General features: G+C 43.4%; 1 protein-coding gene across 1 annotated transcript; it reads right to left on the reverse strand.

The window, feature by feature from the left end:
• Positions 1-57555: 57555 nt before the first annotated feature.
• Positions 57556-119502, reverse strand: BARD1 (BRCA1 associated RING domain 1). Its single transcript, XM_063118560.1, has 11 exons — positions 119367-119502; positions 116193-116249; positions 110278-110423; positions 99169-100127; positions 83394-83474; positions 82239-82411; positions 74762-74870; positions 72073-72208; positions 69298-69390; positions 61763-61860; positions 57556-58484 (listed from the first exon to the last, which is right to left on the reverse strand). Exons 1-11 carry the CDS (start codon positions 119456-119458, stop codon positions 58152-58154), a joined length of 2277 nt encoding a protein of 758 aa, XP_062974630.1. The 5' UTR covers positions 119459-119502; the 3' UTR covers positions 57556-58151.
• Positions 119503-126098: the final 6596 nt, after the last annotated feature.

Below are 126098 nucleotides of genomic sequence, written 5' to 3' on the forward strand. Positions count from 1 at the left end.
GAGAGAGCTAGCATGTCAGGAAGATGGTCTCTATTCTACTCTTCTCCATCACGTGCAATTTTATCTGAACATGGACATATTCAGTGATGTGCAACTTGTGGCCCTCTGGATTTTTTTGGCCTACGGTCTCCACCATTCCTCTCTATTAGCTATGCTGGCTAGGCCTGATGGGAGTTTTAGGCCAAAATATCTGAGGGTTGCCACAAGTTGTCTACCTCTGAGTATACGTAATTTTATATTCTTATGTGAGGAAAGTCCTTAAACCTGCAATTCCCGCCTACGTTTTGAAGTGCTATGGTCCCACGAAAGCTGCACTAGGGGCATTTTCTGAACGTGTGGATTGGCTTTTACAGTGACAGAAAAGCCATCTTATTGTCTGCACCTGGTCCACCTACCTGATCAGACATTGTCTGAATCTGTTTTTTTTATTATTATTTCCTGCACTTTTCCTATGGCATGAAAGAGAGATCCCTACAGATTCTGCTTCATGTTTTCTCCATTCCATCAGTATACAGAGGTGGCTGGGCAGATCCAGCTGTTTATGCTGCTGAGGACCCAGGCCACAGCTAGACCTAAGGTTTTTCCTGGGATGCTCCAGGGTTCGCCCCTGCCTGAGCACTGGATCCCCTGTGTGTCACCTAGATGAACAGGTTTGACCCCCGGACGATCCAGGGATAAACCTTAGGACTAGCTATGGCCACAAAAGCCCTATCCTGTACTGACTCCATCCTCCATCCAGGGGGCAGGCTGGTGAATCAAGTAAACCCGTGAGAAAGCACTGCATTCGTTATACATCAGTTGTCATCTCAGCTAGACTGGAGGCCACTTCTTACACCACATTATTCATGCTGCAATGAATATTCCCATGTCTTCACACATGCGTATAACTATCTTGTCTGATTGAAGGGTTCACATGATGGGTTCTGCAGCATATTATAAGCTTCAACCAGTCAGGAAGCATTGTTGCAATGTATAGATGGTGGCCATGTTTATTGAGCAATCTGACAAGACACATTATGTATTTTATTTATGTTTGGCATCTCTGCCATGGAAATCAAAGTGGCCCCAAGCCTGCCATTCAGGCATTGACTAGACCTAGACCTGCTTAGCTCCAGCAAGGATGCTATGCCATGTGCCTTCCGACTCAGTGGAGTCACCCCCTGTCTCAAAACCATAACAGAGGCTGCCCTGGGAATGGAGGTTCCTCATCACTAACCCTTAGCTCAACCTTCCCCAAACTGTGTACCTCCAAATGTTTTGGACTACCACTCTCATCATCTCTGACCATCGACCATGCAAGCTGGGGCTGATAGAGTTGTAGTTCAAAACATCTGGAGGGCGTCTGTTTCAGGAAGGATGCTTGGAACATGCTCTGTGTCACCATCCGGAAGACAGACAATTGCATCCCTCCCCAAGTGTACATGTCTCTGTAGAAATGTCTACCATGATGTGCAGGTGGGTGCTATGCAGGAAGGCAGGATGCCCCCCCCCCCCAAGAACCCTCTACATACATATAGAAGCCACATCATAGGGCCAGATCATCAGCACATTGTAATTTGACCTACCTGTCTTCAATAAAGCTGTGCCGAAATCTACTTGCTGGAGAGCGCCCCATGGACTCAAACTGCTACTGAAATATAGGAGATTGTCTAGGTCTTAATGAAGAGGATACTTGTCAGTGAGGATCCAGATTTTTTTACACCTTTAAACAATAGTGTGCCTGAAAACTAGTGAAAACAAAAACAAACACTCTACTGTAAAAAAAAATGGGATTCTAGAAAACAATATTTGAAAAAATATATTATTAAAAAATTATTTTGTTAAATATAAAGTGTGTTATCCAGCAAACAATGCCTCCGGTGTCTTTTCTCATCTTCACACCTGCAGATTTATGTCTCTGATTCTGCATCGTTTTCCTTGCCGTATAGTTATGAAAAAGAAGAACCTACTCAGCTGTGGAGGGACTGCATTGGGAGAAACAAATTGAAACTTAATCCAGATATGATGGCGTGGGGGGGGGGGGGCGTGTTGGTAAGGGGTGGGTCCAATTGGGGAATTGACGTTTAGATGGAGGCTGCACTCCCCAGAAAAAAATAATCAGATATAGCATGTGGTCTGGGATACACATTGATTAGGCCTGGCCCCAGGTTTGAGAGGGCCCGGAGTAGATTGCCCTTGGTGCCCCTCTCCCCTTGATGTACTTGCAGGTGGATGGGTTGCCTGTCGATGATGATGATGATGATGTGGATATGGCAGAGCTGACTGGAGCCGCGAACAAAGCAACCAAACTGCTATCTTAATGGTGTATGTCAGGGGCAGGGCTAGCATAACTCAGGCCTTAGCTAGACCTACTGGATAATCCTGGATGGAGAAGGGGTGATCTCACGTTGCGATTAACGCGAGATCTCGCCCTTGTTTACACGTAAGGCACGGCGACCTCCAGAAGAGAGGCGTCGCGCCCGCCATTTTTTATCTTTAAAGAAGATGGAGCGCACGAATGGTTGTGCGCAAAGGTAAGGCTTTTAAAAAAAGATAAAGTCATTACCCAGCTCCCCCCACCCTACCCTCAATGGGCACAGAGATCCTGAGGAGCACTGTGCCCCATGCGCAGGTCCTGGCTCCCCATGAGTAAACCCGCGGAAATGGGCCACACGCTCCGCAGTCTCGGGCTCAGCCCGAGACCGCGGAAAAAGCGGGCCCAAAGTGTAGGGCTGTATCCCGGGGCCCGGGAGGGATAATCCCGCCCTGATCCCGAGATCCCCTGTGCGTCATGTGGATGCACAGGGACAAACCGGGGTTCACCCCAGGATAAATGCTGGTCTAGCTAATGCCTCAGATGTGAAACTGGCTTAATGAAATGGCCAGCTGATTCTGTTCAGATACTACCATGGGTGGGCAACTACTACTGCAGTAGTAGTTGCCCCAGTACATTGTGTGCTCACACTGAGATGGCCCTTGATTCAGCACTGCTTTTAGAGGCTCAGGTGATAGCAGTGACTCAGAGTGTCTCTTAGCAGGTGTCCCAGCTGAGCCGCTGCCTGGAGAAAGCACCCCTGGCCGCAGTTATCTGTGCAATATTAAGCTCCAGGTTGGATTAGTGTGATGTGTTCTACATGAGTCTGGGGCTGCCCTGGAAAAAGGATCTAGAAATGCCAAGTCGTGCAAAATACGGCCACCAGGATGTGGTCCGGAACCGAATGCCTGAGGCATAGTACTTCAATGCTGTTTGGTCAAATTAGTTGCCTGTTCCTTGCCAGGCTCAATGTAAGGCGCTGTCTTCCTATAAAGCACTAAACAACTCGGGGCCTGGGAACGTAAAATCCTGCCTTCTCCCACATATACTTCCTACTGTGATCCATTTAACATCTGAGGCCTTTCTCCACACGCCCTCGCTAAGTGAAGCTCAGCGAGTGTGTTCCAGGAGCAGAAGAGTATGCAATTAAATACATATTCAAAGAAAAAGAAAACCCGCCCATTTAGGACCACAGTTAATGCTACCTCATTTTGGCTCTAGTTACACTAAGCCAGGAAATTGGAAGCTAAGGCTGATGTCTCCTCTGACGTGCCCCATGATCAGTGATGATGTTGTGCCATGTCACAAATTGTGCTTGCTTACAACTTACCCTCCGTGCACCCACACTTTTCCTTGGCCTTTCAGGCTCAAATCCAGTTGGGGAAGATGGAGTGTCTGAGACCAGCCATGATTTCCCACATTGTCCTGGTCTCACTGTTTTGCTAGAGAAATCCCCCTGTGTTTTGACCCACGCCAGTTTGTTGCCTATAGCAGTGGGTGGCAGGATGGATTACACCGTGAGAGGCAGCCCTCTTCTAGCAGTAAGCCTCACTGCATTCAGTGAGACTTATTCCCACATGTGTTGTAGGACTGCAGACTTAGGCCTTTGCTAGACCTACCTGAGAGTCCAGTCGGGAGGAGGGGCGAGCCCGCGCAGCAGCTAGCACAAGCTGTCGCCCCAGTCTATATATCAGACGTGATGGGCTAAAGGAAAGCCCTGTCACGGCCACCATTTTTTATTTTTAAAGGGCCGGGTGTGCATGAGCGCACGAGCGCTAAAGGTAAGGTTTTTTTTTAAAAAAAGGTTTCCCCGCTCCCCCTGGCCCCGATCTCCCCCCGGCTGTGATCTCCCCCCCTGCCCCGTGTGCGGCTTCTCCTGGCTACGCACGAGTAAGCCACATATCCGGGAAAAGTGGCAGAACGGTCTACACCTTCCGCAGTCCCAGGCTCAGCCCGGGACTGCAGAAATACCGGGCTACAAGTGGAGCCCATTACCCTGGGGCAAGGGAGGGTTGACCCCTGCCTAAACCCGGGATCCCCTGTACATCATCTGGACACACAGGGGCAAGCCTGGGTATCAGCCCAGGCTAACCCCTCATCTAGCAAAGCCCTTAGAAATTCTGTGTTAAATAGATACTGTGAAAGAGAAACTCAAATCTTCAGTGCCTTAGCTAACTACACTGTTAGCTTTTCCTATTCTGGACCACATTTATAACCTTAATGCAAACTAATCAGACTAATAATTTGCTTCCATGTCACAGAATGCATTTGATACCTCTGGAGAGAGAGAGGGAGGGAGAGAGAGGGAAGATGGGGGATGTGTCATTAATCTTTTAAACTAACTAATGGTTTGCTGTAATTACTGAATAATTACTATGGCTACTGTTTGTACTGTACTTTAAGTATTTGCAACCCTAAATATGATAAAGGCATTATTATTATTATTATTATTATTATTATTATTATTATTATTATTAGTTGATTTGGGGGGCACTTTTAAATTAGACCAAAAAAAAAGAAAAAGATGTCAGTCCACCCACCCACAATACGCAGCTACTCAAACATTACAAAAGCTTAGAGATACTGCACATGCTGTAGAGTACAGCTCTCTGACAGGCGTACACGGTTCCTTGCAACCTTCACTGCATCACCACCAACAACAATATAACAAAGAAGCATATCCATTCACAATAATTATTCACTATACTATTAAATAGAGAGAGAAAGAGAGAGAGAGAGAGAACGATTCAACCCTTCTGTTTCAAATATATACATTAATATAAGCAGACTATTTATTATTTATTTATTTAAAACATATATATCCCACCCTATATCATTAAGATCTCAGAGCAGCGTACAGATAAAAGCATACAGACTAGTACAAATATATAGTAAAAATAATTAAATAAGAAGTGGGTCTGCAAATGTTAAAGACTATTGGTTCAAATAGTGGTTTGTACCTAGTTACTTGCATAGCTCCTGTTCAGATGCTGCTGAAGAGTGCTGATGTCAGCTTTTGGTTTAGAGTTTCTGGCCTAGTTCTCATTGAGCTGGTAACGTGTGTCTAAGCTGTACTTCTTCAGTCAGACTCACATGCCTGAATGTTTCTCCATTCCCACATTCCTTCCACATAGAAAATTACAGTGTAATCCTAACCCCATGGGGTGGAGAGGCAATACAACAGTGGGAGGGGGGCTTCTCCCCAGGGACCCCAGTTACACCCATCAAAAGCTCTATGAGTAGAAAACTGCCACCAGTGGTGTTCCCGCAAATGGTAGGTCCAGAATTGGGACATTTTGGGGGGTGGCATTTAATCTGTTAGACTGCAGTCCCCTCCCATTCCTGTGAGGTATCAGGATTGGACCCCTTGTCTACACCAGCCTCACACTGGCATAGGTATTTCACTCACACTGAAATGAAAGAGTGGGGGGAGGAGATCCCCCAAAAGTCCTCCCCTGAGTTCCCATTCTGGCTGGCACGAACAGGGAGGGCTTTGGAAGCTGCAGACATCTTCCCTCCTAACTCTATTTAGGGTTGCTCTGCCTTCTTGTCAACATACTAGTCCCTAGTTTTGTTTTGTAGTTTCTTCCCATTTTGTAAACACCTCTGGGAATATAGTTGAAATGCAATATAAGAATATGTACGTATAATAAGGTGTCTCATATGCAAGAAATTAGGGTGGGTGGGGGAAGGTATGGAGGCCATTCAATCATGTATGCCTACACACACACACACACACACACACACACACACACACACACACACACTCTGGAGTGGTATAGCCAGACACCACTTTACCATGTTAGTGAGAATAATGTCATTACATAACAGGTTTGTTAGGCTGTGCACGTGCTTGACGGGTCATATGACGAGTTTGAGAAGTGCAGGGTTGTTTTGTTTTGCTGAATTTTTCTTGCATGGAGAATTAAATGACAAAGGAAAACGCTCATTTCTTCTCCAAAAGCCACAGCAAACCTTTGGGCCTGGCTACACTCCTTTGGCCCTGTATAAGCCAACAGTGCAATATGGCTGCAAGAAAGGCGAATGCTATTTTGGGCTGTATTAATAGAAGTATAGCTTCCAAATCACGTGAGGTACTGGTTCCTCTCTATTCGGCCCTGGTTAGGCCTCATCTAGAGTATTGCGTCCAGTTCTGGGCTCCACAATTCAAGAAGGACGCAGAGAAGCTGGAGCATGTTCAGAGGAGGGCAACCAGGATGATCAGGGGTCTGGAAACAAAGCTCTATGAAGAGAGACTGAAAGAACTGGGCATGTTTAGCCTGGAGAAGAGAAGATTGAGGGGAGACATGATAGCACTCTTCAAATACTTAAAAGGTTGTCACACAGAGGAGGGCCAGGATCTCTTCTCAATCCTCCCAGAGTGCAGGACACGGAATAACGGGCTCAAGTTAAAGGAAGCCAGATTCCAGCTGGACATCAGGAAAAACTTCCTGACTGTTAGAGCAGTACGACAATGGAACCAGTTACCTAGGGAGGTTGTGGGCTCTGCCACACTACAGGCATTTAAGAGGCAGCTGGACAATCATCTGTCAGGGATGCTTTAGGGTGGATTTCTGCATTGAGCAGGGGGTTGGACTCGATGGCCTTGTAGGCCCCTTCCAGCTCTGCTATTCTATGATTCTATGATTCAGTTCCTGGCTCCTGGCTTCTCTTGAGGTTAGAGGAATAACTGACCCTCTTCCTCTACTTTTCCCTTTCCCACTTTCACTCTGACTTCCTCCCCCTGATTTTTCTCCGAGGAACCGACTTCCCCCTTGTGCACTGCAGGGCGCTCACCCCAGGGTTATTCTCCCAGACAACAGAAAGTTCATTTCCAATTACAGACAGTGACGTAGAGGTTGGTCAGTTTGAAATTTAAAAGGTTCCTCTGACCTGCTGGGTATTAAGGATTCTTCTGGTAAAAGCTTTCAAAGGCACTACACACAGTCACAAAAGCTTCTAATGCAGTCTGAAATACTGCAGAAGAATGTTATGCTGGAAGTCGGAGACCTGCTGACAAGTCTATCGGGAATCGCATAGCAAAGAAATAGCATCTGTTTTTAAAAACCCGACGTGCGTATGTTTAAAAACAACAACCAAAGCTATCACAAAAGCAGTGTTGTATTGAAACCAGAGTTCATAGGGACGGAGTGCCGACACTTTGATTCAGAGGGACATTGAAGTCATCTGCTATTCCCCACCCACCTTCCTCTCCCCTCAGAATCCCCTGTTCCCTCTAAGCTTAGCTGCAATCCTCCCAATAGCTGGAGAAAATGAATTTACCAACAACAGTACATTATTCCCTGTTGTAATTGTAAATATTTTGCATTGGCTTGGTCTTGAATGAGCAATTAAGATCCATGAGTTTTACAAAAGATCTGCTCCTGCTGAAGATGAAAAATGCTAGAGCTGGTTTTTGGATATGGACCAACACTGATTTTTTTAGAATCTCCTAGGGGGGGGGGTGGCCATGGGGACTGTAATGAATGATTGTCTACTAGGGTGACCATATGAAAAGGAGGACAGGGCTCCTGTATCTTTAACAGTTGCATAGAAAGGGGAATTTCAGCAGGTGTCATTTGTATATATATGGAGAACCTGGTGAAATTCTCTCTTCATCACCACAGTTAAAGCTGCAGGAGCTATACTAGAGTGACCAGATTTAAAAGAGGGCAGCTTTAACTGTGGTGATGAAGAGGGAATTTCACCTGGTTCTCCATATATACAAATAGCACCTGAGGAAATTCCCTTTTCCGTGCAACTGTTAAAGATACAGGAGCCCTGTCCTCCTTTTCATATGGTCACCCTATTGTCTACACTTCAGAATTCACCACTACACCTCTGCACAAACACATCGGGCCCATTCAGAAGACACCTTAAACAGTAGCTTTAACCATGCTTTATTCACCATGGTTAAAGCCGTGGTTTAAGGTGTCTTCTGAACACAGCCTGGCTTTCTGGCTTAACCACCGTGGTTAAAGACATGGTTTAAGGTGTCTTCTGAACGGGGCCCGTTGGGTTTGTGCAGAGGTGTAGTGGTGAATTCTGAAGTGTAGACAGTCATTCATTACAGTCCCCATGGCCACACCCCCTAGGAGATTCTAAACATTCTGGCTTAACCACCGTGGTTAAAGCCATGGTTTAAGGTGTCTTCTGAACGGGGCCATTGTAAAAAAAATAAACACCTCTCCAGAACATGAACCATGACAATATGAACATGTACCACCATGCCAACCCAGCCCTACCTCACAAAACAATTCATGAAAATGGCCTAGGAATATGACTGTAGCTACAACCTAATATTAAGATACTAATGTGTCTTATCAAAGTAACAATAATAACAACATTTTAAAGAATATCTCAAATTTCATTTTTGTCATGATACCTTGTCCATTGCTATGACTCCTTACCCACTGGGGCAATTTGCTTCCTATTTCCACTGCATCATTTCCAATTTCTGTCAGCTGAATTCAGTGGATTCATGCAGCATATGTTTAGGACTGTGGCCCGTAACAGTCTGTTTCTTAGCAACTCAGGTCAATATGGAGCTCCACACATACGGTGTACGTATGATAGTCGAATACAGAGATAAAATGGAAGAAAACGACTCTCCTACTTAGAAGAGGGTAACCCTCTTTGGCTGTTACCCTCCCAACAGGTTCACTAGGCTTTTTCTCTCTTTTGGAGGAATAGCTAAGCAAACACAAGCACACATGCATAATGAAAACACTTAAATGAATTATTATTCATGCAGGTTTTGGTCCCCCTCTGAAAAGTCGTAAAGTTCCATAGCACTAGTCAACAGACATGTGTTGGCTTAAATCAAAAAGAAAACCACCAGGGGACGGGGGCAGTGGTGGTCGGAATGGCTGAGGCTGCAGAAAATGGGAACCACCCCATGGCCAGCAAAGGAATATTACACACCTGCAAGCTGGGGTAGTTTAGAGCCTGAGGCTGGCCTCTGAATCATGACGTCCCCGGTTCAAATATAGTATGACAAAATAATATTTACAAGGTTATTGTAAGAATTTTATTTATTTATTTATTTATTTATTTCATTTCTATACCGCCCAATAGCCGAAGCTCTCTGGGCGGTTCACAAAAATTAAAACCATCAAGAGCATAATAAAACAACCAACAATTTAAAACAACAATGTCCTTCAGATGCTTAAAAGCACTGTATAAATCAAGGAAATCCTGAACCCCTGTGTAGGCCACGCACTTGCCAGGTTCAGTGGTGGCAACGCCAACAAAAACCCAACACCTGGCTATTTGCCACTGAATTTCAGCACCAGAATGCTACAGAATAGGGTGACCACATGAAAAGGAGGACAGGGCTCCTGTATCTTTAACAGTTGCATAGAAAAGGGTATTGGAGCAGGTGTCATTTGTATATATGGAGAACCTGGTGAAATTCCCTCTTCATCACAACAGTTAAAGCTGTAGGAGCTATAATAGAGTGACCAGACTTAAAAGAGGGCAGCTTTAACTGTTGTGATAAAGAGGGAATTTCACCAGGTTCTCCGTATATACAATTAACACCTGCTGAAATTCCCTTTTCTATGTAACTGTTAAAGATACAGGAGCCCTGTCCTCCTTTTCATATGGTCACCCTACTACAGAAAGCTTCTTCTTTTTTTCAAATTTAACTTGTTTTCAAGCTAAATTTGACATTTTTACCCCTCCATAGTCGTTTGCCACCAAAATGTGGCAGCAAACCGCCGTTTTTGCCACTGTGAATTTGGGCAGCAGTGCAGGCACTGCAGTGGGGGCTGCATGTAGCCATGTATCGTTCACTCCTAACATCAATGCTACACACCCTTGAGAACACTGAAAAGGAACAAGCAAAGCCTGGTTTCCTCAGTATTTATTTATTTACTTATTACATTTCTATACCGCCCAATAGCCGGAGCTCTCTGAGCGGTTCACAAAAATTAAAAACATTCAAAGTATAAAACATTTTTATGTTTTATAAAACCATAATATAAAATACAATATAAAAGCTCAACCAGATAAAAACAGCAGCAATGCAAAATTACAAATTTAAAACACCAAGTTAAAATTTATTTATAGACTGTTAAAATGCTGGGAGAATAAAAAGGTCTTCACCTGGCGTCTAAAAGCATATAATGTAGGTGCCAAGCGAACCTCCTTAGGGAGGAGGTTACAGATATTTATTTATTTATTTATTTGTTGTAAGTCTCCAGTTTTATAAATGGCCTTTGCTGCTGTCTTGCACTATTGTCGTAGGAGGATGGAGGCTCTAGCAAGATTGCAGTGGATGAAAATGGAAGAACAATTTTGTGTTAGGTTGAGAAATGTCAAGCTCCACTAGAGCACGCTTGAACTGTTCAAGCCAGCGCTTTCAAACTTTTACAGGAATTGGTGAGCCTCTTTCAAGAACAAAACTGTTTCAAGCCTCCTGAAGCATAAGAGATGTTCCCTCGCAACTGTCGGCCACAGTTTGTTGCTGGCTGCAAATCAAAATGGCATGCTGGGTATATTCATGCTGATCTGGTTGGCTCAGAAGCTAGGGTGACCATATGAAAAGGAGGACAGGGCTCCTGTATCTTTAACAGTTGCATAGAAAAGGGAATTTCAGCAGGTGTCATTTGTATATATGGGGAACCTGGTGAAATTTCCTATTCATCACAACAGTTAAAGCTGCAGGAGCTATACTAGAGTGACCAGATTTAAAAGAGGGCAGCTTTAACTGGTGTGATGAAGAGGGAATTTCACCAGGTTCTTCATATATATAAATGACACCTGCTGAAATTCCCTTTTCAATACAACTGTTAAAGATACAGGAGCCCTGTCCTCCTTTTCATAGGGTCACCCTAGTATCTGAAGTCCCAGGCTTCAAAGAGTGCTTGCAAAGCATTTGCAAGACTTCGGAAATTCTGCTGACCTTCAACCTCCTGTTGCAGACAGGAAGATTTCAATCTAGGAGGTAGGGGGGATTTCCAGCATTTAGCGCAAGAGTGGACAACTAGTAAGCCTCCAGATGTTTTGGCCTAGCTAGCATAGCAATGCTGATGGGTGAGGGGAGTTGTAGGCCAGAACATCTGGAGGACCACTCTGAGGCCCTTTCTACACCATCCGTTTTTCCAGGGATCATCCCTGGGTCATCCCTGTGCAACCAAATGATTCACAGGGGATCCCGGGAGCAGGAAGGGATGATGCACAGGGGATCCCGGGAGCAGGGAGGGTTTTACCTGTGGTTCTGAGACAATCCCAAGGCCCGCAGACAGCGTGGGCGCCCGTCCCAGCTTCTTCCCTCCTCCCCATGAGTAGCGGGGGTCATCTTAAGTGCGCTCCAGCTCTTCCTCTTAAAAAAAATGGCCACCACAACGGGCACGACGCCAGGACATCACTGTCGTGTTCATGCCTGTTCCCTCTGGCATTCACACGTGCTGGCAAGCTGACACAAGACACTCACATCAGTGAGACTTCTTTTATTGAGGAAATCACACGGTAGACAAGCTTAATGGTTACAGAGTCTCCAAAACACACTTAAAGCTGAACGATGGTTAAGAAGCTTTAGGCTCTTTTTTCTGAAACAGTCCTTAAGGCAAACACTCAGAGAGGCGGGGTAAATAGGGTACGCCAATAACAGCTTTGAACTTCTCCAGACACCATATACACTGGCACCTCAAAGGGACATGGCCAAGCTCCTAAAACAAAGTCCCAGGAAAGGTTGCTCTGAGCCACCAGAGCCGGGCAGAGAGATCCGTCACGCACTTGTCAGTCTCCGCCTACCACTACTGAGCTGACCCCATTACCACGACTTCAGGAAAGGTTAAGCCTCAGGCCTGGGAGTCCCATCCTTCTGCTAAGGACTGGGAACTCCTTGCCACCTGAGTCTGGGCACGAAAACAGAATCCACAGCATATGCAAGACTATGAAAAGCCTCACAACTTTTCATGGCACAGTTCTTAGATATCCAAAGTCCAAATAGCATAGCGTCCATGTGCAGAGTGCTTTCAAAGTCCCAAGCGGAGATGGAATCCAAAGCAGGAGGGAGGTCAGGCATTGCGTCAAGAGATGAAACCCAGCAAAGCCTTTTCTGCTTTGCGCCAGCCTTTAAGGCCTATTCAAAGCCACTTGACAGACAGGTCCTCTGACCTGTAAACCATGCCCACGTGCCAAGAGGGCGGGATGTTACAACCCACTTTGAAAAGTGGCCCCCGCCTTTTCCAAAACACTCTGAAGTGCCCAGAGAACCAGCAGCTTCAAGGCCGAAGCAAAGGAGTGACCCAGCTACTCCCATGGGAACTTCTTACAGAGATAAGCTTGCAGAGAACACCTGACATTCTCAAACTATTTCTTAATAAATCTACCCACTAGGCCGGCCTTGTACCTATACCTGACAGTGGGTGGAATGTATGTGGTACATGCAGGTCTGGATTAATGGAGTACAGAAGAAATGCTACCAAACTGAGTTGAAGCCTATCCATCTACTTGGACTGAGAACCAAAACCAAGGGAGAATGGGCTAAATAATGTATCCCAGAAGTTGAAATCCTTAGAATACTGCCGTTGGTTTAAATTAGAATTCTTCTTAGATTGGGTTCGGTCCAGCACTGCATTGAGATTTTCAGCTCCTTAAAAAAATGTCTTCTTCACTGTGTACATAGGCAACAGTCCTTTTGCGGGAGAAAAGCATATTGCAATAAAGTTAAACATACAAGCAACAAAATGGAAGGACACATATAATAATACAGAAAGATCACTAATTAAAGAGGAAATGAAACTCTACTGACTACAGTCCTTAGTATATCACAGGTAAGTCAGTGTAGTGTAGTGGCTAAGGTGCTGGACTGGGAGTCGGGAGATCGGGGTTCTAGTCCCCACTCAGCCATGGAAACCCAGTGGATGACTTTGGGCCAGTCACAGACTCTCAGCCCAACTTACCTCACAGGGCTGTTGTTGTGAGGATAACATGGAGAGGAGGAGGATTATGTACGTCACCTTGGGTTCTTTGGAGGGAAAAAGTGGGCTATAAATGTAATAAATAAATAAATAAATAAATAAAATAAGCTGGTAGGACAATTGAATTAAAACTGGCTAAGTTTAATACCCTGATCCGGGAGAAACAACCCTTCTACCATTTTTGTTCAAATTCCAGCACCAATGTTTAAGTGACATTTGAAAAGTCTCTGCCCTCTCCAACACACCGTTAGAGCCTTGTGGCAAGGTTGGAGAGCAGCTGGATTTAGAGTGGAAAAGATGAATGCCAGGGAAGGGCCAAGCATCCTCGCCTCCCCTTCCAGAAATGACTTTTCCCAAAAAGAAAAAGGCCACTGGGGTTTGGCTAGACACATCCACATGTAATGTGTAACCAGGCCCTAGGATGTAGGGAACCTTTGCTCCTAAATTACTTCGGTTAGGTGTGTATCTGTCTTCCATCTAATACATTTATGAATGCAAGTTACAATCAACATTTTTCTCTTCAGAGCTTCTTAGACAACTTACAATTAAGTTGTAATTTACATTCCTTTGTGGATGTGAGTTGTCTTAATTTGGGTACTTCCAAAGCTATCCACTCCGATTTCAATCTCTTTGTTTTAGTGTTCTCATCCCCTTTTAATTAATTACAGCACTGGGCCAGCCAGACCCATTAACTGCTTTTTCTCATTTAGACCTTTCAAAGATGCAGTTGCAGATGCAATTTAATTTTTTGACCCATGATCAATAGCAATTAATAGCACCTCTTTAATCTCATTGAAAGGTTTGTCTTTGGCTTCCAAGAGCTGTCATCTCAAGAGACAAGGGACTGATACATACATTGCCAGTTCTAAGAGCTCAGCCATCTCGATGGCTGCATTTTCTCTTTTGCTCAGAGGGAGATTAACCGTCCGTCATGGGAGAGACTCATAGCTTCATCCCATGTACCCGTTTCCCTCGAATTATCCCCACAGCGTAAAGCTGTTGTCAGCTAAATCACACCCCAGGCGGCGGCGCTCCTAAGATCCTTTGCATACCAGGAAAAGGGTTTAAGGGGGAGAAATGTAAAAAAAAATCATTAAAAAAATAAACGGATGACCCAATCTGATTCAAATTTGGTATGCTTAAAGACCTCCTTAATATCTATTACTGTGCCAATTTTGATACCTTTATCTTTAAAACTTACGCAGATGTAAGCATTGTTTAATTTGTACTTTAAACATATCAAATCCTCCTCCTGCGCCCCCAGTGGCTGCTCAGAAAACAACAAAAGATTCACTCCTAAAGGAGTAGTATAATACGTCGGTTCTTTTGGCTAAGGAGCACAATTAAAGCAGGATGCCTGGGAGTATTTAACAGTCAAAGCAGATTATAAGCTGGAAAACTTCAAAGTCCTTTGCATGCAATTTGCAGTGATCGCACAGTATAACCCTGGTGTGACGAAGATGGTCTTCTACTGCTTTCGCCATACCTCAGTCCTGCCACTCTGTTCCTCCTGCATAAGAAGTCTAAACAGTATATACAGGAGATAAATGTATGTTTGGGAACCATACAAATTAAGGTGACCCTATGGAAAGGAGGACCGGGCTCCTGTATCTTTAACAGCTGTATTGAAAAGGGAATTTCAGTAGGTGTCATTTGTATGCATGCAGCACCTGGTGAAATTCCCGCTTCATCACAACAATTAAAGCTGCAGGAGCCCTGCCTAGCATCACCAGATATAAAAGAGGGCAGGGCTCCTGCAGCTTTAATTGTTGTGATGAAGAAGGAATTTCACCAGGTGCTGCATGCATACCAATGACACCTGCTGAAATTCCCTTTTCAATACAACTGTTAAAGATACAGAAGCTTTGTCCTCCTTTTCATATGGTCACCCTGATACAAGTGCATCATTTGTAGGCCACTGTGAATGTGTGTGTGTGTGTGTGTGTGTGTGTGTGTGTGTGTGAGAGAGAGAGAGAGAGAGAGAGAGAGAGAGAGAGAGAGAGAGAGATGTTTGAGCTCATATACCCTATTTCTTCGATTCTAAGACACACTTTCCCCCCCATATAAACATCTCTAAAAACGGGGTGCGTCTTAGAATCGTGGGTGCGTTTATTATTTCTTAGAATCAAGGCTTTTTTTCTGTTGGTGGTACTGAAATTAGTGTGTGTCTTACAATCGATGGTGTCTTAGAATCGAAGAAATACGGTATTATTATTTTTCAGGAACACCAGTATTTCTGGACAACTGACAGGTTCTACACACTTCAGGGCCAAATTACACATTTTATTAGTCATGTGCTTAACCTCACCCCTTTTATTTTGGAGAAAAAGCAGTTGCGGGGCCCCAATCCATTTTCTGCTGAAAATTACTCCTGGGGCTACTTTCCCCCCACCCCACCCAAAAAGTTCTGTTTACTGCAAACTGGGGGCAAAGAGTAGCCAGGCAAGATTTCCGTCAGAAAATGAAATTGTGCATTACAGATCAGGCCCTGCGGCTGCTTTTCCTACCAAAATAAAAGGGGTGAGGTTAAGCACGCTTCCTTAATCATGTGCAGCCCTGAGTATCAATTCTTGTGAATGGATCTAAATAATAAATATGCATGGCAAGTCATACAACAAAATAAAAAGGTGGCTGTTCTCCCTGAAGTTGTAGTAAAAACAATTTATATTAAAACACACACAGAGAATAAATGCCCTTATAACACACTCCTTCCCCCTCCCCTATAATCTGAAATATATTTAAGAGCAGACCTTGAAGAGAATATTTCTCTCCTTTCCCATTTCCGAAATCAGGGCACTGGCTCCTCTTCCACCATAGTCCTTAGCCCACGTGTGGCAGGCAGCCACCTTCTCCCACGCAGAGGCCCCGTGCCACATGAATCCAGGTGTGCATGTGCATGAGCTTTGATGACTTTGCAGGGAGGTGGAGACACAACACTCTGTCCACATTCACACTGTTTACTCTTTCTGGAAGGTCGAGTTGTTATGTCTGAGATTCCAGGAACAGAATCTGAGGCCATTGCTAGATGAGGGTTTAGCCCGGGCTGATACCTGGGCTCACCTCTGTGCATCCAGATGATGCACAAGGGATCCCAGGGTCAGCCTGGGCTAAACCCTACCTTGCCCCGGTATAACCGGATCCACTTGTGGCCCGGCATTTCCGCAGCCCCAGGCTGAGCCCAGGGCTGCGGAAGGTCTAGCCAGTTCCGTGGCTTTTCCCAGCTACGCAGCTTACTCGCGAGTAGCTGGGAGAAGTCGTGCACTGAGCGCTCCATAGGAGCGCTGTGCCCATCGGGCCTGGGGGAGGAATCATGGGGGGGGAGATGGGGGCCAGGGGAGAAAGAGCAGACCCGGCAGGAGAGATGGGGGGAAGAGCGGAGCCAGGGTGGTGAGATCACGGACAGGGGGGCAGAGGGGGCATCGGACATGGCAGGCAGGTGATCAGGCAGCCATGGCAGGCGGGCGGGTGATTGGGCAGGTGGGCGATCAGGCAGGGGGGGCATCAAACATGGCGGATGGGGGGAGAAGGAGAACGGGGCCAGGGCGAGGAGATCGGGGCTGGGGGAGAAGGAGAATGGGGCCAGGGCGAGGAGATCGGGGCTGGGGGAGAAGGCGAATGGGGCCAGGGCGAGGAGATTGGGGATGTGGGGGGGGAGAGAAGATTTTTTAAAAAAATAAAAACCCACTTACCTTTCCTGGCTCCTACACTGCACCATGTACATTGATGGTGCTATATAAATAAATTAATAATAATAATAATAATAATAATAATAATAATAATAATAATAATGCTGCCGCTTTAAAACAAACAAACAAACAAATGGCGGCCATGAGGGCTCTCCTCCAGAGCTCGTCGCGGCTCACGTGTGCATAAGGGCGAGATCTCGCGTTAGTCATAATGCGAGTTCTCCCCTCCTCTCCCCTGGATTTTCGACCGGGTCTAGCAAAGCCCTGAGTCTTTCTGCATTCAGCTGCAGTTGTATCTTTATTTTTTCTTCACAATCTCCAGCTTGAGCTTTGGCACTGAGGAACAGACTCTGGACTTAGTCCCCTGAGCCCTCGTGGTTAAGAACGCGCCAGTCTTCCCTTAGAAAGTGGCTATTTCTGTCCACATGCAGGTTGCTGGCTCACAGTGGCCCTCAGCTGGCCTGGCATCACGTTATAGCTTCATGGCCACCTAAGGACACACATTCTCTTTTATCTGACCTTCCTGAGGATCAAGTTGTTATAACTATCAGCAGGGAAGGCATGAGCCTCTGCAGCAAATGCCGTTTGACAATGAACTGGAAAGCAGCAAAGCACACTACGTATTGAATTCTCAGTATGAATGTACTTTCATCCACACTGTGTTGCATTTTAGTGTATCTCTGTATAGCGATTGTGAAAGGGAAAAAACAGTCGCAACAATGCTCCTTTCTCCTCACTTATGCCTCCCCTGCCTCATCTCTGGCAACTTCCAGAATGCGCCGCCTCGCTTTGAAGCCATGCATGGAATATTTATTTATTTGTTTGTTTATTACATTTCCTTATCACTCAATAGCCAAAGCTCTTTGCGTGTTGTTTAGAACCATTAAAACTATAAAATACAACATGACCAAAGCATCACTTTGCAGGGACATCCTTTGCAAAAGCCAAGACTATGATTGGATGAGTCATTCTTGCAGGTCCTTCTTCTAAGGAAAGATAGCAGAGATCTGAAATAGATCAGACAAAGGCTTGGGGCAGCTTTACAATAAGGGGAAATTGCACTGCTTACCCGGGGTGTATGTGCCTCCTGCTTTTTGGCGTGATTGTCATGAGCTGTATTACATGGTTGGAGAAGAGCAACCGCATGGTTTCAGCTGAATGCGCTCTGTTCACTTCAATTGAGACAGTGCCATCTACTGGTGAAAGATTCCACTTCGCTCCACCCCCAGACATTACCGCTTTAAAAATGGTTCTTTTCATTACGAAATTTTCAACGGATGCAGCAGGAGATGTCCTGGTCATTCACAACGTCATTTAAAAGACCCACAAACTTTCATGAGTGGCCAATCACAAGCATGCAATAAATTGCTCACTTAGAGGAGTCCTTGGCCCCTTGGTCTAAATCAATGCCCATTAATAACATCACATTACCAGCAATGATGTATGTGAAACAGTGTGGACACTCATAAGTACTGTATAATTGCTTAATATAAGTATTATTGGCACAGGAGCAGGCCAGGTTGTTTGTTTCTAGTCAGATGGCAACCACAGAGGGCAAAAATAATGTGAACCGCCCAGAGAGCTCCGGCTATTGGGCAGAATAGAAATGTATTAAATAAATAAATAAATAAATAAATAAATAAATAAATAAATAAATAAATAAATAAGCAAATTGAAGAGCAGAGCAGAAGTTACAGGCTTTCCCCCTTGTTCATTTCAAAATAATGATTGACTATATACATAGGGAAAATACTTCATATAATGAGATGTACTATGCTTATGGCTGCCAAAAGACCAGGCAAAACAATGTGGGTAACTACTGTGTCTTTAGCAGCAGCTTGATCTGCAGGAACTGGCCGCAAAAGACGGCAAACAGCCACACCCTGTATTGGCTACCCCAAAACATAAACATTCTGCAACTCACTCAAGACCTCTTTTCCTAACACAGCATTTGAGAACTCCTGCGCAGTTAGATTAGCTGCTGGGGACGACGGATTGCCATTTAGCTAGGGTGACCATAGGAAAAAGAGGACCGGGCTCTTGTATCTTTAACAGTTGCATAGAAAAGGGAATTTCTGCAGGTGTCATTTGTATATATGGAGAACCTGGTGAAATTCCCTCTTCATCACCACAGTTAAAGCTGCAGGAGCTATATATAAATAAATAATAATAATAATAATAATAATAATAATAATAATAATAATAATAATACTAGAGTGACCAGATTTAAAAGAGGGTAGGGCATGGCACCTGTGGCTTTAACTGTTGTGATGAAGAGGACATTTCACCAGGTTCTCCATATATGCAAAGGACACCTGCTGAAATTCCCTTTTCAATTCCACTGTTAAAGTTACAGGAGCCCAGTCCTCCTTTTCATATGGTCACCCTAATTTAGCCAAGGCAGAGATTTCACATTTGCAGTAGTTAGACTTCATAACAAAGATTTCCCTTGCCTTGTTTGCCAGCTTGGGCTGATAGGAGTGGAGTGAAGGTTGCTGTTGGGTGTCTCGAATGCTAGGCAGGATCCCTGTAGGAGTTCTCAGAAGACAGTGTGTGCTTCCCAGATGCATTCTGAGGCTGTGCACAGTGTTCCCTCTGTGTAAAGCGCCTTTTCCCCATTGTTCCTGTCACAAAAGCACCCCCCATCCCAATGTGCTATCTATGTGCAATATTGGGGGGGGGGGAGATAGCCCTTCACTTTTAGTGATGTTCTGCCTGTTGGGCATTTATATATTACTGATGGCGACCTGTGATTAGATGCAACGTAAGGGTGCTTCCACGTGGAGGGCCCTGAGTGCCACCAGCGAGAAGGCCTTGTGTAGCTGTTCCATCTTTTCTTTCTTAACAGATTATCTGCAGTAAGAGAAAAGATGGGAGAAGCGGAAGGAAGGCACAAAGAGGTTACGAATGGAAGACATGGCATCTGGACCCCCCACAAAATTCTGTGAATGAGGCCCGGCAGTGTTGGCACTATAAAAGCCTCACCTGGAAACAACCTTAGTCTGAATCCTAAGGGAGAAGTCGGCTGTTGGTTGGCTTGCTGTCTACTGAATTCAGTGGGCAGTTTTTCACTTACTCTCCCTCCAAAGTTGGCATAATGTTATCCTGCTCAGCGTTTGAAGAAGTATAGGATTTGGTGTATATCTACAGGTCTCTGTCACACTACCGTTGCTGCCCCACCCCCACCCCCACCCCCACACCACCAGAAGAGTTGCACTGGTAGTGCAGATGTATGGAGTTCCTCCAATATCTGTGATGTCGTGACAGTAAACTTCCATTGGCTGAGGTATCTCAAGATATATCACTCTAGTAAGCCTTCTGCCATATTATTAAAAAAAAACAAAAAACCAGCATACCTGGAATATAGGATTGCATGCTAAGGCTGCACGCCTTTCTGCACTGACCTGGGAGTAATTCCCATTTACATCAGAAGCGTTTGGTTCCGAGTAAAACATGCATAGGATAGGGTTACCTGACCACACATGCCTATACACCATTTGATATCTCATCATTCAGTCACCCTGCACTCGTTAACTCACAACCGAATGTGTGAACTGCCTCCAGTGAGGTCCGCCTTTGAACTTTGACCTCTTATGGCTATTTTACACACGCAAGCAGGGCCGGTGCTACCATAGAGGCCACTCAGGTGGCCGCCTAGAGCGCCAAGGTAAGGGGAGCGCTGAATGCCGCACCTGGAAGCCGCTGTCCCACAGCGGCTCTGAGAGGGTGGCTTCCGGGTGCGCCGTTCTGAAGCCGCCGCCCCCCCAGCATCCTAGCTTCACTTCAGCTGGGCACCCACTCAGCTGAAGTGAAGCCATGCCCACCCCTCCCCCCCCAGCATCCTGGCTTCGCCTCGGCTGGGTGGGCGCCCAACCGAAGCGAAGCCAGTATGCTGGGGTGGGGGGACAGGCTGGCGGCTTCAGAACAGCGCGCCTGGAAGTCGCTTTCCCAAAGCTGCTTCCAGCTGGGCACCCCATTCCAAAGCTGCCCCACCCCCACCCCAGCATCCTGGCTTCGCTTTGGCTGGGTGGGCAAGATGGTGCCCCGTGCCCACGTATGCTGGAGTGGGTGTGGGTGGGTGAAAGCAGCTCACCTGCCTAGGGTGCAAAATAGTCTGGCACCGGCCCTGCATGCAAGCCATGACTTGAGGTTTCAGTAAATGAGTAAAGCATATGGATGTGCGAAATTGTGAATTCACTCTCAACCAGGAGCTATAACTGGTAAAGGAACTGAGAAAACCAGCAGCAGTTGATAAATCACTACCTCCCACTTGTCCAATTGATCTTCGTTTTCTTTCCCTTCAAATACATGTACTAACTAAATATGAAATAAATGTACTGACCTTCCAAACAATCTTTCATTTGCTGTAAAGGTTCCAAACAGGGCCATATAACTTCTTGCCCCACCCCCATCTTAAAATCATGCCAGTTCAGTAAATATCCTTAATGCAGAGCACTCTTACTTGGTTGGTTTGCAAGCCATGTTACAGAAATATCATGGACCTTTATGACAACGTATTTTTGAATACCTGGGCATACTGGAATTCATTCAAAGGTTTCAACATGATGGAAGGTAAATATTATTGCCTCCATTTTGCAGATGGAGGGATAATTACAGCAATATATTTCAGATGAAGGCTTTATGGGTTCTAATGCATCTAACTTCTCTCTAAGAGCCTTTCTGAATTTTGTTCATTTTCACCAAATAAAATAATAGATACATTAAGTGAGGGGAAATCCTTTGAAGTTATTTAGGACAATGCATTCCAACAGAGAAGGCGACAAGTTCATAGCCAAGAGAAAAGAAAGCATTTTTGGAAGCTCTAGGACAATGCATTTTCGCAGAAAAGGTGATAAGTTCATCAAAAAAGAAAGCTTTTTTTTGGAAGCTGGTGCAACAATGCAGAAAGCATTGTCTTTTTGTGTGTCTCGGGACGGAATATGAATATCTAACCACGTCCATTTAATACACTAATGCTACCAGCAATATTGATTTAAAGGACAATTTGCATCTCATCCAGATAATTCTGATTCAGTTGAAGGAGTTGGCTAGGGTGACCATATGAAAAGGAGGGCAGGGCTCCTGTATCTTTAACAGTTGTATTGAAAAGGGAATTTCAGCAGGTGTCATTTGTATATATGGGGAACCTGGTGAAATTTCCTCTTCATCACACCAGTTAAAGCTGTAGGTGCCCTGCCCTCTTTTAAATCTGATCACTCTAGTATAGCTCCTGCAGCTTTAACTGATGTGATGAAGAGGGAATTTCACCAGGTTCTCCATATATACAAATGTCACCTGCTGAAATTCCCTTTTCTAGGCAACTGTTAAAGATCCAGGAGCCCTGTCCTCCTTTCCATATAGTCACCCTAGAGTTGGCTAACCTAGGGCCCAGGTCTTATTCAGGCACTAAATCTCTGTAAACCTGTTACTGGGTTGCCCAATTCATACTGTAGGAGGGGCATGTGTGTATATATAACTATAAAATCCCTCCCTCCATATAGAAAACAAGCCTGTCCGAGGAGAAGGCTAGGCTGGAACCCCTCTCTGATATCTGCTTTGCTAGAAATGCTGGTTTGAACAATCTCTAAAGAAAATGGCATCATCTGACCGCTATATACATTATCCAAGATAAATGCAATGGGGGAAGGCCATCGGTCTACAGATTAAAGCTGGACTTAGTAGCCAAGTGTTATAGGGTGACCATATGGAAAGGAAGGCAGGGCTCCTTTATCTTTAACAGTTGTATAGGAAAGGGACTTTCAGCAGGTGTCATTTGTATGCATGCAGCCCCTGGTGAAATTCCCTCTTCATCACAGCAGTTAAAGGTGCAGGAGCTATATGATAGTGACCAGATTTAAAAGAGGGCAGGGCACCTGCAGCTTTAACTGTGGTGATGAAGAGGGAATTTCACCAGGTGCTGCATGCATACAAATGACGGCTGCTGAAAGTCCCTTTTCAATACAACTGTTAAAGAGACAGGAGCCCTGTCCTCCTTTTCATAGGGTCACCCTAGCTTAGCGTGACATCCGAACCCGGAGATTGTCTGACTACGAGAAAGGGGATTGGAGAATTGGGTCTGACACTTTTTCACTCTTTACTTCCACCTTCTAAGCGAATCCTTTATACAAACAATGAAGTGATAGTTAAGAGTGCCCAAAAGGAATCTTCTTGTTGTGATCCTCTTATCAGGCCAGATTCAAAAAAGCCCTCAGGGAAGAAGGAATTACCATGTTCCTGTTCTCAGGCCAGCTCTGCTTAGACCTTGTTCCGGTGTAAGTGAAATATCGGGAGAGTGTTTCTGAGAAGCCCCCGTTCCCTCTCATGAAGGGAGAGAGACATTTCCCAAGCCTTGCATTCTATGGAATTCATGAAGGACTCAGTTGGGGGAAGGAACTGCCTAGAGGAGGGGAGGTTGCCCCTCGGAACCACAAACCGCAGACTCCCTCTCCCCAAACTCCATGCCAGGTTTGTCTGGCAGCCTAACGAAGCTGCTGCAGTGCAACCTCCCTGTAGACATCTGGCCCCTGGGCATTCCTCCTTGCCATGGTCAACTGCTCTCTTGTCAACAAATGGATTTGTCTTAAAGGCAGACCCATCTCTAAATGCTAGTTTTCCTCTGACATGGTGAAAATGTGAGCGTGTGCACATAGAATCAGATCATTGAGAAAGATAAATCTTGACTTCAGAAAAGCTTTTGACAAAGTGTCCCATGATATTCTGATTAGGAAAGGAAAGGAACCTCTCGTGCAAGCACAGAGTCATTACTGACTCTTGGAGGGATGCCAGCTTTCGCTGACGTTTTCTTGGCAGGCCTTATAGCGGGGTGGTTTGCCGTTGCCTTCCCTGGCCATTATTACCTTTCCCCCAGCTAGCTGGGTACTCATTTTACCGACCTCGGGAGGATGGAAGGCTGAGTCGACCCGAGCCGGCTGCCTGAGAACCAGCTTCCGCTGGGATTGAACTGAGGCCATGGGGAGAGTTTCAGCTGCAGAAACTGCTGCTTTACCACTCTGCGCCACACAAGGCTCATGATTAACAAACTACCTAAAACTGGGCTAGATGGAACAACTATTAGGTAGATACATAGTTGGCTACAGAATCAGACTCAAAGAATGCTTATCAATGGTACCTTCTCAAACTGGGAGGAGGTAAGAGTGGGGTACCGCAGGGCTCAGTCCTGGGCCCAGTGCTCTTCAACATTTTTATTAATGATTTGGATGAGGAGGTGAAGGGAACGCTTATCAAGTTTGCAGATGACATAAATTTGGGTGGGATAGCTAATATCCTGGAAGACGGAAACAAACTTCAAAGTGATCTTGATAGGCTGGAGTGCTGGGCTGAAAACAACAGAATGACATTTAAAAGGGATAAATGCCAAGTTCTACATCTAGGAAATAGAAACCAAATGCACAGTTACAAGATGGGGGATACTTGGCTCAGCAATGCTACAAACGAGAAGGATCTTGGAGTTGTTGTAGATCACAAGCTGAATATGAGCCAACAGTGTGTTATGGCTGCAAGAAAGGCAAATGCTATTTTGGGCTGCATTAATAGAAGTATAGCTTCCAAATCACGTGAGGTACTGGTTCCTCTCTATTCGGCCCTGGTTAGGCCTCATCTAGAGTATTGCGTCCAGTTCTGGGCTCCACAATTCAAGAAGGACACAGGCAAGCTGGAGTGTGTTCAGAGGAGGGCAACCAGGATGATCAGGGGTCTGGAAACAAAGCCCTATGAAGAGAGACTGAAAGAACTGGGCATCTTTAGCCTGGAGAAGAGAAGATTGAGGGGAGACATGAGAGCACTCTTCCAATACTTAAAAGGTTGTCACACAGAGGAGGTCCAGGATCTCTTCTCGTTCATCTCAGAGTGCAGGACACGGAATAACGGGCTCAAGTTAAAGGAAGCCAGATTCTAGCTGGACATCAGGAAAAACTTCCTGACTGTTAGAGCAGTACAACAATGGAACCAGTTACCTAGGGGGGTTGTGGGCTCTCCCACACTAGAGGCCTTCAAGAGGCAGCTGGACAGCCATCTGTCAGGGATGCTTTAGGGTGGATTTCTGCATTGAGCAGGGGGTTGGACTCGATGGCCTTAGGGACCCCTTCCAAGTCTACTATTCTATGATTCTATGAACTAACAGTAGACACAGCAACATTCACAACCGGGAACATGCAGAAGTCTGGATCAAAGAATCTACCCAGCCAGGTAGGAGACACAATAGCAAATGTCCAAAAGGAGGCAGTGTATGGATTTCATAACACAAGGTGCAGAATACCCCCCTTTTTTGCATTTTGCTCTTGTAATATTTATTATCTACATAGCAAATCTTGTGGATGATGTGTTTGCACAGTGCAAGGTTTCCCATTCTTTCCATCTTGCTCCACATTGGGGGAGCGGAAGGTGGGGGGCGGTTCCCCATGCTGACTCTCTCTTTTCTGCTTTTCTACCTGGAATGGGAGGGAGCATCATCTTGTCCTTCACTTCAGGTGGCAAAATGTATTGAGCTGCCCCTGTGGACAGCTGTGCTCATAGAACAGCTGTGAATGCACCTGAGTTTAGATCAGCCTCTTTAATTTCCAAAGCACTTTAAGGTCTTTACTGTGTTCTTCTACACCATAACCTGTGAGGTCGGTCCATTTTACAGGTGTGGAACTGATCCTAAGAATGTGAACCCAAGTCACACTGGTCTACTGGTCCATGCTGCTAGAAGCAAATAAACCACAAAGGTGCAACTGATACCCACCTTTCACTCAGATTTTAATGGAAGCCCATGCATAATCTCTGATTTTCTGATTCCTGTCTGATTGATAGCTACATTGTAATGTTATTCTGCAAATAAATAAATAAATACAACACACTCAGAATCCATAGGATCCTAAGGCTCCATTCTAAATTTTACTCAGATTTTTTTAAAAAGTTATATGATACTTGATAGTGGTGGTACTTATCCAGCGAGAGCAACAGGACCCGCAGGAAGAATAAGGCCAAGGTTAAAGCACTTTTAACGCAAGATTCTACGATACCCAAAGAACCAATTTTCTATTGTATTGTGTGTCTTCTGCTGTTTTATCGGCATGAGCTGAATGCGAGAGCAATAAGGTTGCAGTGGGACCAATTTCAATTGCAGATGTATCACTCCTGGCTTTCAATTTTCCCTAACTTTCACAAGACTCAAGGTTACTGTCTTGGATTATTAAAAGTCCCATAGATTCCAGATAATTTTATATCTAGACAAGTAACAGACTGGCATTGATTTTTTTTTGCCCCTTTGCAGATGTTTAAACCTGTAAAAAGCTTTTGAAAGTGAAGCATATTTTGCTGTCTGAAACCTTGCCCGCCCCTCACAAAGTGCCTACACAGTGTCTCGAAACTATCCCCCAAATTGCTGCTTATTCTCATGATGCTGACAACAAAGTATTTAAGACTGATTCCTCTTGATGAGAAAGCAGTGTTGACAAAGGAATATAAAGACGGGTTTTGGTCAGAGTATCAACACAAGGCAAAATCCAGGAGTGAGACTCTTTTGAAACATGGCACTCAGGGCCGGTGCCAGACTATATTGTGCCCTAGGCAAGGTGAGCTACTTTCACCACCCCCCACCACCCAAAAATGCCAACTTTGATTTTTAAGAACAGATGTTTCCTGGAAAAAATAAGAAGCACAAAACTTGAAACTGCTAAATTTATTTTAAAGTGCAAGAAATACATCATGCCAATTATAGCAAACAAATTGGAAAGGAACGTCTATGGGTCTAAAATGCATTATTTAATAGGAATATCACCTCCAAATCATGCCCCCCAACTCACACACACGCGCACACACACACTCAGCATCACTCACTCCAAACAAACACACGCATGAACACATGCATTCACTCAAAGACCCCATGCACCCCATGCACCCCATTCACCCATACATTCTCTCTCTCTCTCTCTCTCTCTCTCTCCTCTGGGCGCATTCCGGAAGTCCGAACGTGGAGCCGCCCCACCCCCACCCCAGTGTCCCTGGCTTCGCTTCGGCTGGGCGGGTGCAGGGCACCATCTCGCCCGCCCAGGCCCAGCTGAATCCTCGGGCCTGGCCAGCTCACAGCCAACGTGCGTGAGTGCTGCGCTGTGCCCAGCGCCCCTCTTAGCTTGGCGCTCTAGGCGGCCGCCTGAGTGGCCTCTATGGTAGCACCAGCCCTGATGGCACTCAGAAAACTGAATGCATTGAAACATTTCTACCTCAGTAAACGGACATGGCCTCAAGCAGACCTGTCAGATTGCCAGAGGAGTGAGAAAGGTAATCCTCTGTCAAAGAGGGGATTTTATGTGAAGGGTTCCAAGAGTTACTTACTACAGCTGTGTTAATAGTACTCAAAGGGCTGGATGTTTGTTTATTTATTTATTTATTGCATTTCTATACCGCCCAATAGCCGGAGCTCTCTGGGCGGTTCACAAAAATTAAAACCATTCAAAGTGTAAAACCATAATATAAAATACAATATAAAAGCAATGCAAAATAAACACGAAGTTAAAATTTATTTATAGACTGTTAAAATGCTGGGATAACAAAAGGGTCTTCACCTGGTGTCTAAAAGCATATAATGTCGGTGCCAAGCGAACCTCCTTAGGGAGGTCATTCCACAGCCAGGGTGCCACAGCAGAGAAGGCCCTCCTCCTGGTAGCCACCTGCCTCACTTCCTTTGGCTGGGGCACTGCCTAACGAGGGTTAGGACCGCTTCTGTATATTGGATGGTCCACCTTGTTTTGTTGCAATATTGTTCTTGTACATGCATGCACAATGTCAAAAGGAGATAGGATGCACAGAGATGGTGATATTGGCTAGCCATGCAGGTACAGGCAATGGTAAGAAGAAGGCCAAGGGCAGACTCAGGCCATAGCTAGATGGGGCTTTATCCTGGGGCAAACCTCAGGATCGTCCCTGTGCATCCACATGACGCACAGGGGATCCCAGGATCAGGGAGGGATGATCCATCCCTTGCCTTGGGATCTCACCCTCCCCTTTGGCCCCGGTTTTTCCACGATCCTGGGCTGAGCCCGAGACCGCGGAACGTGTGGCCGGTTGTTGTGGGTTGACCCGGCTCTGTGCGATTCCTTGCAAGGAGCCGGGAGCCATGCACAGGGCACAGCGCTCCTCAGGAGCACTGCACCCATTGGGAGGTAGGGTGGGTGAGCAGGCATGTTTGTCCGGGAGAAGAGAAGATTGAGGGGAGACATGATAGCACTCTTCAAATACTTGAAAGGTTGTCACACAGAGGAGGGCCAGGATCTCTTCTCGGTCATCCCAGAGTGCAGGACACGAGCTGTTGAGTTATGCATATACATAAGTTTACGCAACGTATTAAAAATACTGGAGTTATAGTATAGGTGCCCTGTCCTCAGGGCAGGGGAATTTTCTGAGAAAGATAGGTTGACCAAAATCTGATAGCTGAAAAGCATTAGCTTTTGTTCTTTGTTTGTATTGTATATTGAAGATAACATGTAAAAAGGATGTTTATTTCTAAAGAACTATTTTCTGATAGATTGTTTGATTTGTTTGCAGCTCCTGATGAAGGACCTAAGGGCCCGAAATGTCGAGCTAGTGTATGCCTCGATTTGTCTTTTTTAAATCTACGTATTATTTTTCACTGAGGAAATTACCATTAAATATTGCAATTTTCATTCAACACCAGAGTATACAGTACATCTCTCTTTTTCTTCAACTGTCTTTGGTGGTTTTGTCCCCTTGTCCACTTCCATAGGTAGGGTGACCATATGAAAAGGAGGACAGGGCTCCTGTATCTCTAACGGTTGTATTGAAAAGGGAATTTCAGCAGATGTCATTTTTATATATGGAGAACCTGGGGAAATTTCCTCTTCATCACAACAGTTAAAGCTGCAGGTGCCCTGCCCTCTTTTAAATCTGGTCACTCTAGTATAGCTCCTCCAGCTTTAACTGTTTAGGTTAGCAGTGCAGTCTGCCTTTGTATTGTATGGGTAGACGGGACCTCACATCACATAAAGTCCATTTAAAGAGAGCACACTTAAGGGGGTAGACTGGGCACTCGATTGTATACACGATACTGCGCAGATTGGTGGACCGAGTCATAGATAGGTAGACCGAGCCCCCTCTTTCATGGAAGAAATGAAGGATCTAGACTGGGCCCTCGATTGTATACACGATGCTGTGCAGATTGGTAGACCGGGTCGCAGATTGGTAGACCGAGTCGCCCTTTCATGGAAGAAATGAAGGACCTAGAGTTGGCACTCAATTATATACATGATGCTGTGCAGATTGGTAGACCGGGTCATAGATAGGTAGACCGAGCCCCCTCTTTCATGGAAGAAATGAAGGATCTAGACTGGGCCCTCGATTGTATACACGATGCTGTGCAGATTGGTAGACCGGGTCGCAGATTGGTAGACCGAGTCGCCCTTTCATGGAAGAAATGAAGGACCTAGAGTTGGCACTCGATTATATACATGATGCTGCTCAGATTGGTAGACCGGGTCATAGATAGGTAGACCGAGCCCCCTCTTTCATGGAAGAAATGAAGGATCTAGACTGGGCCCTCGATTGTATACACGATGCTGTGCAGATTGGTAGACCGGGTCGCAGATTGGTAGACCGAGTCGCCTCTTTCATGGAAGAAATGAAGGATCTAGACTGGGCCCTCGATTGTATACACGATGCTGTGCAGATTGGTAGACCGGGTCGCAGATTGGTAGACCGAGTCGCCCTTTCATGGAAGAAATGAAGGACCTAGAGTTGGCCCTCGATTGTATACACGATGCTGTGCAGATTGGTAGACCGGGTCGCAGATTGGTAGACCGAGTCGCCCTTTCATGGAAGAAATGAAGGACCTAGAGTTGGCACTCGATTGTATACACGATACTGCGCAGATTGGTAGACCGGGTCATAGATAGGTAGACCGAGCCCCCCCTTTCATGGAAGAAATGAAGGATCTAGACTGGGCCCTCGATTGTATACACGATGCTGTGCAGATTGGTAGACCGGGTCGCAGATTGGTAGACCGAGTCGCTCTTTCATGGAAGAAATGAAGGACCTAGAGTTGGCACTCGATTGTATACATGATGCTGCTCAGATTGGTAGACCGAGCCGCCCTTTCATGAAAGAAACGAAGGACTTAGATTGAGCACTTGATTATATACATAATGCTGCACAGGTAGACTGGGTCGTAGATTGGTAGACCGAGCCCCCCCCCCCTTTCATGGAAGAAATGAAGGACCTAGAGTTGGCACTCGATTGTATACACAATGCTGTGCAGATTGGTAGACCGGACCACCGTTTCACAGAAGAATTGAAGGGAAATGAATTGGTAGATGGGAACGATCGCCATTTTGGGTACCAAGGTGTGCGCATCCTGCAGGTATTTACCTGCACAGATGCAAAGGATCGCGAGACCACAGTTGAGATTTAGCCAACGGGGGCGTACCTTCCCCAACATCATGGGCAGAACTTTGACGTCACCATTTCATTTTATCTTCCGTAGTTCTTTAATATAAATAAATCTCGGTATGTAGATTTTAAATTATATGTTTAGCCATCTGGGCGTGCAGACTTCTGTACCTTTGTATGTGCAAATATGCAGAGGTGCACATAAAGAATGATACTTTAAAAAAGAAAAAAAAGGTTCCCGCCCACGTGGAGCAACCTCGCTCTGCAAGGGCTCGTATGACAGGATCCCCCACTTTAAATTGAACGGATAACGCGCTGTAGCTGCTGCAGGATGACCATGTGGGAGGAGAATCGAATCACGGAAAATGCAGGTTAAAAAATAATGAGTCGCGGTCCTGGCGTCTTATAGGTGACCACCCAGCTATTAGTCTGGGGAACAAAGGGTGCAGGGTGCACATGCCTTCTTTCCCAGCAGAATCACAGTCCTGAGAGCTGTTTGGTCGGCCATGGGGAGCCTGATTCTGCCAGGGAACAGGTGCGGGTCTCCCTGCATGCCTAGTTTCAGCAGGATCCCTGTGGCATGACAGAGGAGATTTGTGGTGGCCCAGCAGCAATGACCAAGGGCTACATAAATGGCCTTGATAGGCTGCATGTAGACCACAGGCAGCGTGTTGCTTACCCCTCCTGTGACTCTCCGTTGGCTCTATGGCTGCGGGAACTAACCACGCAGTTTAATTCAGTATTGCAATCGGTTGGATGCAACATTTATAGCAAATAACAGAAACTAGGAATGGGTCAAATTCCTGCAATGGTGTATCCTTGAATCAAATTTCAGAACTTTGGTGATCCCACATACTTTCATGGCCTCCCCAACAAGATCTCCAGTGGATGTAATGGTCATTCCCAGGAGTGCCAGAAGCTTCATTCCAAATGTGAGTATGCCATTAGCTTGATCTATGCTGGACATATGCTGCCTTGTCACTCTGTATATTTGCCCTTATGGAGGATGATGGCATTCCTAAGCAAAACTTGTGACAATTCAAGGGCCAGTCAGGATAGATTTGTGACCAATAGAGTTTGCTTGCCAGTCAGCAACCTTTCCCTAGACATCCATTGTTATGCAGCAGCTTTTAACAAGGGTAGATTATTCTGTTTCATTAGTTGATACATTTCCTGTCATGTACCAGGATTGATGGGAATTGGTGTATGCAGCAAATTCATTCTTTGACTTTTCTTTTGTCACTTCATCACAGATTCATTTAAGCAGATTTCACCATGGAACTGATTCCCTACGGTATAGCTGCATGTCACGTTTCCCGAGATGGAATGAAAACAAGCCCAGAAATATAATGCATTAGCAGAGATTTTCCATCTTTGTAAGGCACAGGAACATCAAAAAGAGGAAATTACTTTCTTTCTCAAGCCAATGCATATTGTGGGATCAATGGTCAGCAATTTGGGGGCCCTGCTTGAGAGAAACCTGGAGTTATCACAGCCTTTCCGTTATCATTAAAAGCTATTAACAGCTCTGTTCTGAACACACGAACTCTTGGGAGTTGTGCTGGGGAAAGGAAAAGAAATTGAACATTTTAGAAAACAAGAAGGTATTAAAATGTTCTTTCATATGGCTGCAGGGCCAAGGGAACTAACATAATGGCATGAAAGTAAATGAGGCTCCTACTTCAAAAAAGATGAGATTTTAAGGTTAGATTTTGCTCTCGTTGGAGTCAATAAGAAAACTCAGCGGGGGTCAGAATAAGACATGTAGGTTCAGGATCAGCAGTGACACGAATATCCAAACTATGGATGAGCTTGGGTAGTTCCTGCATTCATTTCCCAAACTTTATAAAATAATAATAATAATAATAATAATAATAATAATAATAATAATAATAATAAATGACAAAAACAACAAAGCTGCATTCTCATTACTATTTCTGCTTAGTTTCTGCAGCTGAAACTCTCCCCACGGCCTGAGTTCAATCCCAGCAGAAGCTGGTTTCAGGCAGCCAGCTCGGGTTGACTCAGGCTTCCATCCTCCCGAGGTCGGTAAAATGAGTACCCAGCTAGCTGGGGGAAAGGTAATAATGGCTGGGGAAGGCAATGGCAAACCACCCCGCTATAAGGCCAGCCAAGAAAACGTCAGTGAAAGCTGGCGTCCCTCCAAAAGTCAGTAATGACTCAGTGCTTGCACGAGAGGTTCCTTTCCTTTCCTTCTCTGTGTACAAGTGAGCTATGTGCACGGACCGTTCCTTTGCCTTATTTTCTTCCTTGGGGAAGGGGCTGTCGCTCAGTACAAAAGCTCCATTTGGACAAGAGCTCCATTTGTGCCCCAGCTGACCTATCCAATCAGAGCTACTAGGCTGAAGGGTGTGATGATGCAGACAGAAATCCCTTGGCACAGTTAAGTGCTGGCTACGAGCAAGGAGACAGCTGCTCTGGGGCCTCAGCGAAGGGCGTTGACCCAAGGATTTGAGGGTTAGGAAACGGCTGATTAAGGAAACTGCTCCTGCACCTCACATTAATAGGGGCCTGTGCTGGTGGGAGGAAGTAGTGAACTAGGAATGATTGTTCCCCACTGCAGATCCTTTGGAACTGCAGTCAGTACCATTTCTACTCAATGCAACAAATACAAACGCTCAATTTGCCCCCTCTCTAAGCCCAAAGTGTCTTATCTTCATTGCTGTGGTCTGGATGCATTACATGATTTGACCGAAATATTCCTTTGATGGCATTAGTTCTTTTCTTCTTCTTTTTAACATAACATTGACGGAAATGGCATTATGAATTTAAGAATGTATGTGATGTCAAGGTGGAGCACCATCGATGACCACTGCTGGTATGGCTGGAAACTTTACAGGAGGGAAATAAGAAGCTTGCATGACTGCACAGAGAGATAAGTGGAGAGGCGGGTAAGAAATATTTATTTATTTTATTTATTATTATTAGTGCAACTCCTACAAAAGGATATTATAGAGCTGGGAAAAGTGCAGAAAAGGGCAACTAAAACGATTAAGGGGCTGGTTCTCCATATATACAAATGACACCTGCTGAAATTCCCTTTTCTATGCAACTGTTAAAGATACAGGAGCCCGGTCCTCTTTTCCATATGGTCACCCTTGGTCATAGGGCAGCGGGTATTAGCCCCACCCCTCATCGCCCATGAAGGAAATGTTTCCTTACCGTACAAGCATTCAGACAGTGTGGGATGGTGTGTACAATTAATGATGTCCAGCCATAGAGCTCCTCAATGTGAAGAGAGACTCTGGGAGCAGTCAGGGTCTATCTTCACAGCATGGAGGAGCATTGCACGCATACATCAATATGTGCGGAAGCTCTTTCTCATGCTGTCTGAATGGCAGGGAAGCGTTTCTACCACCAGCATTAGCGCTACGGGTGTGGCCGCCATGGCACATAATGGCACAGGGGCAGTGCTAAGCTGTGTGGCCATGCAGACCCTCCCTCCCACACCCTTTTGGAAGTATACTGGACCTGGGTGATTGTATTGGATCCCTTTTAACCTGTTACAGTTTTTAAAAATGTTAACATGTTTTTAATTTTACTGTAGGTTGAATTCTATTTTAACTTTTGTAATTTATATTGATATGTTTTAATTGTACATGTTTTAAACTTTGTAAACCGCCTTGAGTCCCAGTACTGGGAAAAAGGCAGGATATAAATAAATAAATAAATAAATAAATAAATAAATAAATAGTTCCTTTGGTGGGAGTGTGCACCATTCTACTGAAGTATCCCTATGCCTTTGTATACAGGCTGTCTTCAGAGCTTCCGATGAACAGGCATAGGTTGGTGGCAACACCTGCCATCACAATCCCATTCCATCCTAATGACCTTCTGGGGCTTTACACCCCACAAGTCAGTCCCCAAATGTTTGTAAATCTGTGGGTTTTAGAATGTTGGCCTGGGTGGGTGGAGTTAGAATGTCTGGGGAGGGGGGAGGAGTGATATATAAGGGAAGGACTGAGGGGATTGTGAGCTCTTTGTGTGTGAGCTCTTGGTGTGTAGAGTACTTGGGTTCTGGAGAGTTTGAGGTTCAGTGTAGAGAGTGGTGTCTTTTGAGGGTGGTGTGCTGATAGTTGGTGTATATTAATCAATCCTGATAATAAAGAAAGTTCAAGAGTGAATGTGTGAGAGAAAGGAAAGCGTGTATGAGAAGAGTGAAAGGATTGGATGAGAGGTTTAAAAAAGGGTTCTTTTGACCTGTTTTATTATGAAACAAAGCGTGTGAACTATTAAAATAAAATTTTAATCATTTTGTTTTTAACTACCACAAAAATCCCACGTGTCTGTTTGGCATTTATCATCTGAAGTTTATACATTTAGCACCCACTCTGACAATAATTCACCTCAACACATATAATTCACAGCACATTATTTTATTATTGAAATCCTTCTCCATTTAAACCCCTTTCTCCACATAGTTTGGAGGAAGGTGGTTTTTATCCCTTGCCTCAGGCGTATCAAGTGGTGGTGCTTGGCTTGAGCAGGGTGTAGCCACAGCCAGGCCTGGTGTTCAGAGTCTGTGTCGTGGCACCTTCCTTCAGCACATTCATTCGGCCCAAATTGAATGACTGAAAAGGCAGAGATTCATCACCTCCGTGAGAAGTGGGCCTATTTCCCATGGAGACCAATAAGTAAAGTTAGTTGGTTAACTTAAGGCCTCACTGCAGTCTCTTTGAGCTAAGGTGACCATATGAAAAGGAGGACAGGGCTCCTGTATCTTTAACAGATAGAGGAGGCTCTCGACCTCAGACATCACCTTCCATGAGTAGAGGGTAATGGCAACACACAAGATTGGGGCACGTTGGAGTTCTCTCCCTCCTCAAGAGTTTGATCTATCCAGGCAAGAGAATGCCTGAATAGGGCTTACGTGAAAAGAGTATGACAGATATTCTGTTAATTATATCTATGCCTTCTGAACCTTCTAAATAAAATGTTACGACAATAACTCATTTTTAAAAGATCTTTTCAGACGCTGTGAGTGTCTGTGGGATAAGGAAGGGGTTGGAAATCTGTTAATTTATATATATTCACACACGTACACAAACACACACACACACTGTATATCACACACACACACACACATACACACACTTTATATATAATCTCTAATAAATATATGAAAAATTGCATGTCACAGCTCTACATTATCTCTGTGCAATGATCCTTGGTGACAAAGTGTAAGTGACCAAATCCCTTTTCGGACCTAATGATATTTTGCTTTAGTAGGCTAGTGATATATCTCACATGGCAAAAATAAACTACTCATGCATAAAATTAATACAGTAAGCTCAGAGGACATAAAACTTTCACTCGGTGATATATTTTGCAGGGGAAATTACCAGTTTGTATTTTGAGGTCTAACGTCTTATCAGGTCACCTACGTTTTCCATGCTAGAACAGGGAGTTTTCAAAAACACACATGTTATTAGGTGCACTCTACCAAGGCCCTGTGGGGTTGTGTTTAACCCATAGCAGTAAAGATGAATGCAATTGAATTATTTTCATACAAGGACTGTTTTTACTTGTAGAACTGAGGATCACTTCATATATTGTTGTACCTACAAGGAAAGCACTTCCATATAGGAAACAGATGTGCAACAGTTAAAGCTGCAGGAGCCTTGCCCTCTTTTGTATCTGGTCAAGAGGGCAGGTCTCCTGCAGCTTTAACTGTGGTGATGAAGAGGGAATTTCACCAGGGGCTACATGCATACAAACAACACCAGCTGAAATTCCTTTTTCTATGCAACTGTTAAATATATATCCTCCTTTCCATAGGGTCACCCTAAATTACTGCAATGCATTATACATGGGACTGCCCTTGAAAGCAATCCGGAAATGTCAGCTGGTCCAAAGTAGGTGAGATTGTTAATGGGGACTGGCCAGCGAGACCATATTATGCCAGTGCTTTCCCATCTGCACTGGCTCCCATTCCAGTTCCAGGCCTGATTCAGAGTGCTGGTATTAACATTCAAAGCCTAAATGGTTTGGGTACCTGAAGGGTCGTCTCCACGTCTACCTGCCCAGACTTTAAGAACATCCTCAGCGATCGTTCTCTGGGAGGCCCTGCCAAAGGAAGTGAGATGGGTAGCTCCCAAGAAGAGGGGCTGTGGCATCCCGATTCTGAAATGAGCTCCCCAGAGAGGCTAGCCTGGTGCCCACACTGGGGTCTTTCCAGTGCCACGTGAAGCCATTTTTATTTTCCCAGGCATATTAGTCTTTTATCACTGCTGTTTTAGATCTGTTATTGTATGCTATATTTTTGCATTGCTCTGGGTTTTATTCTGGTTTCTACTTTATTTTCTACTATAGTTTTATTTTTAAATTTTATAATGTATCTTCGTACTGTAACAGGTGGTGTAGAAATGTGATAAATAAATCAACTAATAAAGGAGCCAATGGGAGATGAAGGAAATCCGAGGCAACTGAAGGGGAAAGAAAACTGTTCCCATGACACACGCCTTCCCCCGACTGGTGCTAACTGTGCAGGGCGCAGGAAACGTTGGTTTGCCTGCCTCGGAGTCTCTCTCCCTCGTACTGTAGGATTGCTCTGTCAGAAACAATCGAAGACTCCTGATTTGTTTGAGTGAGGCTGGTTCTTCTCTTGGTGCCAAAATGTTGGTCAGAGAGGAAAGCCACACATGCCGTGGCACTTCCCCAACCAGATGTGTTGCACTACAGATGTGTTGCAGTACAGCTCCCGTCAACCCCCACCCCACCTCCATTCACAGCCTCTGAAATCCTCAGGGGGAGAGTCTTCATCCTGACAAGGAAACAGAAATCTCTTAACAAAATGTTACGCAGGGGAAATCCTTTAAGAACTGTAAGCCATGCCAAAAAAGACTGGATTTCAAAAAATACCCACTCCTCCATGAATTCAGTCAATGGATAAATTCCTTATTTTATGTAAGTAAACATACACCTTGAGCGCACCATGTACTTGAGATAACTTACACCATGTATGCCCCTCCTACATGGGATGTACATGATGGTGTACATGGGGTTACCGGACTCAGCTTTACCAAGGTTCAGCCAATACTAGCCTCTGCATATGACCTTTGTTTCAGAACTGTACAAGTTAAAGGGGGTTCACACGAGCACCCTGAGGCATTGAAAGTACACACGAGGGGTTGGCCGGCAATGCCAAGTAGCTTGCCCTTGCTGTTGAACTAAGGAAGCCAGGGACCTCCTCTGCCTGCCATGCGTTGGGCAGCTCTATGCACAGACCAACATACTTGCGTAGGGTTCCTCTAGGCGAGGGGATTCCCCTTTGCCTCTGTGTGTGTGGGGGGGATTCCCCTTCCCCTGCGTGGATGAGCCTTACACAGACACTTTGGTGCATACCTAGAACGCTGCTTCGCATGCCTTCCAAAATGCACGACTGGCAGGACGTGTGCGCATGTTGGCAGTGGGGGCAGGGATGGCCAGCAGGTCCCTGTTACCCCCTTGCACACACTGGGCCTGTTCAGATGACACGCTAGGCCATGGTTAAGCCGCTAACCTAGGGTGACCCTATGAAAAGGAGGCCAGGGCTCCTGTATCTTTGACAGTTGTATTGAAAAGGGAATTTCAGCAGGTGTCATTTGTATACATGGGGAACCTGGTGAAATGTCCTCTTCATCACCACAGTTAAAGCTGCAGGTGCCCTGCCCTCTTTTAAATCTGGTCACTCTAGTATAGCTCCTGCAGCTTTAACTGTTGTGATAAAGAGGGAATTTCACCAGGTGCTGCATGCATACAAATGACACCTGCTGAAATTCCCTTTTCTATGCAACTGTTAAAGATGCAGGAGCCCTGGCCTCTTTTTCATAGGGTCACCCTAGGCTAACCCTTTTGTAGCAAATGGTTAGTGAGCATGTTTAAGCTGTGTTTATGTAGCCAGCATGGTTAGGAATGGTTCACCCGACATGCTAAGCCATAACGTTTAGCTCAAAATGCTTAGCCACTGTGGCTTAGGCCTTTGCTAGACCTACCTGGTAATCCGTGCGGGAGGAGGGGCGAGCCCGCGGGCTGTCACTCCAATCCACACGTCAGACGCAACAAGCTAAAGGAAAGCCCCATCGCGTCCGCCATTTTTTTCAATTAAAGAGCCGGATGCGCACGAACACTCATGCACTTAGGTAAGTAATTTAAAAAAAAAACGTTCTCCCCGATCTCCCCCCGTCCTGATCTCCTTCCCGCCCCGATCTCCCACCCTGCCCTGATCTCCCCCCACCCCAATCTCCCCCCTGCCCCGATCTCCACACCCTGCCCTGATGGCTGCAGCGCTCCTGTGGAGCGCTGTGCCCCGTCCACCACTTTTCCCAGCTAATTGTGAGTAATTACAGTAGCCGGGAAAAGCAGCGGAATGGGCTACACGCTGACGGTCTCAGGCTCAGCCCGAGACCATGGGAAATACCGGGCCAAAAGTGGTGTCCATTATCCCGGGGCCAGGGAGGGTTGACCCCTGCCTCAGCCAGGGATCCCCTGTGCATCAACTGGACGCACAGGGTCGAGCCCGGGGTTCACCCTGGGCTATACCGTGGTCTAGCAAAGGCCTTAGAGTGTTTTCTGAACAGGCCCACTTCTAGTAGTTAAATAAATGTAAATATATCCATAACCAATGTACAAGAGAGGTGGTGGAGCTGGCACCTGAGAGTTCCTTGCAGCTCCCAAATGCTGCCAGTGAGATTTTGAAAGAAATGACTCCGCTGTGGTTCTCCGCTGTGGCACCCCGGTTGTGGAATGAGCTCCCCAGAGAGGTCCGCCTGGCACCTACACTGTACTGCTTTCGTCGCCAGCTGAAGACCTTTTTATTCGCTCAGTATTGTAACACTTAATTTTAACTTAAATTTAAATTGTACTGTTTTAACTCTGTATTTTAATCTTATATCAATTTTGCTGCGTGGTTTTATCCTGGTTGTGCTTTTTATACTGTATTTTGTAATTGTGCTTTTAACCTGTTTGTTGTTTTATGATGGTTTTGATTTTTGTGAACCGCCCAGAGAGCTTCGGCTATTGGGCGGTATAAAAATGTAATAAATAAATAAAATAAAATAAATAAATGACAGGAAGCTCTCTGGCGATTGTGAAGTTGCCCCCTCCGCCATCTGGGAAACGTAGCTGTGATTGCAACCCCTAGTAGTTTAAGTGACGCACGGACTGATGTGCTGAGGCGACCTGACTACATTTCAAAGGCAACATAGGTAGAGTCAGGCCAAGCAGGGACCTACATTTTGCCAGTCTGTTCACTTCATAATTCATGCACACCGACGGCAGTTTGTCCCTTCTCTCAGTAAAGATTTAATAGCTGCCATGAAGCCTCCTATTACTAAGGTTTCACTATTTTGTGAAATACTGCATAGTCCATCTCCTAGAATGCTAGGAGGTGCAACCATAAATAATTAAAACGATGCTGCGATGGTCAAATCAAAATGAACAAATTACATTTGGTGAGGAATTATTCTTGATTGTTAATTATTTATATTACAACAGAAATTAGAGGCTTTCACTCAGTTTTCGGACTCGGTTATAAAGGCACTCCACTTATCCCTTGCTCCAAGAAGCTAGTGCTCTAGAGAGAAAGGGCAAGAACCAGGATCGGAGAGGGATTATATCTCCAAGGCCAGCACAACGGCAAAGAGGAGAATGCCGCCCCCCTCCCTGGCCTTAGTCGCTGGATAATTTATATCAGTGATGTACAGGCTGGCATTGAGATTAATAGCGTGGATTATATTATCAAAAATGTTGGTTGTTATTTAAAAGATCGCCCTGAGAGGACCTTCGCTGGACACCTCTGCCATGCAAGGGGAGGCAGGTGATAACGGCCTTTTCAGTGGTGGCTTCAGGCCTTTGGAAGGCTCTCCCTGGGGGTGCTCAACAGGAGATTTAGGTGACAGTCTGCCCAGGCTTTTAATGTTCAGTAAACTTGCTACAACTAATTCAGGTTTTATTTATTATTTTATTGCTGCTTTTTGTATATTGTTGTTACATGAATTTATACCGTTCAATGGTATACCTCGGTGTTATTTGTTGAGTATTATTTATATTTGCTTTGTAAGCTGCTTTGGCAGATGAAATAAATAAATAACTTGAAATAAAATTCATGGTTGCTGCGAATGTCTGGGTCAGGTACCATGCAGCCTATTACGTCCTGTTCTGGAGAAGATAGTTGCTGTCATGGGCTGAGCCCATGGTTCCTTTAAGAGAACACCTTTTGCTTCATCCCAGGGAGAGGGAGAGGGGTTTCTTTGTGTCTGAAAAGGGAGTAGCAAGCGAAATGCCAAGGCCGCACTGGGCGAGAAGCGCCTAGCATCTGATAACGCCTCCCCAGGCTGGTACCGGGGGGAGGGGAGTAACAAGTTGCAGCTGTGCAATGTCTGGGAGCATTCCTCCTCCCTTCGGGAAAGGTGTGGGTTGCACTATGGGGTTTCTATTGGTCAGGGTGGGTCTGCTGACAAGGGGGTCCCAGAAAGGGATAAAAGGCTTAGGAACCTAAGGGTCCGGTCTCTTTCCTGTAGGTCTCTGGAGTCCAACGTGTGTGTGGTGAGTCAGAGCATCCAGGCCGGGCCGGCTGGATGGCAGAGGCTCCACGCAGCCACTGAGGGAAGGTGTCTTAATTCGAGTGGTGTGAAGCCAAGTTGGAGTGAGCAACACAAGGTTGAGTCGCAAAGTTATATGTTTGTTATGTTTTAGTTTAGGTTTGGGTAAAAGTGGGCAAGGGACCTTGCCAGGGTTATGGCTGGTGGGTGGTAAAAGTGGGGAGTGAGTGCGAATTCTATTGGCTTGAGCGTGAAAAGGGGGAGGGGGAGGTATTAGTCCCTGCTGTCCTAAGTGTGTCATTCCTTTGTCCATGTTTTTCCCCAAAACCTCTTACGTGTTTACCTTAATGTGTGGACCCTTACGGAAGTGTGTAGTATGAAGAATAAAAGTGTTTGGTCCCTATCTCTGGAGTGTGGTGTTGCTTCCTTGAGAACCTAGACTATGAAGGGTTAACAAGCGGCAGGGAAGGGGCATGTGTCTGGACTGGCTGAGTCAGAACCCCCTTCTCTGGCCGGGGAATCGCTGAGTCAAACCGAGCGGTTCCACCACAGTTGCCATTTCAGGCACATATCATACAGCTGGCATCTCGGTAAACAAATAATGGTAATCTAGCAGTCCTTTTTTAAGAGGAAGGGGGAACGTGCATGAAGAAGTGGTAGGAATAAGCTCCTTCCTGCCACTTCTGCCTTCTAACCACCCGCTCCTGAATTCAGAAAAGGAGGAAAGTTACGCTACTTCTGTGCTGTTAGATGTATTTCCCCCTAATGTACCATTTGACTCCAAGGCAGCAGCCCAGTGGGTAAGAGGGCTGCAAAGGGAAGCAGTAGCTGTCAAGCTCAGTCCTGACATCACCTCCTTTCAGCTCCATGCTATTCAAAGCTGATTTACCCTCCCCATAGCAACATATACTCTAGTTTGGGTATTGTCCTGTTGAAAACAAGACTTTGAGCTTTACCACACCAGGGTTACACTGTGCAATCACTGCGAATTGCATGCAAAGGACTCCAAAGTTTTCCAGCTTATAATCTGCTTTTATTGTGAAGTACTCCGAAGTTTTCCAGTTTATAATCTGCTTTGACTGTGAAGTACTCCCATGTGTCCTGTTTCAATTGTGCTATAAAGGAAAAAGAATCGAGGTATTTGGCTAGTAGTTTTCAAGTGAATCATTTGTTGTTTTCCGAGTGGCCACTGGGGTGCAGGAGCAGGATTTGATATGTTTAAAGAAAAATTAAACAAATGCTTACATCTGCATAAGCTTTAAAGATAAAGACATCAAAATTGGCACAGTAATAGATATTAAGGAGAGCGTTAAGCATACCAAATTTGAATCAGATTGGGTCATTGGTTGATTTTTTAATGATTTTTTTTACATTTCCCCCCTTAAACCCTTTGCAAAGGATCTTAGGAGTGCTGCCGCCCGGGGTGTGATTTAGCTAGCAACAACAACAGCTTAGTGCTGTAGGGGATAATTTGAGGGAAACAGGTACGTGGGATGAAGCTCTTTATGAGGAGGAAGCAAAGAGGCACAGGAGAAATCAGAAAAGCCAGTGGGTTGGTGGACTAGAACCCCAAGCATTCCAGAGAACAAGAACTAACCCAGAGACAGTCACTCAGAGGTATGGCCTATGACACATCTCATTATGCGCCTTTTGTCCCATGCAGGGGACCCTGGCCAAATTAGCAACTAGGCGGGGATGCAGGTAGCTGTGTGATAGAGTACAGACTTCCACTGCAGGATGTCCTGGGTTCAACACCTGGAGTCCCTAATTACAGACTCCCAGAGGGAAGATTCCCCATCCACAGATGTGGAGGAGTTTCTGCTACACATGGTGACCATTGGTGGGTTGGTCTCCAACCCCTTCTCGTCTCACCCACTTTGGCCAATTTCCTCATTCATTCCACAACTGCTTCTACATTTTGTTTCTGTCCTTCCACATGTTCTTTAGGCTATTTGCCTGTGTCTGCTAATCAGGAATCTCTCCCAGGAATCCTTTGGAGTGTGCCTTCTGGCTATCAGCTCACTTTAATTGCAGTCTACATGGGTGAGTCACCCCTCCCCCTCCTGTACCTCAAGAAGAAGTGGTACAACAGAGTGCTCTGTGTTCCTCCTAGGGAATGCATAACTTGGATAATGTATGTGTCATACAGCGTCGAAAGCAGCATGTGAACAAGATGGGAAGTAGAGGCATGCGATTACAGCATAAATGTCTAATGAGACACATAGTACATGTTCTTCCACTTCTTCGCTCTCATAAGCATAGTTGTCATGAATATTGGATTCATGTTATGTCACTTTTCATGCTCATCTACACTTTTGTTGCAAAAAAAGATGTGTCACAATGCAAGCACCTGCACTATTTCTGTGCATCCATAAAGGATTGGACTGTGTATGGCACTGCTTTGTGCCTTTCCCCTGACCTTCAGCATCAGGTTTGAAGATCTGATACTTGTTTACAAAGCCCTAAACAACTCATACTTAAGTGATCCCTTGAACTCTTCCGGCCTGTTTAGAGGCTGCGCTCTTCAGGAAGTCCCGTCCTACAGGTGCTTAAGTTATCAGAGGTCTGGTCTATGACAGCTCAGACTAGGTTTTGTTTTTAGTATCGTAGCATCCCCTCTTTGGAACTCCCTACCACTACAGATTAGACAGGCATTGACTCTTCAGGGGTTTTGGAATCTACTGAAAATGTCCTTGTTCCAACAAGTTTTCCACAAAGATGATCTTGTCTTTCTTGTAGTCGATATATTCTCTTTTCTAAGTTTTATACAGAACCTTATTATGGTTTTATATGGCAATATTTGTATATTATTTAACAATTTCTGTTAAGTGTAAGCAATTCAAAATATAAACAAAGTAAATAACTATTAAAATATATATGTAATAGAGTTGCTGTTGCATTGCAGCAAAAATGAAATACATTAAGAATTGGGGAGGTGCCTTTGAAGCATTTGAAAGTAAGCCAAAGGTGTTTTGATAAGACATGAGAAATTCCACAGGTATGATAGAGATACGTTGACCATATGAAAAGCAGGACAGGGCTCCTGTATCTTTAACAGTTGTATTGAAAAGGGAATTTCAGCAGGTGTCATTTGTATATATGGAGAACCTGGTGAAATTTCCTCTTCATCACATCAGTTAAAGCTGCAGGTGCCCTGCCCTCTTTTAAATCTGGTCACTCTAGAATAGCTCCTACAGCTTTAACTGTTGTGATGAAGAGGGAATTTCACCAGGTTCTCCATATATACAAATGACACCTGCTGAAATTCCCTTTTCTATGCAACTGTTAACGATACAGGAGCCCTGTCCTCCCTTTCATATGATCACCCTAGATAGAGAAGAGGCAAAACATACATATTTAAATCCGAGACACATATCCAGTCTCCAGCTGCTGAAGACTCAGGTGAATTTGTCAATTAAAGAGTCATAGAGAAAGCCAACTCACCTGTGTTTAACGTGTAAACAAAGTGCATGCCTGGAAATATTATAAGAGTCCTCTTGGTTATTCTGAGAGATGACAGTGAGGAATGAGGAGAAATTGGTCTCCTGGGCATCCTGGGCCCAATCAAATAAAGAAGACACTAAAGAGAGAAGACATTAACTGTTTTACAGCCAAACTTGACACGACGCGGGCAGCCATGTTTGTTGTTTACATGTCTGCCCCCTTCCCATGTAGGGAGGTCTCTTTTAATATGAAAAGCAGCAGACAGGTAAGGGGAACTGAACTCTCTACCACTTCTCCACCTTCCTGTGTTCCATTTTGTCCAGCACTTTTTCTTCCAGCTCAGCTCAGATACCAGGCTAACTGGAAGAAAGGTGTTTGGAGTGATGGAAGCAAGGTTCAGCAATCCTCCCCTCAGGGCCGGTGCTACCATAGAGGCCACTCAGGCGGCTGCCTAGAGTGCCAAGGTAAGGGGGTGCTGAACGCTGCACCCGGAAGCCGCTCTCCCACAGTGGCTCTGAGAGGGCGGCTTCCAGGCGTGCCGTTCCGAAGCCGCCGCCCCGCCCCCGCCCCCCGCATCCTGGCTTCGCTTTGGCTGGGTGGGTACCCAGCCGAAGTGAATCCAGAATGCTGGGGGTGGGGGTGGCTTCGGAATGGCGCACCCGGAAGTCGCTCTCCCAGAGCAGCTTCCAGCCGGGCGCGCTGTTCCGAAGCTACCCCCCTGCCCAGCGTCCAGGCTTCGCTTCAGCTGGGTGGGCGAGATGGTGCTCTGCGCCCAGGTAAGCTGGGGTGGGGGTGGGGGTGGGTGGGTGAAAGCAGCTCACCTGCCTAGGGCACAAAATAGTCTGGCACCGGCCCTGCCTCCCCCACACATTCCTATTCAGATTAACATAAAACAACCCAATCCCCTACACATGAGCAGGACAGACATGTGGAGAAAAAATAGCATGGCGGATGGGCAGGAACCCAGGCCTTAGCAGTGGTTTAGAAAAGTAGAGAACGTAACGGGCAGACCATAAAGTGCAATCTGTATTGATGTCTGGTTTTGTTTTGTTTTTTTACAGAGAATATGACTAGTGAATGTGACTTCCATGTCTGAAAAATAAAACCTTTTCACCGATAGCCAGGCAAGACGGTGTTAATAGCACTTTAGATTTCGGAGAGAGGATTTCAAGTGTCTCATGTGCCTTTTCAGGCCTAATGAATTTTCAGAAATGGGTTGTCTCCTACTAGCACATTTAACAGAACTAATGGATATACATTAACCTTTTGGTATTGGATTTCCCGATACTAGCTACAAACGCAAAAGGCATTAGTAGGAAATGTCTAGAAACGATGCACCATGGTATAATCCGGAGAATTAGCCTGCAAAAGTGCCCCAAGCCAAGGTGATATGAGGTATAATGAGGGTCGTGGGGTTAAGGAAACATATACAAATTTTACTTGAAACCATGTTACTCCATTACAAATAATCGAGACAACATTTCTTTGCTACTGAGAAGAACAGGCTGTGTGGGAGGGTGGGGAACGGAGTGAAAAGATAACCAAAAGGATCAAGAGGTTGGAGCAACTTTCCCAAGAGGAAAGGCGATCGTGTTGGCGGCTTTTAAGTTCAGAGCAGGGGTGGGCAACTTAGTGCCTTCTAATTGTTTGGAATTACAACTCCCGTAAATCTCGTCCAGCATGGCCCATGGGCTTGGGTTATAGGAGTTATAATCCCAAACATCTGGAGTGTACCAGGCTGCCCACTCCTGGGAAAAATCTACCAAAGAGGGGCCAAATAGAGATTTATAAAATGATGAATGGTTTGGAGGAAGACGTGGAAATCGATCAGCGGTAGGTTCAGGACAGACAAAAGAACAGATTTCTGTAGGCAACCCATAATTCGTTTATAGAATTCACAGCCACAAGATGTGGTGATGGCCACTGGCTTAGATGGCTCTAAAGCAGGCTTCCTCAACCTGGGGCGCTCCAGATGTGTTGGACTGCACCTCCCAGAATGCCCCAGCTGGCTGGGGCATTCTGGGAGTTGTAGTCCAACACATCTGGAGCGCCCCAGGTTGAGGAAGGCTACTCTAAAGGAAGATTAAACAAACACGGAGATGTAAGTATGTCAAAGGCTATTAGCCGTGATAGCTATATGGAACCTCCATGTTCAGAAGCGGTGTACCTCTAAATACCAGTTGCTGGGCAACAATGAAGCGAGAAGGTTGTTGTCCTCGTGTCTTCTTCTGGAGCAGATGCATCTGGGAACAGGATACCAAACAAGATGGATCTTTGGTTTGATGCAGTGGTGCTCTTGTTAGAGTCTTATGTGAGATGAAAGCGCTGATTCAAGGTACAGCCTTTATTATAGTTGTTATTATTATTATTTAATATATAATAAACATTGTTATCAATGGAAAACCCACCAATTTATTTGACTTGATTAATTCAGAACATCTGAAAATGCAGGTGGAAATTGACCAACAGTAGACAATAAATAAAGGCCATTACACTGCCAAACGCAATTGTGAAGCTCCATCTATCCAAACAGCATCCATAGTACTGAATGATGGTGTGTGTGTGTGTTAGTGTTGGTGTTGAATTACCATGTCTAGTTTATTAATATTACTATTTACATAGATTTAGTTTTTGCTTCTTATTGTTCAAATTTTGACTCTCTTGTTTTCCATAGCAACAAACCGCTGGGGTGGAAATCTGGGCATTTTTGCAAGCAACTTCAAGATAGATGGAGCTGAGAACTCGCCCCCACCAGGCCCCCCACCATATACACAATGGGCTTCAGCTGCAATTCAGTTATCCTGAACCAACCACTCATCTGAAGGAGCAGGGACTACCATTCTTCTCTTGCACCACTGCAGTAACAAATGCCAGATCCTTAATTTATCACAAAATGTAAAATAATTGGGGCAAGGAAAGAGTCCCTCGTTATGCAACAGTCTCCTTCCTCCTTTCATTATTTTTAGTTTGCTTTGGATTGATTAATCCTTTGCTAGTGTAAATCAACAAATCACTAAAGCAATTTAAAAAATTGGTATTTCAGAGCAACTGATAATGTGACATTTCCTTTACCTGATTGTATCATTTTCTCTTGTCTTAATACACTTGTCCTTGACTTCCCAACGCTACATTAAAGCATTTTTCAAATGATTATTCATCCCAGTCTCCACATCTATATGCAAAAAGGCCCTTTTCTGACTCCCGTTAAGTTAGTGTGGAAAGTGACATATTACCTTCTGTTTTAAATTTCCTCCTGGCATGGAGCTCTGTTGTTGCACTGAAGGAAAGACAGTTCCCATTGTGCGAAAAGAATACCCATACAAACCAGGCCACGTTGTCACAGAGCTCCATCACACCAGCGTTTTAATGCACTTTCAACATGCCTGGTGTCCAGTTTTGCAGCGCGGCACTCACATGACGTCATACCCATCCTGCTGTGACCTCCCTGTGGTCACACTGTTTCCCCCTTCTCTTCTGTTTTATTTTTATATGGGGACAGTCTGGTTCTTTACTCCATGAGCGATAAACATTGCTGTTCCATTCCTATGCAATTTCCTCTTCGAATCATCCCAATTTTTCTGCTGGGGGTGCGTCTGTGGAAGGGCGTGTGTGCAGGGCGGTGTTGCTGACAAAAGCAGAGGGGCGGGGTGGTATTCTGCCAGTGTGGCCTTTCAATTTCCTTTCCTCACCATTCTCTTTGGGAATGCCTGGAGAAGAGAAGATTGAGGGGAGACATGATAGCACTTTTCAAATACTTAAAAGGTTGTCACACAGAGGAGGGCCAGGATCTCTTCTCGATCCTCCCAGAGTGCAGGACACGGAATAACGGGCTCAAGTTAAAGGAAGCCAGATTCCAGCTGGACATCAGGAAAAACGTCCTGACTGTTAGAGCAGTACGACAATGGAATCAGTTACCTAGGGAGGTTGTGGGCTCTCCCACACTAGAGGCCTTCAAGAGGCAGCTGGACAAGCATCTGTCAGGGATGCTTTAGGGTGGATTCCTGCATTGAGCAGGGGGTTGGACTCGATGGCCTTGTAGGCCCCTTCCAACTCTGCTATTCTATGATTCTATGATTCTATGCCTGCTGGAACGTTGGTACGGAGTTCGCTGAGTCGGTCCATAGGTAGACCAGTCTGTGGACATGCAAGGGGTTGATTTTCCCTAACCCCTTAAGTACGCCATTTCATCATTACACCATTTCAGCCTACCAGAATTGCATTCAATTGCATTTGCCAGAAATATTTTTTTAAAAAACTTGGGAAAATAAGGGTTAAGGTGGGGAAAGAACCCACATCCCATGTCCATCTCAAAGTCCCTCCCAGCCACAACAACCAATGAACTGCAAGGGGAAGGAGAAGGGAGGAGACAGGGCGGTAGGTTAGCAATGGGAGCCCATACAGGTGAAAGGATGCATGTGCTGAAATAGCGCTGAAATCGTGCAACAACGTGCAAATGTGAAAGTGATCAGCACTTGATGCGCTGTCGAAAGGGAGGCGGGCAGTGCGGGGACAACCCAGGGGGGAAACCCTGGTGTGATGAGCTCTAAATTGCCCTACATCAGTCTGCTCATTGGGACTGCTCACATGACTGAACCCTCCAACATACAAAAGAATTCCCTCCACATAGAAAACTAGTATCTCAGGGAGGAGACTACACTGGGGGTGGGCTCTATACGGAACAGCTTTACCTACTGATCCCCCCCAAACACCACAGCATCGCTGCAAGGCAGCATCAATAAGATGACATGGCAGGAGTGAGCTAGGAAAATGCACAGTGCCGTTGTCACATGGTGGTAATGGGCAGCAAATAGTAAGGGACTGAAAAACGCCCAACCCCTTTTTTTCCTGGCAATTCTGCACAACATGGTCGCTTTGAGAACCTGTATCTGCACATCTGTACTGCAGATGTGCAGATCTGTAGCAGTCCTTACTTTCGTTCCAGACTTTAATATTGTCATGGTGGCCATGGTGGTTGTATCATATATATTGTTATGGTGGTTGTGTCATATATACAATGGGACACAACTGCACAGACATGACTGAGTATATAGGCCTTAGCTAGACCTAAGGTTTATCCCGGGATCGTCCCTGCCTGCTCCCGGGATATCCTGTGTGTCATTTACATTAACAGGGATGACCTCGGGACGATCCCGGGATAAACCTTAGGTCTAGCTAAGGCCATAGAGTGTATAGACAAACCCGAGGATTCTGTAGGGAGGAGCGTTCAGTCACCTGAGTCTCCACCGTTTTTTTAAAAAAAACCAGAAGAACAGCCTAGGACACATTTCCCTGACCCGGGAAATTACTTTCCCTGCTCCATCCCACCCTACCCCCGATGGACGCAGCTCCTCGCTACGAATCGTGCGGAGCTGGGTCAACCTGCGGCGCCCGGCCACACGTTCCGCGGTCTCGGGCTCAGCACAGGACCGCGGAAAATCCAGGGCCAAAGTGGAGGGTGAGATCCCACAGCAAGGGAGGGATCACCCCTCCCTGAACCCAGGATCCCCTGTGAAGCATGTGGATGCACAGGGACAATTCTGGGAATCACCCTGAGATAAAGCCCCATCAAGCTATGGCCTCAGTGCGTTAAACGCAGGCACATTGCTTTACATACAGTAGGGCTCTTGATATCACCTGACCACTCTCTGCCATCGTTTCGACACATTTTGTGTCGGCAAAGTCCATTTTGTGTTTGAAACCCAAGCTCCCATGCATTCACTTGCAAAAGGCAATCCCTGAATCCTCCCAACTTTGTATAATCAAAACACTTGATAAGGATCTCCTCCACACCCTCATCCAGGTAATTTATAAAGGTGTTGAAACTGCATAGGGCCAAGGATAGAGTCTTGCAGCTCTCTACTCATAGAGAGTAGAGGATCACTCTCTAAACATGGTATAGAAACCACCCTAAACATGGTATCCACCAGGTTTAATGTTAGTGGTTACACTGTCCACTGCTTTTTCCATTTAATTTTGAAATCATATGGTATTACTTATTGCTTACTTGGGACATTATCTTCATAGAGCAACAAAACCTATCCCTTAGACTCCACCATCTTAAATTTTCATCCATAGGGAAACTGTTCTAAAGCACACTATTTAAATTACAGTAAGTATAGGGGTGTCCTAATACGAGCTCATAGTTTCCTGATGCATTATTAATTGCACCCTGAGGTCTAATTATAACTGGCTCTTGTTACACTGCTCTTGGTACATGTCACTGAAAGTGATCAAATATTGTAAAATGTAAGAAGAATCTATTTCCCTCCAGGCAAAAGAAGGAACTGTAATTCAACCTCAAAAGTAATGACAGTTTTTGGGGAAAGAATGTTGGGGTGGGTGGATAAATGTAATTTAATTGGCCACCCAAAAATTTTCTTGGAACTTTACAAGAGCCATGAATCAGGCCTGATGCGCACATGCAGCAGAGCGAGGACATGGAATGAGATGGTGCTGTTGTACTCATGTCCTGCTTGTAGGTTTCCCACATGCAGGGTTGGCCACTATGTGAACAGAATGCTGGACTAGGTGGACCCTTAGTGTGATCCAACATGGCTCTTATGTTAATAGAGTGCACCACCTTAGATTGCATGTGCAGTTGCACCATATCTCTGAATGATCCCGTTGAGAGAGAGAGAGAGAGAGAGAGAGAGAGAGAGAGAGAGAGGGAGGGAGAGGGAGGGAGAGAGAGAGAGGGAGAGGGAGGGATGGAGGGAGGGAGTGTACATCAGGGGGAAATGTTAGCTCTCTCCCTCCTACAATAGTTTACTGCTTAGGAAAGGAAAGGAACCTCTCGTGCAAGCACTTGAGTCATTGCTGACTCCTAGGGGGACGCCTGCTTTTGCTGACGTTTTCTTGGCAGACTTTGTAGCGGGGTGGTTTGCCCTTGCCTTCCCCAGTCGCAGTTACCTTTCCCTCAGCTAGCTGGGTACTCATTTTACTGACCTCGGGAGGATGGAAGGCTGAGTCGACCCAAGCCGGCTACCTGAAACCAGCTTCCGCTGGGATCGAACTCAGGCCGTGGGGAGAGTTTCGTCTGCAGTAACTGCCGCTTACCACTCTGTGCCACACGAGGCTTACTGCTTGCAGGGACTTTATTTATTTTACATGGGGAACATTCAGCTTTACCTAAACTTTCAGTCTGAAGTAGTACAGCCCACTCTACCACTGCAGCATTCCAGCATCCGAGCCTGCTGCTTGTGTAGACCAGACTCGGTCCACTGTACCCAAGATACAAAAATAAGCAGATTCAGAATGTATTTCTCAAACTGTCAATTTAGAATACAAACTGTATGGAATGAAGGTTGCTGGTGGCACAGTGTAGGTTTTAAAGTAGTTGGACAATACTTATTTTGCCACAAAATCAGACAGGTGATTTTAGTTTAAGACGACAACAGTAATATATGAGGTCACATTTCTGGGTTGATGGCCATCCATTGAGTTTTATTATAAAAATGTTTATTTATTTATTTATTTTATTTTATTTATTACATTTCTATACCGCCCAATAGCTGGAGTTCACAAAAATTAAAAACATTCAAAGTATAAAGCAGCAGTATAAAACCATAATATAAAATGCAATATAAAAGCTCAACCAGATAAAAACAGCAACAATGCAAAATTACAATTTTAAAACTCCCAGTTAAAATTTATTTATAGACTGTTAAAATGCTGGGAGAATAAAAAGGTCTTCACCTGGCATCTAAAAGCATATAATGTAGGTGCCAAGCGAACCTTTTTTATTATTTTTATTTTTGTAATTGTTACATATTTTTTTGCCAAATGTCACAATAGGATATTTGGATCTCCAAATGTACTGCAATTTTCGTTTCAGAAGTGGGAAACTGCAAGAAACTCCTGGGGAGAAAATGGAAAACTCTGTTTCATATGCAAAGTATTGCTTTTTCAAGGATGGTTGACTGAAAACAAAATAAAATGAGCTTTGTATAAGCTAAATTTCTCCTCCCACCCCACCCCACCCCATGGTTGCCTTGGAAACCAAGCGCTCTTCCTTTATCCAAGTGGTATTTTTTTTTGGAGGGGATTTTGCTCAGGGATACCACACCAACCTCATTCTCCTCCTACATAGCTCTAGAGGTGAAATAGGAAATTGGGCTCAAATGGCCTTTTGCAGGTAAATACACAAGGTCTAGACCAGCCTTCCTCAACCTGGGGCGCTCCAGATGTGTTGGACTACAACTCCCAGGGCATTCTGGGAGATGCAGTCCAACACATCTGGAGCGCCCCAGGTTGAGGAAGGCTGGGCTAGACTGTCCACAAGTTTGTTTTGATTTCACAGAGATCGCCAGCGCCTCTAGTTCAATTTGTGGATGCGAGATTTGGAAAGCTGTACTTTTATCTGCTTAATTGCAGATACAAGTACAGATGAATATTCATGGCAATAGGCTCGCACTGAGACTGGCACATTTAGAACGGTATCTCTCCATCTCAGGGACCAACCAAGGAGTACCCGCTGTCAGCAGCACTAATGAGACGCCATGCTGACAGTGCCGCTGCCCTTCACCTGACTGATGAGGAAATAAAAGCTAAAGTAATGGGCTCAGCTTGGACTTTGCAGACAATTTATCTGAGGGGTTACAACAACAACAGTAAAAGCAATTTGCAAAATGCAAATAAGATTCTGGCTTTTCATGTAGTTAATTCACATCGTCTTCTCTATCTCATCTCTGCTACAGTGCTTACAACAGTTTGTAGCTGCGAGCTGAAGAATATGCTGGGAAATAAGTAGCTAGTCTGATTGTCTCTAACAGTATTTACTGTTGCCAAAGCCACCCGATCCCTCAAAAATCTTTCTTCTGTAACACCTATGGCTTAAACATTTTTCAGTAGGTGTGAGCTCAAATGTTAAGGACAAGCAACAGAGCACACGCACCTTACCATCCTAGACTGCCTCCCCTGCATTGAAATTTTTAGATTATTTCATAGAATCATAGAATAGTAGTTGGAAGAGGCCTATAAGGCCATCGAGTCCAACCCCCTGCTCAATGCAGGAATTCGCCTTAAAGCATCCCTGACAGATGGTTGTCCAGCTGCCTCTTGAAGGCCTCTAGTGTGGGAGAGCCCACAACCTCCCTAGGTAACTGATTCCATTGTCGTACTGCTCTAACAGTCAGGAAGTTTTTCCTGAGGTCCAGCCAGAATCTGGCTTCCTGTCACTTGAGCCCGTTATTCCATGTCCTGCACTCTGAGAGGATCGAGAAGAGATCCTGGCCCTCCTCTGTGTGACAACCTTTTAAGTATTTGAAGAGTGCTATCATGTCTCCCCTCAATCTTCTCTTCTCCAGGCTAAACATGCCCAGTTGTTTCAGTCTCTCTTCATAGGACTTTGTTTCCAGACCCCTTAACTTTAAGGTCTTCTGTGCAGCAGTAGGCCACTCTGGAAAGTCCATTGAACACTGATGGTGCTATATGAATACTCCTAGTTACTAACTAAATAGGAGCTAGATCTGGAGCCAATAAGACCAAGCCGTAGTCTATTTGATTAGGAATAAATTATGATAGAAGAGTGCTTGAGAGTAAGCAGCTTATGGACTGTAGCCTTAGCCCATCTAAGGGTCATGTTATGCAAATATTAGGGATGTGCTCTGCTTCTCTTCAGTTCAGAGAAGCAGGAGCGAGGCGGCCTAATTCGCCTCCGGAAAAGGCGGAGGTGAAGAGAGACAGGGGGGCTGCGGATTGAGGCGAAGAGGATCGCCTCAATCCGGAGCTTCGCCTGAAGGTAAGTGGGGGGGGAGGGGGACTAATCTGGCGCTGCTGGCGCCGCCATCCATGCGGCGGCGGTGGCGGAAGCCCGAGTGAAGGCCGAGGCCTCTTCCAGCTTCAACCGGGGCCTCAATTGAAGCCCGTGATGGAGGAAGGTAAGGGGCGGGGGGGGGGCGGGGCGGGGGGGGGGCCTGGCCTATCTGGCGCCACCATCCATGCAGCGGCAGTGACACCAGGTAAGGGAGCAGGGAGGAGGGACGCTTACCTTCCTCCGTCGCGGGCTTCAATTGAGGCCCCGATTGAAACCAGAAGTGAAGGCCGAGACCTCTTCCGGCTTCAACCGGGGCCTCAATTGAAGCCTGCGACGGAGGAAGGTAAGGGGGCGTGGTGGGTGGGTGGTTACTCTTGCGCTGACGCCGCTGACGCCATCCATATAGCGACGGCGGCGAAGCTGGATCTCGCTCCGCAGAGCGGAGCAGGAGACGGGCAGAGCGGCGTGAAGAGGTTCGGGCCCGATCCAGATTTTCTGGATCAGGCCACGAAGCGGATTGGGGGGTCCGTGCACACCCCTAGCAAATATTATTTTGGCTAATTAGATCTAATTGACAATTAGTTCATTCATCTCTTCTCAATCCTCCCAGAGTGTAGGGCATGGAATAACGGGCTCAAGTTAAAGGAAGCCAGATTCCAGCTGGACATCAGGAAAAATTTCATGACTGTTAGAGCAGTACAACAATGGAATCAGTTACCTAGGGAGGTTATGGGCTCTCCCACACTAGAGGCCTTCAAGAGGCAGCTGGACAACCATCTGTCAGGAATGCTTTAGGGTGGATTCCTGCATTGAGCAGGGGGTTGGACTCGATGGCCTTGTAGGCCCCTTCCAACTCTGCTATTCTATGATTCTATAAAAAATAAAATAAAAAGGGCTTAGTCATAGGATACAAATTTCTTCACCAGTTGCCCGATTGCATGCCAGCAATCCCAATACCCTTGGTCCAATGTACTTGGATTTAGTTGTGTTTATTGCTCCCATTGATTTCAATGAGATTTGCTTCCAAGTAACTATGTTTAAGATTGCAGCCTTAGTCTGTTGACATTTTTTTAACAGAGCAAATATGGGCATCTATAAACAACAATGGACTTAAAAGCTGGAATGATGGTCCACATCTTTGTTGCATGGTTAGTGAATATATTATGAAGTCACTTTTGCAGGGTGGGGTAAATGATTCTGATAATAAAATAGTATCACCATGAAAGAATTATCTGAAGGATTGAGATTGCTTGAAACCATAGTTTTAACAAGCTTCAATACTGCTGAACTCTTCAGGCAACTGACTTCCTAGCGGTTCCCACCAAATGGCAATTGTAATGGTCACTGACCACTTCTGGATAATCGTATTTTGGCTTACACAGCCAAGATGTGTGAGCTTTTTGTCTGAACCATAGAGGCCCTTCGGTGAATAGCACACTACAGCCTTGATTTGGACTGGCACCTTGAGAACATGATAGAGCAATGATGCTAAAGATCATAAAAGGAAGCCACGACATTGTTCTCTAATATATGGAAGTCGTCAGTTCATAGAAACTCTCTCTAAAACTGCGTAGAACACAGGAATCTTTCTACAGCCACAGAACCTGCATGCTCCTGGAACTGTAAAAAGAGTTAACAAAATGCTGCACTGAATGACAGGCGGCAACTTGTTACCCTTCACCATCACGATGAAGCACAATACTACCCCCCACCACACACACACACACTCTCTTCCCCAGCAGGTGCTGACATTTCTTAGATACATCAGATCTGACCTCCTGCTGGGAGTCAGATTGAGATAGAAAAATGCTTCTTCCCCCTCACAAATGAGAAGTTCGGGAGTTTTCTTTTTGTTTTTGAAGAGAGGTTTTGTATACGGAGTGCACTGTGCTGTTTTTTTAAGGTTGACCTAGCACTACTTAAACCATGGGTAAAATTAAGCATTACGCTTTACAATGACAGAACTTGTTACATTTCAACTTCAAAATTTAGCCAGTTCTATTTCTATCATGAAAGGAAATTGACAATGTATTATGAACATGGCCAGCCGGTGGGATATAATGTAGCTATATAATTAAAAACGTTTCCAAAGGTTTATTGTGCACAAAGGGTTTGCTCCTCATTGAATGCGGTTGTTCACTTTACCTGACCAAATCAGCTGTGAAATACGGCAGCAAAATGATTTTTTTCAGCTGATCTATGACTTTTGGCCATTACACTAATTTGTTATATCATTTTATTTCAGAGACATGGGCCTTGCTTTCACTGAGATGGTAAACCTCTGTCTGGGCTGTTTCAATTCAAATGGAAGACGGCGACTCGCATGCCTGAATTCTCCGTATCTGAATTCTCCATATCCTGACCCAAAATTCCCGGTGCATAAATATGTAGTAGGTCAGGGAGAAACATTGCAGCTGAGTAGGGTTGCCATACGTCCTGGTAAACTGGGAATGTCACGGTTTCCAAGCATTTCCAAAATGTCCCAGCCGGTCAGTCAAGAATCCCGGATTCCTGGTCCAGCCAGCTGGAGAAATCCCAACCTCCGAAATGGTGCCTTGAGCCTGCTCAGTGGAGTGGCAGCAGCAGAGAAAAAGATGCATTAATCTGGCGCCTTTTCCAGAACACCACCGCTCCTCCATACGCTCAGCTCAGTCACTCACCTCGACTCATCTTACTGCGCCTGCAGCTGCATAGAAGAGGAACAGCAGCAAGGAAAGGCGCACGTGCTCTCCTCAGGCTGCCTGAGTCCCATGCAATGCAAAATAGTTTGGTGAGCTTGGCTAGTTGCGGTCACAGCTTTAGGGTAAGCGCCAGACAGAGCTGCTGGGCTATTTGTGGGGGAAGAGAGTTTTGTGGGGGGTGAGTGGGAGGGAGGGAGTGCGGGGATGAAGGGGAGGAAAGGAGAGAGGGGAGAAAGACAAGTCCATCAAAAAAGAAACATTGTCCCAGTTTTGTGGATTCAGAATATGGCAACTCTACAGCCAAGCCTTCTCCCAGGAAAACTTGGGAGGGGGCATGTGGGAAAGCATTCCATCATGGGAGCCCCCACCTTCAATCAGATTTTGCACAGCCCAGAAATGGGGTTTACCTGAGTCAGAGCTAAGCTGTTGTAGCACTCCCAAAGATGTTGCAGTATTGGCCATGCTGGCTGGGGCTATCAGAAGAGTCTAACAACATCTGGAGGACCACAGGTTCCTCACACCTGTGGATACACTGCACTGATACTTCAGCCTCAAAGGACTTGAACGAATGTCCAGAGGTTGTCAAGAAGTACTCGTGGTGTTCTGAGATGCAGTAACTATCCACCTAAGCAATGTTTGACAACTAATCTGAACTGCTGTGAATGTGTATAGGGCTGGAATCTTGATCTATGATTGGAAGGACTGTATTGGCATGGGGATCGTCTACATTTCTCCCGCCCGCCCACACACACACTAGACAACACGCATACACAACAAAAGGCTCACGCAGCAATGCTTCAAGTCATGATTTATCATTGATGACACACAAAACATGAAAAATACAACATAAAATAGACATCATGATTGCCAACATAACAATTAATTTATGAATTGAAAAACAACAACGGTAGTGTCAATTTCACTATACATAAACAGGAAAAGCCTTTAGCTGTGTTAATAGGTGGGTTCATACTATATTGCATGCTGCAGTTTGCTTAATAAAAAGGGTTCTAGTAGCCAGATTCTAGTAGCCAAAGGGATTCTAGTAGCCTGATGGAAGTTTCAAAGGTAACCACAGGATTTAAGTGTAAAATAACCACACTTTCAGAATATGCCCAATAACCAGAAGTGCACAAATTTTCAAATATATTACAGTCTGACTCAGATGCACAGAAATCCAATCAATTAATACAAAAACCAATACTTACAAACATATGAAAAGTTAAATGATTCTCAGTAGTTAAAACCCCCCACCAGTTAACACTTGAAGAGAATTTTGGTTGTGCTACTCCTGCTCCAAATAATTTTTAAGGGGTAAATACAGAGAACCCGATCATTAATAGCAGTTTCTACATTAAGGTACATAATTTCAATCTCTTTTTGAAAGCCAAAACTACATAAAATCACGATGCTGGAAACATCATTTCTTAACAGGCAGAAGTTGAAATGACATCACACAGTCTATAAGCCAATTAGATGGCACCTCCCAAACCTTTCCTTGACGAACTTTCTCTGGGTTGTAACTAGAAGATACATCATAGATTATATACTGTGTACAGAAACTCTGATCAGAAGTAATCTTGGCATGATAGGCTACAGTATTGATTGTCTGTGTCACATCACTATCCGATTTGGGTTTCCGCATGAGAATCTGTCCGCCACCTGCTTTCACCAATTCTTTGAGGTTATCTTTATTGTGCTTCTTAAATGTTCCCAGAAAATAGAAGTAGCAGCCATCGAACAACTTTGGCAACTAAAATAAAGAAGATTGTTTTAAAAAAAGTTGAAGTCATAGTACAGTTCCTTTAGAATTCATCTCTCTAATTTGTTATTCCCCTAAAACCAACTCCTCTTGTCATACTCTAGTTTGAATAATTGTTTAAAAAAGCGACTGGCTTTTGCCTGACTATTACCTATTAGCACAAATGGTGTGATGTTAAAATATGTTCACAAAGTTGCTCAAATGGGAAGTGTCATCCAGCCCATCAACCTACCCTTCCTGAGACTGGCTGACTAAAGGGGTATTAAGGGACCTCAGCCTAGACCCAGGCTTCAAGTAACCCCCCCCCCCCCCAAACCAGTACTGCCACCACTTCCTCTGGCCCCTGGGCTGAGACAGGAGATGCTCAGTCCTTATCTGAGCGTCCATGAAGTCTCAGGGTGCTCAAGGGCTGTTTCCCCTTCCCTCACTCTGAAGCTTCAGGCAAAAACCCTTTACCAACAGAATGGTCAAATGTGGTCAGCAGACAAAATAATAAAGCAGCTAGCTGTCTTAGCCTAACTATACTTACAGAGTTACCTGTTGTAAACCTTTCTAAACAGAGCAAGGCTTGGTCCTTCCAGAGGTCTGCTCCAGTGTTAATGGTGATGCTTCACCCACTCAGGTGAAGCATAAAGTTATTTGAAGGAACGCCTCCTTCCATATGGACCTGCCCGGACCTTAAGATCATCCACAGGGGCCTTTCTCCGTGACCCCCTGCCAAAGGAAGTGAGGCAGGTGGCTACTAGGAGGAGGGCCTTCTCTGCTGTGGCACCCCGGCTGTGGAACAAGCTCCCCAGAGAGGTCCGCTTGGCCCCTACACTGTACTCCTTTCATCGCCAGCTGAAACCTTTTTATTCATCCAGTATTTCAACACTTAATTTGAACTTAAATTTAAATTTTACTCTTCTAACTCTGTATTTTAATCTTATATCAATTTTTGCTGCGTGGTTTTATCCTGGTTGTGCTTTTGATACTGTATTTTGTATTTGTTTTTAACCTGTTGGTTGTTTTATTAGGGTTTTAATTTTTGTGAACCGCCCAGAGAGCTTCGGCTATTGGGCGGTATAAAAATGTAATAAATAAATAAATAAATAAATAAATAAATAAAATAAGCCCTAAATCTCGAACCCTTCTCATCTCCCCTTTATAATGAAAAGTTGTCAATCTTTAAACTATTTTCTCAGACCTGGCATGATGCCAATTTGCCAATCCAAGTCCCGTGCTTGGGAGGATTCTGCTAGGAAGATAACCTGCAGCTGAACTGTAACTCTCACCTCCTCCCTTGCTGTCTTCTTTGCATTTCAAAGCCCGCAGCCTTGAAACTAATGTCTGGAGATAACCTGCTACTCCCCAATTTAGGAAAACACTCTCCGCAGTATGAAAGGAAGCAAGTAACTCTCTTTATTGCTCTGATCTCCCCTCACCTTTGATCTTGATCCTGGGAATACTCAATTCTTGGCTGGAAAGATTCCCTGATAAATAGTTTGTTTCAGGCTTGAGCCTAAAACTCCATGATAGGAAGGTGTCGGCAATAGAATATTGGCAAATAGTGCCACATTTGTTTGGAAAGGGACAAGAACAATTGAATTGGAATATACCCAGCAGACAAGAAGGACTATACGCTGTTGGGAAAGAAGGCAAAGGAGACAGCAGCAGAAGCCCACGGGTGACAAGAACATGAGTGGGAAAGAGCGCACTACGTAGGTGAGCTAATTGACAAGGAACTTAAGGCAGGGTAGCTCCAAAGGCAGGACAGAAGAGACGATGGGCTCCGAGAACTCTGAGGGATCAAAAAAAGAAGTCAGAGACCCTGGGGGTGGAGGAAATGCAAGTGATTCAAAGTGTTGGTATTAACATTTAAAGCCCTAAACGACTTGGGGCCAGGCTATCTTCTCCCACATGTACCTGCCCGGACCTTAAGGTCATCCTCAGGGGTCCTTCTCCGCGAGCCCCTGCCAAAGGAAGTGAGGCAGGTGGCTACTAGGAGGAGGGTCTTCTCCGCTGTGGCACCCGGCTGTGGAATGACCTCCCTAAAGAGGTTCGCCTGGCACCTACACTATATTCTTTTGGACGCCAGGTGAAAATCTTTTTATTCCCTCAGTATTTTAACAATCTATAAATTAATTTTAACTTTGCTGCTTTAAATTTGTATTTCTGCACTGCTACTGATTTCATCCTGGTTATGCTTTTATATTGTATTTTATATCAATGTTTTTATACTGTTGTTTTATACTTTGAATGGTTTTAATTTTTGTGAGCCGCCCAGAGAACTTTGGCTATTAGGCGATATAGAAATGCAATAAATAAATGAATAAATAAATAAATAAATAAATAAGTGAAGGACAGGGGGATTGAGTGGAACTTGCAGAAAACCTCATGCAGTGCCTTTAGGGACAGGAAGAGTTGTGCTGTGGGAGTATAAACCAAAATAATAATAAAAATGTTATATTGAGTTTTGGAATAGGAAATGCTATTGGTAGAAATGTGCGGAGAGAATGGGAGGGGCTGCATTTCACACTATATATATATATATATATATATATATATATTCTGAATTTCTCCTTTGGAGTTTTCACTTCCCAGATTTCAAATGTCCACTCTTGGTAACCATTTAGCATCACAGCTACTGATGAGAGTGGAAGCCAAAATGTTTAGCTCTAAATATATTTTGAAGTTACTCTGTTCTTAGTCTACCTTTCATCTATATATTTATATTCAAAAGAACCAGCAAGCTCTTTGTATGTCTCTAGTCATAATTAACTCCCCCCACCCAAACCAACCAAACATCATTACACAGTAGTCTCAGGAGAACCCACAGAGAAGAAAAAACTGAACTGGAGATTAAATAGCAAACGTAAACTTTATTTTCCAATTTCAGATATGACTGCTTCTCAGTAGGAGCTGAAACCTGCTACTACACTGGAAAAAACTACCCCCATCCCCACCCCACATAGATGAAATACCCTGGAGTACTAAGGATTACTGAAGGGTGAAAGCGTCTACCCTTATGTTTCAGGCAACATTCTGAATACACGTTTTTAAGGCTTACCTCGAAAGTACCGAAAAGAGTTACCAGCATATATGACAACAAAACTCCATTAACAGTTTGAAATTGGTTTTGGAAGTTAGCCGTTGTCTATCACTTATCAAAAGCAAATGCTGGAATAAAGCACACACTTACACCTCCCTCATTCTGCAAAGGTGGCAAGTGGTAAAAAGTCACAATATGGCTCCAAAGGCAATTTAAAGATTATCCAGGAAGTCCTCACCAGCTGTTCTTTGTTCAGCCGGCCTCGTCGTGGACCGCCATCGATTTCATACTTCTCTTCTTGCTCCCTGGCTTCCATCTGCAGGCAGGCCTCTGCCCCTGAAATTTGTGGTGGTGGTGGGGAGATATAAAGATGGGGAAATGTAGTGCTTTATTCTAAGTTTTAGAGAGGCATATTTTCAACCCCTGAAGACAAAAGGCAAAACCAAACCTTGACTGACTGGAATATAATTGGCTTAAGGGAGTAGGATTCAAAATTGGATGACGTTCAAAACCAATTATTATGACCAATATTTAAAGACTTTCATAAGGCTTAATAGGACCCTTAATAGGTAAATTTAGAGTGATGTTGGTATAAGATGCTACACTGATAGGAAAAATAACACAAATACCACTTACCATATAATATGTGTGGAAAAAGGAAGCAACAGGTCAGAGGGATCAACAGTTTAGCAACGGAAGGAGCTTAATTTAAATTACTCTTCTTGATACAGATGTGAGTATGAACTAAAAAAACAACAGTGGTGTGGATCCCAATTCTTTTTTGCCCATGGGAGCATTGCCTGAGCAGACATCTGCTCAGAATGCTTCTGTGGGCACAAAAGTGGGGCAGGTGATCTTTACCAATTCTCCTTCCATTTGCAGCCTGTTGTGCTCTTGTTCCAGAAGGTTCCCTAACCCTTTGAAGCAGATTTGGGGATGGGGGGAGAATCTAAGATTACCTCCTCCCCTGTTACATCAGTAGAAATTCTCAGTTGAATTGGAAGCCTTCTGTAGATGGAAGGAGCCCCTTCCATTCACAGGAGGAGGACCAACCCACAATTACAGACAACTTTTCATGCACTCATCAGTCTGTTTTCAGGTTTAATTGTGCTTTCTTATTGTAAGCTGCCTTTTAGGCCTGCTGGTGGAAAGGCAAAATAACAATAAAAGATAATAAGTAAGTAAATAACACAAGCCTCAGGTTAGGGGATGTATGCATGCTGTTAAATCCGTTCTACGTTTTGCAGATTTTCAGGGGTATTCCTTCCATCATCTGCTCACTTGACAGAACAGGATTTTTTTAAAAAGAAAACAAAACAGAATTTGGTTCTACTTGCACTAATTCATAGTAGTGGTTGGCCTTTCTCTTCTATAGCCATTAAGTAACGGTATCATAATCCGCACTGTATTGGATCACATTGGGCTACTGTTGTATTGCAAGAATCTTAAGATACCAGAGACATCTTCTTAAACACTACTTTATTCTCAGCCTACACTGAAACTGAAACTCCAACAAACACTAACGCCAATCTTCCTGACTCCACCCTTCACTTCCTCTTCCTCCCAGCTCCCCTCCATGCCTCTACTACAACTCCCAACATGCAATTCACCTACACAATACCACAGCTATCTTCATGAAACCTAAACTTCAGAGAGCAACTCCCCTAAGTGAAGCATATTAAATATATTGGCACCTAGCCTGGAGTCTCTGGAATGGGATGGATAAATAGCAGCATGGATAAATAGTTCTGTTTGATATTATTCTGCACTAGAGGGCATTGAGAAGATAACACAAAACTACATCAGTAAGCTGGACAGTTGTCACATCAATTATATTAAAATGCTGTATTTAAAAAATCCAAAATCTCCAATTGGAATACTGCACAGATGTACACAGATTTGAGTTAAAATTCTCATTCTGCATAACTGAACTTATAATTGTTTGTTTTATACGATTTGAAGTATCTTGGTGAAGGACAGCTCCTCTCCAACCGTGGTAAAAAAAAGGGAAGGCTTAGAAGTCAAAGATTTGCTTCCCCTAACTACTGAAATACTAAACTGATTGCTGAGTCATCATCATACGCATCAGTACCACCAACAGAAAAAAAAACCTAAGACACACCCGTGATTCTAAGACGCACCCCGTTTTTAAAGATGTTTGTATGGGAAAAAAGTGTGTCTTAGAATCGAAGAAATACGGTAACAAATGTTGATCTAAAATTCAACAAGGGGGCGGCAACAAGAAAACAGAGGGAGGCAAGGATAAACAGGAAGGATGTGCCTCTGTTTCAGTTACAAGTAGTTGGGAGGCTTAGTTTCCTAAGGATGCTGCCTTAGACGACTGGTCCATCTAGCCCAATACTGTCAACACTGACTGGCAGTGGTTCTCCAGGGTTTCAGGCAGGAGTTTTTTTCTAGCCCTACCTGGAGATTGGACTTGGGCCCATCTGTATATTAAACATGTATTCTACCACTGAGCTAAAGTCCTTCCTTCAGATGATGATGAAGATGATGATTTTCATTTCTATACAGCCCAATAAACAAAGGTCTCTGGGCAGATTAAGGGGTTAGGCGAAAGGCTTCTCGCGTGTGCTTTTATTTAACGAGGAGAATATGAAGAAAGGGAGAGAGGTGCATCACACAAGTGCTCGGGGGAGGGGACTTTTAGGCATACAAGAAAGTACAGAGATGTTTAAGGGAGAAAGGGACCTTTCTGGACCGTTGTGAGTGGTGGAGCTGGAGATCAAAATTCATAAACATGGAGATATTGGGAAATGTAAGTGGAGAGATACGGGGGAACAATACCATGGAGGAAACGAGGAGGAGGAAGGTGCTTGATCCAGGAGTAGCTAGAGCAGTGATTTAAGGAGGGGCCCCTTGCCCAAAGGTGGGGCTGGGGGAGCTCTTGTGAAAATACCACTAGCAGCCCAGCTGTCAGCTCATCGCCATGTACACTAGCTGAGAGGGCCCTGATCTCCAAGAGACGCTTTGGGGAAGTTCATGAATTGATACATCTGAAGGGCGCCGGAACGCACAGAACGCCATGCAATATTATTCAGATTCAAACCATTTTCTTGACAGCATTTGAGACAAGACAGCTCCCAGCTTAGAAACACATCAAATGATGGTTTAATTCACTGGTAATGGCAGGAATAACATGAAACAGTACTAGAAAGGAAGAATAAGTCATACAAAAGACCTAACTTTTTAATTCTTCCTCATTTTTATATCAACTCAATGCTGTATCAGGGATAGAGCAACTTCTAAAGGTGCATAAATCCATTTGAGGGAGTGTTGTCTGCCTCTTTTGCCTGGAGCCATATCTTCCATTGCTTTCATCATTTCATTGCCTTTATTATTTCTGTGACTGTAATGAGGGTAGGAAACAGCAAATACTATTCCACTGCATGTGGGCTGAGATTAAGTTCTGCATATTGCTGTGTTTTAGCTGAGAAGTCGTCAGGAACATAAATGAATGATATTGACAGGTTTCCTTGCTGTTCATAATGCAAGCAAGGCTTTTTGTTCTTAAAGAAATAAATGAAAATGACTGCACTTTAACAGTGAAGTTTTGGAGGGGGCTAGTTGCAAACCTTGCTTAGCTAAGAATCTACTTGTTAAGTTAGAACTATTGGCTCAATTCAGATAGCACGCCAAAACTAGCTATGTTTGATGAGATGTCTGAATTAGAAATCATAGTTTTGCAATATGTCATCAAAGGGGAATCTGACCACATAATATGACGAGGATTTGCAAGCAATAGCTTGGCATGATGTCTGAATTGACAAATCATAGATATGGCCATCACTCTGGCTCTGAAGGCCAAGCCACCTGGAGACTGGGGCGCTAAAGCAGGTGTAAAATGAAAGCAGTCTGGTAGCTCTAACGAAGGTTTACCTATTGTACATTTGGAAACACAAAGCATGTTTGAATTCTAAACTATTGGTAGTGCAAATCATTGTTTGGCATGATATCTGAATTGAATTATAGTGTGACCTAGGAGATGGATGGATGGAGAGCTAGTCTGCCTACTGGAGAAGTAGAGTGTTTCTCCCAGATAAGTGGCAACTGGAGGTGGTGAGCATGGACCTTCTTGGAGATCTGTCAGTCCATTGCCTAGCAACCACCAATGGCTTATCTCTGTGTTCATGTATACATAGGTAAGCAACGAAAGGATTGTGTATGGTGGAGGCAACAGCAGACAAACTGACCTTTTCTCAAAGCTAAACAGGGAATGTATGTCAATCCAGGACTGAACCTACTCTTTTGCCTTCTACAGGCACCCTCTGAGAGTGGAAGTCTCAAGCCCTGTGATTCTTGTGTGAGCACACACGTAGCTATATCCAGTTTTCAACATCAACATTTGAAACTGCCTTATGCTCAGCCAGACCACTAAATCTTCTTGCCCAGTCTTCTGTACTCTGGTTAGCCAGAGAGCTTCACAGTTCCAGGCAGAAGTTTCTTTCTGCCCTGATACCCAAGATCTGTTTGACCGGAAATGCCAGGAACCCCTAATTTTAAAAAAAGTTTTGATAGTTAGAATTCACACACTTCATTGTATTCAATATAATGTGCAAGTTCAGACATAATGAACCCAAGATTTAGCTAATTGGGAACAGGCACTGGCCCCTCATACACCTCCCTTCCATCCTCCTTTCACTCGCTGGCTTTGGCATTTCACTCCCAGGCCGTAGCTAGACCTAAGGTTTATCCCAGGATCATCCCGGGTTCATCCCTGCCTGAGCGCTGGATGCCCTGTGTGGCACCATGGGCTTTGCTAGACCTGCCGAGATAAGTCGGCAGGGAGGCGGGGCGATGGCGCGCTAACTTTAAAGCCTCCTAGACGGCCGACGCATAGGGCTGACGCAAGCCCTGCAGCGTCGACCATGGTTTTTTTTGGTTAAAGGGGCCACATGCGGCCCAAAGACTCCGGACCAGGTAAGTCCGTTTTTTTAAAAAAACGAAGCCCCACCCCCTGGCAGCGCCGGTCGCCTGCTTGTTCGGACGGCGGCGCTCGGCGCTTGCCCGGGCAAAGCCCCCCCCTTGCCATCCCCGATGCCTGATCTCCCCCCCCACGTCCTGCCGGGTCCGGCCTTCCCCCTGCCCCTCTCTCCCCCCCCGGGCCAATGGGCACAGCGCTCATAAGAGCGCTGTGCCAGGTCCGTGGCTTTTCGTGGCTACTCGCGAGTAAGCGAGTAGCCGCAAAAAGCCACAGACCTTCCTAGACGTTTCGCAGCCCCGGCCTCAAAAGATGCGCCATAAGCGACTTCGCTTATGGCGCGTTAGAGGAGGCCTCAGTGCGGCCTGGGCTCGGATTCCCCTGTGCGTCATCTGGACACACAGCAGGGAAACTGAGTCTCAAAGCGCGCTAAGGCCTTGTCTAGGAAGGCCCTTAGATGAACAGGTTTGACCCCAGGACAATCCTGGGATAAACCTAAGGTCTAGCTACGGCCCCAGTCTTCTTAAAACAGACCTCTCTGGTCTTAAACCAGGACCAACATGATGCTGAACAGTTGCAGCTGCCCAACTCCATGCCAGGCTGACAGAGCGTCAGGGCAGGAATGTTGTACTGCTACAGTGGCCAGTGGGACTCAGAACCGTTCAGAAAACATTTGGTCCCAGGTGAAACCAAAAGGGATACAGCTGTAATCCTACCACTTTCAAAGGGACTTAGGCAAATGTCTCTCTAGGCAGCACCCACTATGTCCTCTCCAAAGCACTTGTTTGCTGGCACAGCAAGTCTTAAGACTGGACCATAAAATGTTATGTGTGTGCTCTGATGGGATTTATTCCGCTGTTGCGAATGCCAAACAGAAGGTATGATAAATAAGCAGGGGGGGGGGGGGAGAATCACTTTTCCTAGACAAATGTTTCATCAGCAGGAGTCCAATTATTTGTTATAACAATCTTTAACGTGTAATGACTCTGAAGAAGACTAATAACAAAGACTGGTGGGAACAGATGGAGCCATGGTGTTAATTACAGGCACTTAGCTGCATCAGACCCCATGAGTTATTCCAAACATTTCCCACCAGGGAGGAGACTCACTGGCGTTTTTTAAAAAGTGCATTGCTTACTAAGCTGGGATTATTAAGAGCCAAGACTATATTAATAAGTACGTTCATAACTCATTAAATTAAGGGGGAAAAGTGCTAAAATATGTTTTAAAAGTCTTTGGGCTCTATCCATCATCACGTGAGCAGACTTCCATTTATGCAACAGGACTTCTCCCTGATCTCCTCTTCTTTCTAGGGAACCCCCAAAGGTTGTTCAAGGGGTGGGTGCAATTGTTCAGAGCAGATCTGGAATGAGTATCTCAACCAGAGATTTCCGTTCAGCTTGTGGGCAGATAGCATTGGATCCAGTCCTAAGTCTTTATTGGATTTTTATATATGTTTCCTATCAGCTCCCTATAAACAAGGTTTAAGAATTTCAATAAGTAAATGCATTTTTTAAATGGTAGAAACGATAATGATGAGAGCTAGTATTTTATATAACACTGTTGCGTGTTTTAAACACTTCACACACCTTATTTTGTTACCAATTCTTACAGGAATTCTGTGAAGTGGGTCAGTATTATCTTCCTTTTGGAGAGGAGGAATTGAGGCAGCGACAGGGCAGAAGTCTTGCTTAAGGATACCTACTGAATTCTTGGCAGAGGTGTGATTTGAAGGGAAGGCTTATTGAACTTAGGCTCAGAGGGTATCAGGGTCTGCTTCTATGGATCAACTCAATGCTCAACTGGAAAATACTTAATCCCACACTTTGGAGAAATCAGGGGCATCCCGCATAGCACAGACGATGTTCTGTTTCATGACCAATGAGGAGACACAGGAATCATGGGTATTTATTTAGTATATGAGGCCTCAGTAATGTTGCAAAGAAGCATTATTAATGAAAGATCCCTAATATTCAGCACTACGTTGTGTGCTTCGACACCCACCTCTCACTCCTATTTCAAGTATCTTTCTAAACTAGTCAGCTATAGCATCACATCTAGAATGGCAGGTGCTGGATGCATAAAGCCCAACATGACGACAGTCTTTCAATGTGGTACAAAGTATTAATATTACTGAAACATGATGCTGCTAGAATACCATCATGAAAGGAGTTACAGTTGGATAAGGAAACACTCAACACGGTTATCGAAATGAAAGGATACTTAAAATGTAATATGAAGAGCAGTCTTAAACAAAAGATAACTGCAAGTCAACTCACTGTCAGAAAAACAAATGCTAACACATTATCTAAATTCGCCAAGGCACACAACAGGCGCCAAGATCGATTTGTGAACTGCGGAGAGGTTTTCAACATCTTACAGTTCACCCAATCAATTAAGTTGTGCATTAAATCTTTCTGAACAGGTGAGTGACGAAACCAAACACAGACTAAGTTGATTGTTGTTTACTCTTACTAGAGAACAGGCCTCGATCACCGACTATTACCACTGTAACTATCTACAGGCTTTTAAAATATTTTTTCAGACATTTTTTCCCCTTAAAGCGGCTCAATACTTTTACTAATAAGCTAAGCAGTGAACAGCTGCATCCCCTACATACAAGCAATGGCTCTGATTAACTCAGTGGCATCTCATTAACAATAACACAGGGCGCAACACATTTTCAACAGATGGCGTAATATTTAGAACTAAGTTCTTGTAATTTACCTAAGAAAAGAATCTCAGGCTTTTGAAGTATTATTGTTTAGGATATGAGTTAAAGAGAATAATGGCGCATGCACTTGTCTGGGTCATAAAACCATCTGGTTACTTACACTTAAATGTCAAGATCCAGCATCCAGACAAAACTGCCAGCATGCATTTCATAGTACTTCGCACAGGATACTCAGGGATAACGACATGCGTCACTAAAATGGAAAACAGATTACATGAAATCTAGTAATATTTACACTGTGTAAAAACAATAAGATACATGGAGAGAAACCAGTGCTTATTCACACCCTTAGGATAATAAATTTCTATGGTCAAAAGATTCCTGTGCATGGGCAGAAATGGTCTTCCATGCACAGGGGAAAGGGGCACATTTCTTCTGGTGGCAGCTCCGTGCGCCTCATGCAGAATGGCTCTGAGCGGCCCCTGAACCTGGGGCAGGGCTTTTGGAGAGACACGGGCAAAGCGCTCCCCTGGGAAGGGGAGCGCTAAAAACCTGCCACATGACACACCACCACTGGAAATTCTGCCTTTATGTTTAGCTTTTCAACAGCTCTCTTCAAAGATCCAGAATTAAGCTAACAGATAATTTTTTAGTTGCTGCATGTAAAAATAGCAATCATTTAAGGAGGAAATTAATGACGTGTATCCTTTTTGAAGACACCCTTATCACTGGATTCTCATCTTATTTTGTTTCAATTCTATTAAAGGCATCATTATTCACACTTGAGAAAATTGTGTACAGGCTAAGCATACTTACTAGGAAAGCAAGTCCCCTTAATTGCAATTGTTGCATGCAATAATTTCGAAGACATACTTAGGATTGGCCTATGAGCTATATTTTAAACTGGAAGACACTAGTCACAATCCAGAAATTCACAAAATTCATTCCATGTATCCCCTATGGAGGTGATTTTCAGGCAGGGTAGTGGGCTCACTCCTTTCAATCAATAGCAGCCCCTTCATACACCAAGGCTCAAGGGTATTTTTAAACTCATAGGAATTTTGAAAGCAACTTGCAATGCAGTATGAGAGGCTGCAGATCAGGAAAAAAACATACAACTAACCCAAAATCTACTAGGCACATGCAAAGCAGCTTTTTGGATTTACTGTGTAATCCTGTGCATGTTTATTCAGAAATAAGTCCTACTGAACTCCCAAGTAAGCATGTGTAGGATTGCAGGCATAATGTTGTAAAACAGAAAGTATCACAAATACAGATATGGAGCTAAAATATAACTTATATGTTTCCAGGTCACAAAATCCATGTCCAAATAAAGACTTAGACAGGCTAGGATCCACATTCTCCCCATGTGAGCACAAAGCATTTCCACAAGAGCACAAAGGAAGGGAGAAATCCTTCCAGTAGCCCATTGTCCTTCATGGGGTGCTGCTCCTGAGGGACCCCACACCTCAGAGCAAAGTTTTTGGTAGGGCTGTGCATCGCCTCGGATCCAAATCCCAAATCTGAGGCAAATCGGGGTGTTATAGAGGGCCTCAAAACAGATCCGAAGTGAAGTAAAACAGATCCAAATTGGTCCAAAGCAAATCGGCATGGTCCGAATCGATTTGGATTGATTCAGACAGCCTGTCTCTACTTGGAACATTCTCTTTTGTTAGAGTAGGGACGGGGGAGGAGTTTGGAGAGGGAAATTGGCTGTTAAGTGACAGCTACATCCCCCAATCCTCCTGACGTCTCCCAATCCTCTCCAGCAGCCTCCAATCACAATGACGGGGGAGGACTTAATGACAATCAGGAGATCAAGCCTCGTTCGTCCTTGCTCATTGTGAGTTACACCTGGTAGGAGTAGGGTGTTTTGGGCTGGCTAGCTTAGGTTTGTTGTTGGTATGTGTGTTTGGGCATTGGTAGTTGGAGCTTTCTGGAGCTTTCTCCCTTCTCTCTCTGTTATCTCTTGCCTCTATTTCTCTTTCTGCTTGTCTTTTTTTTAAAAATACAAAATTTATTTAAAAAAATTCTCAGAAAAAAGCAAATTTTACTAGTTGATTACACGAATACTACTGCACTAATCTCTCTGAAATCTGGCAAAAGTGAGCACTTCCATAGCATCTATAAGGTCTCTAAATTTCATGTTTGTATCATGAAAAATGAAAAAAGTTATAGGTGTTTCTTTTTCCCAATGCAAGTCTATGGGAAAATGAGACATCTGTATAATTCGGAAATCCGAATATCAATTCAGATCCAAAGAGAATCAAAATAGATCCGAATTGTTCCGAAGCGAATTGGGCCCGAGTTGGACATTCCGACTCGGAATCTGAAGCGAATCAGGGTGTGTGTGTCTATACACAGCCCTAGTTTTCGGGGCAGGGAGTCAGAACACCCCTAGGCATGACTGGAATGAATGGAACACTGGCCATTGTACTTTGGATCCCATCCTTATTGGCCCAAAAATGGCAGCTTTGAAGTTTGGGAGAATGCTCTTTGCAGGTCTCCATTGGGGCATGGAGAGCACTCTCTGCTGACCATAGAGATCGAAATGAAACACAGTGGAAGGGAGGTTCCCCAAAATATGATCATAGCTATTTAGGGATATCACAGAATCATAGAATAGCAGAGTTGGAAGGGGCCTATAAGGCCATCGAGTCCAACCCCCTGCTCAATGCAGGAATCCACCTTAAAGCATCCCTGACAGATGGTTGTCCACCTGCCTCTTGAATGCCTCTAGTGTGGGAGAGCCCACAACCCCCTAGGTAACTGGTTCCATTGCCGTACTACTCTAACAGTCAGGAAGTTTTTTCTGATGTCCAGCCGGAATCTGGCTTCCTGTAACTGATTTAATTGATATTTTGAAAGCAAAGGCTTTAAGTCAGTTCACAAATTCCATTTTAAAGACAGCAGTGGAGAGAGTAGGAATACCTACCTGTGCTGTTAAACTCGGTACATATTCTAGCCTTCAGAACCACGGCCAATTTACTCAACAATTGCTGCTGAACTGGATCAAGACCACTTCCAAGGAAAACAATAGGCTCTTCTCTAGGGTGATTTAGGCTTATTTGCTTTGCAGGGACAAAAAAGGAGAAAGTGTTATGTCATACGTAAAGACAGTATCTTTTTTATTATTTTTTAACCGAGCAACTAATCTTTACTTGACATTTCTATTAAATAAGAAATAAGTATTTTGACAAGAACACAACTCATGGTAGCATTGCAGGACACAAATAGATTTCATCAACATTTGTATTTCTATCTAACAAAACAGCACTAAAGGGACAGCAGAAAAAACTGCAGAAAAGCAAGGCCTTTTCTGGCCATCCAAGCAGCTTCAAGACATCCAAGCAGTTTTGCATACTTGGCCTCTTGGACCTGGCCACCATTTTCACTTTTTTGAAAATTTCCTGTGAAAACCAGCAGTGAATTATATGAGAAAGCAACGCTCATGGAAGGGAGAAGGATAAAGCAGGGATGGACAACCGGTCGCCCCCAAAGCAATTTTAGCTGGCCTTGGAAGCAATATCAAATTTAATCAAGGTGTAGCAAATAGTTTGCTTTCAGTTCCAATAGTAAGGAAAAAAGTAAATCTGCTTTCAAATGGAAAGGAACAGACTGGTAATGTGACATTTCTTTTTTAGTTCAGATATGTGCACCTATTTGTATATAGCGTTATGCCTGAGCTCACATAGTAACTCTGGCTGCTAGATGAGGCTCTGTAATAAAGTTGAGCTCATCAGTCAAGAGGGGTCAGTTAGAGAGATAAGCAGATCTGGGTCACCTCAAGCCTTGTATGAGAACGTCGTGTGTGAGCCAGGCTTCCCATGGATCCAGCTGCCACTCATCACGTGGCACCTAGCTCTTTGTGATCTGTCTACCTTTGTGATCTGTGGCAACAGTCTCTATGGACACTGCCCGTGTTCTTGGGACGGTGTTCAATATATTGAAAACATCAAATGCAAACAATGATACAGTGAATAAAAACAGCACATAAGACCAACATACCGTATTTGGTAGGTGTAAAGTAAAACAATCAAAAACGAAAATAAATAAAACCAACATAAAACCAGCAGCAAAGAGTAAATGCACTACAGCACATAAAACCAAGGTAAACCCAGCAGTAAGTGAAGACCTAAAAGCACTAAAATCAGTTCATAAAAATGCCTGGGAGAATAAGGTCCTCTGTCTTGCAGCCACCTCCCTTTGCCCCATTTGGCAGAGGAACCTGGAAGAGGGCCTCAGGCAACGAGCTTAGGGTGTGGGTAGGTATATATGGCAGGAGATGCTCCTTCAGCTAACCTGGCCCCCTGCTATTTAGGGCTTTCAAGGTTAAAACTAGCCATACACAGGAGAAAACTCGCAGACATATGTCCAGGGAACATTAAAAAAGCATGACATAAAGCCCACATTGACCAAGTGAAAGGCTGCTGAGAAATATACAGTAGTAACATAGTGAACTTGATCTTTTGAAGTAAATGGGAAAATTATGTTTCCTGTTGTTTAAATACAGCTGAAAGGCCTAATCCTTATACCAATACATAAGAGAATCTAATCCATGCAGACTCTTACAGTGACTTACGCTGAACTTTAGGTTTGTTTTACCACACAAAGAACCTCAGAGTTTCTGCCAAGATGGTACTGTAAAAGCCTGGCACTAATTCTGTGAAGAAACGTAAGTGATTTTCAAAGTGCCTAACTGCAGATGGACATCACACCACCACGGCAAGTAGCCATGAAGCTGCCCCCCTCCTCTCCTGCCTGCCTGTTCCACTCCAAATGTACTGCTGTTTCCAGAGCTGAATACGCAACACACTCTGTGGTTATCTGAACGGCTTCTCCCTGACAAAGAAACGAGCGGCGGCTGGGATAACGTTACAATCCTCTTTCTGGCAAAAGAGAGAGCATAGCAGTGCCACCTCTGGATCAGAAAGGCCATAAAGTGCCTCCCTTGGCCATGTCAAACAGGGCTGTGAGGGGCAGAACATTTAGCTTCAACAGGCTCGTAAACCGGCACTGGTCTAGCCACTTGCAGTGAATACGAGTAAAGCCAGCCTCCATACAGGGAACCTTTTTTCAGGCCAAAAAACAGTAAACTTAGGTATGTGTGGGCAAGTGGACTAGTAAAACCGTTTGTGGAATTCCTTGCCAAGGACAGCCCACCTCTCTGATGACTTTCACCCAGCTGGTGAAGACATCTTCATTTGGATGAGCTTTGGCCAGTATTGGATAATATTTTATGGCTCTGCAGTTTGATATTACCATACATATTGCTGATGTCAGTTATGACGTTGTCTTTACAAGTTGGCTTTTTGCCTCCTTTGGATTCCACACACCCCTATCTTTATAACCTTTTAGACTATTATTGCCCAGCTATTGTTTGAAATGGGGTTTTATGATGCAGAGAGCGCTGTTTAAACTCTTGTTCTATTTTTGTTTAATTTGTATTGGCTTTACTATGATAAGATGTCTTGGGTGCTTTTGACGAAGAGTTGACATTAGAAATAAGAACATTTGAGATGCATACGGTATCCACAATCAACGAAGCTGGGTTTAAACTATGGAACATCATTCCAAACTTTAGCTTATAAAATAAAAGGTAAAACATTTTAAAGAAAACTTACTTCTGCACACTGAGTAATTGAAGAAGCTTCAATCTTCACTGGTAGCATTAACAGTGACTTCATCTTATCCGTTTCCGCATAATCCATGGGTTTGTGACCAAATATATTACTAGTAAAACAAGAACAGATGGGTTTTAAGTAAATAAAGGGTGTGACTAGACTCCTAACCACCTGGATACAGTTGCACTGTAGATTTTCAACCTTCTTAATATGCAATTTTCAGGAAAATTGAATGAAAACCCAATTAAACCACTACATTTAAGACAGATGGATGCAGAACAGCAAGCAGCTGCATTCAGCATAAAAAGCAGGAGGTGGTATAAAAGACTGCAAGCTTTTACTAAGTCAGTCCTTGCCAAAGATTTACTTTTTGCACACTCACCATGAACTGATCAGAACTTTTAATACGGTGGGAATTTGAGTTTGGTAATAGAAAAATGGTATTCATTGGATCAGGGGAAACAAAACATTTCTAATCCAGATTAAAAATACTTCCATAGGAGACACATTTCCTCCTAACTCAGCCGTCATCAACGGATACTGCACTTTTCTGGTCTGCTCTCAGCAGCCTGTAAGCTTTGATGCTGCTTAACCATTTTACCTTGGACTTGGGTCACATCTCATTTTACAGTGTATGTTGCCAGCCTCCAGTAGCATCAGTAAACTGGAAATATCATATATGCATCTGGTGTAAAGAAACTTGTTTAAACCCTGTATCCCTCCTGGGAGTTTCAAACCTATAAGGACTGTCATGTTGCCTCTATTTCGGCATCTATCAACAGGGCAGGCATTTGGCCTCATTTTAATTTAGGGTTATATTTAAAGCCAAGAGCCAAAACAGACTACAAACATCATTCCCAGAAGAGAAAGCAAATATTAGTTTATGTATAAAACTATTGGCTTACCACCACAACAGATGGCATGAAGCTGTATTATTTTTAACATGTTTTAACTAATTGTTATAGAATCTTTAGAAAAGAAAGGACCCAAACCCTACCTGGTTTGGGTCCAGGCTACCTGCGGGATGGCCTTCTCCCGTACAATCCGCCCTGCACACTCAGGTCCTCTGGGAAGAATTTACTCCAGCCATCAAAAACAAGTCTGACAACTATTACCCAGAGGACCTTTTCTTCTGCCGCTCCCAGTTTGTGGAATGGCTTGCCGGGAGAGATTCGTCAACTTAACAATCTTCCAGAATTTAAGAAAGCCATAAAGACTGATCTCTTCCAGCAGGCCTGCCCAGTTGAATGTTAAATTTGCCTTTTAATAATGTGCTGCTTTTAATAATGTATTAGTTTTAAATGTTTTAATTAGTTATATGATGTTTGCATTCATGTTGTACCCCGCCTCGATCCAGAGGGAGAGGTGGGTAACAAATAAATTTATTATTATTATTATTATTATTATTATTATTATTATTATTAGAGATTTTTAATGGTGTTATGATTGAAAAATCAACACATCTGTTATGGAAGACATACACTGCCCATTACTGAAGGTTAAATATAAATACAAATGCTAACGGCAATTTTAAGAGCTTTAAAAGTTATTAAAAAAACTGGACCAGTTTGTTAATTTTGTTAAGTCAATTATGTGTTGCATCTAATGCTATCATTCTGGTTATGGAGCAGACTTTCATGCAGGGCAAAGGGTTGCAGGGTGGGTGGGGTGGGGTAGAGACAATCTATATATATATATATATATATATATATATATATATATATATATCCTATTGCTTTAGCAGACATCTGCTAGTGCAAAGCTGCTTTTAATCTCAAACCCCCCTGTGAAGCACTGCAATTGATAAGCAGAATTCTATGAATGGGTATTCAGATGAAATGATCTTGCAATACAAAGGAAAAACAGATCAACTTTAGATTTTAATGGGCCCTCCATTTCATTTCCGCTTTCTTTGGGATTTTATTGGCCAAGTTAAAATAGACAAAACCACATGGAGCCGCTTCATAGGAAAAGCTAACTATATACCACCAGGTTAACATATGATGCAGCTGGAAGTCCATAACCATGAGGGATAGGAACTTTTTTTTTTTTTTTAAGTGAAATCTGGGTTCCTCAGAAATTTAAATACTGGCCCTAAGTCAAATAGTATTTATTTATTTATTTATTTATTATATTTCTATACCGCCCAATAGCCAGAGCTCTCTGGGCGGTTCACAAAAATTAAAAACATTCAAAGTATAAAACAACAGTATAAAACCATAATATAAAATACAATATAAAAGCACAACCAGATAAAAACAGCAGCAATGCAAAATTACTAATTTAAAACACCGAGTTAAAATTTATTTATAGACTGTTAAAATGCTGGGAGAATAAAAAGGTGTCTAAAGGCATATAATGTAGGTGTCAAGCGAACCACCTTAGGGAGCTCATTCCACAGCCGAGAAGGCCCTCCTCCTGGTAGCCACCTGCCTCACTTCCTTTGGCAAGGGCTCGCGGAGAAGGACCCCTGAGGATGACCTTAGGGTCCGAGCAGGTACATACGGGAGGAGGCGTTCCTTCAGATAGCCTGGCCCCAAGCTGTTTAGGGCTTTAAATGTTAATACCAGCATTCTGAATCGGGCCCGGACCTGGACTGGCAGCCAATGAAGCTGGAAAAGGACTGGCGTAATGTGGTCTCGTCGGCCAGTCCCTGTTAGTAACCGTGCTGCCCTGTTTTGTATATGAAATCACAAAAGTCAACCAGGAGAGATACTAATGACCATTACAAGGATGGACAAGTAAAAATTACCAACAAAAACTTCATGTTAGAGAGGCATTTAAGGACAATCTCTTTGGCAAAGGGACTCAATACATATGAGTTGCTAAAAGCACTATGTGGTCCTAAACAAATGTTCTGAATAGCCTGACTATGTTCATATTCAAACCTACATTGGATGGACCCCATCATTCTCTGCTAAGAAATAAGGGAGCAAGACAGCTTTTACTAATGTTAAAATTAGTGTGCATGGGAAAAACTGGCAAGAGAGTCCATTTGCTGAAAGCCTTTATGAACAACTGAAATTGCAAATGCAGAGAGCTAATTTTTCACGTCACTTGGTTGGCTGTGAAGCAAGACAGACAGGAAATTCAAGAGAGCAAAAAATGGGGAAAAAACCAGCTCTAAAATATAAATTAGCTATGTGCAGGAGATTAACTTTAAAAAAATTAACTAGGCTAACAGGGCAATTAATAGGTCCACTGGTCCATATAATATTTTCCATTTGTAGCTTCACTTCTTTGCTAACGGAGAAAACGTTCAAAAGGTAGGATGGCAACTACTAAATCTTGAAGATTTCCAGAGAAACACGGTCAAAATAAACTCTCCCAAGCTTTCTTCCAGAAAGGAAGAGAGAGATTAATTTCTGTTCAGTTAAGTGTCTGATCAGACATTTTTGTTTTTCCCATGAAAGAGAGTTTGGTCAGAAGAGGAAGAAATAATCTAACTAATACCAAATGAGTTCAAATGGTTTATAAAGTATATAGTGTGCAATTATATAGTATGTGTTATATATACTGGCTTTAATCTAGAGAACTACTTTAGGTGCACCCAAGAGATAAGACATAACCAGAATTTTTTGTTGATTCTTTTTTTTTTTTGAACATCAGTGTGGGCTGGTGGCTCCAATGTCAGTGGGGTGGTGAATGTGCTCTGGTTTCAGTCAGAACTCTAAAGAAATTATCTAAGATGTCAAAGCACGCTGACATGGCAGCCACCAACCCTCACTGTCCATATTCCGTATCACAAACCTCTCTCCTGTTTCAAACTTTGTTTACCATGTAGCATGGAAAGCAGCTTTTCAAGGAACGCAAACTAAGAGTAGTCTTTGATGCACGGAACCTGTTTCTTTCAATCCCAGCATATTATCAAAGACGTTGCAATGATTTCTGGACCTATCCTGTATGTTAAAACTAATTTCGAGACCTAAATCAAAATAACTTTAAAACCTCAATCACTCACACACCCCTCTACTAATATATCCCTAACCACATGTTCACTTCTGAAGAAATTTCAGAAGGTGTTTGGATGACTTTGACAAGTTCTGAGAGAAAGGGTGTTCTAACCCAAGGAAAAGCTACTCAGCATGTACAGTTTCACCATTTGCATATGGTGTTTAAAAGGCAGTTATTTCCTGGCCACTATTAAGAAAGGCAAGGTACAGGGGTGGGGTGAAGGCTGACAACAATTACTAGTTACTAAGAGGCAGAGAAGGAAGAAAATCACTGCAAAACCTGAGTTTCAAATATTTCTAGGTTACACTGTCTGCCACAACTGACATTCAAACCATGTCTAGAAAAACCCATTTCTATAAACACAGAAGAAAAGTGGAAACACATTTCCAAGAGACCAGAAGACCAAAAACAGTAAGAACAGGTTGTCTGGGCTGGGAGTTGGAGGCACTGTGTTGCAGTGGTTCTGCTCCTACTTGGATGGCCGATTCCAGAAGGTGGTGTTGGGGGATTATTGCTCTGTGCTGTGGTACCTAGGCCATGGGGTTCCACAGGGCTCTATTTTATCCCCTATGCTGTTCATCATTTACATGAAACCGCTGGGAGCAGTTATCTGGAGATAAGGGCTGAGGTGTCATCAATATGCAGATGAAGCCCAGCTCTACCTCTACTTTTCATCAAACCCAGGTGAGGCAGTGGTTGATCTGAATCAGTGCCTGAGCACAGTAATGGACTGGTTGAGGGCCAACTGAGACTCAATGTAGACAAGACGGAGGTACTGTCTGGAGGGTGGTTCACCTGTTCGGCTAGGTGATGTTTGCACTCCCGCTAAAGGATCGGGTTCATAATTTGGGGTTGCTCTTGGATCCAGAACTGTCACTTGAGGCACAGGTGAACTCAGTGGCAAAGAGCACCTTTTATCAGCTTAGGCTGATATACCAACTGCATCCTTATCTGGACGGAGATAGCCTAGTTACAGTTATCCATGCTCTGATAACCTCTGATCTGGATTACTGCAATGCGTTATACGTGGGGCTGCCTTTGAAATTGGTCCAGAAACTTCAGCTGGTACAAAACAGGGCAGCACATTTACTAACAGGGACTGGCCAACAAGACCACACCACGCCAGTCCTTTTCCAGCTTCATTGGCTGCCAGTCCAGGTCCGGGCCCGATTCAAAGTGCTGGTATTAACATTCAAAGCCCTAAACGGCTTGGGGCCAGGCTATCTGAAGGAATGCCTCCTCCCATATGTACCTGCCCAGACCCTAAGGTCATCTTCAGGGGTCTTTCTCCATGAGCCCTTGCTGAAAGAAGTGAAGCAGGTGGCTACCAGGAGGAGGGCCTTCTCTGCTGTGGCACCCCAGCTATAACACAGGTTCACCTGGCACCTACATTATACGCTTTTAGATGCCAGGTGAAGACCTTTTTATTTTCTCAGTATTTTAACAGTTATCAACTTAATTTTTAACTTTGCTGTTTTAAATTTGTATTTTAAATCTGTATTAATTTCTGCATAGCTGCTTGGTTTTATCCGGGTTGTGCTTTTATAGTGCATTTTATACTATGCTTTATACTGTTGTTTGTTTTAAATTTTGAATGGTTTCCGTGGTTTTAATTTTTGTAAACCCTCCAAAGAGCTTCGGCTATTGGGCAATGTTAATATCATTAATACTGGGGGCTGGCACATACATCTGGGGGTCTTTTAGATATGAGCCTGGGTTTTTTTAGGGGGTCTTCTTGTAAATCTCTGCAAAACCCTCACCCATGTCATTCCACCATTCCAGATCAAATCCATATTTAGTCTGAAGTAGCCTTGTTCAGGTAGCATAATTTAACCCTTTTAGCACCAGATTAACAGGCAGCATAGAAATGCAATAAATAAATAAATACAGCCAGATTCCTATTTGAAAGGTCTAGTTTTCAAGATGCAGCAGCTTGAAAACGCACGGAGGCCTACAGCACCCTTAATGGGCTCAAACATTATGTAACCCAGCAGGGACAGCTAAAAAGCTGCATTGGAGCACTAGATGTTTTGGACTTTCTAGTTTATTCCAAGATCTTTGCTTTAAAACTACAAAGAAAATAGAGAAAGTTAGCAAAATATTGCAGATTAGATTGTTTTGACTTCAGCAACGGAACTGTACTTTCAGAATCCCCACTTAGCCATAAAACTTACTGAGAAGCCTATAGCAAATCAAATTTCTCTCAGGCCTAGTTCTCTGTAGTAGACAGGCCTAGTTCTCTGCAGTTACACTTGTAACTGGACTGTTCCCATTCAGACTGCACCTGAGGGTTCACATAATGGAATACTCCTCCATACAAAGAAACTCCCCACCACATAGAGTTTCTCTATGTCCTAGATATTGCTCTAGTTTAGCTAAGAAGTGCCATGCTGGATCAGACCGAGGGTCCATCTAGTCCAGCACTCTGTTCACACAGTGGCCAACCAGCCATCGGCCCGGGGAACAACAAAGCAGGGCATGGTGCAACAGCACCCTCCCACCCATGTTCCCCAGCAATAACTGGTGCACGCTGGAGTTGTAGCCATTGATAGCGTCCTCCACAAATTTAAATGCTGTCTCACTGTCAACACTGGTAACCATGCTCTGGTAACCTCCAAGTTAGATTACTGCAATGCACTCTATGTAGTGCTGCTTTTGAAGACGGTTTGGAAGCTGCAGCTCGTGCAAAATGCAGCGGACAGATTGATTTTGGAAACCAGGAGGTTCGACCATATAACACCTGCTCTGGTCCACTTGCACTGGCTGCCTGTATGTTTCCGAGCCCAATTCAAGGTGCTGGTTTTGACCTATAAAGCCTTACACGGCTTGGGACCACAATACCTGAGAGAACGCCTCTCCTGACGTGAATATACCTGGTCACTACGTTCAACATCTAAGGTCCTTCTCCGGGTGCCTTCTTCAAGAGAGGCTCAGAGTGTGGCAACGAGGGACAGGGCCTTTTCGGTGGTGGCCCCCAGACTATGGAACGATCTCCCTGACAAGGCTCGCCTAGTGCCAATGCTGCTATCTTTCTGGCGCAAGGTTAAGACTTTCCTCTTTGCCCAGGCATATGGCAGCACATCTTAATCACCCACATGTTCAGGGTTTTTTTTAACGGTTTTTAATGCTTTCTGTGTGTATGTTCTGTGTTTTAAAATTTTAAATTTTGTATACTTGTTTTTATCTCAATTTTAGAATTTCTATAAACAGCCCAGAGAGCTCTGGCTATGGGGGCGGTATGTAAATGTAATAAACAACAACAACAACAACAACAACAACAACACTAGTTTGCTGTGTGTAGGAATCTTATTAGTGAGGAACATTCCAACTGGAGTTCAAAGTGGAACAGCCCAGCTTTATCACTTCACTGGGCACTAGGCTTAAAGCTAAGCTACCTCAAGAGTTTTTTCAGGATGCAATGGCATTCCTCCATTCATTCATTTGGAAAGACAGACACACACACACACACACACACACACACACACAGAGAGGGAGAGAGATAATAGCGTTCACATCTACTCACACTGCATCTCGAGAAGCTCCATGCAAAAGCAATAGTTCAGCAACGCTTGTATGCCCATTCCTGACAGCATCATGAAGTGGCAAATCATTTTGATAGCCAGTTGCATTCAGTAGTGCCCCATGTTGTAGCAATAACTCCACTACTGCCTTATGTCCATGATAACAAGCTTCATGCTAAATGTTGAATAGGGAAAAAAGCAGAGTACAGATGAACGCATAAGAAACTGCATAATTAAAGAGTGGGTCTTGATCACCATGACAATGCATGAGAATGGTAAACTCACAGAAATTACAAATTTCATTTATTACAGTTACTTCCCATTTTTCAGCCAAGTCCAACTCCCAAAGCAGCTTACAACAATTAAAATCCATCGGTTCTAGGGATCTTTGCTATGAGTGATGAGGAAAGTATATGAAGAAGCTCAGTTTGGCAATAAAAATTGAAGTCATTTTAATACAGTATCCATCACAAATGGATTTTCACAGCTAGCAGTGGCAAACACAGACTACTTCCAAACTGCATTTCCCCTGAATTGGAAAATGCAATACAAAGTACATCAGCAGGCACAGACATTGGCCTCATTTGAATGTAATGGCAAACCTCACTTGGCAGTTTTACTTTTGGGGGGCAATGAGTGAGTGTGTGTGTGTGTGCATAGGTTTCCTGGCTCTAGCTAAGGCCCCAAGGGACATTAGGCACCGCTAGGGGACACCCATACATGCATGCATGCATACACACACACACGCCTGGGTTTTGTCTTCTTAGTGTTAGCAAGGCAATTCGGGGGTTTCTCTTCCTAGATCTAACTAAGGGAATCCCAGGATTTCTCTTCCTGGTGCTAGAACTCTGAGAGATCTGAAATAAGGGAAGGGGTTGCCTTTCTTGTATTAGCAAGGGAACCCCTTATCTTTGATGAGGGAACAGAGATAAGGAAGGAATTCTCTTGCTAGCACTAGGAAGGAGACCCTTAGACAGTGCCGTCACTGCGAGCCACCAGAATTTGCTTGGCAGGCTACACTCCCTCCCACCCTCCACTCTAGGTCACTCCTTGAGTAACTTCTCCCATTTAAACTGCAAGAGAGAGGGGGAGGAAGGGGGAGAGAGAAAGTAGAATTAAGGAAGAACAAATAGAAGTTTAGAACATGTAATACTTACCAATGGTGTCCATCCAGCGTAGTCTTTAACATTGGGGTCTGCTCCACTTTTTAATAGGTGCTCAACAGCAGAGAGATCTCCCTAAAAGAGAGGAGGAAAAACACCCTACAGCATTTAAATTTATCAAGGAAATGCGACATAAAAATTGATAAACATGGAAGCACCCCTAAGTAAAGAAATCAAAATTGTAGCAAAAAAATTGTTTATGAGGAACATAGAATTCTTTAATTATTCCTTCATAGTGAATTGCTGAAAATGCTACTGCACATGCTATAAAGTGATAAATTAAATGTTTCAACTTTAAAACAAAGAATAGATTGACTAAACTTTTCCTCAAGGAACTATGGGGGGAAATTACACATAAACTGTCCCTGTCTGACCACATTTATTAGTAGCATAGTAGGTTATCTAACCAGTATAAATCACTGTTTCAATTCCATATTCTTTGTACACCTCTTAGTAATCACGTTTCCCCTCTACACTACATACAAGATGATTATCTTTTATTATGGACAAAATGTCTGCTGGTGAAAGAATGCAAACTTTCAAGTTACATAGAACTCTGCATCTCACACACACAGAGAAAAAATTGCTGCAATGGTTATGTAAGATATGTTCAGCCAACCTGCAGCACAAGCATCACATGTGGGTATAGTCCATGGAAATTTGCAATATGCCTGGATGGGCCACACACAATTCCGGCTGTATATGCACTCCTGCCTGAAACTCCAGCAAAACCACCCAAAGGTACTTCTGTGAGTTTGGGGAGGCTGCTACACATCATAGCACTCACTAGAGAGGTACCATGTCATATTTAAAACTTGATCCACTTGGCAAAAAGGTTGGCTACTACCAGTGCATTAATATGCTACTGCATCCTTGCTGAATCTTCTAAAACTCCAAAATTGCTTGTAATGGGGGAAGACACCGCCAGGAAAGCCACCTGGAGCCCAGGGTGACTGAGAGATGTACTCTGATCTTGCACAACATGGCAGCCAGGAAGGTTGTCGCACAGAGGAGGGCCAGGATCTCTTCTTGATCATCCCAGAGTGCAGGACGTGGAATAACGGGCTCAAGTTAAAGGAAGCCAGATTCCAGCTGGACATCAGGAAAAACTTCCTGACTGTTAGAGCAGTATGACAATGGAACCAGTTACCTAGGGAGGTTGTGGGCTCTCCCACACTAGAGGCCTTCAAGAGGCAGCTGGACAACCATCTGTCAGGGATGCTTTAGGGTGGATTCCAGCATTGAGCAGGGGGTTGGACTCGATGGCCTTATAAGCCCCTTCCAACTCTGCTATTCTATGATTCTATGACTGGGGAGGAATGATTCTATGATTCTATGACTGGCTAGAGAGGAAGCTTTAAGGGTAACATACGGACAAGCCACGGAGAATTTCCCTGGACCTCAGCTTGGTGCGTAGGAGCTACTAAACCCCATGTTCTCTGCCCTAGATGTGAGCAGGAGACCCTGGGCCAAGAATCTGAGCCTACCAAGTCCTGCTGCAATCCTCCTCATACAGAAACTTCCTGGAAACGAGATTTGTTGCAAATCGAACGAAGTCATAAACTTGGGAAGGAACAGTCTCTATTTTACTGTTTGGCTTGCAAATTAGATAGGTAGTGGTTTGAAACACCCTTCAGCCACCTTTTACATGTCACCCCAAAGTCACACCTGACATTTTTAGTAATTCAGAATTCTAACTGGACAGGTTAGCACAGATTTACAGCCTACTAAATTAAAACCAAGTGTCATTTTATTGAGTGTTTGTCCTAAAATTAAGTGTCCTTCAAAGTGTTCCCCACCTCCTTACCCAATCCAAGCGTCCACAGAATGGTTTGCACACTTCATGCGATGTGTTGGATTATGTGATTAAAATACAGGAAGAAGAGACAAGATCATATAGAGTTTCTGTTTAATATTTCAGTGACTATTTGTATTGAGATGCCAGCACTGCTTATCTTACAGGCAGTTACTTTAACCAAATAATTTCATTTCCATCCTATGATAACAGAACAAAATATTCACAGGACAAACCGAAGCACGGAACGGGTAAGCAAGACAGGAAAACAATTGCATTTTCAAGGGATGACTACACTTTTAACCTATAAAATACATTTATATGCCAATGCAGCTGGCACTCACACTTAGCACCTAGCCTCCACCCCTGTGAATATTCAAACTGCCCTTACAACTTTAGATAGCAAGAGCTGAGCAACAATAAACAGGTTTCTCACCTGTGATAGTCAGCATCTACATTCAATTTTAAACATCACCAGTAATTTTAAAATGTTTGACGTAGTGGCTAAGAGTGGGAGTTGTTAAATGGAAATCTCTCAAACATGAACTCACTAGTGCAGGGAACATACGACTCTCATATGTTCATTCGCTCATCCCTGATCTACAGCATTTTGTCATTTTACCTAGTTGTCATGACGGGAACATGCATTTATCCAGCTAAAATGAGGCTAATTCAACTCACCTATTATTTTCTTCCTTTGGATGCTGCCTCCCTCCATCTCAAGATTACACTGAGTATTTTGGTTCTGGGACAACAGCATCTTCCTAATATCAAATTACTTTTGGGGCCAGGTACTGAGCAAATTTGTGGAGAAGTCTGCCCCTTTTAGTTTGTTTGATATTACACCCCCATTGATATGCACTGTGACACCAATCCCAGAATGCTCTTCCCATAGAGTTTGCATGCAGATATGACCATATCTAGGGTGACCATATGAAAAGAAGGACAGGGCTCCTGTATCTTTAACAGTTGCATAGAAAAGGGAATTTTAGCAGGTGTCATTTGTATATATGGAGAACCTGGTGAGATTCCCTCTTCATCACAACATTTAAAGCTGCAGGAGCTATACTAGAGTGACCAGATTTAAAAGAGGGCAGGACACCTGCAGCTTTAACTGTTGTGATGAAGAGGAAATTTCACCAGGTTCCCCATATATACAAATGACACCTGCTGAAATTTCCTTTTCAATACAACTGTTAAAAATACATGAGCCCTGTCCACCTTTTCATATGGTCACCCTACCCTATCCCATTAGTTCTCTTCATTTCACCAGGTTTCTGTTGCAGCCACAATGTCAATGTTCTCCTTGAAAACCAAGCACTCCCTCATCTTGCCTCAGAGGCATCTAGCATTAGCACAGAAACACCTATTCAGCGTCCTTTTCCAGATGTTTCTAGCATGTGCATATCTCTCTGTAGCCCTTCAATATTTTGGATTGATTGTCTTGTTTTAATGAATGCGCATGGTGTTTTTCTGTCCCATCCTCATTTGGACGCCCTCACCCCCTAGGGATGATTCATCCCAAACTGGAAGCTCCCAGTTTTTGTTGGCTTTTCCCCAGAGGCAAGTTCAAAAGTTCTTCGGCCACCAGCAGCAGTATGGTTCCATTCTGGATGAAGTGAAAGTGTGTCCCTTTTATACAATCCTGGCTTGTCTCCAAATATTCCCTAGTACTTAATAATTCTTTTTTAAAAACCACCTCCTTACACCCTCATCCACACATTGAGACCCCTGAACTTCACCTGATTAGCTGGCACGGAGCATCAAACAGGAAGCATTCCAGACAAAGCTACGTTGGAGATCTTGGCTTTCAACCACCTACACAGCAACCTGAAACTGGCTTCCATGTTTTCCTAAATCATTGCTGCTGATATGTAGTACAACCACTAGCTCATCCTAACTCTTATCTAGATAACACATGGTATCCCAACCTTTGCACCAAGCAGTCTACATGCTTGTAACCATTCCAGCTGCCTATGACCCAGTTCACTTGATCAAGCAAACAATGGTTAAGAAACCATAGATTGTTTTTGAGCATGCGGGAGCGAGTGAGCAAGCTGTTTCCTGCCTGCCCACCCGCTTCCACTTCCCTAAACAATCCAGGAATGCCCCATTCCTGGATTGTTGCCATGATGTCTGAACCTGGCATTCTGGGTTGTTTAGTATTAATCCAAGCACTCTGGGTTGTTTAGGGTTGTTGTTGGATTAACTCTGGGTTGTTTAACACTGAACAACACAACGTTTCCGGGTTCTGACAACATAATCGGGCATTCCTTGGTTTTTTTTAGGAAAGCAGAAGTGACTATTGCACAAGAGGCAGCATACTCACTCATTGCCGTACAGCCGCAACTAACTTAAATAACCTATAGTTAGTTATTATGTGCAAAGTGGGTCTATGTCTCTAATGACTGAATCATCTGCTACCAAGAAGCCCTCCCCCAGTCCTCAGAAACATAACCTTGATGGAAAAGGATATTATTTGTCTTCAATTAGTTTATGAATATGGATAGTTTAAACTAACCGTAATTAAGATTAACCACATTTCCAATTGGCAAAAGCTTTCAACCCCCTCCTCCTGGCTGCACAGAGGAGATTATGTGATTCTGTGAACTCAGAGGGAGGCTAAATTCGTGACTGAGCTCGGAGGGAGGCTAAATTCGTGACTGGTCACTGTACTTATACATTTGAACTTTGCAGAGAAATGTCAAAGACCTATTATTATTGTTGCATATCATGGCATTTTAGCCGTTTTTTAAAACAACAACAACATACCTCAATGTATAGCTATGTATTTTGGCAGGGCAAGTTAAACTTATAACATCAGCAAATTTCCAAAACAGTTTCTAATGAGGCATGGGGAGTACATTTGAAGGCTCCACTGGATACAAATAATTCCTTTAGCTAACAAAAAAACTGCTCTCTGAATTGTGACCCTGATGTACACCTTCCAGATTCATATCCATTAATATTCTATTCATTTAACTCTAGGAAATGCTGATAGGATTCTCAAAGTACAAGGTGCACAAATTGAAAATGTTAGCAGTAGGAACAGAAAAGCACATTGAGAACAGTAAGAAAAAGACCTTCTCTAACTTGAAAATAGGACTTTTCTGCAGCCATTAAAAGTTGCCAAGTCCTTTACTTTCTGGATTATTCAGCCACTTATGCAAACAAAAAGAACTATTCAAAACACTAAAATTGATTAAGTCTGTACTGTCCATTAGGATTATAGAATGCTTCAGGAATGCTGTTTGTAGTCTTGAGACTGAAAAAAGAACATAGCCAAAAATTAAAGTTTAAAGTAAAGGCTATTTTGGCTATTCTGCAGAAGCCGTGACAAGAGTGCTTTTCCGCATCACACAGGGAAAGGGGCAATTAGCTTTTTGCCTCGAAATCTGGAGACAGACTATCCTCCCTTCAGACGTGACCCAGATATTTGCCCTCTGCTGCTTTTAGAAAATGTCAAAAGCAGCCAAAAGGCTGCAGAGCATGTTAACATTTACAGACACTTTTAACAAGCTTCACGCGCTGCACCTGTAACAAACTTTAAATTCTGCATTCAGTTTCTTTAGGACAGAAATCTGTTATGCGCATAAAATAGAAATGTAGATCAGGTCTAAGCATCCCATTCATATTTTTCTGGCTCCTCCCTCCGATTCTTCCAGCACGTGCAGCATGTCCATAGCAGAAGACAACGGCAAATGAACTAGAAAACAAACAGAACAACTATTCCACCTGCCCCCCACCGCCTTCATATAAGCCAGAGGTAATAATGAAGAAATTATTAACAGGTCCGAAATAAAGAGGTCAGGTCAGGAGAGAGAAAGAAATGGAGACAGTTCTGACGGCAGACCAGCTGCCAACCTATCTGCTGGGCAACTTTGGCTGCAGGTCATTAGTTTCTAACTAGTGATGCTGCTACACTTCATAATTTAGAGGTTCATTAAAGGCAAACTCACAAGTTCAAACATACATTTTTTAATTGTAGTGTGGTTTAAAATTGGTGTAAGCTGCCCTGGACAGTGAAAGGGGCAGATATAAATTCCTTTATAAATACTTTGAATTCATTATGACCCAAAACACAAACTCATGAGTTCAACTGCCCCTCACACAGAGACACCACTACAACCTTTCTATTTCCCCCCAGGAATGTGATTAGGGAAAGTTATTTTCTGATTCTGGGGAAGGGAAAAACAACATGTATTAGCCAATCCAACTCGGAATTGATCGAGAACAAATATCTAATTTTAAAATGGTGTATTTATAGCAAGAAGGAACAGCGCCTCATTCTTGGTTTCAATTCACATCCTCATTAGCAGCTAAAAACTCATTCATGGCATTTTTAAAAGCTGATTAAAACATCACAGAAAGTAGTAAACCCATCTCAAATGAATGCAACACGCACACACACAAAAGCACATAAAATTATGGGATGTAAACGGTAATATTTTGGAATGACAAAGTGCTGTGTTACATTTTTCGGTCTTCTGTTCCTAAGCCTTAGTGCATATTTTTATAGACATTATGGTATCTGCTGGATACTGAAATTGTAACTCACAATCTTCTCTCACTTTAGTCTAGAAATGACAACTTCCATGTAATGGTATTCAACCCTGAAATATATTAAATGCAATTGGAAGTGCATCAACGCCTTGAGCCTCCCTCAAAGAGGAGAGAAACTGAGAAGTTAGAACAGGGAAGGAATGAGATACACATCTTGATCAGAAGGTTGTGTTTTTATTGAAATGCATGATCTGCTATTAGAGGCCTGTTACACCACAGCTGAAGTAACTTTTTATAGCAGTAATGTTATTGCATAATCTGACTGCAGAGTAAAATATGATCATTAGACTGATGGAGAAAGAGGCTTTTCTATCTTTCACTTCACTTTAAGCTGGAGTCAGGCTTCCTTCATGTATAGCTCTACCAGTGTTGGAGTCATTTCCATGTGCGGAGAACCCACAGAACTGTCCTATGTGCATACAACTCAATGAAACCTCCAGCCACAAGTGCAGAGATATGTGTGTGTGGTTCTTCCACCTGGTCTTTACCCTTCCTCTCACCACCATAGCACAATGGGTAAGACAAACCCATGTGATCAGCTCCAGAAACATGGCTGCAATATTCATGCACATACCACAGCCAGATGGGATAATGTCATAGCAAGGCGCTCTCCATGCAGCTGCAGATAAAGGGGGCAGAAAATCTTAGTGGAGAGGTCACCACAGATTCGTTATGGCAATTATGAAAGCCCAAGGCAGAAGATCAACTGTTCATTGCAGCTCAGTTGCTCTTCACACACAAACATTCTCTGAAGGGGGTGGGGTTTCATGGAAGTGTCCAAATTAGGCCCATGGGATGGAGAATCCCATCCCAGTTAAAGCAGGATAGCTTCATTCCCCCCCACCCACCCACCCAGGTTAGGAAATTGTGACTAGGTAAGAAGACAGGCACTGTTCTTAGTCTATGAAATGAGTCTAGATATTTCACAATTTGGAACTCCACTCTTTTGGGGGAAATTGTTGATTTTAATGGATATTCACACAGATATGCAGAGTGGCTGGAATTTCAATACAACTGGATGAAAATGTGCAAGAACAAAAGTTCTTCAACAACAGATGTACTTCTCCCACAAACAGAAAAAAGCCCAAACATTGGGGGGGGGGGGGAAACCCTCTCTAAATAAGATTATTAGTAAGCATGCCAAAAGCTCAGGAAGATTGAGAAGAGTCACATATTATGTGAAGGGGCAAAAAAGGAGATGTCACTTCTTTTTCTTTTTAACTTTCCCAAGTAAAATGTGAAGGGAAACTCACAAATCCGCCCCCTCAACTGTAAGACACGAAGAAACATAAAAAGCAGAAGTATAAGTCACTTGCATATTAACTTTTTACTGCTTCTCATAATTTGTGAATTCACTCTGAGGCTAGTTAAGATGCTATTTTCTCAAAAGCTCCTACTAAGAGCCCATTTATCAGCTTTCTACCTTAGATTGTTATATTAGGGCAGGCCTTCAGCAACAACTGCCGAGTGAATCCCATCCAGCAACTATTCTAGGCAGTGTATCCCAACTGTCCATTTACCCCAAAGGAAGATAAGCTAAATATAATTTTTGTATGTACATACAATGTAGGAAAATGCCTGCAAAAATTAAAATTGCATGAACAAGAGTACTCATGAAGGAAAGTTATAGATTTTCATTCACTTTATGTCCTATAGCAAAATTATACACCCAAGGAATAGCAGTTTTCTGGTTATCCAAAGCACTATTACGATAATTATGGCATAACAATTGGGTAGTTAAAATTGATGAAGATTGTGACAGAGGGCTTACCCTCTCAGATGATTCTATCCCCCACCCCAAGTAGTACAAGAAGGTCGCTATTTGTATTTAATTACTTTTATTTTACCTTTAATGAGTATGGTGGGTAATAAAAAAAACTCAAGGATTCCAGTTTACTAGGCAAATGGCTGCATTTGTTTCAATTTATTAATGCACTTCAGCTGCAAACTCATCTAACTCTAGAATTCTTTTTCAGATTCAATGTGCTTTAAGGATGTTTATTATGAGTGTCAAAGTAGTAAAATGGGAAAGACCTCCCTACAATTCCAGTTTAGATTGATCTGGAACAACACAACACACTTAATTTTAAATGCATAGCGTTGTTAATCCTCTTTTTTAAGAGTCCAAAATGTACAACTCATTTAACTTTCATTAAGTTTGGTGTATTAAGCCCTACAAACTAATGAAAATAATATGGATTTATTTGATAATTAATGAAGTCCCACAAGGATTAAGTGTAATTCTCATCTACCCTCCCATAAGACTGCTTCCATTACACTGACAAATCGACACACATAATTGGATAAGAAATTCAGAAAACTTTAATGGAGAAACTACCAGGAAAGAAAAATACTTTTGCTGGTTGTTCCAGAGCGACACGCGGATTTCTTTCTACGAATTCTAACCCTCGACAACCAGCTCGTTTATTTCGGCAGAAAAAAAACAGGCAAAAGCATTCTTCCTACTTTCTGCGTGAAGGGGAGGAGGAGCATGTGGATGTGTGTCAATGCAGGGGATGAGTGCATGCAGTGGGGCCACAGCTGGCACATGTGCCAGCAAACCCTATCTGGTGGCCCCCCAGAAAGAAAAGCTCTATAGCAGTGGTTCCCAAAGTGGGTGGTACCGCCCCCTTAGGGACGGTAGGATTGCATAGGGGGGTGTTAAGAGGCAGCTCAAGGTGGTCTTTTCCAAGAAGCGCCTCTCCAGAAGGTCTTAAAACCCAGAGACATTTTTATGGGAGAAGGTAGTTTGGTCCCAAGCCATATAGAGGAAGAATCCACACATGTATTAATACTGTTTAAGAAGAGTCCTTTTAACAGTGATTTGAAATGTTTCAAAAGCACCAAAACGCTAATGAAGAGACATACCCTGCTTGGTGTGCCACGCCACGCCGGCTGCAAAACAGAGGCATTCGCTCTCTTTTCCCTCCATCCCTCGGAAAGCCTGCGGCGGGTGCTTCCCATTTATTTATTTATTAATTTTTTTTTCAACAACAACAACAAAAAGAACATAATACATAAACATAAAATTGCCTTATTATCATATATTCAAACTTAAGCTATTAAACATATTCATACTCAACATAACAGTGCTCCCCCCACCTCGGGATCTCATTCCTGTTTCCAAAAACTCATAGTTTCTTCTGTTGGTGGTTTCCCGCTTCCCTTAGAAAACACAAATTCTAGGAACTTTTTCCAGATTCCCTCAAAATCATTCGTTTTTACTATACCTCTTTTCATTTTAATATTACATGTCAATTTATCATTTATAGCAATGTCCCACACTTCTTTATACCATTCTTCAAAACAATAATCTCCTTGAATCTTCCAGTTCCTAGCTACGATTAACCTCGCAGCCGTCAGCAGATTCGTTATCAGTTCCTTAGTTTCTTTACTGCATTTAAGATCTTCTTGCAGTGAGAATAATGCAATCCTTGGTGTATCCTCTATTTTAATTCCCACAATCTGCTCAATCTCAAAGAACACCATCTTCCACAACTTTTGCACATATTTACAATCCCACCACATATGTAAATACGTTCCTTTTTCACCACAACCTCTCCAACAATCTGCTGAATGCTGATTATTAATCTTATTTAATCTAACCGGAGTTAAATACCACCTCCATACAAGTTTATAATAATTCTCCTTTATTCTTACTGACATATTTCTCAACACTCTCTGTCTCCATAATCCTTCCCAACTCTGCTGTCCTATCTGTATCTTCAAATCAGTCTCCCAAACCACTTTTCCTACACTATCCAACAATCCCATTTAAAGGGGCCAATTGAACTACAAAATGACATTGAGCTGAAGCCAAAGTTTAAGAAATCGTACCAGGAGTTTTGGTTACAGAAGGAAATTTCTGATCGCTATCCTGCACTATGGAGAGTGGTTCAGAAGCTCCTGGTTGCATTTCCAGCTTCATATTTGGTGAAATGTGGTTTTCAAGCAAAGAAAACTTCTCTTCAAGCAAAGAAATCGACTCTAGATTACTAAACGTGGTGATTTAAGACTCATGTTAAGTGACTTTAAACCAGACATTGGGAAACTGGTATCACTTCATCAAACCCATCCATCACATTAAGAATTTACAGAATAGTGAGGTACTCTACCCTAGTTACTAAATGTGGTATCTAATATTTTTGCTAAATGACTATCAGACTTTGAAAAGATGATATCTCTGGATCAAGTTCATCAATTATGTTTAATTGAATAAACTAAAAAAATGTAATTGGATTTTGAATACATATTCAATTGTTACTGTTTTGAATTTTATTGTTATCATCTTCCTTAGTGGGTCGTTGAAAACCGCTATTCTGAATAATGATTTTTATAGTGTAAGGTAGGGGGCACTGGGCATGAGTTTATGGAACCAAGGGGGCGGTTACCTGAAAACGTACATCATTCCTGTCATAAAAGCCTTGTTCCTAGAGCATTCCCAGCCTGACCTAGGAAACAAGACCAGCATCCTAGGACTTTCTAGGAATGGGGCTTCTATGGCAGGAACCACAGAGCTTGTTCCCCCCCACCTTCCTTTTTCTGTTTTTCCTTCTTGGTTTCCCCCACCTGGAAAAATGCCATATAACAATGTGTGGATACCAGGATTCTTCAGCAAGAGAAGGAGCCAGAATTCCTGGAGAGCTGAGTAGTTTGAGAACTGAGGTTTCATCATATGCCCCATGACTCCCGAGCTAGCCAATTTATATATGGCTGAATTTGAGAAAGAACTCGTGTCCTCTGAGGAGCCATTTGCAGAACAACTCTTAGTGTGGCTAAGGCATATTGACAATGTCTTCACTATTTGGAGAGGGGAGGAGAAGGATCTGTATGCATTTACTACATGGATCAACTTAAAATATGTAAACATCTAATTTGACATTCGTTATAACAGCTTGGGAATCCACTTTTTAGATTCAGAAGTGAGAAAGGAGAGCCACAGCTTAAGACCACTGCGGCATCCGTGGGACCACTGCCCACGGATGCCACAGCATATTTAAGATCCGACAGCTCGCATCCTTATTCACTTAGGGGGAACCCTCCCATATGGGGAGTTTTTAAGATGCAAGCATAACTGCTCCAATGATACTGAGTTCAGATAGAAATCTCACACATTGTCCAGACAGGCAGGAATCTCGTACATTGTCCAAACAACCTGGCAAGAGTGATTCACCAGAATTTCAACAGGGCAGATAAAAAACAAACCACAAGCTGATCTTTTGGGAGAACAGAAAAAAAAACCTCTCAAAATGGATCAATTACAGTTTGACATATACTGTAATTATATCATAATCCGCCTGCAAGGGAGCATAAGAAAACACTGGCATATCTTACGACACTGTCAGGATAGGCCTTTATTTTCTTTCAGAAGAACTAGCAACATCAGGGCTATGCTGGTCAGGAGTGATTTCAATGAGCACAGGGAATGCCCTCCTAACATTTTAGGAGGTGCAACCATATCTAGGGGTGATCACCCATGTGGAAATTGTAGCTATTGCAAACACACTTCTAGAATCACATCATTCAAAAATCCATCCAATGGTGTAACATACTTTAAGACATTTTTCAACCTACAGGAGTGTTTATGTAATTTATGCCATCCAATGTACACGTCCAAAAATGTAGGAAAAAGTATCAGACCCCTTAAGAAACGAATAGGAGAACACCTGATTAATATCAGAAACAACAGACCATGTGCTACACGTGTATGTTATTTTGGGGGAAAGAAACATCTTCTAATAGATCTTAAGTTTTGGACACTGGAAAAATTTAACCATAAGAATGAGAAGCAGCTGCTAAGAAAGGAACTGGAGTGGATTTTGAATTTGAACACCATGTCTTCACAGGAGTTAAAGGAGGAGTTAGAATTTCTACCACTCCTGTAACTGCCTGTAAGTTTTGAGACACTCCCTGGTGTTTGCAGCTCAGTCCAGATACGGGAAGACCTTAAGCGAACTGCTATAAGAAACACAAAGAAAAAACTTGTACAAAAGTATAAAAACATAGCCTTCAGCTCATCCCATCTAGTCCCAGAGACATGTTGTAAATAATTTCTGCAGATATTGTTACAAGTGAGTATTTAATATTTTAACTGTTTTTTAGTAAATATATGAACAGACCTTGCTTGCAATGTCATACTGTTTTATTGTTTATAAAACAGGCACAAGCCTTGCCTGCAATGTGCTTTTTCAATTGTAATGATTTTAATGCTTTGTTCAGATATGTATTGTTCCAGCCCCCTGAAGAATGCCTAACAGAAAGCCACACGCTGAAACACATTGGGCATGTTCACAATAAAGTTGTCTACAGCACCCGAAGATGTTTCTCCCTTTTTCTCGTTCATCTTGGAGGGTTACCCCACCCCTTGTACTCTGGTTTTATTGCATCAAAGCAGGCGCCAGATCCCTGAAACGCTCTTAGGCAGGTGTTGGATTTGAATGGCGTGAGTTGAGACCACACGAGCAGTGAGTTGCATGTTGTAAGAGTTGCATGCACAAACATGTGCGGCCCCCGCAACTCCAGAAGCCACTCCATGCGGCCCTTGTAGCCAAAAAGGTTGTGCACCCTGCCCTAACACCAGAGTAATTCCCAATCAATCGTTGCTCCTGAGGGACTTACTCCACACTTACGAAAGTATGCTCAAAAGTGTATTAGAGAGACACATATCCCAAGCAGGCATGGTGACGTTCCCCTCTTATGCTTTCCTCTCTGTTTCTTGTTTGGCACTAATCTGTTTGCTGCAATGTCCAAGTCAGGAAACTATGGTTAGCACTTGCTGCTGCTGCTGTTGTTATTATTATTATTATTATACTTATTTGTATTCCGACTTTTGCCCAATGCTGGGCTTCAAGGCGGCCTTACAAAGTTTAAAACATACATTGGGGGGTGGAACTTTTAAAATACACAACAAAATTATAAGACATTAACATAGATGGAGGTCGAGATTATTCTCCAAAGGCCTGCTGGAATAAAAAAGTTTTAGCCTGCTTCCAAAAGCCCATCAAGGAGGGAGCCAGCCTAGCTTCCCCGGGAAGAGAGTTCCAAAGCACTGGAGCAGCCACCGAGAAGGCCCTCTCCCATGTTCCCACCAAGCGCACCTGTGAAGATGGTGGGACTGAAAGAAGGGCTTCTCCAGAAGATCTCAAAGCACAGGCAGGCTTATATGGGAGAATACAGTCTTTCAAATAACCTGGACCTGAGCCATATAGGGCTTTATAGGTCATAACTAGCACTTTGAATTGTGCCCGGAAACAGACTGGAAGCCAGTGGAGCTCTTCAAAACCTCTTCAAAAATACTGGGAAGTGATTTTCTTCTATTCCTCCAAACACAGCTTCAAGAATGATCTGAATTAAGCCATTGTGTTACCTCCCTGTTTTTAAAGGCCTCAACAAATGAATCTCAACATTTGCTCACAATAACTGAACAAAGCAGTCCAGTGTACTATTCAGACATTACTTTGAACCTGGAGGAGGGGGGGAGAATTGGTCATGCCTCCCCCCACACACATGCATTTAGAATGATTTCTGAACAGTCCTAGACAAAAAGACCTATTACATTTATAGATGAGTAACTTAGAAATATGAAGTGATGCATGCATGGTCATACAAGAAGAGCCAAGATGTTAATTTCAATCCCAATTTTGGTATCGATTTGCAAACCTAATGTGTCACCTAGTTTAATGTGAATTCTTCCCCCCAACAGCTGAATATTTGAACAATAATAGGACCACTCTCATTTCTCACTCCCATCAGAATTTCTTGGTTACTTAAAATATACAAACCTATTGCAAACCTGAAGAAAAGGGACTCTCATTAGGAGAAAACTGCTAAGGTAAGTCCATTTTTCAGAACAACCTAGCTCAACATCTTCCTTTACAAATATCCCTATGGAAAGAGTCCAGGGATAGTTTGCACACAGCATTTTAATGAAGAAAATGCTGATGTCAATGAACCGAAGGAACAGCAATTCCCTCCAAACAGAAGCACTCTCATCAATACAATTCTATCCCCCAATGACTAATTAAATATAAGTGATTTCAGATAGGGAATTTGTATGCAATAATGTGCGGCTTCCAATTCCATTTAAAATGAAAAGCTTGGTTTCATAAACAAATGGTAAGAATCACTGAACTAACTTGAAGAAAGAAAGGAAGAAAGAAAAGGAAGGCAAATAGTTACTTATGCTAAAATCCACACACGTAAAACAAGTGACACCACATTCGTTCAGGCATTCCTAGGAAGACAGATGAGGCTTCAGGAAAAGGAACGTACCTGTGACCACCATGACAATCTACTCCTGTTTAATGAATTACACCTATCGAGGTCTCCTTTTCTTCCTGCCATCAAGCTAGTTCTTGAGTTAGGAACCCTCCAAAATCAACACAATCAAAATGTGGAATGCTAGCGAGGAAAACGTTGCATGCACATCGAATACTTTTATGCAAGTGGGTTTGAGTCCCCTGGAGTACCTGACGATTACAGACGGGGAGAAGGAGGTTTTCTCGCTACGCCACATTTGTTGATGCTTTGATAGGAATCTGAATGGAGTAGGGGTGTGGGAGAGAAGCAACGTTTATCTCAGCTGCTCTCCCGCTACTGATCTTTGCACAATATAAGCTATAAAGCCATATATAGACTGTATACAGCATGGTGACAGGCATTTTGTTAGTTCTGGAAAAAGAAAGAGTATGGTGCAACTCAGAAGCTTCAACTCCTTTACATGGATTTAGCCAAAAGGGAGGTCACTTGCTCTTTTGTAGGTGTTCTGCAAGGCAGAAACAGAGTATTTACATTACTTTCAGTAGGAAGGTCAAAAAGTTCTGGAACAAGGTTTTTCAGGAAATAAAAATAATTACTGAAGGTTTGTGAAACACCAGAACTAGCCTTATTGAATATGTATGTTAAAGAAAACAGAGAGCTAAAAGAAAAAATATTAATAGGGTTTATGTTAACAGCTGCACGGCAAGTAATAGCAGGAAACTGGAAGACAGCTGACAATATCGCTGTGGAAAAAGAAAATCTGGGACATAGCAATAAACGAAAAGTTGACACAGAAATTAAGAACACATACAGGGATAAAGAAAAGAGACACCTTCAGGACAGACTGGCAAAAATATATAGACAATATGAAAAAAGGAACCAAACAGAATAACTATGGTAGAAGCCTATAGAAATCTATGGGACTCAAAAACCAGACAACCAAAAATCTCCTTGAAATATTTTGTTGGACTCGTCACAACTAATGAAATAATTAAACTCTGCATGTTGTGCTGGGATTTGATGTAATTGACCAAGCACGGGGAGGGAACAGGAGGGGTTACAGAATAAGTATGGATGTTGTGTATCATAAAATAAATAAATAAATAAATAATAGAACTCAATTTTTTCTGCATAAAACGAAGTTCATCCTACCTCAATGGAAGCAACGTGGAGTAAAGTCTCCCCTTTATGATTTCTCTTGGCCAAGAGATTATTGGGAGATTTCTTGGTGCAAAGCTCAATTTCCAGTGCCTTCTTTCGTGTAGGATTATTAGACAGAATTGGCATTTCTGGTGTTATTTGACTCCTCACACTCTGAAAGCCTTCAGACTTTTTCAAGATGCTAGCAGTCAGAGTAGAAGGAGAAGAGGTTTTTCCAAGGGAGTTTTTGGTGGACTGACTCGGGGACTCTTTCAACAGTGATGTTCTCCTGCAGGTACTCTGCTCTTTCCTCCTGGGACGTTTAGATAGAGAAGTGGGAGATCCCATTTGTTGCCTGCCACGTTTTAGCCGAGCCATTTTGCTTCCAGAGGGGAGGCACTCTTCAGACGTCAAGCTTTCCTTAGCAACGTCACATGTAGAAGACAAGTTATCACTGCTGCTCTTCTCCGTGGGTTTCACAGATGCATCACCACCCATACCAAGTTCATTCTCATCTTGTACAAGCCCCATTGCAGACCTATGCCCTATTTTTGGACTAGGACTGGGGATCACCACTGTCTGACTGCAAAATGACACCACTGTTTCCTTAGTTTCACTCAGGGTCCCCTCATCGTGGCCACTGATTTTCTCCTGCCTTCCCTCGAGCAAATCCCATTGCTGGTTGATGTCTGTTAAAGTCTTTTTCTTCAGCTGCTTTTTACATTTTGGCCGAGATTTCTTATCCTCTCTAAAATGTTCTTGATGAGGAGGGGAGGAAAGAAAGTCATACACAGAAGTCGAGTCATCAGGCTGGCTGTCCTTGCCCATCTTGGCTTGCTGTGGCTTCTCCGGCCTCTTCTTGAAGGTAAATCTCATCTTCTTACTACGAGGACTGAACCACATTTTGATTTGCTTCTTAGTTCCTGCCTCAGGATCTATGTCTCCTGGAACAGCCAGCTTATCTACAGAACCTGGTGTGGGAAAATAGATTAAAGAGGAAAAAGAGCCATTAACAGTTATAACAACGTATGGCCTGCTCATACTCAAAATACTAAGGTCTGGTAACACTAGTGTAACACTAAGGTCTGGTAAAGCTGGGCCAGGGCTGTCCTACTTCAGATGGACAGTTAGATGTTACAAGATTGAAAGCTCTTCTATACTTTCTAAAATATCCTCAGGCATGCTAATTGCTTTACTCACTCATTCACATACGGAGTCAGTTCACATGCAGTGTCGTTCCCATTGTGCTGAACTATGGAAAGAAGCCCTGTGCTTGTGTGCCCACTTGCCTTCCCTGCTCTGCTTATTTCGTTACTTCTTGGTTTGAAGCAAGCCACACTTTGCCATTACATTTGAACCAACAAACTATGGTTTGCTCTTCCAAATCAAGGAGAGGGAGGAGAGGGAGAGAAGGTCCATAGCTCAGTGGTAAAGCACCTGCTTTGCATGCAGAAAGTACCAGGTTCAGTCCCTACCAGTAAGGACTCCTGCCTGAAATCCTAGGCAGCTGCAGACCATAGTGAGCTAGATGAACCAATACTCTGATTCAACGCAAGGTAGGTTCATAGATTTAGCATGCGAGCACCTATAGTGTCACACCTTTTATTGGCATTATATCTGAATCTGAGCCACTGTCACTCTTGTTCTAAGAGGGATCCGTAGCCTGATTCAAAGCCAACCCAAGATGGGAGGCGTTAGCATCCATCAGAGTCTCACAACTATATGCACTGCTATAGGGAACACTATTTGGAGAACCGAAGGACTACATAAATAGCTCTCCTCATATAGGCTGTAAAAAAGAAAAGAAAAAAGACAGACACATTATGCTAAGATTTTAGCTGCTTAACATCCTGGGAGCATGGGCATGCAAATCAAAATGTGTAATACTTTAAAAAGTGTAGTCCCTTGAGACTAAACGTAGTTAAAATTACTTCTCCTTCACTGCATTAAAACTCCAGCTACAATTTTCTTTTCTAAGGATATAATGGGTTTTTTTTAACCCTTTCATGCAACCGCAGGAGTAGACTGTATAAGTATTGCAGCAAAGGGGGAAATAAAAATCCATATCATCAACATACAAATGAAAATTTGCAGAGAAAGGTAATAAAGCACAGAGCATCACAACTGCAACTTTCCTGAGCTCCTTAATGAAATTTAATACATTAGATTTAATGCAAGTCTCACTCTTCTTGAATTAGGATATTGGTTGAGAGGGGAAGTTACACCAATAAGTTATTGCCTACTCCAAGATTAAAGCAGCCTTAGGTAATGATGACCTATTAATTTAGAAATAGAAGTACCTCAGTGGTATATTGAAGCTGCCCATTAAAGTGCAGCTCCTACACAACTTGCCTAGAGCCACAGAATTGAAGGGGAGGGGAGGGGGGAAACCCTGGAAACAAAAAAATGTTCCATCGCCAATAAGCCTTCTTTCCAAATAAAAAACTTAGATCTAATTTTAGTCTAACAATGGCATCTACAAAGCTTGATTGCCGCCAGATTGAGAAAGAAAACACTCTGCAGATAATATTTACCTTTGCCTTCTTCTCTGTTTACACTTTGACAAGATTAATTGCAAAATATTTACCTTGATATAAATATTCACGGCCATGAAGCAGGCGAGAGAAAAACTAGCTCAGGAGAAAAAGCAGCTCAGTTTTGCTTTTAATTGCCTGCAATATCATAAGCAGGGCTCTGTATTCTTCAGCAATTCCACAAGTGCAGAAGTTTGCACAGAATCTGGGTACCAATCACAGAATGTGGGAGACATCGCCAATTTTTACTCATTAAATTTTTATTCATTAAAGATGTTTCTAGCTCTTGATAGGGATATAGTGGCTTAAATCAGACATCATGCCAAGCTTTGGTTTGGCACAGTGGCCAAATTGAGAAACTATAGGTTGCAGTCAGCTGGCAAGCCAGAATAAAAAAACAACCAGATATTATTTGGCTTGACGTCTGATTTGACAAATCAGCCATCGTCCTGCCTCCAGAGGCTGCTGCACAATCGAGGTGAGCATGAACTTGTGAGATGGAGAGGACAGAAAATGTTTTGTTTTAGTATTATACTGAAAGCTGTCTTAAGTATTTTTATTAAAAGAGGAAGGCAGGATATAAAATTGTCTTAAATAAAAAGAGAAAAATATGAAATAATACAAGCATGTCTAAACCATGGTTTGCCTACCACTGGAAGTACAAAACTACGGGGTCTAAAGTATGGTTAGCACAAGCCATAGTTTGGCATGATGTCTGGATTGAGGTTTCTCTACTGGGATGAAGAGCAGAGTAATAAATGTTAATAATAAAATAATTAGTATCTGCAAGAGATTCCATGGTTCAAGGGATGGAGCTTCTGTTTGTCAACTACATTACCGTATTTCTTCGATTCTAAGACACACTTTTTGCCCTAAATTAACAGCTCTAAAAATGGACTGCGAAAAATAAATAAATTAAATAAATAAATAAATAAATAAATAAAAATGGACTGCATCTTAGAATCGATGGCGTCTTAGAATCAAAGAAATACGGTATTGTCCTTTGTTTTAGTACGTCCCGTCACTGATTTGGATGGCTCAAAAGCGGGTTTGATAAATCCTCTGAGGAGAAGGCTATCCAAAGCTATTTAGTCCTGGTGGTTAAGTTCCTCTGCAGGGGCGTTGCTTTTCCTTCCTGGAAACCTGCGGCTGCTTTAACCTCTGAGCTCCAATGAGGGTTAACGACTGAATCCGCCCCCCTATATGAGGGTTTGGGGGGTGGGGTGGCGGCACTTAGGAGGATCTTTTGCCTGAGGCGGCGCAGAAGTCACTCCGAGTCAATAAAGGAAACGGAGCCATTTGCGTCTTCCCCGCCCCTTCTCCCTCCCTTCTTAGGCGCGAAACCAAACTCTGGCGTTTCCCGCCCTGGATGCAGCGGAGAGCGGCTGGAGGTTCGTCTCCCCCTCTGTGCTCAGGACCCCCGAACCTTTCAGGCTGCCCCTCGGCCGGCCCCCTCCTGCCCGCAGCCCCTGCAGCTCCTTCCTGCCGCGACCCTGGGCTCAGCGGGGAGGAAGCAGGAGGGTGGCAGAAGGGCTCTTGCTTCGTCCTGCGTTTGTGCAGGGAGGGCGGTGGGGTTTTGCTTTGCAGCAGAAACAAAACTCCGAGATGGAGGGCAGACACAGACAGGAAATTCAGGCAGCTTTTGACAGGAAACAAGCTACCGTATTTCTTTGATTCTAAGATGCCCTTTTTCCCCCCAAATTAACATCTCTAAAAATGGGGTGCGCCTTAGAATCGATGGCGTCTTAGAATCGAAGAAATACGGTATATAGCTACAAGGGAAAAAGGTATAGTTAATGTATCTGGTTATTTCCATCATTCTACCATCACAAGTGGAACTCGCAACAAAATGTTACAGTGTGAAACATTCCTATCCAGAGTTACAGTCTGCCAGCTATTCTCTCTTCCAGGATACTCCATTCAGTTTCCCCCTCCCTGGTTTTCGGTTTTCTCCATCCCCAAGCCAGTCAAGCATTCTATGCTTGCTGAGGGTACTCAGTTGTCATGATTGGGGGGGGGGGGTGTGGGGGGGGGAAGCAGGGAAACCCCCTTAGGTTATTTTTGGTAAAGCTTTTTTGTACTTTGCCAAATATTGGGGATGCCCAAGGCTGCCAATACTTTCCTCTTGTGTGCTGATAATGCTCTTTTAGCTACATAGGTACGTTTCCACACTCAGAAAATGAGGCTGCTGTTAGTATACAGTAACACCTGAAAAAGCTTTTTTTTTTTCATCCTAGAATATCTTTCAAATGGTTAACTTCCTCCTCTTCTGCTTTGTGTTCAGTCCTAAAAGGGTCTGTTTCCCATTTTTAAAAGGTTTAGATGGCTCTATGTTTAAGGTTTTACCTGGATTGCTGATGTTCCTTTTTTAGCATTCTAAAACTGAAAGTTACCTCTATAGCTAAAGCTGAGACAGTTCAACCAACCTATTGTCATAGGCTGCAAGATCATAGAATCATAGAATAGCAGAGTTGGAAGGGGCCTACAAGGCCATCGAGCGAACATAAAGCCTCCATGTTGAGAAGCAGCAAAGAACTCAGGATGTCTATTTGTAGAAAACTTCTGGGGGCATCTGACTATATGATCTGATTGAGCAAGACAATTCTTACATGCTTTAGATAAAGTCATAACTATTGAAGTTCTGTCACAATCACATCTACTCCAACACTTAAAAGGAGCATGTTGTGTGTGCATGGGAGTGAACCCCCATCGGTCTATGACTGTTATCCCTAGATTCCACCCCCTGAAGCCAGGTTGACACACTAATCTAGTGGGAAGGAGACACCGAGGTTAAAAGCAGTATTTGTATGGGGAAAGGTTCAACACCCCCAAGCACCCTTTTGGCATGTTAAACTGCAATCTCCACTCTCTGCTTTAGGTGTGATTGGAGCAGACACATGTTTGAAGTGTGATTGGAGCAGACACATGTTTGAGGACATGAGACTGCCTCCATGGTTTTTAATTTAAGATTAACAACTTGGTGGCATTTATCAACCACAAAGCAGGAAAATGAACCCTTCAGATTGAAGTTCAACTGTGTATGCATTTTAGTAAACTTAGTAAATATTCGAAATGCATTACTGAATTCACTGCATTTCCTACAAACTCATTCCCAGTATTGAACAGCTAAAAGACTTGAAGAATTGGATTCTATCATAAGAAACTTAACCAAATTATACCCATATAATAAGCCTTGGGACTATTTTATAGCTTGATAAAGCAAACTCAACAGTTTATTTTTTAATATTGTACATTTAGCCATAGATTTAGTATTCATTAGCATAAGATGATATATGAATCATCTCTGCCTGAACTGAAGTGGGATTACTTTCTACAGGAGGAGCCCAGGTTGTGTTGATATTTAATACAATACTTGAACTTAAAAATATTTCACAGCAGAAAAAAATGGAGATCTGGATTTATAGCTATAGCGCTGCTTATCTATGATTTTCCTGCAAAGCACTAACAAGCTATGGAGTGGGAAAGCAGCAATTAGAAAAATGTGGTTTAACTATCATTAATCTGTATCAAAAGAATATAATGACGCACATTGTGTGCCACTAAAATTATTCTCTATTATGGGTTTTCAGAACAGAAGTTGAGAAATCTTTTTGACAAACTAGTCGCTTATTAAAAACCAAAGCAAAGTGCTTTGATACCATCTGTGCAACATTAGCGCCTTCACCAAAGTATGATTAGTTTGTATGTTAAGCATTCAGCACTGGGGGAATAAAAATTAGGAGAAATTTCCAGCTATTCAAACACTCATTTGGAACCATTATGAAAAACCTTATCATACACATGGAATGCTGTGCAATCCATAACAGAAAGAGGTCAAAATCACCTCCTCTGCATCACAACCAAGAGAAACTGAACTGGGACCCACCCCCACCCCCCTCGTAATGTCTAGCTTGTTGTGTTACCCACCTGGACCAGCATGTGCTCAAAAGGACATGGCCAGCACCTGCGGGGGGGGGGGGGTTAAAAAAAACACCCACAACAATTCAGCTCTCCACTAAAGTGAGACTGCATTAAGAAGAATAGGTAGAATTATAAGCAGTTATCAGGAAAGTTTACAGCAGAATTGCTTCTCTTTAAAGTAAGCTGATCCAAGAAAAATAATAATCAGCTGAAGTAGTCAGGAAGCTCATTTTGAAAAAAAAGTTAGTGTAAATCAGAGTTCTTTATCTCCAGTATGCCACATACTATGTCCCTCAATTCAACAAGTTCTTCCTAATTACCCACCTTAATTACAATAATTATACATTTTAGAGTAAATGCAGGTAATAAGGTTCACTTGGAAAGGATATTGTCAAAGACGGTGGAACGAAAAGCTGTGCAGCTGACGGCGATGACAAAGCCGATAATGACAATAATTTAGGAGAGCCGTTTACCTTCTCCCAAGGATGGAAGAGGAAGAAAAGGATTTGGGCATATTGAAAAGAAGGGAGGAGGGCAGAGTCAAATGAGAATTGTTACTGGTAATCACAGCTTCACAGACAACAGATGGGGGACTGCTTCTTGAGAAAGTTTTCACTTATGCCCTTAAAAGCTTGTTTGTCAACTTCTTCCTAAGCTTCTCAACGCACTTCAGTCCCCCAGTTTGTTTACAAGATGAAGAGGTTAAAACTGAAAGCAAGATGGGAAGCCCCAGGTTATTCAGGGCCTCTTTTTCCTGTTTTCAATTTATAATCAGAGACTTGACACACCTCCTTGATCTTGGATTGCAGAGTCTTGTGGCACCTTAAACAACTAATAAATCAATTACAGCACAAGGTTTGTGGGCTCAAGTGCACTTCATCAGATGGAGGAAATGTTCTCCTCAGATGGCAGGTATAAATACAGGCTGGTGTAGAGAGGTCAAATGGGATCAAGTAGAAATAAAATGTAAAAGACACAATCTGTAACAATTATGTTAAAGCTTCAATGCATGCAAAATAAGTACACTAACCACACACTGCAACAGTAATTGACGATAATATATCCTACTACTGCTGGAGTAATTAACACCTATAGTGTGATAGGAAGCTATTACCACAATTAAAGTCAGAGGTGATAGAAAGGACTTGCCTTTGCAGAACCCGGGTTGATTCTTCTTCAGCAGGACCTGCCCTTCTTATATGCTTACTGATTTTGTCTTTAATAATGCTTTCAAACAATTTACCTGGAACAGATGTCAAGCTAACCGGCCTGTAATTTCCTGGATCCCTTTTTGAAAATTGGTGTTACATTGGCCATCTTCCAGTCCTCTGGTACAGAGGCTGAGCTTAGGGACATGTTGCATATTTTTGTGAGGACGTCCGAAATTTCATATTTGAGTTCTTTGAGAACTCTAGGATGGATGGTTCAGTCCTGCCAGACAAAGTATCCATAAAGAAAAAGCAGAAATTGGGCCTGTTCAGACAACACACTAAGCCATGGTTAGGCCACTAACCATATTGTAGTAAATGGTTAGTGATGGTGTTTAAACCATGGTTATGTAGCCCCCATGGTTTGGATTAGCTCCCTCAGCACATTAAGCCATAATGTTTAGCTCAAAATGCTTAACCACCATGGCTTAGCGTGTCATCTGAATAGTGTCATTGTTATGCTAACACTAACATGGTTTGCACACTAGTAAGCCAATATTTGAGGCTTTCTGTTATGTGCAAATATGACCAGAGTTCCTTATTCTCTCAGTATTTTATCAGTCTGTAAATTCATTTTAACTTTGCTGTTTTAAAATTGTATTTTAAATTTGTATTTCTGCACTGCTGCTGATTTTATGCTGGTTGTTTTTATATTGTATTTTTATATCATGTTTTTATACTGTTGTTTTATGCTTTGAATTGGCTTTGATTTTTGTGAACCGCCCAGAGAGCTTCGGCTATTGGGCGGTATAGAAACGCAATAAATAAATAAATAGTTTTCCCTTAGTCATTGCACTGGCAAGGCAGAGAATTTTATATGTCAGCAAAGAGCCATTGTAAAAACTTGGCAAAATATAGCCACACTGTGGTTCAATACCAGCTCACCAGGAAAAAAAATTAAGTCTTCCCTACTCAGAATTTAATTACATGTAAATTAAAATGAATCTTCCCATTTCAATTACCTAATTAAGGCATTGTGATTGTCACCTGAAGACAGTTTCCTAACACTTGACTTCTAAGATTTAATTTTCAAGCAGTCATCTTAAGGTAATATCCAAATTCAAACATACTAAACAGTTACATTAAAGAAGCACTGCTTCAATTTAGTTAAGACTTCTAACACTTGAATCTTCACATGAGCAGACAGTTAGCAATGTTTTATTCTGCAAGGTAGCAATGAATAAAGAGGTCAAACATGATCATAGAATCATAGAATAGAAGAGTTGGAAGGGGCCCATAAGGCAATCGAGTCCAACCCCTTGCTCAATGCAGGAATCCACCCTAAAGCATCCCTGACAGATGGCTGTCCAGCTGCCTCTTGAATTCTTCTAGTGTGGGAGAGCCCACAACCTCCCTAGGTAACTGGTTCCATTGTCGTACTGCTCTAACAGTCAGGAAGTTTTTCCTGAGGTCCAGCTGGAATCTGGCTTCCTGTAACTGATTTAATTGATATTTTGAAAGCAAAGATTTTAAGTCATTTCACAAATTCCATTTTAAAGACAGCACTGCAAAGGAAGAAAAGATCTAATTCAAGCTTTGTCCTAGAATGTACTTTCAACAACAAGTGAATCCTTATTTTGAAAAATGTTGTTCTACACCCTTCATAGAGCCCATAACAATTTTAAAACAAAAATAAAGAGCCGTGTACCACCTAAAAGACTAACAAATTTTATTGTGGCATAAGCTTCATGGAGTAGAGTCTGCTTCATCAGATGCATGAAGTTTTATTAGCAGTTAGCAACTATATAAAGCTTAAGTGCATGGTAAATAAGTACACTGACCATTTACAAAAACACTATTTGAATAGCTAAATAAATTGTAAGCCTATGCGGCAGGGTCTTGCTATTTACTGTTTTACTCTGTACAGCACCATGTACATTGATGGTGCTATATAAAATAATAATAATATATAATAATATATCGTGGGACAGTAAGCTCTGATCGGAGATGCCAGACAGACTGAGCTTGACTCACCCATGCTGAGAGGAGCATCCACTCTTCCCCACGTGAGCAAGTCGCATTACTCATCCTCCCTGATCTTATCTCCGATGTCAGAATTGGAAGTAGCAGAACGCACACTCTTTCCCACGCCAAGGCAGGGCTTGAAGGGGGGCAGCCCCAGGAGGCTGGTGGGCTGTGCTGTGGTGCATTCCTGTTCTAAAAAGTTCCCCATCCCTCAGGAGCTGATTTTATGGAACAGGGGGCTTCAATGGTGAAGGGGAGTATCTATGAAAATATAGTGACTATGAGCAGAATGTGAGCAGAAGTGCTTTTCCCAGGGGCACGCTGGGAGTTGTATGCCTTTTTTCGGTCTAAACATGCATAGGATTACACCCTTAATTGATTTTTAAAAACAAACAAAAACATGGCCACTAACATATCTTTTATTATATTTGTATCCCATCCTTCCTCAAAGGAGCTCAGACTAGCAAACTAGATGGGGCTGTTCCCTTTTCATCCTCACATCCATGCTGAGCTGCAAGTTCAGAGAAGATGACTTGGGTAAGGCCGTGCAATTAGCTTTGCGGGTGATAGGGAATCATCTGGAAAGCATAAATACCAATTATCCGATGTTGATTTGCTAAGTTTTCTTTTTATAAAGTTAGCAGCTGCATCAGAATATTTTCCTTTTCACTTAACCCACCTCCCAAGATCGTGAAAAAAGTTTGCTGCCTGTGTTCTTCATGTCACCTCCCCCTTTATATCACTATTCTAGTAAGAAGTGCTCTAGATTTGTATCTGAAACCCACTGAGAAAGAAGCTAGTATGAAAGCAGCTTGAAGGAACTATATTTGATCCTGATTCCTGCAACAGGCTTTTCTTGAACAAATTTTAGAAACACTGAGTTCCAAGAGCCAATCCTCACATTATATTATTTTATAGGTTTTCAGACAGGATGATCTTCTTTCATGAGAGTGGTTCTTTGACTGGGAAATACGGCATCCAAAAGTGTAATATACTCGATTTCCTATAAACCATGTTCCTTGGCACCAGACTCCAAACATCCACAATATAGAGGTCTGTAGGAAAAATGCTGCAATATCTTATCTAACCATAGGAACTGCACAGGGACAGGGGATTGACTTGTGGAAGTGGGACCAGGCTTGGAATATATAATGGGCAAACTGACCCTAAGAAATATAAGCAAGCATAAGAATGCAGAAAACCTACATTATTTTTAAGCATTTTATCAGGCGATAGTCCAACACCACCTGTGAAATGTGACATTTTCATCTAAATTCAGTAGATTCTGGTGAATTGCAGATATAAATGCTGCATTAGCCTTTCCCCTCTATTTGAAGGAAGATCTCAGTGGATTTGAGAAAGGAGAAGAACATTCATATTCTGCTGTAAAATTCCAGGACCTTGCATTAAATGGTCTTTCAGAAATGTGCCCCTTTTTTGTCCTTTAAAAACACACATTGGCCCAGGCATTAAAGAACCATCATTTCACTTACCTGAGACGTCCCTGCCCTGCAGACTCTGCAATTTGATATATAGTTTGACGATGTTGTCTAGCTGCCTGTTTACTTTTACGTCTTGTACCATGGCTGGTGTGCGACACACTGGGCAGGCTGTGCCAATGCAATCACCTATGCAAGTTCTGAAAGTCAAATAGAACGAGACGTTCACATGGAGAACCAGCAATAGCTTGTGATAGAAGTGTCTAAAAGAAAGTCTTTACAGGAAAACTAAAACAGCAGATCAAGAAATCATTTAATTTCATGCAGGAGAGGATAGCAAAAGCTTCGCCCCAGCCACATGGGAGGAGAGGGCAGTGCACAAACCTAAGGCTGACTGTGCAGCTCATTCACAACGTGCTAAACTGTGGTTAAGCATGCCATGTGAACATGGCCATTAATAGGCCGCATCATAAATTCTGAAAGTTGTGATTTGAGCATATCTCATTCGGCCATTAACAATAGTCAAAGATTATCCAGCCTATGACAACGGTTTTAAGACAACATTTTTAGCCATAGTTAAATGGCAATATCTGGATACCTAAACAAGGTTAAGGACTGAGTGTGTACCAGTATGCAAAATCATAGTTTGAAGTGGGTTTTAAACATTACATCTGCACCAAGCAAACATCACTCATGATATAGATACACTGAGAAAAGATCAGAGAAAAACTAGTGATAGTGTAGTGAAATCATATGTGAAGGAAAGCTGAAGAAACTGAGGATATTAAGCCTACAGGAGGAAACAGAGAAGGAGCAGAAGTGAATCTGGGCAGTGTTGAGTTTTTTGTTAAAACAACAACATAGCTGAAGAACTGTCTGTCCTGAAATCTGGGAATAGGGCAAAATTCTATGAGTTAAAGTTACAGGAAGGGGAACGATAAACCTCATACAGCAACAAACTGCACCAGCAGATAAGGCAGAGGTGGGCAACTTGTGGCCCCCCACATGGTCTGGCCTACAATTCCCATCAACCCTAGCCACCATAGCATCTGGGGCGGGGGGGGGGGGGAAGGATAGCTTGGTTTCCTGGCTCCAAGGTTAGATCCAGGCAGGGCTCCGACGTCAGAGCCAGGGAACTGCACTTCACTTCCCACCCCTCCCCCTTGCAGTCAGCCCACAGAGAACCACACGGGCTGCTTCTCTGCACTCAGAAAATGGAGGGCAGAGATGGGGGGACGGGACAGGGTGTTCCCAGGGGGTTGGAGAATGGGGTGAACGGAGGCGAACGTCATCACCATACTCCAGCCGCCCTGCATTTCTGCTAGATGGGCAATCCTATGGCTGCCCCAGCCTCCTTCCTTCACCTTCCGAGGTGGCCATAGGATCGCCCATCTAGCAGAAATGCAGGGTGGCTGGAGCATGGAGATGGCCTCCTGCCCTGCATTGGACAGTCTGCATTCCCTGAGTTCAGAGGCTGCTGGCAGTAAACACGGGCCTGTGTCCTATTAGAGCTAATTGAGGGGAAAGCTCAATTTATTTCTTGGGTAATCGTTTCCGCCTCTTTGAAGACATTGCTCCAGAACTAGTTGACCAAGGGGCAAAGCCACCACATATGAAAATAGGTACCAATTTCATCTCCAACATTTCCAGGATGTTGAACTTCTGATGTCTTCATTTCACTGGGATGAGGTACCATTGATACAATAATTTAATAGGATTCTCTTTTAATTGGCAGAAACAGAATTAAATGGGCCATTAGTCCAAATCCTTTCAGCTAGTTTTTTCAATAGGTTTGCCCAAGTCTTCCCCCTACGCTATTCTGACACCTTCAGAGGATCCATGTTTAATATCAATTTGCATCAATTAGCATATTATACAAAAAGTGCATACATTTATTAAATAGTAGTGCCAAAGTAGATCCCGTTTTCATAATATTAGAATCTGGTGGTCAACCAATGAAACGCAGTGGTGGGAGATTCAGGAAAGGAAAAAGGAAGAACTTGATCACACAACTTTATAGTTAAAGTATGGAATTTGCTACAAGATGTCATGACGGTCATCGAATTGGATGGCTATAAATGGGGATTAGGCTAATCCATGGCTACTAGCCATGATGAGCATGAGGAAGCCTATGCAACATAAATGAGGTCTTAACCTCCACTAGAATCTCCTTAGTACCACTACAGTGATTTTATAGCGAAGTATTCAAGGACATATTCAAATGTCGATTTCATGAGTTGTGTCATGCCTACTAACTGTAGCCAGCTTTCAGAAGCTATTTGCAACCAAACTGCAGTACCAGGAGCACCAGTTCTGTCCAAGCCTCAGGAAAAGTTCCCCTGTGCTCAACAAACTCTTGCAAGCCAGTTTCTGGGGTTGCATTGCTTCCTAAGCAGTATGTGGAGTGCTGTTGTGAAAGAACCGGCAATCATTAGCCACCACTGCATTTATAAACAAGAGCAAAGAGCATAATAGAGCTGTCCAGGCTCACTCTTTTTGTTATAACTGCATTTTCTCTGAGACAGGGGTGAACAATTTGTGGCCCTACAAATGTTTTGACCTATAACTTCCATGATCCCTCACCACTGGCTATCCTGGCCAGGGCTGATGGGAGTGGTAGCCAAAACATCTGGTCACCCCTGTTCTAAACTAAGCACTAAAGAGGCAGACAAGAATCACTTACTAAAGACATCTGAGGAACAAAGACGCTCATTTCAAGAAGCAAGGCTGGGTGGAATTCAATCTGCTAACTCAGGAACATACTTTTGAGGTCAGCCAGGGGCTCTCTTCCCCGTTCCCTCCAGATGTTGGGCTTTCAATTGCAACACAACACTAGGCAATCTTGACAGGTTGAGTTGTAATTAAAGATATAAAGGCCTGGAGAAACCTGAAAAAAATCAAGGGCAATTTCCCCCCAATTTTTTTCAAAGTTTTTTGGTTTTGTTTTCCTCCAAAACATTAGAAAAATTGGACACCTTTGGATTATGAAATGTTGAAGAAAAGGTATTTATATATTATTACCCAGCTTTTTACCCCCAAATGTTTGCTAAAAATATGTATTAAAAATGTTATCGAAAGACTAGAGAGGCAAAATTTCTGGAAATAATAAAGCCACATGGGGTGAAAGGCTTTTTAAAATCCTCTCTGTAAAATTCCCAGCACAGTTTTTTCTTCTATTCCTTATTAAAATTATTGATCTAATGTATCTTTTACTGATAAGACATTTAGAGATGCTCCAATTCATGCTCAGTTTCCCAACATGCAAGTGCAGCCACCATATCATAAAATCTGTTGATTCTCCTGGACCTCTCAGCAGATTTCGGTATCCTTCTGGATAGGTGGTCTGGACCCACACGCGAAAGAAAAACTGTAGGTCATCCCACCACTGCCCCAGATGCGACGGAACAGCATGTGAGTTATTCCACGCAGGTTTTTGTTTTGTTTTTAATTACAGCTGGTGCAATGGAATAAGTGGAATTGCAGCAGCCATATTGGATACTGCCCCAAATTCTCCCCCTTCCCTAGACTCAAGTATCAGGGCTAATTTCATATGCACTGTGTCATATTTTGTAACTATTTTCAAAGACAGGCAAAAATAATAAATGGAAAGTTACGGGGAAGGACTAGAGCTTGGGGCAGAATACATGCTTCTCCCAGATTCAGTCTCCAGACTGATCTGTGAAAAAGAATTCTGGGTAGCAAGATTAGAAAAGATCCCCAGCCAGAATCCTTTAAGAGCTGCTGCCAGGCATAATAAACATGAAGCAGTGGTCTGATAAGATAGCTTTGCATGTTCACCTATGTCAGTATCCCACCTGGTAACCCCCCACCCCCCGACATTTTGGACTTCATCTTCCATCAGCTGGCATGGTTAATGGTCAGGAATACTTGAAGTTGTAGTCCACCAGGTTGAGGATGGCTGATATATGTTGATATGACTCAAAGAATGAATGTTCAAGTAAGACAACCACAGTTATAACAGGATACCAGACCACAATAGGTCATAATCACAGAATGGAGTGTGATTACATGGGCTTTACTTCCCTCAGTGGGCAATCCTGTGAGACACTTATCCCGGAGAACCAGCTCTTCTGTACCTGCATTTCGGCAAGCACATGGTATCAAAAACCCTCAACTTAGATTTGCATGTCTTTGGAAATAGGTACAAGGGATTCCATACCACTTACGAAGCCAGGAATCAAGCAAGAAGGCGGCAGCAAAGACAATAAACCTGCGCTGGTTTAAGGATGCAGTAAAGGCACTCCTATACTATTTTATCAGTATGGCCAAAATGAAGGAGCAGCAGCTGGAGTCACTCTGGAATCTTTCCTCAAAAGGAGCAAAGATAAATGTTGCCAGGTGTCTCATAGACAGTGTTTAATTGCTACACTTTAATTTAGTAGTTCTGGAAACACAACTTTTTAAAAAATGTGTTTTACCAATGTGTCTTTTCAGAGTGCCTCAAAAGCTACACTGTTCTCTTAAAGGAGGCTTACACTGAGATGGACAGTAAAGCCACAGAGGCACACAAGAGAACGAGCACACTTGTGCACTTTTTGTTATTGGATCAACTTACACTGATTAAAAATAATGCACATTTTTATGCAACCCAGAAAGGGTCTAACACAAATATTTTAATTAGTTTGGTTAGGCAGTAGCCTAAGTGGGTAAACTATCTCTGTCACTTGAGGCTCAGGTGGCCTCGGTGTCACGGAGTGCTTTCTACCAACTCCGGTTGGTGGCCCAGCTACGCCCCTATCTGGACAGGGATAACCTAGTTTCAGTTGTCCATACTCTGGTAACCTCCAAATTAGATTACTGCAATGCCCTCTACATGGGGCAGCCTTTGAAGATGGTTCGGAAGCTGCAGTTTGTGCAAAATGCAGCGGCCAGATTGATAACTGGAACAAGGAGGTTCGAACATATAACACCGATTCTGGCCCACTTGCATTGGCTGCCTATACATTTCCGAGCCCAATTCAAGGTGCTGGTTTTAACCTATAAAGCCCTACACGGCTTGAGACCACAATACCTGATGGAACGCCTCTCCTGACATGAATCTACCCGTACACTGCGCTCAACATCTAAGGTCCTCCTCCGAGTGCCTACTCCGAGGGAAGCTTGGAGGATGGCAACAAGGGAGAGGGCCTTTTCGGTGGTGGCCCCCCGACTGTGGAATGATCTCCCCGATGAGACTCGCCTGGCGCCAACACTGTTATCTTTCAGGCGCCAGGTCAAGACTTTTCTCTTCTCCCAGGCATTTAACAGCATTTAACAATGCTAAGTTTGTTTTTTAACAGACCCCAGAACTGTTGTTTTTAAATGGATACTGTTGCTTTTATACTGTTGTTTTTATGGTTTTGATGGTTTTAAATTTTGTATACTTTTTTTTTTACTGTTTACTTTTTAAAACTTTTGTAAACCACCCAGAGAGCTTCGGCTATGGGGTGGCATATAAATGTAATCAATAAATAAATAAATAAACAAACAAACCACAAATCCATATCATTAATTAGCCAGCAATAAACCCTTACAATGCCCGAAGAGGCCAAAACCAGTGTTCAAACCACTCACTCCTGCACCAAGCAGAGCTCCACATTTTAAATACTTAAGAAAAAATACTAAAAGAATTGATTACTTCCTAGACTAAGATACCATTATTATTAATCTATTTTTCTGCTATAAAAGCACAGAAAGCAGCTTACAAAGATTAAAATAAACCACAAACTAGCTGAGATAGCAAACAATAAATAAAACAAACAAACACAAGCAGAGCATTTAGAAACAACCACAGATTAAAAGCAAACACACAGGAAACTGACAGAATCATGGACTAGAGAGAGGCACACTTCAAACAGGAAGGTTTTCAACAGGCATCTAGAATAGCTTTCCCCAACCTGATGCCCCTGTATTGAACTACAACTCCCATTATCCCACCAGCATGGACAGCTTCATATCTAATGACTTACAGGCAGAAAACATGTTCACAGCCTCCTATGTTCACGGGTTTCTTCAGAATGCCTTCGCTATCAAGGAAAGAAAAAATATGTATCTATTAAAGGTGATGGTTTTACAATCAAAACATTTCTAATTCATTAGTATTAACGATGCCTGCAGCAGACATAATATCATTTAACTTTTAATGTATTTGTTTTATTAAGATAAATAATATCATGCCTTTCCACAAAAATATACCACTGCAGGTAGCTGATTGGCCCAGGATCTCCCCTCATGTGAAGCTTTACACACGCATATTAGTCCACACACAGGGTTCCCTTCTCACACTCACTAGACATGCAGGCTAGCCTGCAACCTCCTCACACATGCTTTTAATGCAGGGGGGGCTGCCTACCCCCACCCCCACCCGAGGTTCACTCACTTGGCAGTAGTTGCATTCAAATTGTCCCAACTGCAGATAGACTTCGGTGAGAGCAGGCTGCTGTCTTGTTAGCTGTGTCAAAGCCACAAACTCACTAGGCTACTTCAGCCAGTTTAGAAGATAGTAACCTATCAGCCCTACAACTATCACATTGTTTCAGTCATCATTTAGAATGTTCCTAGTGTCATACTCAACAGCCTGGCAAAATTCAACACTATCAAGAACATCCCTCGAAACCCATTTCAGTCCTTTAGAGCAGGGTTGGGGAGATATTTTAGCATTCAACTCCCAGCATTCCTGACCACTGGCCATGCTGGCAGGGGCTTCTGGGAGTTGAAGTTTCAAACATCTGGAGACTTACATTCTATCCACCCCTGCTTTAGAGACATTAACTGGGTGGTCACTTCCCTGTTGCTAGTTTTTCCAGTACATTTTTTAGCCAGACAGATGCTTAAGTTATGACAGATTTGGATGTGCACATAGCAGGTCGCAACCTCCATTTCAATGTGTACTGTTTTGCAGCAATCAGAAGTGACCAGAGATATTCAGAACAGCATCAGAAGTGACTCTTTCAGTGGCATGCCACTTTCATGCAAGTTGCCGGAAATGATAAAGCAAAAGGTTTTCAAAGAGGCACACACCCTGAATTTCCCGTAGTAACAACATATGGGAGCATTCATTTAAAGGAAAGGCCACAACTGCCCACAACCAAGGTTTTCAGAGGTCCAGTCCATCTTGGTTTGCATTAGGCCTTTAATCTCACTGCACCCACTCTCTGGAACTTCCTACCACTACAAAGTAAGCAGGCACCAACTCTTCTGGGTTTTCAGAGCCTGCTGAAAAAACATACCTTTTTCCAACAAATATTCCAGGAAGGTAATCTTATTCACTTGTTTTTGTACATCCCTTAGATTCTTTTTTTTTTAATATAAACAAATTCATAAATATCATTAACTAAATTAATTAATTAATAAATAAACTCCATATTAGAATTCATGCTTTGCATGCAGAAGGTCCCAGGTTCAATTCCTAGCATCTCCAATTAATAAGATCTCAGGTACATTTGGGGAAACCCTTTGATTTAGAACCCAGAGAGCAACTGCCTACTGCAGCAAGCAATTCTAGACTACATAGACCAATAGTCTAACTCAGTATAATGTAAGAAGCTACGGTGGTTAAGCATTTTGAACTAAACATTATGGCTTAGCGCATCATGTGAACCACGATTTAGCATATCGTGTGAACCATTCCTAACCATGGCTACATAACATGAGCACGCTCACTAACCATTTGCTGGGAAAGGGATTAGCCTAACCATGGTTTAGCGTGTTGTCTGAACAGGCCCATTGCTTTTTCAAAACAAGAGCTAATTTACCATCTATGTACATGGTGCTTTACAAAGAATTCGTCTGACAGGTCCCCAGCCCAAGGGGATTACGATTTAAACGGCCACAGGGCTGGAAGCTAGAATGCAATTGTTTCAAATGTACTTTGACTTAGGCCCTTTCTACACCTAAGGATTATCCCAGGAAAATGGAGGGATCGTCCTGCAGGATCTACACTACTGCTTATAACAGTTTATTTATTTAGAATATTTATATACCGCTCCCCATTGAAAAATTTCGGAGCGGTGTACAAGATAAAATGAAAATAAAAACAGAATAAAACGGTTAAAACAAAATTTAAAAGAAGCAAAAACAGAGATTCAAGGCTGCATATTAAGGAAAGGCTTCTTGGAAGATGTTTTCAGGAGGCGCCGAAAGGAGTACAAGGCTGGAGCCTGCCTGACCTCCAGAGGCAGGGAATTCCACAGGTTATGACAACTGTTCAGGCCTTTGGCCTAATCTACACCAAGCAGGATATTGCACTATGAGAGCGGTATATAAGAGGCAGGAGCTGCACTGCTGCTTTATAGGGGTATTGAAGTGCACTGACAACTGTTGGGGCCCATTGACGCATACCATATAGCACTTTCATACCGCTATATCCTGCTCGGTGTGGCTTCTGCCTCTTATATACCACTTTCACACCGCTTTCAGAGTACTACATCCTACTTGGTGCAGATTAGGCCCAGGACACATTACATATATACAGTTTTCATACCGTTTTAAAAGTGTTACATCCTGCTTGGTGTCCCCTGCCTGCTCCCAGGATCCCCTGTGTGTCATTTGCATGCACAGGAATGATCCTGGGATAAATGGCTGGTGTAGACATGTAGGGTGACCCTATGAAAAGGAGGACAGGGTACCTGTATCTTTAACAGTTGCGTAGAAAGGGGGATTTCAGCAGGTGTCATTTGTATATATGGGGAACCTGGTGAAATTCTCTCTTCATCACCACAGTTAAAGCTGCAGGAGCTATACTAGAGTGACCAGATTTAAAAGAAGGCAGGGCTCCTGTAGCTTTAACTGTTGTGATGAAGAGGGGATTTCACCAGGTGCTGCATGCATACAAAGGACACATGCTCAAATTCCCTTTTCTATGTAACTGTTAAAGATACAAGAGTCCTGTCCTCCGTTTCATATGGTCACCCTAAGACATGCCCTTAGTTACAATACGGTCTCAAAGTGATTTGCTGGCTTGCGGGGGGGGGGGGCAAGCTGGGAGTTGTAGGACTTCCCCCCCACCCCACCACCGGCCTAAAAATGCACAGGCCTGCGCCCTAATAAGATTGTAAATGGGAAAGGCTTCCCAGGTTGCATTTCCACTTGCAAGGCCACCTACCCACCCACCTACATGCCCCGAGGCCACGGAGGAGGGTTACCATCGGGAGCAGCTCAAGCTTTCCGCCAGCCGACCCAGGGCCGCCCGCGTCTCCTTCCACGGGCATTCAGGGGGCGGCTGCGGCTGCTCCATGCGTCCAGCGGGCTCGTTCCCGGAGCGGGCCCGGAGCGTGGCGGGAGGCGCCATCGTCCCACGACTAAAAACGAAGGCGGCCGAGACAAACCGGTTCAAATGTTGCCGCCTTCCGCCCCCGAAGGTGGCCGTGCGCATGCGCCAGGGGCTGAGGCGCCCCACATCCCCGAGTGGGGCTGAAGGAATCTCTTCCGCTGCCCCCTTTGAGCCTGCTATGGGGAGTGGGCGGGGGAGAAATGTCCTCTGTGGGTCCGCGCCCGGCCCTCCCCTCACTCCGCAAAAGGGGGGGGGGGAGATGAGCGTCTGAAAGCACTAGGAAGTTGTCTTGGTTCTTGAGTTTATGCACTCGGTCTATGGGCACGACAAAATGGAGCCGTTCCGGGACGTCTCTTCGCCTCAGCCAGCGGCTTCCGAGCGGGAAAACGAAGGGGCGGGATTGGCCGAGGGCCACGAAGGGCCTGGGATTCCCCACGCACGCACCCACTCGTGCTCTGCCGTGGGGTCACGTCACCTACTGGTGGCCTGGTCCGCGTCCTCCTCACTAGGCGCGTTTCCAGTGGCAGAGGAGGAGGCGGCGCCGATTTCGTTAGGAGCTGTGACTCCATTCTGGGTTCTATTAGCGTGACCCTATGAAAAGGAGGACAGGGCTCCTGTATCTTTAACAATTGAATTGAAAAGGGAATTTCCGCAGGTGTTACTTGTATATATGGGGAACCTGGTGAAATTTCCTCTTCATCACCACAGTTAAAGCTGCAGGTGCCCTGCTCTCTTTTAAATATTGTCACTCTAGTATAGCTCCTGCACTTTGTGGTGATGAAGAGGGAATTTCACCAGGTTCTCCATATATACAAATGACACCTGCTGAAATTTCCCTTTCTATGCAACTGTTAAAGATACAGGAGCCCTGTCCTCCTTTTCATAGGGTCACCCTAGTTCTATTGGGTTTGACTAACGAAGAAGTGAGCCCTTTGCCAACGTCCCCATTGAATTCAGCGGGGTGTACTCCTTATTAAAATCATTTAAGACGGGGCTGTTTACAAAGCCCAATCCTGTGGGGCTTACTAAGTAAATACACCAGTTTTAAAACCTCTTCACTGGCTACCAATTAGTTTCCGAGCAAAGTATAAAGTGTAATTAGGGTGACCATATGAAAAGGAGGACAGGGCTCCTGAATTTTTAATAGTTGTATTGAAAAGGGAATTTCAGCAGGTGTCATTTGTATATATGGAGAACCTGGTGAAATTTCTTCTTCATCACCACAGTTAAAGCTGCAGGAGCCCTGCCCTCTTTTAAATCTGGTCACTCTAGTATAGCTCCTGCAGCTTTAACTGTGGTAATGAAAAGGGAATTTCACCAGGTTAACAGTTGTATTGAAAAGGAAATTTCTGCAGGTGTCATGACTCATTTGTATATATGGAGAACCTGGTGAAATTTCCTCTTCAACACAACAGTTAAAGCTGCAGGTGCCCTGCCCTCTTTTAAATCTGGTCACTCTAGAATAGCTCCTACAGCTTTAACTGTGGTGTTGAAGAGTGAATTTCACCAGGTTCTCCATATATGCGAATGACACCTGTTGAAATTCCCTTTTCAATACAACTGTTAAAGATAATAGAATCATAGAATAGTAGAGTTGGAAGGGGCCTAAAAGGCCATCAAGTCCAACCCCCTGCTCAATTGCAGGAATCCATCCTACAGCATCCCTGACAGAGGGTTCTCCAGCTGCCTCTTGAATGCCTCTAGTGTGGGAGAGCCCACAACTTCCCCAGATACAGGAGCCCTGTCCTCCTTTTCATATGGTCACCCTAAAACTGTTGGTTATCACCTTTAAAGCCCTACATAGTTTGGGTCCAGGCTACCTGTGGGATGGCTTTCTCCTGTACAATCCGCCCCACACACTCAGGTCCTCTGGGAAGAATTTACTCCAATCAACAAAAACAAGGTTGACAACTGTTACCCAGAGGACCTTCTCTTCTGCTGCTCCCAGACTGGAATGGCCTGCTGGAGGAGACTCGTCAACTTAACAGTTTATTAGCATTCAAGAAAGCTATAAAGACTGATCTCTTCCAGCAGGCCTATCCAGTGTAATTTTAAGATGTTTTTAGGATGTTTTTAACAATGCATGTTATGTTTTAATTCAGTTTTATCTATTTTATTGTTTGTTTTTCCCCTCCTCAATCAAAATGGAGAGGCGGGTAAGAAATAAATGTATTATTATTGTTATTGTTATTAAATGTGCATGGGATTCCATACAAGACTAGAAAGCAAGCCCTTAGAAAGCAGACATCATAAATCATTGTGCAAGCTTTTGAGGACCAGAAGTTTCCTTTCAGCTGGATGATTTGTGCATGCACACACTGTGCACCATGAAACCTCAGACTGTGCTAAGAAAACTCTTACATAATCCCTCAAATCGTCTTTTCTCTCTCGCCTCCCCCCACTCATTTTGGGTTCATTCGCCTGAACTCAAAAGCTGTAATTTTATCATGGACATAGTGCTGCTATTTCTTTGTTTAGTTCCTGGCTTCCGCTCTTGTGATGAAACTACGCTTGGGATAAAATCTGGCATTGTTTGATTGAAATCCACCTTTGTTACAAACCTTTGGAAATCATAGATGAGACAAAATATGGATTTATATGGACATGCAACATATCATTTTATCCATGCAGCCAATATCTCAAGTTGGTAGAAACTTAGGTCATTTTGGGCATTAGATCCTTTAACTGAGGATATCAGTGAATACATTTATAATAATGATTAAGTTGATAATAGTTACTGTAGAAAAAGGTGAAAAGAGACTAGACCTACAGTGTGTCCTGGTATGGATGAATCATTGCTAGGGGAAATTACAAGGCAATCCAAAAGGCATGGCAAGAAAGCAAGTCTAGAATTCAGTGCATTATGGGATGATGCTAAGGCAGGAGTGGTCAAGATACAAGTTTACAAACACAGTAAAGCTGTCAGATACAATCCACAGTGCAGAAACAGAATCAAACAGGAATCCAAGAGTTAGTGGTAACACAGGAAATTGCATTTGTGTTGTACCCTGCTTCGATCCAGAGGGAGAGGCATGTAACAAATAAATATATTAATTATTATTACAAGATCTAGCTATCAAGGCACTGGAGCTGATAGAACAATATTGTTCCAACATTGGCTAGGCTAAAACTGAAGGCTTATATAGTCAGAGTTTCCTGAGCCCCACTCAGGGCTCAGCTGCAGAGCATTACAGGCCCTCTGCTGCAGAGCATTACAGGCCCTAGTCAGAAGGAAGGTATTGCTCTTGAGGAATCCTCTTTTGTAATTGAGCACTTCTTAAAGGAGCCCTACTTCCTGGAAGAGAAGGCTATCAATGGCTACTAGTTATGATGGCTATGTGCTACCTCCAGTATCAGAGGCAGTAGGCCTATAGAACGTGGGTGGGAGGGTGCTGTTGCACTGTGTCCTGATTGTGGGACCCTGGTGGACAGCTGGTTGGCCACTGTGTAAACAGAGTGCTGGACTAGATGGACCCTTGGTCTGATGCAGCATGGCTCTTCTTATGTTCTTACTTGCCTGCCTCTTGAGGTGACAATGCACTTGAGGGCTAGGTGGTCACCCAGCCTCCACCTCCGAGGCGGTGGTAATCTCCCCTGAGTACCGAGGCTCCCCCAGATCTCCTGACAAAGGCTGTTCCTTGGTATTGTCTGTCTTTGGGACCTCTAGCTCCTCCTCAGAGGAGAATTCATCCAACAGGGGCATTCGTCCAACACAGTGCAATCTTGTGCATCTCTACTGAGAAGTAAGTCCTATTCAGTTTAATGGGGCTTATGCCCAGGTATGTGTGTAGCCCTAGTTAGTAATGGATGTGTGCTGGTGCTTTACCATGAGATTAAATGGAATGGATGTTTTGTCTTCCACGGTATAATTCAGAGATGTCCTGTGCAAGATGCATGAGAATCCAGTATTAAACTATCATGGAAAATTTCACAATTAATTTTAAGCCAATTTCACTAAATGGAAGAACAAAAACATTTGCTACCCTTCAAATTGAAATCAAGTAGCCATGTCTGAAGATGTTTTAGGAGTTGATTGCCCGTCCCATTGATATGACTTACGCAGTAATTCACACTCTGCCATCAATGCATCCAAACTGCCTCTTTGCTTCTCATTGAGCCATTTTCATCCTCGGGTACACACAAAACTGCTTACTAAACACCTTGAGTAAAATCCAACATAAATCCTGCTTAGAGCAGACTCATTGAAATGTATAAGACTTGGGGCCTGTTCATTTCAGTGGGTCTACACTACTCTGTTGGGTTTTTACCCCTTAACTTCAAGTCCTCAACCAAGCAGCTGAAAAGGGAGTTAAAATTCAGTATATGACTTGGCCACATTTATGCAAAGCAAGCCAATTTACATAAACAGTGTTGGTCTGTGTAATTTATTTTGAGGACAAAATTTAATTTGGGGAAAGGGGGCAAAACGTGTGTGCAAAATGTCAATGGTCCCTATGCCTGTTGTTTGAAAAACATGTAAGACATTGTATTATTAACATGTATCTTCTGTACATCCCCACTCATTTATCAAATTCTTTCTGACACAGATATTTCACTGCCCATTGTTTTTGTTCAATAACATTTCAGGGTTCAACCCGTCCCGCTGCTTTTTATTGCTTGCTGTTTTTGAAAAGATACCTCTATAGAAATCTGCACACACACCCCTTTTGTAGAGTGTAATTACTGAAGCACATAAAGCAGTTATAGCGGGAATTTATCACTTTCAGGTAGAAATACTCTGAGCCAAATAAAAGATAGAACAGGGATGCCAGAAGCAATTTATAACAGGCTCACTGACATTTCATGTCGTGAAGCCCTACCGGTGAATAAGCATCAAGCCATAAATCTCTACGCAAACGTGATTAGAGCAAGCAAGGTATTCTTTGAGGGAGCCTCATCATAAAAGAATTCTGCGATGCAGAGCAGCAAAATTTGGTTGACTAAAGTCATTAAAAACAGCTGTCAGTAAAACGTACAAGCCGCTCCCTCTTAAATTTCCCTGTCATCCCACCAGCTGTTTAGGCTAACATAAAATGTTTGTTTGGCGAACGAGCGCTTGCACCATTGCAAATCCTTTGTACTTGTGATGAGTTCAGTGGGAATTGCAGCATTATTTCCAGTGTGTACATTAGGGGTACAGCAAGGCAGGGATGGACAGCAGGTAGATCTACTGATAGATATCTGGGCGATTTAGTTGGTTGGCAATAATTTCTGGCTCCCAGTTGTTTAACAATAATAGCAACAATATTTTTCCCCATCCCCAAATTATACAGCTGAGATGAAGAAAGCTTAGTATAAGAAGGGGGTGGATTTTTGTGTGGAAGGACTATGAGCTCCATTCAGTTCTTATACTCAAAATAAATCCCTGGACTCAGAATTTTCTAAGGCCTTAGCTAGACCTACCAGTTAGCCTGCGACGGAGGAGGGAAGATCTCGCATTGTGTTTATCGCGCGATCCTCCCTCTGTTTACATGCGACGTGACGACCTCAGAAGGAGAGGCATCACGGCTGCCATTTTTTTAAAAAAAACTTAAAGGGGCAGCAGTGCACGAACGCTCATGCGCAAACAGTACGTTTTTTTAAATTTAAATTACTTTCCCCGCTCCCCCCCACCCTACCCCCAATGGGTGCAGCTCCCAGCTCCTCGCGAGGAATCGCACAGAGCTGGGTCAACCAGTGGCGCCCGGCCACACGTTCCATGGTTTCGGGCTCAGCCGAGGACCGCAGAAAAACCAGGGCCAAAGTAGAGAGCGAGATCCCGGAGCAAGGGAGGGATCACCCCTCCCTGATCCCGGGATCCCCTGTGCGTCATATGGACGCACAGGGACGATCGCGGGATAAAGCCCCATCTAGCTATGGCCTCATTCTAATATTCTGTCTTTTGCACCAGGCTCAGGCTGGTTTCCACGTGTATCTTGTAAGAAATAAAACAGATCCTGCAAGCCTGAAGTCTGCCCACCTCTGCAGTAGGGAATCCCTGCTACATTTGGGGCTGGTTGTCCTGGCAAAGTTTGTGGCTGAAAACCTCCCTCAAGGTACAATTACACATCCAGTGCTATGTATTATTCACAGGGCTGCTCCCAACATAAAGTTTGGCAGTGCAAAGCAGCCCGTGGGGAACGGCATTGCTGGTTTCCATTACCTGTGGCCGTGTGGCCAGTCATTCTTGATGCTCCTTATCAAACGGCTGATCCAGTTCCTAACAAATCAATTGACATCAGTTGTCTTTGATGACAACTTGCAATGTAGGCATTGCATCCAATGTTAGTCTAACGTACGTCTTACTCATTTCAGATAGTCTACTCTAATAAGACTAATACCGGATACAACTTTCGATGTCTCCATTGGCCATACAAGAACATACAAACATTCAGATTAATAAATGCGACAGCATGTCATCATCAAAGCCATTAAGCAGGATTTTCACACCTGAAGACATTGAAGGAAATATTGGTGTTGAAGAGTATTCAGACTAATACATTCATTATTTTAGCTTTATTTACAACTTATATGTTTTCCATGTGGATTCCCCACCAAACACTGTTGAGGCCAAACCTGCTTATTATGTTCAGCACTTCCCTAAGTCCTACTACTATATTTCATT

This window comes from Elgaria multicarinata, chromosome 2 (assembly GCF_023053635.1).
Source record: "Elgaria multicarinata webbii isolate HBS135686 ecotype San Diego chromosome 2, rElgMul1.1.pri, whole genome shotgun sequence".
NCBI lineage: Eukaryota > Metazoa > Chordata > Lepidosauria > Squamata > Anguidae > Elgaria > Elgaria multicarinata.

Coding starts and splice junctions, on each gene's coding strand:
- BARD1 (XM_063118560.1), bottom strand. CDS start 119,458: ATGGAGCAGCCGCAGCCGCCCCCTGAATGCCCGTGGAAGGAGACGCGG. Junction 83,475..99,168: donor TCCACGTTGCTTCCATTGAG/GTAGGATGAACT, acceptor CCTCTCTTTTAG/GGAGATCTCTCTGCTGTTGA. Junction 82,412..83,393: donor ACGCTGGATGGACACCATTG/GTAAGTATTACA, acceptor TTCAACATTTAG/CATGAAGCTTGTTATCATGG.